We start from the raw sequence: 121059 nt of genomic DNA on the forward strand, positions 1-121059 counted from the left end.
TGAGTACCCACAAATGTAATCCTCCCACTAATGTAATCTATGAGTACCCACAAATGTAATCCTCCCACTAATGTAATCTATGAGTACCCACAAATGTAATCCTCCCACTAATGTAATCTATGAGTACCCACAAATGTAATCCTCCCCACTAATGTAATCTATGAGTACCCACAAATGTAATCCTCTCACTAATGCACTCTATGAGCACAACTAATGTACTCTTTTAGCACCCACAAATGTAATCCTCCCCACTAATGAGCACCTTCAAATATAAGCCTCCCCACTAATGTACTCTAATGATCACCCACAAATATAAGCCTCCCCACTAATGTACTCTATGAATACTCACAAATGTAATCCTCCCCACTAATGTACTCTAATGATCACCCACAAATATAAGCCTCCCCACTAATGTACTCTATGAGTACCCACAAATGTAATCCTCCCCACTAATGTACTTTATGAGTACCCACAAATGTAATCCTCTCAACAAATGTATTCTATGAGCACCCACAAATGTAATCCTCCCCACTAATGTAATCTATGAGCACCCACAAATGTAATCCTCCCCACTAATGTAATCTATGAGCACCCACAAATGTAAGTCTCTCAACAAATGTATTCTATGAGCACCCACAAATGTAATCCTCCCCACCAATGTAATCTATGAGCACCCACAAATGTAATTCTCTCAACTAATGTAATCTATGAGTACCCACAAATGTAAGCCTCCCCACTAATGCACTCTATGAGCACCCACAAATGTAATCCTCCCACTAATGTAATCTATGAGTACCCACAAATGTAATCCTCCCCACTAATGTAATCTATGAGCACCACAAATGTAATTCTCTCAACTAATGTATTCTATAAGTATCCACAAATGTAAGCCTCCCCACTAATGTACTCTATGAGTACCCACAAATGTAATCCTCCCACTAATGTAATCTATGAGCACCCACAAATGTAATCCTCCTCACTAATGTAATCTATGAGCACCCACAAATGTAATTCTCTCAACTAATGTACTCTATGAGTACCCACAAATGTGATCCTCCCCACTAATGTACTCTATTAGCACAACTAATGTACTCTATGAGCACCCACGAATATAATCCTCCCCACTAATGTAATCTATGAGTACCCACAAATGTAATCCTCCCCACTAATGTACTCTATTAGCACAACTAATGTACTCTATGAGCACCCACAAATGTAATCCTCCCACTAATGTACTCTATGATCACCCACAAATGTAATCCCCCCCATATAATGTACTCTATGATCATCCACAAATGTAATCCTCCCCACTAATGTAATCTATGATCACTCACAAATGTAATCCTCCCCACTAATGTAATCTATGAGCACCCACAAATGTAATCATCCCACTAATGTAATCTATGAGTACCCACAAATGTAATCCTCCCCACTAATGTAATCTATGAGTACCCACAAATGTAATCCTCCCCACTAATGTACTCTTTTAGCACCCACAAATGTAATCCTCCCACTAATGTAATCTATGAGTACCCACAAATGTAATCCTCCCCACTAATGTAATCTATGAGCACCCACAAATGTAATCCTCCCACTAATGTAATCTATGAGTACCCACAAATGTAATCCTCCCCACTAATGTACTCTATGAGTACCCACAAATGTAATCCTCCCCACTAATGTACTCTATGAGCACCCACAAATGTAATTCTCTCAACTAATGTACTCTATGAGTACCCACAAATGTAATCCTCCCCACTAATGTACTCTTTTAGCACCCACAAATGTAATCCTCCTCACTAATGTAATCTATGAGTACCCACAAATGTAATCCTCCCCACTAATGTAATCTATGAGCACCCACAAATGTAATCCTCCCCACTAATGTACTCTTTTAGCACCCACAAATGTAATCCTCCCACTAATGTAATCTATGAGTACCCACAAATGTAATCCTCCCCACTAATGTACTCTATGAGCACCCACAAATGTAATCCTCCCACTAATGTAATCTATGAGCACCCACAAATGTAATCCTCCCACTAATGTACTCTATGAGCACCCACAAATGTAATCCTCCCACTAATGTACTCTTTTAGCACCCACAAATGTAATCCTCCCACTAATGTAATCTATGAGTACCCACAAATGTAATCCTCCCCACTAATGTAATCTATGAGTACCCACAAATGTAATCCTCCCCACTAATGTACTCTTTTAGCACCCACAAATGTAATCCTCCCCACTAATGTACTCTTTTAGCACCCACAAATGTAATCCTCCCCACTAATGTAATCTATGAGCACCCACAAATGTAATCCTCCCCACTAATGTACTCTTTTAGCACCCACAAATGTAATCCTCCCCACTAATGTACTCTTTTAGCACCCACAAATGTAATCCTCCCACTAATGTACTCTATGAGTACCCACAAATGTAATCCTCCCCACTAATGTAATCTATGAGCACCCACAAATGTAATCCTCCCACTAATGTAATCTATGAGCACCCACAAATGTAATCCTCCCACTAATGTAATCTATGAGCACCCACAAATGTAATCCCCCCACTAATGTAATCTATGAGTACCCACAAATGTAATCCTCCCCACTAATGTAATCTATGAGCACCCACAAATGTAATCCTCCCACTAATGTAATCTATGAGTACCCACAAATGTAATCCTCCCCACTAATGTAATCTATGAGTACCCACAAATGTAATCCTCCCCACTAATGTACTCTTTTAGCACCCACAAATGTAATCCTCCCACTAATGTAATCTATGAGTACCCACAAATGTAATCCTCCCCACTAATGTACTGTATTAGCACAACTAATGTACTCTTTTAGCACCCACAAATGTAATCCTCTCAACTAATGTAATCTATGAGCACCCATTAATGTACTGTTATCCTCCCCACTAATGTAATCTATGAGCACCCACAAATGTAATCCTCTCAACTAATGTAATCTATGAGCACCCACAAATGTAATCCTCCCCACTAATGTACTCTTTTAGCACCCACAAATGTAATCCTCCCCACTAATGTAATCTATGAGCACCCACAAATGTAATCCTCCCCACTAATGTACTCTTTTAGCACCCACAAATGTAATCCTCCCCACTAATGTAATCTATGAGTACCCACAAATGTAATCCTCCCCACTAATGTACTCTTTTAGCACCCACAAATGTAATCCTCCCACTAATGTAATCTATGAGCACCCACAAATGTAATCCTCCCACTAATGTAATCTATGAGCACCCACAAATGTAATCCTCCCACTAATGTAATCTATGAGCACCCACAAATGTAATCCTCCCACTAATGTACTCTTTTAGCACCCACAAATGTAATCCTCCCCACTAATGTAATCTATGAGCACCCACAAATGTAATCCTCCCCACTAATGTACTCTTTTAGCACCCACAAATGTAATTCTCTCAACTAATGTAATCTATGAGCACCCACAAATGTAATCCTCCCCACTAATGTAATCTATGAGTACCCACAAATGTAATCCCCCCACTAATGTACTCTTTTAGCACCCACAAATGTAATCCTCCCACTAATGTACTCTATGAGCACCCACAAATGTAATCCTCCCCACTAATGTACTCTTTTAGCACCCACAAATGTAATCCTCCCACTAATGTAATCTATGAGTACCCACAAATGTAATCCTCCCACTAATGTAATCTATGAGCACCCACAAATGTAATCCTCCCACTAATGTAATCTATGAGCACCCACAAATGTAATCCTCCCACTAATGTAATCTATGAGCACCCACAAATGTAATCCTCCCCACTAATGTACTCTATGAGTACCCACAAATGTAATCCTCCCCACTAATGTACTCTTTTAGCACCCACAAATGTAATCCTCCCACTAATGTACTCTATGAGTACCCACAAATGTAATCCTCCCCACTAATGTAATCTATGAGCACCCACAAATGTAATCCTCCCACTAATGTAATCTATGAGCACCCACAAATGTAATCCTCCCACTAATGTAATCTATGAGCACCCACAAATGTAATCCTCCCCACTAATGTAATCTATGAGTACCCACAAATGTAATCCTCCCCACTAATGTACTCTTTTAGCACCCACAAATGTAATCCTCCCACTAATGTAATCTATGAGCACCCACAAATGTAATCCTCCCCACTAATGTAATCTATGAGTACCCACAAATGTAATCCTCCTCACTAATGTACTCTTTTAGCACCCACAAATGTAATCCTCCCACTAATGTAATCTATGAGTACCCACAAATGTAATCCTCCCCACTAATGTAATCTATGAGTACCCACAAATGTAATCCTCCCCACTAATGTACTCTTTTAGCACCCACAAATGTAATCCTGCCACTAATGTAATCTATGAGTACCCACAAATGTAATCCTCCCACTAATGTACTCTATGAGCACCCACAAATGTAATCCTCCTCACTAATGTACTCTATGAGTACCCACAAATGTAATCCTCCCCACTAATGTAATCTATGAGCACCCACAAATGTAATCCTCCCCACTAATGTACTCTTTTAGCACCCACAAATGTAATTCTCTCAACTAATGTAATCTATGAGCACCCACAAATGTAATCCTCCCCACTAATGTACTCTTTTAGCACCCACAAATGTAATTCTCTCAACTAATGTAATCTATGAGTACCCACAAATGTAATCCTCCCACTAATGTACTCTATGAGCACCCACAAATGTAATCCTCCCACTAATGTAATCTATGAGCACCCACAAATGTAATCCTCCCCACTAATGTAATCTATGGGCACCCACAAATGTAATCCTCCCCACTAATGTACTCTTTTAGCACCCACAAATGTAATTCTCTCAACTAATGTAATCTATGAGCACCCACAAATGTAATCCTCCCCACTAATGTAATCTATGAGCACCCACAAATGTAATCCTCCCCACTAATGTAATCTATGAGCACCCACAAATGTAATCCTCCCCACTAATGTAATCTATGAGTACCCACAAATGTAATCCTCCCACTAATGTAATCTATGAGCACCCACAAATGTAATCCTCCCCACTAATGTAATCTATGAGCACCCACAAATGTAATCCTCCCCACTAATGTAATCTATGAGCACCCACAAATGTAATCCTCCCACTAATGTAATCTATGAGCACCCACAAATGTAATCCTCCCCACTAATGTAATCTATGAGCACCCACAAATGTAATCCTCCCCACTAATGTACTCTATGAGCACCCACAAATGTAATCCTCCCCACTAATGTAATCTATGAGCACCCACAAATGTAATCCTCCCCACTAATGTAATCTATGAGCACCCACAAATATAATCCTCCCCACTAATGTACTCTTTTAGCACCCACAAATGTAATCCTCCCCACTAATGTAATCTATGAGCACCCACAAATGTAATCCTCCCCACTAATGTACTCTTTTAGCACCCACAAATGTAATCCTCCCACTAATGTACTCTATGAGCACCCACAAATGTAATCCTCCCCACTAATGTAATCTATGAGCACCCACAAATGTAATCCTCCCCACTAATGTAATCTATGAGCACCCACAAATGTAATCCTCCCACTAATGTAATCTATGAGCACCCACAAATGTAATCCTCCCCACTAATGTAATCTATGAGCACCCACAAATGTAATCCTCCCCACTAATGTACTCTATGAGCACCCACAAATGTAATCCTCCCCACTAATGTAATCTATGAGCACCCACAAATGTAATCCTCCCCACTAATGTAATCTATGAGCACCCACAAATATAATCCTCCCACTAATGTACTCTATGAGCACCCACAAATGTAATCCTCCCACTAATGTAATCTATGAGCACCCACAAATGTAATCCTCCCCACTAATGTAATCTATGAGCACCCACAAATGTAATTGTCCCCACTAATGTAATCTATGAGCACCCACAAATGTAATCCTCCCCACTAATGTAATCTATGAGTACCCACAAATGTAATCCTCCCACTAATGTACTCTATGAGCACCCACAAATGTAATCCCCCCACTAATGTAATCTATGAGCACCCACAAATGTAATCCTCCCCACTAATGTACTCTTTTAGCACCCACAAATGTAATCCTCTCAACTAATGTAATCTATGAGCACCCACAAATGTAATCCTCCCCACTAATGTAATCTATGAGTACCCACAAATGTAATCCCCCCACTAATGTAATCTATGAGCACCCACAAATGTAATCCTCCCACTAATTTAATCTATGAGTACCCACAAATGTAATCCCCCCACTAATGTAATCTATGATCACCCACAAATGTAATCCTCCCACTAATGTAATCTATGAGCACCCACAAATGTAATCCTCCCACTAATGTAATCTATGAGCACCCACAAATGTAATCCTCCTCACTAATGTAATCTATGAGCACCCACAAATGTAATCCTCCCCACTAATGTAATCTATGAGCACCCACAAATGTAATCCTCCCCACTAATGTACTCTATGAGCACCCACAAATGTAATCCTCCCCACTAATGTAATCTATGAGTACCCACAAATGTAATCCCCCCACTAATGTAATCTATGATCACCCACAAATGTAATCCTCCCCACTAATGTACTGTATTAGCACCCACAAATGTAATCCTCCCCACTAATGTAATCTATGAGCACCCACAAATGTAATCCTCCCCACTAATGTAATCTATGAGCACCCACAAATGTAATCCTCCCACTAATGTAATCTATGAGCACCCACAAATGTAATCCTCCCCACTAATGTAATCTATGAGCACCCACAAATGTAATCCTCCCCACTAATGTAATCTATGAGCACCCACAAATGTAATCCTCCCACTAATGTAATCTATGAGCACCCACAAATGTAATCCTCTCACTAATGCACTCTGTGAGCACAACTAATGTACTCTTTTAGCACCCACAAATGTAATCCTCCCCACTAATGAGCACCTTCAAATATAAGCCTCCCCACTAATGTACTCTAATGATCACCCACAAATATAAGCCTCCCCACTAATGTACTCTATGAATACTCACAAATGTAATCCTCCCCACTAATGTACTCTAATGATCACCCACAAATATAAGCCTCCCCACTAATGTACTCTATGAGTACCCACAAATGTAATCCTCCCCACTAATGTACTTTATGAGTACCCACAAATGTAATCCTCTCAACAAATGTATTCTATGAGCACCCACAAATGTAATCCTCCCCACTAATGTAATCTATGAGCACCCACAAATGTAATCCTCCCCACTAATGTAATCTATGAGCACCCACAAATGTAAGTCTCTCAACAAATGTATTCTATGAGCACCCACAAATGTAATCCTCCCCACCAATGTAATCTATGAGCACCCACAAATGTAATTCTCTCAACTAATGTAATCTATGAGTACCCACAAATGTAAGCCTCCCCACTAATGCACTCTATGAGCACCCACAAATGTAATCCTCCCACTAATGTAATCTATGAGTACCCACAAATGTAATCCTCCCCACTAATGTAATCTATGAGCACCACAAATGTAATTCTCTCAACTAATGTATTCTATAAGTATCCACAAATGTAAGCCTCCCCACTAATGTACTCTATGAGTACCCACAAATGTAATCCTCCCACTAATGTAATCTATGAGCACCCACAAATGTAATCCTCCTCACTAATGTAATCTATGAGCACCCACAAATGTAATTCTCTCAACTAATGTACTCTATGAGTACCCACAAATGTGATCCTCCCCACTAATGTACTCTATTAGCACAACTAATGTACTCTATGAGCACCCACGAATATAATCCTCCCCACTAATGTAATCTATGAGTACCCACAAATGTAATCCTCCCCACTAATGTACTCTATTAGCACAACTAATGTACTCTATGAGCACCCACAAATGTAATCCTCCCACTAATGTACTCTATGATCACCCACAAATGTAATCCCCCCCCATATAATGTACTCTATGATCATCCACAAATGTAATCCTCCCCACTAATGTAATCTATGATCACTCACAAATGTAATCCTCCCCACTAATGTAATCTATGAGCACCCACAAATGTAATCATCCCACTAATGTAATCTATGAGTACCCACAAATGTAATCCTCCCCACTAATGTAATCTATGAGTACCCACAAATGTAATCCTCCCCACTAATGTACTCTTTTAGCACCCACAAATGTAATCCTCCCACTAATGTAATCTATGAGTACCCACAAATGTAATCCTCCCCACTAATGTAATCTATGAGCACCCACAAATGTAATCCTCCCACTAATGTAATCTATGAGTACCCACAAATGTAATCCTCCCCACTAATGTACTCTATGAGTACCCACAAATGTAATCCTCCCCACTAATGTACTCTATGAGCACCCACAAATGTAATTCTCTCAACTAATGTACTCTATGAGTACCCACAAATGTAATCCTCCCCACTAATGTACTCTTTTAGCACCCACAAATGTAATCCTCCTCACTAATGTAATCTATGAGTACCCACAAATGTAATCCTCCCCACTAATGTAATCTATGAGCACCCACAAATGTAATCCTCCCCACTAATGTACTCTTTTAGCACCCACAAATGTAATCCTCCCACTAATGTAATCTATGAGTACCCACAAATGTAATCCTCCCCACTAATGTACTCTATGAGCACCCACAAATGTAATCCTCCCACTAATGTAATCTATGAGCACCCACAAATGTAATCCTCCCACTAATGTACTCTATGAGCACCCACAAATGTAATCCTCCCACTAATGTACTCTTTTAGCACCCACAAATGTAATCCTCCCACTAATGTAATCTATGAGTACCCACAAATGTAATCCTCCCCACTAATGTAATCTATGAGTACCCACAAATGTAATCCTCCCCACTAATGTACTCTTTTAGCACCCACAAATGTAATCCTCCCCACTAATGTACTCTTTTAGCACCCACAAATGTAATCCTCCCCACTAATGTAATCTATGAGCACCCACAAATGTAATCCTCCCCACTAATGTACTCTTTTAGCACCCACAAATGTAATCCTCCCCACTAATGTACTCTTTTAGCACCCACAAATGTAATCCTCCCACTAATGTACTCTATGAGTACCCACAAATGTAATCCTCCCCACTAATGTAATCTATGAGCACCCACAAATGTAATCCTCCCACTAATGTAATCTATGAGCACCCACAAATGTAATCCTCCCACTAATGTAATCTATGAGCACCCACAAATGTAATCCCCCCACTAATGTAATCTATGAGTACCCACAAATGTAATCCTCCCCACTAATGTAATCTATGAGCACCCACAAATGTAATCCTCCCACTAATGTAATCTATGAGTACCCACAAATGTAATCCTCCCCACTAATGTAATCTATGAGTACCCACAAATGTAATCCTCCCCACTAATGTACTCTTTTAGCACCCACAAATGTAATCCTCCCACTAATGTAATCTATGAGTACCCACAAATGTAATCCTCCCCACTAATGTACTGTATTAGCACAACTAATGTACTCTTTTAGCACCCACAAATGTAATCCTCTCAACTAATGTAATCTATGAGCACCCATTAATGTACTGTTATCCTCCCCACTAATGTAATCTATGAGCACCCACAAATGTAATCCTCTCAACTAATGTAATCTATGAGCACCCACAAATGTAATCCTCCCCACTAATGTACTCTTTTAGCACCCACAAATGTAATCCTCCCCACTAATGTAATCTATGAGCACCCACAAATGTAATCCTCCCCACTAATGTACTCTTTTAGCACCCACAAATGTAATCCTCCCCACTAATGTAATCTATGAGTACCCACAAATGTAATCCTCCCCACTAATGTACTCTTTTAGCACCCACAAATGTAATCCTCCCACTAATGTAATCTATGAGCACCCACAAATGTAATCCTCCCACTAATGTAATCTATGAGCACCCACAAATGTAATCCTCCCACTAATGTAATCTATGAGCACCCACAAATGTAATCCTCCCACTAATGTACTCTTTTAGCACCCACAAATGTAATCCTCCCCACTAATGTAATCTATGAGCACCCACAAATGTAATCCTCCCCACTAATGTACTCTTTTAGCACCCACAAATGTAATTCTCTCAACTAATGTAATCTATGAGCACCCACAAATGTAATCCTCCCCACTAATGTAATCTATGAGTACCCACAAATGTAATCCCCCCACTAATGTACTCTTTTAGCACCCACAAATGTAATCCTCCCACTAATGTACTCTATGAGCACCCACAAATGTAATCCTCCCCACTAATGTACTCTTTTAGCACCCACAAATGTAATCCTCCCACTAATGTAATCTATGAGTACCCACAAATGTAATCCTCCCACTAATGTAATCTATGAGCACCCACAAATGTAATCCTCCCACTAATGTAATCTATGAGCACCCACAAATGTAATCCTCCCACTAATGTAATCTATGAGCACCCACAAATGTAATCCTCCCCACTAATGTACTCTATGAGTACCCACAAATGTAATCCTCCCCACTAATGTACTCTTTTAGCACCCACAAATGTAATCCTCCCACTAATGTACTCTATGAGTACCCACAAATGTAATCCTCCCCACTAATGTAATCTATGAGCACCCACAAATGTAATCCTCCCACTAATGTAATCTATGAGCACCCACAAATGTAATCCTCCCACTAATGTAATCTATGAGCACCCACAAATGTAATCCTCCCCACTAATGTAATCTATGAGTACCCACAAATGTAATCCTCCCCACTAATGTACTCTTTTAGCACCCACAAATGTAATCCTCCCACTAATGTAATCTATGAGCACCCACAAATGTAATCCTCCCCACTAATGTAATCTATGAGTACCCACAAATGTAATCCTCCTCACTAATGTACTCTTTTAGCACCCACAAATGTAATCCTCCCACTAATGTAATCTATGAGTACCCACAAATGTAATCCTCCCCACTAATGTAATCTATGAGTACCCACAAATGTAATCCTCCCCACTAATGTACTCTTTTAGCACCCACAAATGTAATCCTGCCACTAATGTAATCTATGAGTACCCACAAATGTAATCCTCCCACTAATGTACTCTATGAGCACCCACAAATGTAATCCTCCTCACTAATGTACTCTATGAGTACCCACAAATGTAATCCTCCCCACTAATGTAATCTATGAGCACCCACAAATGTAATCCTCCCCACTAATGTACTCTTTTAGCACCCACAAATGTAATTCTCTCAACTAATGTAATCTATGAGCACCCACAAATGTAATCCTCCCCACTAATGTACTCTTTTAGCACCCACAAATGTAATTCTCTCAACTAATGTAATCTATGAGTACCCACAAATGTAATCCTCCCACTAATGTACTCTATGAGCACCCACAAATGTAATCCTCCCACTAATGTAATCTATGAGCACCCACAAATGTAATCCTCCCCACTAATGTAATCTATGGGCACCCACAAATGTAATCCTCCCCACTAATGTACTCTTTTAGCACCCACAAATGTAATTCTCTCAACTAATGTAATCTATGAGCACCCACAAATGTAATCCTCCCCACTAATGTAATCTATGAGCACCCACAAATGTAATCCTCCCCACTAATGTAATCTATGAGCACCCACAAATGTAATCCTCCCCACTAATGTAATCTATGAGTACCCACAAATGTAATCCTCCCACTAATGTAATCTATGAGCACCCACAAATGTAATCCTCCCCACTAATGTAATCTATGAGCACCCACAAATGTAATCCTCCCCACTAATGTAATCTATGAGCACCCACAAATGTAATCCTCCCACTAATGTAATCTATGAGCACCCACAAATGTAATCCTCCCCACTAATGTAATCTATGAGCACCCACAAATGTAATCCTCCCCACTAATGTACTCTATGAGCACCCACAAATGTAATCCTCCCCACTAATGTAATCTATGAGCACCCACAAATGTAATCCTCCCCACTAATGTAATCTATGAGCACCCACAAATATAATCCTCCCCACTAATGTACTCTTTTAGCACCCACAAATGTAATCCTCCCCACTAATGTAATCTATGAGCACCCACAAATGTAATCCTCCCCACTAATGTACTCTTTTAGCACCCACAAATGTAATCCTCCCACTAATGTACTCTATGAGCACCCACAAATGTAATCCTCCCCACTAATGTAATCTATGAGCACCCACAAATGTAATCCTCCCCACTAATGTAATCTATGAGCACCCACAAATGTAATCCTCCCACTAATGTAATCTATGAGCACCCACAAATGTAATCCTCCCCACTAATGTAATCTATGAGCACCCACAAATGTAATCCTCCCCACTAATGTACTCTATGAGCACCCACAAATGTAATCCTCCCCACTAATGTAATCTATGAGCACCCACAAATGTAATCCTCCCCACTAATGTAATCTATGAGCACCCACAAATATAATCCTCCCACTAATGTACTCTATGAGCACCCACAAATGTAATCCTCCCACTAATGTAATCTATGAGCACCCACAAATGTAATCCTCCCCACTAATGTAATCTATGAGCACCCACAAATGTAATTGTCCCCACTAATGTAATCTATGAGCACCCACAAATGTAATCCTCCCCACTAATGTAATCTATGAGTACCCACAAATGTAATCCTCCCACTAATGTACTCTATGAGCACCCACAAATGTAATCCCCCCACTAATGTAATCTATGAGCACCCACAAATGTAATCCTCCCCACTAATGTACTCTTTTAGCACCCACAAATGTAATCCTCTCAACTAATGTAATCTATGAGCACCCACAAATGTAATCCTCCCCACTAATGTAATCTATGAGTACCCACAAATGTAATCCCCCCACTAATGTAATCTATGAGCACCCACAAATGTAATCCTCCCACTAATTTAATCTATGAGTACCCACAAATGTAATCCCCCCACTAATGTAATCTATGATCACCCACAAATGTAATCCTCCCACTAATGTAATCTATGAGCACCCACAAATGTAATCCTCCCACTAATGTAATCTATGAGCACCCACAAATGTAATCCTCCTCACTAATGTAATCTATGAGCACCCACAAATGTAATCCTCCCCACTAATGTAATCTATGAGCACCCACAAATGTAATCCTCCCCACTAATGTACTCTATGAGCACCCACAAATGTAATCCTCCCCACTAATGTAATCTATGAGTACCCACAAATGTAATCCCCCCACTAATGTAATCTATGATCACCCACAAATGTAATCCTCCCCACTAATGTACTGTATTAGCACCCACAAATGTAATCCTCCCCACTAATGTAATCTATGAGCACCCACAAATGTAATCCTCCCCACTAATGTAATCTATGAGCACCCACAAATGTAATCCTCCCACTAATGTAATCTATGAGCACCCACAAATGTAATCCTCCCCACTAATGTAATCTATGAGCACCCACAAATGTAATCCTCCCCACTAATGTAATCTATGAGCACCCACAAATGTAATCCTCCCACTAATGTAATCTATGAGCACCCACAAATGTAATCCTCCCCACTAATGTACTGTATTAGCACCCACAAATGTAATCCTCCCCACTAATGTAATCTATGAGCACCCACAAATGTAATCCTTCCCACTAATGTAATCTATGAGCACCCACAAATGTAATCCTCCCCACTAATGTAATCTATGAGCACCCACAAATGTAATCCTCCCCACTAATGTAATCTATGAGCACCCACAAATGTAATCCTCCCCACTAATGTACTGTATTAGCACCCACAAATGTAATCCTCCCCACTAATGTAATCTATGAGCACCCACAAATGTAATCCTCCCCACTAATGTAATCTATGAGCACCCACAAATGTAATCCTCCCCACTAATGTAATCTATGAGCACCCACAAATGTAATCCTCCCCACTAATGTAATCTATGAGCACCCACAAATGTAATCCTCCCCACTAATGTAATCTATGAGCACCCACAAATGTAATCCTCCCCACTAATGTAATCTATGAGCACCCACAAATGTAATCCTCCCCACTAATGTAATCTATGAGCACCCACAAATGTAATCCTCCCCACTAATGTACTGTATTAGCACCCACAAATGTAATCCTCCCCACTAATGTAATCTATGAGCACCCACAAATGTAATCCTCCCCACTAATGTAATCTATGAGCACCCACAAATGTAATCCTCCCCACTAATGTAATCTATGAGCACCCACAAATGTAATCCTCCCCACTAATGTACTCTATGAGCACCCACAAATGTAATCCTCCCCACTAATGTAATCTATGAGCACCCACAAATGTAATCCTCCCACTAATGTACTCTATGAGCACCCACAAATGTAATCCTCCCCACTAATGTAATCTATGAGCACCCACGAATGTAATCCTCCCCACTAATGTAATCTATGAGCACCCACAAATGTAATCCTCCCCACTAATGTAATCTATGAGCACCCACAAATGTAATCCTCCCCACTAATGTAATCTATGAGCACCCACAAATGTAATCCTCCCACTAATGTACTCTATGAGCACCCACAAATGTAATCCTCCCACTAATGTAATCTATGAGTACCCACAAATGTAATCCTCCCCAATAATGTACTGTATTAGCACAACTAATGTACTCTTTTAGCACCCACAAATGTAATTCTCTCAACTAATGTAATCTATGAGCACCCATTAATGTACTGTTATCCTCCCCACTAATGTAATCTATGAGCACCCACAAATGTAATCCTCTCAACTAATGTAATCTATGAGTACCCACAAATGTAATCCTCCCCACTAATGTACTCTTTTAGCACCCACAAATGTAATCCTTCCCACTAATGTAATCTATGAGCACCCACAAATGTAATCCTCTCAACTAATGTAATCTATGAGCACCCACAAATGTAATCCTCTCAACTAATGTAATCTATGAGCACCCACAAATGTAATGCTCCCCACTAATGTAATCTATGAGCACCCACAAATGTAATCCTCCCCACTAATGTAATCTATGAGTACCCACAAATGTAATCCCCCCACTAATGTAATCTATGATCACCCACAAATGTAATCCTCCCCACTAATGTACTGTATTAGCACCCACAAATGTAATCCTCTCAACTAATGTAATCTATGAGCACCCACAAATGTAATCCTCCCCACTAATGTAATCTATGAGCACCCACAAATGTAATCCCCCCCACTAATGTACTCTATGAGCACCCACAAATGTAATCCTCCCACTAATGTAATCTATGAGTACCCACAAATGTAATCCTCCCCACTAATGTACTGTATTAGCACAACTAATGTACTCTTTTAGCACCCACAAATGTAATCCTCTCAACTAATGTAATCTATGAGCACCCATTAATGTACTGTTATCCTCCCCACTAATGTAATCTATGAGCACCAACAAATGTAATCCTCTCAACTAATGTAATCTATGAGTACCCACAAATGTAATCCTCCCCACTAATGTACTCTTTTAGCACCCACAAATGTAATCCTCCCCACTAATGTAATCTATGAGCACCCACAAATGTAATCCTCCCCACTAATGTAATCTATGAGCACCCACAAATGTAATCCTCTCAACTAATGTAATCTATGAGCACCCACAAATGTAATGCTCCCCACTAATGTAATCTATGAGCACCCACAAATGTAATCCTCCCCACTAATGTAATCTATGAGTACCCACAAATGTAATCCCCCCACTAATGTAATCTATGATCACCCACAAATGTAATCCTCCCCACTAATGTAATCTATGAGCACCCACAAATGTAATCCTCCCCACTAATGTAATCTATGAGCACCCACAAATGTAATCCTCCCCAATAATGTAATCTAAGAGCACCCAGAAATGTAATCCTCCCCACTAATGTAATCTATGAGCACCCACAAATGTAATCCTCCCCACTAATGTACTCTATGAGCACCCACAAATGTAATCCTCCCCACTAATGTAATCTATGAGTACCCACAAATGTAATCCCCCCACTAATGTAATCTATGATCACCCACAAATGTAATCCTCCCCACTAATGTAATCTATAAGCACCCACAAATGTAATCCTCTCAACTAATGTACTCTTTTAGCACCCACAAATGTAATCCTCCCCACTAATGTAATCTATAAGCACCCACAAATGTAATCCTCTTAACTAATGTACTCTTTTAGCACCCACAAATGTAATCCTCCCCACTAATGTAATCTATGAGCACCCACTAATGTACTGTTATCCTCCCCACTAATGTAATCTATGTGGGTGTGGTTATATACCGTAAATGACCAATAAACGCTCCCTTTCTAAAGAACGCCTCCCCTTAGCTTTCTAATAAATGCCCCCCTCTAATAAAGCCCCCCTCTATTAAATGCCCCCAACCCTCTCTCCCAGCATAAAAACAAAAGGCATTATAGTAATTTCGGTAATATAAATCAAATTTAAATTAATCTGAGTTTGGCTTCTACTGGCGGGTGAGACTTGAGACATGGGTAAGAAATGCTTACTAAGCTAGCTTTCATTTAACACACTTGGGTTTGTTATATTTTCATAGTTTGTTAAGAAAGCCCCTCTCTAATAAACGGCTCCTATTTATTGAACGCCCCCCCTCTGACTGCAGAAATTTTTATTAAATTATTTACGGTATAAGCACAACAACGTCCTGCCCTTCTGCACACATATTTTATAGTTTGGCATTTCTTCTATAGGCTGTGTGCAGTAAATTGTGCTATGTGTCTTTTTTAAGAAAAAAAAAAACAGGATGTACAGTATTGTAAATTGTAGTGAAAAATGGTTGAATAATGACAATACATTTTTAACATATTAAATGACAAAAAAGGCAAGGATTAAAATCTGGTATTTAATTAATGAACTGTTTCTTACACATCACCTCAGCAATGGTGAAAAATAGCAGAGTATTACATTTTTCTTTAGGGTTTCCCACAATAGTAGAAGTCTGATAATGTACAATGAAATACAAAGCATCTCTTCCTCGATCCTGTAGATTATTCCTTGTCAGCATCTTGTAACTGTGGATCTACAAAACACAAAGTCAATGGTTCACTGATTTGAGAAGGGAAGTCTCAAGGCTTTCACTTATTTGAATCGTGGGGTAATTAAAGGGTAATTGGTCAGCCAGAATGTTTGTTCCCACCAAAAACTCGCAAGATATTAAAACAGTCAACTAGAAAACATGTCTCAACAAACCTCAGTGCTAGTGAGGTCACTTTGCTGCTAGCCACTAAGCCTGACAAAACACTATAGGGGCGTGTACAAAACAAAAACCAAAGAATTTAAGATAAAAAACCTTAGACTAAAAAACAAGGACCCTAAAACAATGACCTCTAAGATAGAATGAAGTAGAAAATATGCAAAGAGCTTAAAGTAATCCTTATTCCGTTACCAAATAAACATACATCACATTTGACCATTTCCTACACAGTTACCTCCCGACCTCCTTATTCTTCCCCCCCCCCCCCCCCCCCGCTTTTATCACTATATTTTACACCTGCCCTTTTTTATAGTCAGGGAGCAGATACCGGAAAAATTAGGTCTCGCTCAACCCTCACCACAGAAAAGGTTTGACAGTGGAATCTTATAGAACAAGACCCCCTGAACAACGCTAGCTAGTTCGTAAAGCCGATTTGTGGTGTCAATCAAAAGATATGGACGTGTTTTATTACGTCACTCGTAGTCCTGTATGGAAACGAGGCTCATTTTAAAAGGGCGCGTTTATTCTATTTTTCCGTGCCTAGAAACGCTATAACTTCACAGTTTTTTCACATATCAACCTTCTAAGCAAATGGCTAAAGTATGCCCCAGATAAAGAAAAGTCACGTGATCTGTCACGTGTCAAAATGTAATAATGATGAAAAATGTTGTCTTTCCTATCGAAAATTCCGCCGTAGCCGGTAAAACGGAACCATTCAACTCAAGGCGACTGTTGTCCACTCATCTAATGGCTGCTTTGAGCTCTAAGCTGATATCCGTGTCGCTAGAGATACATGTGTAGTTATTCCTACCTCACCACAGGAAGCCCGCTCCTATTAATATGTAGGTAAAACATATTGCTGGAAAAATGGCCAGGTCATGAATAAAACAAGTAGGTAGTACTACAGTATTCAAAAACACGACTACAAAAAAGCCGCAGCATTTACAATCAAAGTTAAAGATGATTTATAAAGGTATATATTTAAATATGTCTCATCATGATGTCGAGGCTAGCTCAATCCAAGATGGCGGCGCCCATGGCAGAGTCTTTACATTGTCTGTAAGTACGACGACTTTTTGATATTTAAAATAGATTTTAGTTGATATAAATGGAAATTTTACTCTCTTAAGACTTGTACGTTGTAAGTTGATTATATTTGTTTTATTAAAAATGCTATTAAATTGACAAGAATTGTATCTTTTTTAGTAATGGCTAAAGAACTCGAGAATTTTGACATCCCGCTGAATAGGAGGAAAAGAGCTAGTATTCTTTTGGAAATGCATCATCTGCCAAGTCGATCGTAGAGATGAGAAGCTAAGAAACGTAAAGAAGGCATCCGTTGAAACATTTAAAAATGCTGTAAGAATAAGGAGAGACGAGGTTTACGAGCGACTTAGCAAAGATTTGGAGGAGATATCAGAGGGGGAGATACAGTGGCACTCGACGTGCTACTCATCGTACACCAGCGAGCATAATCTACGGCATTGTCATGCGAAGTTTGAGGCCCAAGCCCGAGATGTGAAAAACCGAATAACCAGCGAACCAACAAACTCTACGCGATCTTCTACCTCGCCCATCGACTTGTCAAAATGCTTTATATGTGGCAACAGAAGCTACAAGAAAGATAAGAGGTTGCTAAACATAGCTACGAATGAGGCAAGCCTATCCCTTAGACAAGCTGCGACAAGCAAAGGCGATGAGAAGATGCTACGACTCCTTGACAGTGTAAGAGATGATCTGTGTGCAGCAGATGGGAGGTACCACAAGAATTGCCATGGCTCCTATGTTAGCAAAGAAAGAGGCGTAGATGGGAGCTCTTACTCTAAGCAACGTCTGAAGCTTCGTCTTAAGCACCACTTCGAAGACCGTATTTCATTCCATCAGCAGCCCAGCAATAATAAACCGGAAATTATATTCTCCAGTCAAATTTCCCTCATAGACGCCCTATGTGCTGCCGCACAATCTAAGAGTGATAGTAAAACTTATCTCATCGATGTGGCACGATACTTAAGAAGTGAGATCAAGAAATGTGATGGAATATCATTCAAACCACTCAATGTCAATGACGTCTCACTTGACTCTGCTAGAATAATTATCCCAGATAGTCTTTATTGGGTGATCCGCCTTGTACTGACCGCAGACGAATTCGAGTTCAAACGCATGAGTCCAAGTCCTTGTAAGGAGAAGGAAGACGAGAGAAGAATTTTAAGCATCTAACGCTCGTACAAAGCTGCCAAAGCATATCAGTCTTACCATGACTGTCCATCATCTTACAGGGTCAAAGCAGATAGTATCACTACTCAATCGCATGGGCCATAGCTCGTCGTACGATGACCTGAAAGCAGTTGATACAAGCCTTGCAATGGAGGTGATGGCAAGAGCGGAGCAGCACGGAACTGTTGTACCATCAGTCATTTCGCCAGGAGCATGCAGACAACAATGACTTGAATGAGGAGACCCTAGATGGAAAGAATACCACACACGCCACGACAATGGTCGTTTACCAACGGAAGGTTTTTGGTCCAGATCCGCCACCAATCATCTTGGCTGACCATAGCAGTAGGAGACGATCCTTGCCAGAATCCACAAATCTTTACGAACTGCTTGAATGCCCCTGTTATGGAAGACGACCTGCACTCAATGAACACATCAGGAAGGTGAAGAACGAGTGGTTTAGTAGCGAGCTTGATGTTTTAGTTCGTGCGTTGCGAGAGGACGAGATCTGGCTTCTACTCCGCATGGATCTCACAGGGCGCACTCCTGCAGCGGTCATGAAACAAACTTTGTCCGGATGGAGTGGGTTTAACACGATACTTTACCCAGATCTACCTCTGTCAAGCAAGATAGGCTACTGCCCAATGATAGATGGCGCCTCTACTGAATTCAGTACCGTCTACACTGTCCTAAAACACGCACAAAAGGTCAGTGCTGTTGCTTGTCAAGAAGATACTGTAATAACATTTGACCTTGCTATCTATATCAAAGCAAAGCAAATCCAGTTGCGCTACCAAGAGGAGTTTGCCAACACTGTCATCAGACTTGGGGGCTTCCATATTGCCCTCAACTTTTTGTCGTTGCTTGGCAAGAAGTTTGCGAGTTCTGGTCTAGACGACCTTCTCATAGAGTCAGGCGTTTATGCTGCCGGTACAACCTCTGCCCTGTTAAAGGGTAAGTCGTACAACAGAGGAATAAGAGCGCACAAGCTATCGATGGAGGCCTTACATCGCATGATGTGGAGTGCTTATGCACAGTGGTGCAAAGATTGCGAGGACAGCGGTCTGGACGAGAAGATGATCAGTAGGATTGAGGAATCCCGGGAGGCCATCCTATCAAGAGACAACACCTCTCAGAACCTAGAGGTGCTTGAGTGTGACATAGAGAAGCTAGCAGCCAGTCTGGGAAAGTTCAAGGAAGAGGCCTCACTACAGTCCAAGACCTTTGACTTCTGGATGAGATACATGTCTATGGTCAAGCTGTTACTCCAGTTTATCAAAGCTGAGCGAACGGGCAACTGGGAATTACATCTTGCTTCAACAGCGGCGATGATTCCTCACTTCTTCTCAATGGATAGACCTAACTATTCCAGGTGGCTTCCAGTTTACATATCGGATATGAGGCAGCTGGAAGTCAAAAAACCCGCGTGTCTTTGAAGAGTTTATGGCTGGAAACCATGCAGTTAGCCGCTCTGGTCAACCCTTCTCTCAAGTGTGGACAGACATGGCTCTGGAACAGTCTGTAAATGCGGACTCAAAGTCAAAAGGTGGAATCGTTGGAATCTCCCAAAACCCAGCAGCTTTGCAGAGGTGGTTTCTCACAAGTCACGAGCGAGCCTCTGTTACCACGGCACTGAAGGATGCATACTCTGCACAAAGTGATCACACCCATAGCCACAAGGAGTTGTCATCAAAGAGGATTGCAAGAGACGAAGCTGATGTCAACAAGCTTGTTAACTGTTTCGCATCTGGATTAATGAACAATCCTTTCGAGCTTGAGTCTGACGCCCTCGTTAACTTCGCAACAGGGGTTGTTTTGCCGACCGAAGTTGCCAAGTATCTGATGGAGAGCGAGCGGAACGGCCAAGAGCAAATGGCGGTATTCGTAAAGGAGAGGATCAACTCCAGTGAGGTCCGTTTCTGGGATCCGATTCCGAAACTCAAGGTCAAGACCTTTGACACCGTGACTAAGAGGGTACAAGTAAAAGCAACGAATGAGAAGCTGGTAGATCGATGCAATGGCTCTGGTGCAAGCTGTAAAGTCTGGTGAGAGCAACACATTCGGAGAGTTAGCGGTGAAATACTTCTCCGTCATTACAGGCCCGATGAATGCTGCGTGCTGTAATGAAGTTCACCTAGTGTTTGATCAATACTGGGAGATGTCAATCAAAGCGGGAGAACGATCAAGAAGAGCTGCAACTTCAACTTCACTAGAGGTCCAGGTCAGTGGACCTGCTAGCCCTATTCCAAAACAATTTTCCCCTCATCAACCACATTCTCCTCACCATCTATTTAACCCCACATTAACATCTACACTTCGATACACTCCAACAACTATACTGTATCTCAGTATCTATTTAATCCCCACATTAACCTATTCACTCTACACACAACACAGCTTCCACTTATGTATCCCTTTCCTTCTTAACACACACACAACCTACACGGTACACCAGGAACCTTCCATATCATGCCACCTACCACAATCTCCCTATTCATCCTTCTTGAGTGTACACCACCACACCTTACACCCTAATCTCACACTATAACCACTTACCTTACACCCCTGCTCTATCTTTTTACTGCCCTGAACCACCCATACATTTCTCTCAACAATATTTCATTTCAACAATATCCCACTCTTTTCTCCATTACTTCACCCCCTACATCCACCAACTCACCATACACTCTACACTATTTACATACCTACTCCTCCCCATCACCCTCCACCATTACCATGCACCCACAACAACCCTCACCCTACCACCTTCTTAGGCTCCTACAACTTGCTAAGACCTTTTTCTTTGTATCGATAAACTACAACTAAACCTCACCCCACCACCTCACGGCCCTGCAACTTGCTACAAAACAAGAGCTGTTACATATAGTTTTTGAAACTACCAAAATTGTGATAAATTAATAATTGATTTCAAAATTGATTTCAAATTTATCTAAGCTATTGAAGTGTATTTGTATAATTCATACTATAGTAAAGAAATAACTGACAAAAATGGCAAAAATTTAAGAACTTTCAAAGCTATATTGTTTTGTTTATGCTCATCATTTGTAAACTTTTCAAAAGATAAAAAATATACTTTGACAATTGGTTTGGGGTTCTTTCATGGGTATAAATCTTGGCTGCAAAAATACTGGGTTTTTTTCATTTTTTGTCACCAAGCATATTTGCTAAATGTTTTTTTTCCAAAAATAAGTTATAAATATAATGTAAGCTACTTTGATTATTTTTCATGGGATGAATGCACCAAAACTAAAGATTATGGAATAGAGATTATTTTTGGAATGTAGGTCTATAAACAGCAAAGAGATTTTTCAACAAGGTAAAATTATTAAGGAATCTGGCAGTTTTTTGAAAACTGAAACCAACATGAAGTCTAATCTGTGAAGTCTATTGTTTACCCTCCAGAGATAAATTTATCTTGAAAAACAAGCTATCTAATAATAGTTGAGAATATTTGCTCCATCGGCTAGCATAATAACCCTCTTTGCAACACCTCCAGTAGGTATGTACGCCCCTCTTTCCACACACCCTATATATTACCCATGTACAACATTACGACATCCATGTTCTTTCCCCTTCCCGCTATGTACACTAGTCCCCTTATTTATTTATCGGTTAGTTTACCACATACAGCCACTAACCAGTACCATCACACACACCATTTCGTCTACCCTTCACCCACATATCTTATCCTCTTTTCATTTTTTCTCTTTACCTCTAGGTTTGCCTATTACATTCACCACACTTTACTAGGAGCTACGGGATCAATGGCCGTACCATTCAGTGCTGTGAGGAAGAGCGTTACCTAGGTGTCACCGTAGACAGTGATTTGACCTGGAACGCCCAGATCTACCACCAAGCCGCCCATGCTAACAAACTGTTAGGATCTACCACCAAGTGCCCATGCTAACAAACTGTTAGGTTATATAAGGTGGAGCTCCAGGTTCATACATAGTGCCTCTGTAAGGCATACTCTCTACATAGGTCTAGTGTGTGCACATTTTGCATACACTCCACACGTCTGGGTGCCTCAGGCAATTGAACTCATTTCCAAGCTTGAAAAGATTCAAAGACAAGCATCTACACTAGTTCTCCTATTTTTGTAACCAAGACAAGCAAAACTGCAACCTACCAGAAATCATTTTTTTTTATTAGATCAACTAGAATCTGGAACTTATTAGCTAGTAGAATGGACCTGTCTAACATTACTCTCCCTCCTTTCAAATCTAAACTATATAACTACTATTTTTGCGTGCTTAGAACCAATTACAATCCGGACAATCAATGCGCTTTTAAAACAATATGCCATAAATGTAACCAAACAAGACCGCTAGATGTCCCAATTTTGTGCTGCATGTAATTTATGTTTTCATAGTATCTTTTTTGTGTGTGAGTAACTGGGCCCAGAGTAATTGGCCTATAGCTGTTGCAGTGTCCCTGCCATCTGTCTTGTATATTCATATTTTTTATTGACGTTTAATGGCAAAGCTAATAATATAAAATAAAATTACTAAACGAACGTGTAGGGGCAAGTGATGAGGGCCTTATCATTCTAAACTTCCACCATTACTACCGTCCTTTCCTTAGCTTTCCCCCTAGTCTCCATGCTTTTATGTTATTGGTTCTTATATGACCAACCATAAGACCTCGCCCCCTGATGAGAAGTCTTGGTTGGTGTTACATGCCTGCAGTCCAATATTTCGCAGGGCTCTTTGAAATAGACAACATACATATGTCTTGTTTGTTATGCCAGTTGTTTTCTTCCTATCTCTAGCCTTTTCCTCTATTCTCTTACCAATAGATTCTTGGTCTTTATAGAGTTGACATCTCTTCTTATCTACATTTCCGTTTCATCTACTTAAGCGCCACATTCCCCCTATCGCCTCCCTAGCCTGCTTGCTGGCGGTACTGCATCCCATCTTGTATTTTAAGCCGAGTGGTCCCTGGGGGCGAGCGCAAAAACGGACGCAGGGGAGGGGGGACAGGAGAGAGAAGAGAGTTCTTTCACCATATAAAATAGCCACACTTACACACTTTAACCCAAGCACTAGTGTCTATTACCACACAATTTATCACCCCACACAGCCACAGTTAAGCCCCGACGCCTTGGTACAAAATACCAGATTGAAACCAAAACTTCCTCCCAATCCAATAACGATATTAGAATTTGACAGTTAAAGATAAGTGTTTTGTCAGGCATCATGCGGCAGCTTAGTATGCATGACAACTAAAAAAAGCTAAAAACATTCCACACATTTATAGTGTCTATTCAGTCTTACTGACGATAAAAATTGTTGATATAAAAACAGAAAAGGTGCTTATCAAGTCCCTTGGGCAGCTGCAACAATACCATTTCAATACATGGAACAATTTAAATTAAATCAACTTACATGGGTAGGAATTAGGAATGGCCTGCATAGCTTTAATAGAGTCTTTAGTCCAAGGACTGAGATAAACAATGGCTGGACCTAGAGCAAAAGATCATACATAGAATCGGAAAAAGTGTCTCCACCAAGGTGATAATAACTATTCCTCAACCAAATAACAGCTTAGGTTCTTTGATTAATTTCATACTTTATCTCGCTGCCATTACAGATTGCAAAGCATTCTGGGAGATCTGTATAGGACCTGAAACGATTCCCAAAAGTTCCCCAGTTGATCCCAGGACCTGAAATGATTCACAGGTGACCCCGAAATGAACCCCAAGAAATTGCAGTAATGGACAAACAAAAGGCGTGAAAGGATTGGCTTTCAGTTTTAAAAACATATCAAACATTTTAGCATTATTTGTGTTACTATCAGGAGATTTTCATATACTAAAACCATAGTATCAAAGATTTTAATATATGACTGCATGGGAAATACAGTGGTTGGGTAAGAAATTGGGGTCAGATAACAATTCCTGTGAGAGTAATTTGAGGAACTGAACGTGAAGAAATTGTAAATCAATCCACAGATAAGACATGCTGCCCTTAGAAAGCGAAATGTGTTAAAGTTATTTTGAAGATTATTTTGCATGTTTGTTTGTATTGGATCATGAGATCAGGAAATGCAAAACTCACATACCCTAATATGGCCTCCAACAAAGGCCACATCTCTAAATATATTGCAACAGTAGTGGGCAACGGCAGTCGGCTTTTGTCACATCTCTGCCAAACCAGCTGCATTAAATGTGTAGGTAAATATTTGCTCGTGTGAAGACTGTGCTAATTTTTATGTTGTATTCCTTTCACTAGCAAATTTAATGTTTTGGAATCTGTTTATAGGTTTACGCCAGGGCAATGTAATTAAATATATATTTTATTGTATTGTTTTTTTTTTGCCACCATATTCAAGAATTTTCATATTCAAGTCATTTTTTTCTGCTTTTCCTTTGTCCATTACCGCAATTTCTTGGGGTTGATTTCGGGATCAGTTGGGGTACTTTCAGGGATCATTTCAGGTCCTGCAATCATTTCAGTAGGTAAACAATTTTGGAATCAATTTGGTTCCAGAAAGACAGCAGAACAGAAAGTAAAAAAAGAGATAAAGTAACTTTCTAACAAAATAATGTAAGATTTATAATAATAAGACACAGGCAGCCCAAGCTCATTAACTTAATATATGTAAGTTGACGGTCAAAATTCAAAATCTTCAAAATTGTGTATTTATAAACAAAATAACACGCAATGACTCACTTGGTGTGTTGTTTATTATTTAACCAAGTTTGAAGCCACTCGGCAGGGGTTTCACAGGGTCACTGAGTTTTCTCCTCCACTATAAGTTAAATATAATCCCAAGGCCAAACACTTCAACGGCCAACGGACGACTCGACTTTGAGGTCAATAAACCCATTAAAAATAAAGCAGATGTCAAAATTTATAGCAACAACCAACAATGAGATTCCAGTGCTTCTTTTCATTATGGTCAATGGGTCATTCGTGCCAAAGTCTCTATGCTAGAACGGAATTTCTTCGAGTACAAGTCCACTTTAGTTTTTTGCCAACAGCTTGGACAGATCTCCATTGACACCTCGAAGCCTGAATTGCATAATGGTCATGTTTTGTCATCTCTACCCTACTCTGGCAGCGACAGATTTCGATAAACAAACGAACTCGGTCCGCACACCTTTTATGTTGCAGGTCCTTGTTTTTGCCTCCTCATTGATATTCCCGATGTACATTAGTCAATAGCAGCTGTGTCCCTGCTCGGCCACATAGGCTTTTCACAAGTTGCATTTGCGGTTTTTGAATTTTCTATAATACTCTTCTAAAATTTCAACTACATAGATGGTCTGGGGTGTTGCAGACCCCCCAGCCTTAGCCTGCCCATAGATGCTTTTTTCCAGCCAAAAACCTGTTCCTAGTTTTTTTTTCTCCCACTGTATACGTCACACATCCCTACTGTATATGTCACACATCCCTACTGTATACATCACACATCCCTACTGTATACGTCACACATCCCTACTGTATACGCCACACATCCCTACTGTATATGTCACGTATCCCTACTGTATACGTAACACATCCCTACTGTACACGTCACTTATTCCTTGTGTACACGTCACACATCCCTACTGTACATGTCACACATCCCGACTGTACATGTCACACATCCCTACTGTATACGTTACACATCCCTACTGTATATGTCACACATCCCTACTGTATATGTCACACATCCCTATTGTATACGTCACACATCCCTACTGTATATGTCACACATCCCTACTGTATATGTCACACATCCCTACTGTACACGTCACACATCCCTACTGTATACATCACACATCCCTACTGTACACGTCACACATCCCTACTGTACACGTCACACATCCCTACTGTATATGTCACACATCCCTACTGTATATGTCACACATCCCTACTGTATATGTCACACATCCCTACTGTATACGTCACACATCCCTACTGTATACGTCATACATCCCTACTGTATACGTCACACTTCCCTACTGTATATGTCACACATTCCTACTGTATACGTCACACATCCCTACCGCATACGTCACACATCCCTACTGTATATGTCACACATCCCTACTGTATATGTCACACATCCCTACTGTATATGTCACACATCCCTACTGTATATGTCACACATCCCTACTGTACAAGTTACTCATCCCTACTGTTCATGTTAAACATCCCTGCTGTTCATGTCACACATCCCTACTGTACATGTTGAACATCCCTACTGTTCATGTTAAACATCCCTACTGTATATGTCACACATCCCTACTGTATACGTCACACATCCCTACTGTATACGTCATACATTCTATTGTATACGTCACACATTCTACTGTATATGTCACACATCCCTACTGTATACGTCACACATTCCTACTGTATACATCAAACATCTCTACTGTATACTTCACACATCCCTACTGTATATGTCACACATCCCTACTGCATATGTCACACATCCCTACTGTATACGTCACACATCCCTACTGTATACGTCACACATCCCTACTGTACATATATGTAACACATCCCTACTGTATACGTCACACATCCCTACTGTATACGTCACACATCCCTACTGTATATGTCACCCATCCCTACTGTATATGTCACACACCCGTACTGTATATGTCACACACCCGTACTGTATATGTCACACATTCTACTGTATATGTCACACATCCCTACTGTATATGTCACACATCCCTACTGTATATGTCACACATCCCTACTGTATATGTCACACATCCCTACTGTATATGTCACACATTCTACTGTATATGTCACGCATCCCTACTGTATATGTCACGCATCCCTACTGTATATGTCACACATCCCTACTGTATACGTCACACATCCCTACTGTATATGTCACACATTTCTACTGTATATGTCACACATATCCCCACTGTATATGTCACACATCCCTACTGTATATGTCACACATCCCTACTGTACAAGTTACTCATCCCTACTGTTCATGTTAAACATCCCTGCTGTTCATGTCACACATCCCTACTGTACATGTTGAACATCCCTACTGTTCATGTTAAACATCCCTACTGTATATGTCACACATCCCTACTGTATACGTCACACATCCCTACTGTATACGTCATACATTCTATTGTATACGTCACACATTCTACTGTATATGTCACACATCCCTACTGTATACGTCACACATTCCTACTGTATACATCAAACATCTCTACTGTATACTTCACACATCCCTACTGTATATGTCACACATCCCTACTGCATATGTCACACATCCCTACTGTATACGTCACACATCCCTACTGTATACGTCACACATCCCTACTGTACATATATGTAACACATCCCTACTGTATATGTCACACATCCCTACTGTATACGTCACACATCCCTACTGTATATGTCACCCATCCCTACTGTATATGTCACACACCCGTACTGTATATGTCACACACCCGTACTGTATATGTCACACATTCTACTGTATATGTCACACATCCCTACTGTATATGTCACACATCCCTACTGTATATGTCACACATCCCTACTGTATATGTCACACATCCCTACTGTATATGTCACACATTCTACTGTATATGTCACGCATCCCTACTGTATATGTCACGCATCCCTACTGTATATGTCACACATCCCTACTGTATACGTCACACATCCCTACTGTATATGTCACACATTTCTACTGTATATGTCACACATATCCCCACTGTATATGTCACACATCCCTACTGTATATGTCACACATCCCTACTGTATACGTCACACATCCCTACTGTATACGTCACACATTCTTTTGTATACGTCACACATTCTACTGTATATGTCACACATCCCTACTGTATACGTCACACATTCCTACTGTATACTTCACACATTCTACTGTATACGTCACACATTCTATTGTATACGTCACACATTCTACTGTACACGTCACACATTCTACTGTACAGGTCACACATCACATGCATAAGCATGCTTTCAAGAAATGTTATTGTAAGAATGATAGAAAACTTAAAGGTTGCTAGATCATCCAAAGTTTACTCCAGCCTCTCATTTTCTGAAAGTTTGCTGAAATGTCTAGTGGCTCTAACAAATTCTTTGCAACAAATCTTGTAATTTTGTTGATTACAAATATCTTGATATTGTAGAATGTAAAACAAAAAGAGAAACTCAACTTAAATAAGTTCAGCTAAAACCTTTGCAACTCCCACAAAGAATTCCAAAACTCTTAAACCGCCTTTGAAGTGGGCTTCGAAGTGTCAATGGAGATCTGTCCAAGTTGTCGGCAAAAAATCAAAGTGGACTTGTACTCAAAGAAATTCCGTTCTAGCATAGAGACTTTGGCACGAATGACCCATTGACCGCTATGAAAAGAAGCACTGGAATCTCATTGTTGGTTGTTGCTATAAATTTTGACATCTGCTTTATTTTTAATGGGTTTATTGACCTCAAAGTCGAGTCGTCCTTCGGCCGTTGAAGTGTTTGGCCTTGGGATTATATTTAACTTATAGTAGAGGAGAAAACTCAGTAACCCTGTGAAATCCCTGCTGAATGGCTTCAAATTCGGTCTAGTAATAAACGAAACAGAAAGTGAGTTATTGCGAGTCATTTTATTCATAAATACACAATTTTGAAGATTTTGAATTTTGACCGTCAAATTAAATATATTAAGTTAATAAGCTTGGGCTGCCTGTGAATAAGAGAGTAGAGGGGCTCTGCTATGGTCATTTGGATTCATGAGCGAAATAGATTGTCGAAAATGACTAACTTACTTGCAAATCCCATTACTAAAGACACAAAGATGATTGGTTGCTCTACCCAAGCCATCTTGAACCAGTTTGTTGTTCTTGCAAGGAAGGACGGAGACATTTCTGCGTCTGCTTTCAGCCTACAGTATGTAATGTGATGTCTGTTTGTGCTTTTCAACAAGATATGAGCCGACGTAATCCTGGGCAGCGGACTTTAGTTTCCGGAGCATATCGCAAAAGTTTTCCGAAAATTACTTCATCAGCGACAAAAGAAAAAAAAATATTACGCCCCATTTATCAATTGATAATAATTTAAAATCAAAAGTAAAAAAGGAAAAGCGGATATAATAAATTGCTCATCTTAACTACATTCAATGTTTACGGTTATTTATCGACGACGAGCGAGCTATTATCGATTTCTGTCAATAGCCGTTCGGCATTTCTCACAAATCCCCACAGGTGAATCATCGACAAAATGAACGCTCGTTCGCAGATTTTTGAGCTATCAGTCGAAGGAAGACAAATAGAAGAAGCAGTGTTGAGTGTTTTTCATACTATTCTATTTCACAGAACTACAGGTAAATTCAGCTACAAGCGAGAAGGGTCTTATAGTATAGGGACTGTTGGCTCTGTCGATGTTGACTGTGATTTCATCGACTTTACCTATGTTCGTTGCGATTCGGACGACTTAGATTCAAGCTTAAAAAGACAAGTTCTAGGCTTCAAAGATGCTTTGCGTGGTAATAAGGGGTCTCGAAGCGGTCAAATATCACTGGAATTCTATCAAAAGAGAAAGGGACGTTGGCCATTCGGGGTGGAATGCGTCCCCTGGGAGATCTGGACATTGAAAGTAAACATCATTACGTTATCAAACGAGCATGAAAGACAAATCTGTCGTGAGAAAGTTGGGGAGTCTCTGACAGAAAAAGTATTGTGTGTAGCTGAGGCAATGAACCGTAGGGACTATGTACCGAAGATGCCGAACCAGTCCGATGTTGCTAATGTCTTTGATGTGAGTTTCCGAGGTGTGCAGCCGTATCTGCATAGACTGGGATACTTGACATCTGACCAACCGTCAGCCTCGGTTAGCAATTCAATGAAGAAGCTAATATTTGATACGTTTTCCTATTGAGGCAGGCCTGGACCTTCACCACGCACCTGGCCTAAGTCGTCAAAAGAGTGCATACTGTTTTTGCATTCACACCTTTGGTACTCATTAATGTTTTGTGAATAGAGAAACACCGAAATAGCCATTGATTTTATTATTGTAGAAAACAAATTCTAAGCAGTTCCCTGTTATATTGTCTTGTGTTAAAAAATATTTTTCTCAACTCGGGAATTATCAAAGATAATCTGCAAATCTGCTTCGTTGATATTTACAGAGCTCTGCACTTGACATGGTCTAGTGGAAACGATAACTTGGACTTGGTCTGCACACCTTTTATGTTGGACGTCCTTGTTTTTGCCTCCTCATTGATATTCCCGATGTACAGCAGTCAATAGCAGCTGTGTCTGTGCTCGGCCACATAGGCTTTTCACAAGTTGCATTTGCGGTTTTTGAATTTTTTATAATGCTCTTCTAAAATTTCAACTACATAGATGGTCTGGGGTGTTGCAGACCCCCCAGCCTTAGCCTGCCCATAGATGCTTTTTTCCAGCCAAAAACCTGTTCCTAGTTTTTTTTTCTCCCACTGTATACGTCACACATCCCTACTGTATACGTCACACATCCCTACTGTATACGTCACACATCCCTACTGTATACGTCACACATCCATACTGTATACGTCACACATCCCTACTGTATACGTCACACATCCCTACTGTATACGTCACACATCCATACTGTATACGTCACACATCCCTACTGTATACTTCACACATCCATACGGTATACGTCACACATCCCTACTGTATACGTCACACATCCCTACTGTATACGTCACACATCTCCACTGTATACGTCACACATCCCTACTGTATACGTCACACATCCATACGGTATACGTCACACATCCCTACTGTATATGTCATGTATCCCTACTGTATACGTCACACATCCCTACTGTATATGTCACACATCCCTAGGGTATACGTCACACATCCCTACTGCATACGTCACACATCCCTACTGTATACGTCACACATCCCTACTGTATATGTCACACATCCCTACCGTATACTTCACACATCCCTACTGTATATGTCACACATCCCTACTGTATATGTCACACATCCCTACTGTATACGTCACACATCCATACGGTATACGTCACACATCCCTACTGTATACGTCACACATCCCTACTGTATACGTCACATCCCTACTGTATATGTCAGACATCCCTACTGTATACGTCACACATCCCTACTGTATATGTCACACATCCCTACTGTATATGTCACGTATCCCTACTGTATACGTCACACATCCCTACTGTATATGTCACACATCCCTACGGTATACGTCCAACATCCCTACGGTATACGTCCAACATCCCTACTGTATACGTCACACATCCCTACTGTATATGTCACACATCCCTACTGTATACTTCACACATCCCTACTGTATATGTCACACATCCCTACTGTATATGTCACACATCCCTACTGTATACGTCACACATCCATACGGTATACGTCACACATCTTTACTGTATACGTCACACATCCCTACTGTATACGTCACACATTCCTACTGTATACGTCAGACATCCCTACTGTATATGTCAGACATCCCTACGGTATACGTCACACATCCCTACTGTATACGTCACACATCCCTACTGTATATGTCACGTATCCCTACTGTATACGTCACACATCCCTACTGTATACGTCACACATCCCTACTGTATACATCACACATCCCTACTGTATATGTCACACATCCCTACTGTATACTTCACACATCCCTACTGTATATGTCACACATCCCTACTGTATATGTCACACATCCCTACTGTATACGTCACAAATCCCTACTGTATATGTCACACATCCCAACTGTATACATCACACATCCCTACTGTATATGTCACACATCCCTACTGTATACTTCACACATCCCTACTGTATATGTCATGCATCCCTACTGTATATGTCACACATCCCTACTGTATACGTCACAAATCCCTACTGTATATGTCACACATCCCTACTGTTCATGTTTAACATCCCTACTGTATATGCCACACATCCCTACTGTATATGTCATGCATCCCTACTGTATATGTCACACATCCTTTCTTTGTCACATGTCCCTACTGTTCATGTCACATGTCCCTACTGTATATGATTTTTATCAGAGAACTCAGCTCCTTCCTCTCCCCTGGCAAAAAATTAGGTCCACTTTTTTTGATTTCGCAACCCCCCCAAAAAATCCTGGGTATGGGCCTGCGATATATGTCACATGTCCCTATATGTCACATGTCCCTATTTCACATGTCCCTATATGTCACATGTCCATACATGTCACATGTCCCTATATGTCACATGTCCCTATATGTCACATATCCCTATATGTCACATATCCCTATGTCACATGTCCCTATATGTCACATGTCCCTATATGTGTCGCTATATGTCACATGTCCCTATATGTCACATGTCCCTATATGTGACACGTCCCTATATTTCACATGTCCCTATATGTCACATGTCCCTTTATGTCACATGTCCCTATATATGTCACGTCCCCATATGTCACATGTCCCTACATGTCACACTTCCCTATATGTGACACATCCCTAAATGTCACACTTACCTATATGTGACACATCCAAGCATGTCACACTTCCCTATATGTGACACACCCAACATGTCACACTTCCCTATATGTGACACATCCCAACATGTCACACTTCCCTATATGTGACACATCCCAACATGTCATGCTTCCCTACATGTTATGTCTCATCCCTATATACATGTCACACGCCCCTTAAATATACATCAGGTAGCACTTCAGATATAGCTGCATTTATTTGATTCACAGGAAGCAGTGCAGGTTACAACATTCTTCGAGTGCAACCTTACTTGAAATAGGTGCATATAATTCTACAAAATAACCCATGTTCTATCTCACAGTCAATAGTGGTAAATTTGCTTTTGACCACATCTGAAGTGCATACTGTCAGCTTACCCGCATTAGGTGGGTAGATTTTGGACCTCATCACAAGCCTAATTTTTGAGAGAATGTTCATACATTCTCTGTATTCACCCACACTGGCCTTCTTGGACTTTTTCACATATTTACTTTATTTCCCCGATTTCACAAGATTTCTATCCAAGTTGGGTTGGCAGCTATGGAAGTGCTATCTCTTTGGGTTAAGATTGATTTAACTGATAGATGATCACACCATCTGTTTTCATGGGAATCCCCCTTGGTTCATAAGTGTCCTAAGATATTGCCGCAAAATGATGTGTGCTATCAAAGTCTAGAAGGTACCCTTACACGACGGTACCCTTACACGACGGTACCCTTACACGACGGTACCCTTACACGACGGTACCCTTACACGACGGTACCCTTACACGACGGTACCCTTACACGACGGTACCCTTACACGACGGTACCCTTACACGACGGTACCCTTACACGACGGTACCCTTACACGACGGTACCCTTACACGACGGTACCCTTACACGACGGTACCCTTACACGACGGTACCCTTGGCACATGCCCTCCCCAATATTTTCAAAACTTATAAGAAAATTACCAGTAGGCATGTGGCTGCCCCCCCCCCCCCCGATATTTTTTTTAATGTTTCTGTATTATTGTGCCCCCCTACCCCCAATCTTACATGGCCTGCTATGACTCTGAACTAAGACTAGGAATGTAACAGTTATCTAGGTCAGGGTTTTGCCATTCTCCGAACGACCCTGATTTGCCCATGTTGAACTATTTGTTGGAATGTCTTACCACCATCGAGGCTCGTTTTCCTGGCTGCGGGTTGATTTTGTTGGGCGATTTCAACAAAACACTAATGCAAAAAACCAAGCGCCTATGCAATAGTTTTAAACTAAAACAAATAGTGACTTTTCCAACACGCGGTAACAAGATCCTGGATCCGGTTTTGACGAAATTGAAAGAATTTTACGCTCCTCCACTTAAACGCCCTGCGTTTGGGTTGTCTGACCACGCCTCTGTAGAAGTCCGCCCACTGATTAGATCTAATACCGTGAACTCTAAGGTTACTGTGAAATCGCGTGACTTGCGCACATCTAAGAGACTCGCGATGCGCACCTACTTTGGAAAATGTGGATGTGGATACACTTGTCAGCAGCAAAGTCTCTTGCCAAGACAAAGTTAAGATGCTTGAGACTATCGTGGAAATAGGCATGGACGCCCTGTTCCCTACAAGAAACAACTGTCTACACTAACAACCCTCCTTGGTTAAATCAAAAGCTAAAACGCCTTATTCACAATCGTCAGAAAGCGTTAGCACAAGCAGACCAAGACCGTTATCGCTTGTTTAGAAATTGTGTTAACAGGGAGCGGAATGTCTGTCGCGCCAAATTTTACAACTCTAAAGTGGTATGCCTCAAGGACTGTAAACCTGCTACTTGGTGGCCGGAGGTTAAGAAGCTTAGTGGAATTTCTGCGCCTGGCGGTGGTAATGGCATTACAAACTTGCTTCATCATATTGCTGATGACTCCGTCGCTGAATCCCAACAAGCAAAGTTAGTGCGTGTCGCGAATACTATCAACGAGGCATTCCTTGGACCAATGGGAGTATTTTCACCCCTTCCACCCTGCGCACACGCACATTTCCCTCCGGATGACGCACTTCAGGTATCAGAACTGTCAGTACTTCAGAAGCTCTCTGCTTTAAATCCACGCAAAGCATCTGGCCCAGATGGCATCCCTGGTTGGGTTTTGAATGAGTGTGCGGACTTACTAGCCACGTCGATGACTGATATTCAATTAAAATTGCTGTTTTCGGGAGGCTTGACTCCCGCAGTCTTGGAAAGATGCTAATATCACCCCGGTACCAAAACAGAAGCTCATAAGTGACGTAAATAAACATCTTCGTCCGATACTCTTAACGCCCGTTCTCTCTAAAGTTGCGGAGGATTATGTTGTGGAGCACTTTGTTCAACCAGCAATTTTAGCAAAGGTTGACCGGCGCCAATTCGGAATTGTCCCTGGATCAAACACCACGCATGCTCTTATTAGCATGATCCACTCATGGCTATCTGCTACTGACGGGAATGGTGCGACAGTCAGAGCTACCTTACTTGACTTTCGTAAAGCGTTCGACCTGATTGACCATCGGATTCTTGCCGACAAGCTCCACGCCTATGATATCCCCCACTCGGTAATCTCGTGGATTGTTGATTTTCTCTCCTGTCGCCGACGCAAATTTCCCTTTCGTAAACGGTCGTTGCCAATTATAACGGTCGTTGTCATTCCTGAGAACGGCCGTTGCCATTTTTAACCGTCGATGCCAAATCAAAAAACCACCCGGTAAACGACGACTTCCTTCGTGACTAGTTCGAGAGTGATTTTCACTCAAGAGTGCTGTATGACGTCATTACCTGGCACTGTTTACAAGATGGCGGATCAGTCCACGTGCGCGAGTGCTGGACCAGAACCATCCCATTCTTCTGCAGACAAAAGATCTATCAAGAAGCCAACAGGGTGGAACTCTTTTTTTCAATCAGTTGCGGTGAGTTTTTGGTATATTTCCTGAAAAAAAAAATGGCGCATTTTGACACGAAAAAGAACCAGAATACTTCGTGCTATTGCAGTAATAAATGCAGGCATCGTTTTATATTTTTGTTTTCTGTATAACAGCCAGATGTCACGGAACAACTCGGAGATTCGGAGATTGGGCAGGTTTCCAAAGTCGTTGGGGCTATGTGGAAGCAATTGTCTGCTGATGTACGAAAGGTTGGATTATTTCCATCACGAGCTTTTATATTTCTTTACTTTAGAAAAACATTCGTAATATCAATAGAAACAAAGATCTTCCCCAAATTTGCGAATATTTGGCTAACTTTTGTGCCCCATCACCATTGGCTTTTTATCAATAGACTAGAGAAAAATACAAGCCTTAGAGTATCCAGATCTCCAAATATGTTTTGGTCCTTGTCCAGTAGATGTAGGATCTTGATCTAACCTTATCAGATATGTAATTTGTGACATGCCAAGAGGGTTACTGCTTGGAATTTAATAGCCCCTTACTTTTTTTGGGAATTTTGCATTTTTTTAAAATCCTTCTAATGATATTTTGTTTCTCCCCATTCCCCTTTGGATTTCCAGACCTATCACTGGTGTTGGTGGTGCACATTTTATAATAGAATAGCCCATATCAACTCAAGCCTAAGGCCATTTATCTAACCTCAAATGTAGAATTTAGGGTCAAAAAGATTGTCAAAATATATACATAAATAATATCTTGCTTTGATTATATATAGGACTGGAAAGATAAAGCACAATGCCAAAGAGAAGAACTTGATATGGGCATTGCAGAAGAGGAAAAGTGTCCATCCTGCAACACCACATTAAAGAGGAAGAAGGACATGAAGTACCATAAAAAAGGCTGCCATGAGTGTATTTGTGAAATATGTCATAAGCAATTTAATCATGAGCAAAAACTGAAGAGACATAAAAACAAAGAGCACAATGCAACATATAAATGTGGTACATGTCAAAAGAGTTTCGCAGAGAAACGAAATCTCAAGAGACATGAAAGTACCCATTGAAATAAATGAGTTATTCCAGAAAGGAATATTTTATATCATTTTAACATTGCTGACCCTAATAAATGTGGTACTGTATCACTATGTATTAAACAAACAGAAAAACAAAACAAAATTATAATATACCATTTATTAAAAACTCATTACAGTGATAAAAGGCCTACCAAATTACTGAGCTGTTTACAGGACTAATAATAAGATAATGATTATATACTGTAAGCTAAGAATATATTAATGTAATAAAATTGTGTGTATATATATATATATATATATATATATATATATATATATATATATATATATATATATATATATATATATATATATATATATATATATATATATATATATATATATATATATATATATATATATATATATATATATATATAAATGATGGTTGAAGGCTTTCATAGAAAGTGCTCAATACTCGAAAGTAGAGCGGTGTATAGTGTTGGTTTGAGAAAAATACAAACTACATAGGTTTCCCTACAGGTCTGTTTCGTGGTTGCCCACTCATCAGGGGATTTTATGAGAATATTCCTACCATCGTATATATACTATTAACATTGAAATTTACATAATAATAGACTGATAGTTTTAGCTAAGGCGGTAAGAGGAACAATAGCGAGTTACATTAAATATGCGGGGCGAAAACTAACAGTGCGGAACGTGTGAAAAATTGATAGCGCGAAAATTTAACGGTGATGGGATTAACAGTTCTAATTGTTTCGTAGCAGGGCTTTGTTTCTGTGGCGGCACGAGGACACGAGTTCATTGCGTTTATTTAGAGTTGATAGTTTGGGTTGGCAGATGATCGTCAGCTTTTCCTTGAGGCAGAGGTTGCAACGCTTAGTGGTACTGTTGTAGGCGGAGTGGGAAGAAAGAATGCGCCATGAAATAAAGTACTCAATCATGTTGTCCTTGAGAGTCCAGACGTGTTTGCTGAGTTCGGTGGAGTTTCTGTGTTTGGCGTGTCGGAATGATGCGGTGTGGTTTCTGTACCTGGTCTTGAAGCTGTTTTCAGTGAGCCCGACGTATGTTTCCGAGGTGTTGTTGTCTTTTCGAGTTACGGTAGCTTGGTAGATAACAGATGTCTGTAGGCAGTTTCCGTCTAGAGGGCAGGTGTCTTTCTGTCGGCAGTTGCATGTCTTGTTGTTGGTAGTGGTAGGGGCGAGGCTGGTGATCTCGGTAGCCGACGATGCGGTGATGATGCGCTTGTTGTGGTTGTCGATGATCTGTTTGGTGTTGTTCATGCAGCTGTAACTGATTTTGATGGTGTTTCTGTTGAAGATTTTACGGAGGTGGTTGTCTTTCGGGAAGTGCTTGTCTATCAGGGTGAGGAATCTGTGGCCGATGTTGGTGCTGGTGTTCTTGCTGAAGGGCGGGTTGTACCATAGGATGTTGTTGCGTTTACGGGTTTTATGGTTGGTTACGGTGTTGGGCTCGTAGCGTAGCGTGTAGTTGTATCCGCTATCGTCGAGTGCTTTCTGGTAAGGTGGCGCAGTCTGGTCAAAGGAGGCTTGGTCTGAAGATAGGGCAGATAGGCGTCTGTTGATACCAGCAGGGATGTTCTTGGTGATGGAGGGCGGGTGGTTGCTCTCACGGTGGACATATTGTAGCGAGGAGTTCGGCTTTGTATAAGGCTGGTGTGCATTACGTTTTAGGTCAAGGGTGACGTCTAGGAAATTGACAACTTGTTTGTTTGCCTCAATGGTGATTCGGAGTCCGTTGTTGTTGAAGATGCGGCATAGTTCCTTTTTTAGGTTTTCGGTGGCTCTGGGTGTGGCGTTGGTGATGGCTAGTCCGTCGTCGCGGTAGAGTCCTACGTTCATATTGAGGTCCTGAAGTTGGGAGAGAAGGAAGTTGCCTACAAGTTCACCGGTTTCTGCGCCTCCGAATCACCATGTAACAGAAAATCGAAATGCAGTAATGGCATTGTATATTGCATCATGCACTGCTCCTAAAATATAATCATTAATTTTGCTCTTTATTTTCTGTGGCGTGGCATAAAAAAAGTTATACAATGAATTCTTGTGGTATACTGCAAAATATCCCACTTCTCACTTGTATTTTCTTTTAAATGATGCATGGCATATTCTGCAGTATGCCACTCAAAAGTATTGTATAACGAGTAAATGTACAGAAAATATACTGACCTTTGACTGCCATCTGAAGAGCTTCCAACTTTGAAAGTATTATTACCAAAACTTTCAACAGAAGAAAGGTAGCCATCAAGTTCTTTTCTATCTGGGACATTAAACCCAAAGCTTCCTTTCCCTTTCCCTTTCCCTTTCCCCATGAATCGATGTCTATAAGTGCCATCAAAACTCCCATCAGCAATACTGAGGAGTTTATTCTTGTAGTGGTCTTCTAAATCAATTGTAAGCTTGTCCAGAAGCCCAACAACATTGTACTCTTTTGTTCGCCGCAGAATTATATCTTTAAGAACCAGAAACTGAGCCTCAGCAAAATTGTTTGTGTGGTTCCCTCTAACAGGCAGTTCTTTTCTAAAGCATAGAGCAAAAGATTCTTTGTCATTGTAAAGTTTTTGTAAATAGCTTACTAAAGTGGGGTTTTCCATGCAATGGTCATCATTTAAAAGTTCGCTAAAGCTGTTCTCAAATTCTTGTTCTGTCTCTGCATATAGTGATTTCTTGAAAAGGTTGAGAATGAATGGTCTATCAGCAAGGTTGACATTGTTTTTGCTTTCATGAAGCCACCTCCAAAGTTGTTGGAGCATGTGAAATGTGCATAGAAGTAAGGTGGATAGGGGCCAAATAGACTTCAGAGCATTTCGTTCCTCTTTACAGTTATCGGTAAGTATGACTTTTGGTCCATTTTCCTTTCCACGACCATTGAATGCATATTCAGGTAAGCACGAGCAGAGCATTTTAAAGCCCTGCTTTAATGTGGACTCTCGCTCATCACTAGCTATCAGAATATCGAGTGGAAGTGCCCCTGAAACATTATGTGTGCACATAACAAACACTTTAAGATTGTGCTCCTCAGTGTTAGAAGTAGCATCCACAAACACCATTTCTACAGACTGCTGAACTTCATTGTGTACACGCTTCATAAGGGGTGTAACAATAGCAACCAAAAGAGGTTTGTCCTCCCCCCCGTACACTTGGTGGTGAGTGGTAGCATCAGGGTTATCTTTGCTATATTGTTCAAGCCTTTCAGCCAGTCTCTGGTACATCATTACCCCTTGTCCTCCATACCTATCCTTGCCATATTGTGTGTAAAGGTAGCTAAAGTTCCTTCTTCTTGGCACAACTGCTCGATTAGCCTTCTTTCGATGAAATTCCAAATCGTCATTACATGATTCCTTGAGCTCTTTCAAGTATTGTTGTCTTGCAGTTGCTGGTGTATGCCCACTTTCATACATTTTCAATACTCTTTCTGTACACTCAGGAGTCAGGTCCAGAAAGTTTGATGCCTCCAAAGTTTCAAGGGAGTGGTTGTGCTCCCACTCAATATCCAATGAGCAGCACCCCTTGTGGTCCAATTTGACAATCATCTGGAAGGGACAGTTGGTGTTTTTCACTCTAGCAGAAGGATTGATATGTAATTTTTTCTGTGGGTCCTTACTTGGGCTCCAGTTGCGAGTATTATGCTGACACCTATAATAATTCTGAAGCACGTAGCCACTCGTGGGGTTTTTCTTTGTCTTGAGCTTGATGGAAACGTTATTAATGACTTCGTACTCAGATATCCATAGCTCCAGGTTTTCTTCTGTAATATCTTCAGTCAACACGTGGGCCTTGAAGTTCTGTCTATTTCCTGAAATTGACTTCAGGTAGTAAAAAGAATCATCTGGGAGCGAGGCCAAAAAATACTCATCTGTAATTTCGGATAATTCAAACGATCTCTTTTTCGAATGCACTTCTTTTATAGCTGAAGATATTAGATCTTTGAGAAAATCAGGTTTGTCCGCCATCTTGAGCCATCCAAGTAATGACGTCATACAACACTCTTGAGCGAAAATCACTCTCGAACTAGTCACGAAGGAAGTCGTCGGTTCGGTTGGTTTTCGATTTGGCATCGACGGTTTAAAATGGCAACGACGGTTCTCAGGAATGACAACGACCGTTATAATTGGCAACGACCGTTTACGAAAGGGAAATTTGCGTCGCCGACAAAGAGTTAAGCTTGGGCAAGACTGCTTCTCGGAATGGGGCGCAATTCCATTAGGCGTCCCACAGGCACGAAGCTCGGCCCCTGGTTATTTCTCATTATGATTAACGATCTTGATGCCCAAGGGGTCGACCTCTGGAAGTACGTAGATGACACAACTCTGGCTGAGGTTGTCTAAAGGAGAGGAAAGTACCGTCCAGCATTCCCTATTTTCAAGTTTTTAATATTATTATAATTGTAACATAAACGTAATTCAGCCTACTGGCTGCAATGTTTTATGAATAAACCATCTATCTATCTATCATCTATCTAATTATACTTTTAGTTGTCTCCTATGAGTTTATCATTTTCCTCCACCCCTTGTCTCACTCACATCTATATATAGATTGCGACATCACGGTGGGAAAATCCTTTTGAAACATATTTTGCCCACCAAAATATTCTTCACCGTTAAAATCTCTGCTAAGCTACGGTAAGAGTCATGGAAAGGTCGAGAAGGAATGCAGCAATCAGATTTATAGGGATTTGTAATGTTACCCTGGGTTCCAGAGGCTTTATATCCGCCCTAAAAACTCTCGCTTCGCTCTAAAAACTCTCGGAGCCTCGTAACTCTCGCTTCGCTCTAAAAACTCTCGAACCTCTGGTTTCCAGGGTAAGGTTATGTTTACACGGTACCGAACGAATTTAATCTAAAGATGCTTTGGGCGCATAGCGACAAGCTAATTTACATATTGAAATTCGCCGAGTAGGCGGCAAGATGACACAGGGACCCCGAGCATGTCCTAACAAAACAAGTTGAAGTATGGTTGAACTCGAAAATGGGGTGCTGATATGATCGAGTTTTCATGGCTGAATATATGAAAATACCCCCCAAAGTATACCAAATGGGCTAGAAAATAGATGGCACATAGACGTAACGTGGGTAGTGTCGTCGTTGAACAAGGCTGAAGGCAAAATGGTGGTTGCTTTTGAAGTGGTACGTAAGAGTCAAAATTCGATATGGTTCCCACGGAAGCTGTATGTTTTCGTTTTAAATTATTCAAAGCTAAGGTTTACGACTTCGCTTGTTGCGTTTTCTAGAGCTCTATTTACTAAAGTAAGATAAGTAAGTAGTTGCACACCATTTTTAGTTTATTTCCCGCTTCCATGGACCGTAAAGGTTTTAGGGATTTCTCAATGGTTAGTCAACCGGACAACGATATCTCTGGTTTCCCAAGTTTTAGTGCTGTTTTGGATCTCTGTCAAACATTTTTATTTAGGCTTACAATACACAAATAAGATACTTATATATGCTTTATGTATAAGCCATTATATAAATCCTAATGCTTATAAATTTTTCCTTCGAACACAAAAGCTATTTATCCCGGAAATGACATGAAATTCTTGTAGGCAAAATCAAAATGTCTTAACGCTGCGAATTAAATAAGTTCGCCTCACATCTCGTGTAGTCGATTATTTAATCCAAGTTAAATCCATCCGATGCAATATTATTGAGAACTCAAAATACTTCTCATTCCATCAATGTGATTTAATTTTAAATTGTAAGAAAATTGCCGTGAACTTTCGTAACCCTTGCATATCACCTCTCGGCCCTTTATAAAACAGGATGCGTAATATTCCATACTAACATTCAATTTTATTTTGAATAACATAGCCAACATTTTTTATAATACTCTATCCCCCTTCAGTACAAAAATTAAGTTATGCAAGGTCTTAGAAAAATTGAAATATGTCCAGTGATCTTCGAGACAAATATTATTATCGAATGTCGACTCTTCTAGAAACTTGTACGTGGGTTCTTTCCATACGATCGAGCATTCTTATCTGCACAATTTCAACCGATTTTAACTTTGTGCAGGGCACTAATGAAGTTTGCGGCGATTTAACGCTTCTTTTAATTAAACGCTAAAAGAGATCAGCGCTTAGATACCCCTGGTTTCTACGGAAATATGCAGATCTTGATATCTTCGTTGGGTTTTAACTTGTTATGAATTTCTGACATGCCTTTGTTCTCGTCAATTTTGCTGTACACAAGTTAACCAAACTATTCAGGGTTTGTTAGTGAGATTCACGGTAAGCGGTTGCTTGCAATACCTAGGGGTTCTGGTGACGCATGTAATATAAAACTTTATTTCCTTGTCATGTATATGGTTTGGCGTTTTCTTTCTTTTCTTCCATCAAATTTCTCTGACATTTGATGTGATTGATAACATTAATTTTTGATAAAAATGATTGTGTTCATACATTTATCTTTTTATTGTGCAAAGAAAGTGCTTATTTTTTTAACATATTGCACAGCATATTATGGCATAAAGATTTGTTTCTTATTTTCTTTGTTTAAATTTTCTGTAAAAATATATGGGAATAGCTATATACCTATTTCAAAAAAAGGTTGCAATCTAGAATCCTTATTATATAGAAAATCGTCATTTTGCCTATTTTCTATTAAAATATTGTGAACAATAATTCCCTTGCGTAGCGCAATTTATCTAACACCCTTGTAATACCTACGAGTGGATTCGTTCGTGAAAATTTTCTATACGGCAACTGCCTGCAAGGTTAAAACCACCCCTCCCCAAAAAATGAATATACCCACCCCTCCCACAAAAAAATTCTCAAGCCTTGAAATTTTCGGAAGTTGACAGGTATGCGTATAAACAGATGAATCCTTGTATCTGATCCATGTGCATGTTCATAAGAACATAAAATAAGGATTCTAGAGCTTTTGGAACCTGGGCTTATATTTTATTGATGCTTATTTGGTTATTTACTTATTTACTTGATACTAGCGAGTTACAATTACTACAAATTGTTACTTATTTGAAATAGGTGTATACCCAATTCTAATGGTATTTTTTCAAAAAACATTAAAATTTTATTTCTCTCAAAGATAATGCCTTTTGCATCATTTTATCAAGAAAATATTTCATTTGAATTGTCTTCAGTCATTTTCTCTTATAGAAGAGAAGGCATTAGAGGTTCTCCAAGTTATATACAGGCTAAGCCAAATTGGAATTCACTCAAGAGGCTATTTAAAAACTAACACTGGGGCTTTTAAAGTGCGAGTATGAGGATAGAAAATACCATTCCACATGCTTGGGTTAATATAGGCTTAGCAAATAAGTATGTGTTAAAATCCTTAACTTACAACACAACTAGTTTTGCAATGCTTCAGCTAAGGTATTTTGAAGTTGAATCTTTTAAATAAGTGTTTTTTTAAGAGTTGAAGAATATTTTGCAGAAGTTCTTACAGTGATCACAAGTGTGAAATGCCTTGGGATTTGAAATTTTTGAAAGTTTGGAATTGGGAATTAATTTTAGTGTTAATAAGTGTCTTTGGCCTTAGTCCTACTGTCAGCATAAATAGTTTTTAGAGATGCAAAGTTTATATTTTAGCACATAAATTGTTTATTGTCACATTGTGATGGGTCCACTTCTAGTTAAATATTAATATTTGTTTTTGTTACAGTATGCAAATCATATTCACAACATCATGTGTATTGATGTATTCTCATCAGTTTGGAGACATATTCTCTACCTCGCAAATTTAGAGACATTCTCTACCTCACACATTTGGAAACATATTCTCTACCTCACACATTTGGAGACATATTTCTACCGCACACATTTGAAGACATATTCTCTACCTTACACATTTGGAGACATAATATTCTCTACCTCACACATTTTAAGACATATTTTATACCTCACGCGTTTGGAGACATATTTCTACCTCACACATTTGGAAACATATTTCTACCTCACACATTTGGGGACATATTCTCTACCTCACACATTTTGAGACATATTTCTACCTCACACATTGGAAACATATTTCTACCTCACAAATTTGGAGGCATATTCTCTACCTCACACATTTGGAGACATATTTCTACCGCACACATTTAAAGACATTCTCTACCTTACACATTTGGAGACATGTTCTCTACCTAACACATTTGGAAACATATTTCCACCTCACACATTTGGAGACATATTCTCTGCTTCTCTTCAGGGTACACTAGTGTGGTTTGATGGTGAACAGGGCTACCTCCTGCCTGGTTTTGTTATTGGTTCATCTGGCAACTCAGTCAAGGTCCAGCATGAGAATTCAATGAGGGTAAGCCCCGGCTGTGCATACTACTGTATGAGAGTTGGCTGGGAGGGATACATACAGTACTATTGTATGAGAGTTGGGCTGCAACCAACACCGCTTCTACCATCCCTGCAACCAACACCCCTTTTGTCCTACCATCCCCCAAACCAATAACTCTTTCCTCCCTCTCTTAGTAGGATTCTCATAGATCCATTGTCAGTGGCAGATCCAGTGGCCAACCTGAGCCCCCCTGGAATGAGTTTTCATAATGAATGCAATGGACCTAAAATTAAAAAATTTAACTCCATACTGGTCATCTCAAGTGGGATGTTGATGACATTTGATGTTTTGATGTTTTGATGTTTTATTATTGGTACCATTTTTGTTACATAGGTTGTTTCAACCAATAAATGTCTATATTACGTATTTTCTTTCCTTGTACACATACACAGAAAAATGTGCTTTGCAACAGCCATTTTGCACCATTTTTAGGGGGTTTAAGAGTAAATGAAAAAGCTGTTCCTTGTTTTACCCCAGTCCAACCCCTCCCCACCCCACTTGCAATGATTACCCCCTTTCATGAAATTTGTACATTCTTCTTGTTGAACATCAATTCCTGTTTAAGTTCTTGTTTCTGTTTGATCTGCAACAGGTATACACAGTTCCATCCAGACTTTTGTATCAAAGGTTTGACTATGGACCCCATGGCGTGGAGGATCTAGTTAAGACAGAGTAAGCATCTTAAGAGTAATACCTGATCGGGTACTGATTATAAGATCCTTTTTAACTTGTGAATGCTTGCACAGCATTTAAGAGTTATTGGAGGGACTTCTGTGTCACTCGATCGTAGAGGATAGATTTTCACCAAATTTTTTTCACAATTCTTCCCAATCAACTCAACCAAATATCAAACAAAACTCGTACAAACACATGGCCCCCACTTTTTCATCATAAAAAGATTGTGCGCCTTTCTAGAATTTAAACATGCATAAAATATACAGTACAGTAGTGTGATCAATTATTGCGGGTATTTTATTTTGTTTCCGGAAAGAATATGCTGGATTTTGAAATGCTAGCAAAAACCTTTCGAACGGTATGATACCAATAGTATTAAAACATAATTTTAGTCACAAGTCGACTCAGCAATATACCTTAGTCCAGTGGTGCGGACACTTGTCTTCCCACTGATAGCGCTAATTTAAATATTAATTTTTTTAATAATAATAATGGATTATATCGTTTTTTTTTTGTGTGTCATGACATCGAAAAGGGAAAAAAGGTATAAGGACATTTCTATGTACCGTGTTTACTCAAATAAGCACCTCCCCCAAATAAGCCTCCCCCTCCCCTTCCCAGGTTTTATGTAACTGAGTAAAATGACTATCATAATTTTAGTTCTAAGAAAGCAGGAACTCAAAGACTCTGGACTAGAAAGGGGCAAATATTTAATGGGTGACAGTTTATTTAACAAAGCTGCTTCACGTTGTAATAATGATATAGAGAAAAGAAACTGATGTAGTATAAAACTGACATTACATAAAAAGAAATACTTTGGCCTTTTGTTTGAAATTTGCCCTTTTAAATAAGCGCCTCCCTTGAATAAGCGCCTCCCCCGAATAAGCACCCCATCTGAGCGCCGGGGTGCTTATTCAAATAAATACGGTACTCTCAGCATCTTGGATGTGTTCATGCTTTGTTTAGTATCCTGTATATCTTTTATGTACACAAGAAAATAACTAGAAAATAAATTTGCATTCACGAGTTGGCTCAAAGAGCCTTTGATTCTGTTTTTTTAAAATTGATACAATTTTTTTATAATAATAATAATAATAATATAAAGACATGTGTTGTCCCAATCGGCTGTTGGCGCTCTCGGAACAGTCAGTAAAAACTTGACAAAGCATTTAAGTTCGATTGGCTTAAAGACAAGGATCGAGTTACTCCAGAAAGGAGCTCTCCTCGGATCAGCGCGGCTACTAAGACAGGTGCTCGAGGTCTGAGGTCGTAGGATACGACTTGACCTCGATACATAACCCACCAGCTGTTAACAGCTGTGATCGAATATGTATAATAATAATAATAATAATAATAATAATAATAATAATAATAATAATAATAATAATAATAATAATAATAATAATAATAATAATAATAATAATAATAATAATAATAATTTATTAATTTAACTGGTCTTGGTGTGTCATAACATCAAAAAAAAGGGAAAGGACATTTTTATGTACTCTCAGTATCAGATCTCTGTATCTTTTATGCATACAAGAAAATAACTAAAAAAATAAATTTGCATTCACGAGTAGGCTCACAGAGCCTTTGATTTCTATTATCAGCTTTTGACCATCTCAGAGCCCTTGATTTCTATTATCAGCTTTTGACCATCTCAGAGCCTTTGATTTCTATTATCAGCTTTTGACCATCTCAGAGCCTTTGATTTCTATTATCAGCTTTTGACCATCTCAGAGCCTTTGATTTCTATTATCAGCTTTTGACCATCTCAGAGCCTTTGATTTCTATTATCAGCTTTTGACCATCTCAGAGCCTTTGATTTCTATTATCAGCTTTTGACCATCTCAGAGCCTTTGATTTCTATTATCAGCTTTTGACCATCTCAGAGCCTTTGATTTCTATTATCAGCTTTTGACCATCTCAGAGCCTTTGATTTCTATTATCAGCTTTTGACCATCTCAGAGCCTTTGATTTCTATTATCAGCTTTTGACCATCTCAGAGCCTTTGATTTCTATTGTCAGCTTTTGACCATCTCAGAGCCTTTGATTTCTATTGTCAGCTTTTGACCATCTCAGAGCCTTTGATTTCTATTATCAGCTTTTGACCATCTCAGAGCCTTTGATTTCTATTATCAGCTTTTGACCATCTCAGAGCCTTTGATTTCTATTATCAGCTTTTGACCATCTCAGAGCCTTTGATTTCTATTATCAGCTTTTGACCATCTCAGAGCCTTTGATTTCTATTATCAGCTTTTGACCATCTCAGAGCCTTTGATTTCTATTATCAGCTTTTGACCATCTCAAAGCCTTTGATTTCTATTATCAGCTTTTCTCAAGCAGATGCAAGCAGGCACTGATTATGCAATAGTTTCCAACCTCTGGGTTTCTAATCGGGTTACTAAATACTTTATGATATTTCTTTGTTTTTTAAAGCCCTAAAATACCTATTATTCCAGCAACTGTATTTCAAAAAGCAGTGTTTACTCCAGCCCCTTTCTGCATCATTTTACCCCCACCCCTCCCCCTACTTACTGTAAGCTCTACCACCTCCCATCCACTGTAAGCACTAAGCCATAGGAGCTGTATCCCCACCCCTAGTCAAATTTACTCTAGATACAAGATAGATAGATAAGATCTTTATTAAAACAATAGTCACAGACAAACGTGTAACTTAACAATACTGGTGAAAGTAAAAACTAAAACTGATTAATTGTAAATAAACATTAACATTACTGTATACTACATTAGAAATCTATGTACCGGATTAGGTCTTTACAAAATTGAAAAGACATCTGTTTACAAAACAACGCCAGTATGTACACGAGGCAGAATGCAGTTATGGCCTTTAGCTCTCAGACACCTATTCCTTTGAGGGGGCAATAAATCGTGGAGTGGGCGGTTACTGTCCCCAGTAATTTGGACCCAGAGACTTCTGTCTTTCTTAGAGATGAGATCAGCAATGGAAAAGTACTCACTAGTGTAATAACGAAAAGCTCTTTTGCAAAATTAATCAATACGTGAGAGATACTTAGTATGGTGGGCGGAGGCCCAAACATCCACTGCATAGGTAAAAAGTGACATTATAAGGCTATTAAAAAGTACCGTGAGCTCATGTGAAGACTACCATAGTATTACAGATCCTTAGAATATACAATCTGGAACTAGCTTTCAAAAACAATACCCTCAATTGACTATGGGATAAGCTTCCAAGTTTAAACTTTTACTACCATCTCAAAGGTCTTTTTCATGTTCAACTCCATTCGGTTCTCCTCCTCCCAGCGCTTGATGTTGGTAACTTCCTCCAGCGATGAATTAATTGTGTCTGAGCCAGATATCACAGATATCACATTTGTAACAACAGGTGCAGGATGGTGAGAAAAGTCGCGCCATAGCCAGTACAGCAATTGATAAGGCCCTGAGGCAGTTTGTTTCTGATGTGATAAAAATCTCATTACATCGCTCTCATTCACTGTTGGGATTCGGGTTTCTCCAGGTTTCTGCAGGCGCACGGGGACGACATATGCCTCATAAGTATTGGTGGCTTGAAAATGATGAGTTGATGGTGTCGGTTAGAATCACCTAGCTGATGGGTGTTCCCTGTGTCTTCCGGCCAGTTATTCTATTGGATGTTTCCCACCATTCCTTCGAACCGCATTTGTGTTCCTTATGAACAGCCTCCACCTGACTTCTCCCAATGAGAATGTTGAAACATCTCAGGATCTCAGCACAGGTTCCTTTATGCGCGATTCTGTACCTGATGTTACAAAGGTGCTTTACCAGGGGGGACATATAAGGTGGGTCTCTGGATGAGACTTTGACCCGAATGAGCGGAAAACATTCATTGAAAAGCAACCACAGGCTCGCATTTAGCAGCTCCACACTCCTCTGAGTTAGCAAGATTGTTGATATCCTATTGTTGATATCCTCCAGTCGAAAGCCTTTAGTCTAGCTTCTAGAACTAGTTTTCGATGGTCTCTAGTATAATGGAAAGTAATGTATTTATGCTGAGGTTTGTTGGGGATTGTGGGTGGAACAATGACGACTAAGTGGTCTGATCTCACCAGGCCTCTGTGTACTCTACCAGACTTCAAGAGAAGTGGATGATTAGTCAGATATTGAGACAAGCTCTGCAGCCACGGAAATTGAAAATACCAGCATCTTTTAATATAGTGAATAAAGTGGGGTTCTGGTCAATCTTGTAGGATCGAGAGCGGTGGGTCATGTCCTGGTATAGCGAGTGTGCAGAAACCGTGCTTGGTAAACTTGGCCACTGCTAATCTCGTCTTGCAAAATCCCGAAGAAATAAGCCGATGCATTGTAATTTTTTTGGTCAAAGATAAACCAAAATATCTCCGGTAGTGCCTTGAAATGGATAGAAAGAAGGAATTTTGCCCTGGGTGAACTATAAATAGGAAAATCAGGAGAGCAATAACTCCCGTGGCCGCCATCTTCGGCGCCTGTGAACACACCCCACCCCCCCTTAACGGTAGCCATGGGACTATTCCCATCCAATCATAATTTGTATCAATTTACTAAAATTTCTTCTCCATCTTTCAGCGACTTGAATGAAGGCTCTATTCTTCTTAATTTAATGAGAAGATACAAGGCTGATCTTATATACGTATGTACAATATTATTATTTATATTATGTTATGTAGGGGGGGATCTGATTGTTCCAGCATCTTGAGGATGTCAACTATCCCAAAATTCCTAGTTTTTATAAAAAAAGACCAAGTTACTAACATACAGTCCCTTCAGCTATTGCAAGGTGCAGGTGGTGTTTATCCCCTGTCAGATTAGCTTTAAAAATTCCTCTAGGGGTCTCTATGGACATATCAAGAAATTGTGGTCCTTCTGACATATGAACATCAATTTCTTGCAGACCTACATTGGCAAGATTCTCCTCAGTGTAAACCCATACAAACAACTTGATTCCTACACACCTGAATTGGTTGAGAAGTATGCTGACCAAGCTATTGGGAGGCTTCCTCCGTGAGTATTTTAAACTTTTTGAATCATGTATGTTAGATAGAAGGCGAGGGTGCATTGCCAGGCACCTGTAGGTGTCCTTTGTTGATAATGTTATGAAATGTCAGTCCCTTCTCAGTCACTACATTTCCCTACATAAAACATATCATCCTTGAATGTTGTGTTGCCCAAAATCATGTTTCATGTTTAATATAGTTAGTAAGGGGCTGGTTATACCTTTGTTAGTGCCTCTGTATTGCAAGTTCTTATCTGTGTCTGTGTTTGTAGGCACATATTTGCAATTGGCAGTGCTGCCTATGCTGAGATTCAGAAGGGAGGAGCCCATCAAGTTATAGTGATAAGTGGAGAAAGTGGAGCTGGAAAAACTGAGTCAACAAAGCAACTTGTGCAGTACCTGGCCACAGCAAACCCAACAAAGGGCTCCTTGACAACTGAACAAGTACAGATATAGGGTCATCCTAACTTATATTAATGAACAAGTCGCACCAGTTTAATTTTAAACAATTGCGAGCAACCTGGCTCCTTGAAGTCATCATTTTTAACAGAGAACGCAAAAATATTACAAAATTGTAAAAGCAGGGTGTCTATTGGAAGTTTCTTCTGTGACTAATAATATAGTTAGAGCGAATGGCCTCTCAAATAGGAGGGATTCTAATAGATTCTTTTACATTTGTCTGTTGATTTTTCCTTCGGCCTGCCAGATTGCTAGTAGTTGCGGAAGTAAACAAATGCAATAATCAGAAATCAATATAGAGTTAGGAGTACACTTATCTGGCCAAAACCAATCAAGAGTACATTGTGAGAAACAAGTATAGTTAAAAGGTTAGCGTAAGGTATTTATATTTAATTTCTCTTTCCAGATTGTGGAGGCAACACCCTTGCTGGAGTCATTTGGAAATGCTAAAACAGTAAAGAATGACAATTCCAGTCGATTTGGAAAATACCTGGAAATTTTCTTTGACAGGTTTGTCGTTTTTAGGCCCAGAAGAGGGGAAAAGGGTTTCTTCTCCCTCTTAAGTTTCAAAGTATAAAGAATTCATATTCTGACAATAGCCCTGCCTACTTTTTGGCAAACTGTCTTTGTCACCTCTTATTTTCTTAAAACTGAAACCCAGGATCCTCCTCTAGGCCAGCTTATCCAACTAAACAGCATTTCATGTTAATACTTATCCTTTTTTTATATCTTTTAGTGAGGGTTCCATATGTGGTGCAAGGATCTCAGAGTACCTTCTGGAAAGGTCTAGAATAGTGGGCCAAGTAAGAAGTCATTTTATGTTACTGCAAAACTATCAAATATGTATTCGTAGTTACACTTCTTCATTTCGGTTACACATATACTATATTTTTTATTCAGTCCTTAGAGGAGAGGAACTATCACATATTTTATGAGATGCTGGCAGGTCTGCCACAGGAAAAGAAGCAGCAACTTCAACTGAAGTCTGCCGAGGAGCACCACTACCTTAACAAGGTGAGTCTTCCCAGGATCACCACAATAAGGTTTGTCATTCCAGGAGCACCTCATCACTACCTTAACAAGGTCAGTCATTCCAGGAACACCACTACCTTAACAAGGTGAGTCATTCCAGGAACACCACTACCTTAACAAGGTCAATCATTCCAGGAACACCACTACCTTAACAAGGTAAGTCATTCCAGAAGCACCACTAACTTAACAAGGTCAGTCATTCCAGGAGCACCACTACCTTAACAAGGTCAGTCATTCCAGGAACACCACTACCTTAACAAGGTGAGTCATTCCAGGAACACCACTACCTTAACAAGGTGAGCCATTCCAGGAGCACCACTACCTTAACAAGGTCAGTCATTCCAGGAACACCACTACCTTAACAAGGTCAGTCATTCCAGGAACACCACTACCTTAACAAGGTCAGTCATTCCAGAAGCCCCACTAACTTAACAAGGTGAGTCATTCCAGGAACACCACTATAACTAGGTGAGTCATTCCAGGAACACCACTATAACAAGGTTCTAAGGACTACAAGGCCCCTAGTGAAAAAGTGCTTTTAATAATGTAATGAAAAGGAGTGGAAGCACGGGAATTAGGATACTTGTTCAGCGATTGCTTTATAAAATAAACAAAAATAAATCCCCAATTTTTGTTGAATATTTAACTAAGCGATTAAATATTTCTAACCTTTATCCGAAATGTCTCCTGCCTTCTGAGTTAGCGAAATCCTTTTTAGTTGCCTCTTGTTATATTTCTATGCCCGGGCGTGTGTGGGCGGCAAGATAAGTTCAAAGAGAGGGTGAGCTGTCAATCAATCATGTCTCATACCAACATCACAACATTGGCCGTAACTAGGCAGGTTTTGAACAATGGAATTGAGCGTTGTTTCACTCCCTTTTTATTTTATATAGAACCTAAATACGAAGTTGCGAGTTGCGTCCGGAGAGGGCTCGGGCTTGTCACGAACACTAAAGAGGCTATTGTTACACAGTACCGTTCAAATGTTTTGGGACTTGAAAACAACGATCGCTAGGGTTTTTAGACAATAGAAAAAGAAATATAACAAGAGGCAACCAAAAAGGATTTCGCTAACTCAGAAGGCAGAAGACATTTTGGGTTATAAGGTTAGAAATATTTTATTCGCTGAGTTCAATATTCAACATAAATTGGGGATTCATTTTTGTTTATTTTATAAAGAAATCGCTGACAAAGTATCCTAATTCCCGTGGTGGAAGTATTGTCTGTGAGAAAGTCTTTAAGTGCTTTTCAGTTATTTTAAAATAACTGATTTCCTTGGAAATATCTTTATTTGGAAATGTGCCATAGGTTTTGTATGAGGGATTGTTGCAAGGTGGTGGCCGCTATAGACCCTCCATGTATGTTTTATTTTGTTGGTGCAGGGCCATGGCTTGATCCAGAAAAGGTGTGATCTTGCAGCATTCAGCAAAGTCATCTCTGCCATGGAAATCTTAGAAATCTCGGTAATTACCCAGTCATATGAGCCATTTACTAGACTGATATTCTTATCTTATGTTGTCTTACACCAAAATTTTGTTTGTTCATGGATTCTCTTGTTTAAAAAAACATTCACAAAATTCTCAGACTGAATATCTCAATAAATCCTTTTATATTTTTAGGAATCTGAATATTTTAACGAAACTTTTTGTATTTCCAAGAATTTTGATTATTTCAATAAATCCTTCGGTGTTTCTAGGATTCTGAATACTTCAACGAATCTTTCTGTATTTCTAGGAAATTGAATATTTAAATAAATCCTTCAGTATTCTAGGAATCTGGATATTTCAATTAATCTTTCTGTATTTCTAGGAATTTGAATATTTCAATAAATTCTTCTGTATTTCTAGGAATCAGAATATTTCAATGAATCCTTCTTTATTTATTGAATTTCCGCCAGTTATACTGGTGCAGAAGGCGCAACAGAGCTTGGCTCTTAATCATGTGCCCTGTTGAGTGTATTGTTAGTAAGCATTGTTAGCAATGTCACTGGGGGTGGTCACTGCCAGAGGGTTTATTGCGTCCCCAGTGGTTCTTTTACATCTTCGATTCAGGTTAGTGTAGTGCAGCTTGAAGAGATGGGATCTCCGTTTGTGTCCTTATTTGAGAAGACTGGAAATCACGGGAAATAACTTCAACTCACTTGTGACACAAATTCGAATCAAGGCAGTAACCCGGGAAAAGATCCCCAGTTTGAGCCAGGATTCGAACCTGCTTCCATATTCTGTATTCCTAGGAATCTGACTATTTCAATAATGTTTCTGTATTTGTAAGAATCTTACTTTTTTAATAAATCCTTCTGTATTTTTAGGAATCCGAAAGAGATGGCATATTCACTACTTTAGCTGCTGTACTTCATCTGGGGGATGCCGGATTCTACAAGGGTCTGGTTAGTTCCCCCTACCCCCTCCCAACCTATGTAACCCCTAATCAACCCCTAGCCTACCCCCCTACCCTACCCATCTAACCTACCCCTTAACTTACTCCCCTTAACCAGCCCCCCTCAACCTACCCATTAACCTACCCCTCTAAACTACACCCCTAACCTACCCCCTTCTTATCCACACTCCAGCCTACAGCCGCTAAAACTAAAACTACAGGGTCTTCTTTCCATGCCACGCTCAGTCAAATGTATCGATACGCAATCTGTGACAAGACACATAGCTTATTTCTGATACAGCAACAAACATATGTTATCATGTCTCTTTTTGTTCTATCTTCTTGTTCTCTCTTCAGGCTTCGGCACACGATGTTGCTGTCCTGAGAGACGAACACGAGGCCGAAATCACTGCACATTTGCTCGGGCTTGATGCTCAGCACCTCATCAAAGCTCTAATGCACAAGCAAACGGTATGTAATCACAAATGCTGATGAGTATGATGACAGTGATCGTGGTGGTGGCGTTGTTATCGATGATGATGATGGTGATGGTGATGGTGATAGTGATTGTAGTGGTGGCGTTGTTGTCGATGATGATGATGATAATGATTATGATGATGGTGATAAAAGTGATTGTGGTGGTGGCGTTCTTGTTGTTGATGATAATGATGATGATGATGACAGTGATTGTGCTGGTGGTGTTGTCGATGATGATGATGCTGATGAGTATGATAATGATGGTAGTGATTGTGGTGGTGGCGTTGTTGATGATAGTGATTGTCGTAGTGGCGGTGGTGATGGTGATGGACCCTTGATAATCCTCTCCTTTATTAACTTAACCGCAGGAAGCCCGTGGTGAGCAGATCTTCAGTCCCAGAAACACTGAGCAAGCCATTGACGCCAGGTGAGATATTTTCACCTATACCAAACAATCTCCCTAGATTCTGAAAGTTCTCCTAAATACGTGCATGATTCTAACACATGTTTAACGGTAGGGACGCTATTGCCAAAGAGTTGTATTCCCGCGTCTTTACTTGGCTCGTCAATAGAGTGAATGGGATGGTCTTTCATGGCAAGCAAAGATCTTCCATTGCCATCCTTGATATCTTCGGCTTTGAGGTGAGTTTAAATGTGATAGATATGCCCTGGCTGGAAACTTCAATTGACTCTTCGGTTCTAAGTAAATCCGCAGAGGAACCCGTATTTACTTACTATAACATCAACTTCTGAGCACTGCAATACGCGACGCGGGGTCAGCAACAGGAATGTTACAAATAACATCAACGGCATAAGAAGTATGAAAAACGAGCTTCAAGCCTTTCTAGATTCCGAAACCCCGGATATGTTAGCACTGCAAGAGACTACAATTGACCTATCTATCACGGACGCTGCATTATTCCCTTCGAGCTTGGTTACTCGGTCTTCAGAAGAGATCACAAGTTAGAAGGAGGGGGTGAGCATATGGGTTAAAGTCAAACTGTGTTCAGACGCACTATTTTTGCAGCTTCTACCGCTTTCCCGACCACCCTGTCGAGGAACTTGCTAACTTACGCAGTCAACTTGATCACGTGACACGGAACCACCCTAAGGACAATCAGCCTGGTATTCACGTGTTAGGGTAGTTTAACTTTAGAAAAACCGACTAGTCGAGTTGCTTGAATAAGAACGGAGGCGATCTCACACCATCTGACGGTCTTGCTCTTATTGATAGCCTTCGTGATTTCTATATGGAACAGCTTGTTGACTTTCCCACACGTGGAGACAACACCCTTAATCTCATAATGACCAACAGACCCGGCCTCACGTTTGATGTAACCTCTGGCAAAGTTCAGCGACTATCACGCTTTGAGCTGTTCTATTACTGCGTCCATCATGTTGCAGCGCCAGTTCTTCTGTCTCGCCGTTCCGTTTATAAAAGCCCTTGTTACACGATTTGGTGTTGAGTTTGTCCTTTATATTAATTGGCGTGGTGGCAGCGTCATAAAGAACCCACTGGCTTACAAAAAGCTGCTACAGTCATGCTTAAGCGACGTGGAGTTCGTCGATAAGCCAATAATGAGTTATCATCGGGCGCCTAAGCAATGGTGTCTAACAAAGATAGAAACTGCGAACTCATTCGTAAATTGGCGGCAACTTCGCTCCTTTTCTCGCCGATGGCGCCTCTTGGGAGAAGAAAACCAAAACAACGTCGACGAGAGGTTTTAAAGACGATGGAGAATCAGTTTCAGCAGCCAAGCGCCTCACTGCCCAACAGAAAACCAACAGTCTGGAATTAATGCTTGTCCAAATGGCTAATTATTGCCCTGTGATTTCACGCAAAACCATTGAAAGTATTCCACATCTGTCGACTTAGTGTGGCACTGCATTCGCCAACACTATGGCTTTCAAGTGACTGGATCTGACTTCCTGGACTTCACCGACATCTATCTGGAGCCTAACGAAAGACCAGAAGACCTTTACCAAAGATAAATGGCCTTTGTAGAGGACATTCTCCTTCAGAATAATGGCATCTCCCACGATGGGGAATCTATGAAAGAAGATGAGGAGCTAACACCAACCTTAGAGAATTTCGTAGTCCTACCCTGGCTTAGGCTAGTACACCCAAGCCTACCCAAGCTTGTGAAACGGAGATACGGTACAGAACTCCGATCCCGCACCCTGGCCTTAATTAAACCAGAAATTTCACAAGCACTCTCCTTACTATTGGATGAGATCCATGGCACGGAAGAAGCAAAAATAATGCGCACGGCCACTCAAAGCTTCACAAAAGGTCCCAAACCGAGGTCTTCAACACACCCCGAGAAGCGCTGCCCCTTTCCGCCAGGCCGGTCGGCCAAGTAATCATTTTCTCAGCTTGTGTAACTATCTACCAGACCAAGACCGCCGCTAGGTGGCTAAAGCGAGACAAATCATAGGGATCATAGAGGAGGATCACGAACACCCAACGTGCGGCTCCCTCGACCACCTTTGACAGAAGAAGACGACGATGCCCAGCATGTTCAGGGAGCATCCGCCGCCTCCGTGTCCAAACCCGACAGTTGCCTTACATGGACACCTTCCATGGCAAATACCCAGTCCGCATCACGATCGATAGCGGAGCTACATGGAACATGATACGTCTCTCTCTTGCCACAAAAATTGGTGCCCATGTAGAGCCTACCTCCCAGTCTGCCCCCCCAGCTGATGGTTCATACCCCCCAAAAGTAGTTGGGGAGGCCTCTTATTCGAACGAGGTCCACACAACCTTACGTTTGAGGGGCAAGTTGAAGAGAATCTAGATGTGGACGTTATAGCAGGAAACCCTTTCATGGAAACCAACGATGTCGCTGTCCGACCTTCGAAAAGACAAGTCCTACTTGGGGACGGTACCTCTTTCGTCTATGGCTCCCCGCTGTACCCCACTAAGTCAACCACAGCACGTCGCGCTTTGGTCTTACAAGCTCCCTCCACCACCACAACGGTCTGGCTGGGCGAATTTATTAAGGTCGAGCTCCCCAGTGACGCATTGCCTGACTCAGATTACGCCTTGGAGCCGCGAATAGACTCGCCTAGCACCCGTGACCTTAATACCCCCCACATTTGGCCGTCTCCTGCGATAGTGACAAGTGTAGTAGGCAGGATTCGTATCCCCAACCATACGAACCAGCCCATATTGTTAAAGCGAAATAAACATTTCTTTCAAATAAACGAGGTGTTCACCCCCACTGTGGAGCAGTCCCAACAACAGTTACCGATACCCCCAGCCGAACATCTGACGTCAGGCCCCCTGCCAAAGTCCGCGTAGATCCAGATTACTTGTTACCACCTCAAGTTAAAGCCCAGTTTCATTCATTGCTAGAGGAGTACGACAAGGTCTTCGATCCCAACATCCAGGGTTACAACGGCCCGTGGAGCCACCTCAACGCAAAGCCGCCTTCCACAGTATGCTAGGGGCAAACTAGTCGAACTGCAATAAAAGTTCGACGAGCTTGAACAACTCGGTGTTTTGAAGCATCCAGAGGACATCGGTGTATCCGTAGAATATCTGAATCCATCCTACTTAGTCAAGAAACCCATCGGGGGCTCGCGACTCGTCAACGCGTTCGCAGACGTAGGTCAATACTACAGCAAACCACAGCCTTCGCTAATGCCGAACGTGGACACCGACTTTGCAAGTGCATTTTATCATATTCCCCTCACAGCTCTCACAGATCTCACAGCTCCATGAAGTATTGCGGCGTAGCCACGCCCTTCAAGGCGCGTGTACGTTAGGTCTGCCATGGGAATGCCGGGCTCATAGGCAGCCCTTTAGGAACTCATGTGCCGCGTATTAGGCGACCTTCTGGAGGATGGCTTTGTAGTGAAGATAGCGGACGACCTGTACTGCGGCGGCAATACCCCTACCGAGCTACTAAACAACTGGCAAAGAGTCCTTGATGTACTGTACAAGTGCAATCTTCGCTGCAGCCAAGACCGTGATCAACCCCCAATCCACCACAGTCTTACGATGGATCTGGAGCTCAGGCACTCTAAAGGCGAGTCCCCACCGCATTGCCGCGTTAGCACCCTGCCCCACCCCAGAGACCGTCACACAAATGAGATCATTCATTGGTGCGTTCAAGATCTTGGCACGTGTCATACCTCACTGCTCTACACTTCTAGCACCATTTGACGACGCTATTGCTGGCCGTCAGTCTCAAGAGCCCATTCCTTGTACTGATAAACTTCGCTCCTTCTTCAATGAAGCACAGAGCGCCCTATCCAAAAAACCGCTCCATCACCCTTCCTCGACCCGATGACCAACTCTGGATAGTAACAGATAGTGCTGTCAGTAAACCAGGAATTGGCACGACCTTGTACGTCACCAGGGCCGAGAAGCTACACTGAGCAGGCTTTTTCAGCGCTAAGCTCCGCGGTGGTTAAGCTACATGGCTGCCTTGCGAGGTCGAGGCCTTATAAATTGCCGTAGCAACGAACCATTTCAGCCTATTCCTGATACGCACCACAAGGCGTGCATACTCACAGACAGTAAGCCTTGCGTACAGGCCTATGAAAATCTATGCCACGGAGAATTCTCCACCAGTCCCCGCGTTGCGACCTTCCTGTCCACAGCGAGTCGCTACCAAACATCTGTAAGGCACGTTGCTGGTGCCGCTATCCTTCCATCTGATTTCGCAAGCCGCAATGGGCCTGTATGCGAAGATCGCTCATATCAAGTATGCACATTCGTCAAGCGACTAGAGGACTCCCTCATCCTCAGAGCACCCATCCAGGTTATCATGTCCGACCAGGAGAGACTGCCGTTTACGAGCAGACCAGCTTGGCTCGCAATCCAGTCCGAATGTTCTGACCTCAGGCGCACTCATGCTCACCTAACCCAGGGTACCAGACCATCCAAGAAACTTAAGCGATATTCCAAGAAACTGGCTACGATCTCATCGCCAAGCAGCACTAGCAAATGATGGCTAATCATGTTCACAGTGAAAAGTCTAAGGCTCCATCTGCAAGATTTTGTCCCGCTGGCCTCGTAAAGGAGTTGGCGACTTAGTGTACATATACTCTGACCGCAACAAGACACGCGCACGGGACAGGTACCTAGTTCTGTAACCTCCGCAAGTTCGTTGGTTCACAGTTAAGGAGCTTGTCGTACCGAGAAAAGAAATCCGATTGCTACCGCGTCTCTGAGGTCCCCAAGACTATCCCCGGTCAGCTCCCTTCTTCTCAAGATGAAGATGACACACTGTCCGAAAAAGGCGATAAACACTTCTTACTGCCCCGAATACGTGATGCCATTGCAACCCCTTAATCCACGCACCCTTAATCCATGCACCTCCAGGTTCAAGGAACTCCGCTGATCCATCACTGCCTCATGACACCGACACCAAGTACGACTCCGCTGTGACTGAGGCCTATGACGACGAGGCTACCGACAGTGAAGATGAGGTGTCTCCTGTCAGTACGCCTGTCACTCCCCAGCTACGCCGATCAATGCGTGATTGTTGTCCCCCGCCAAGACTATCGGACTATAAAACAGACTTTTAGGTCCATTACAGTCTACGGCCAATTTAATATTGTCACCCGATACATCATTTCACTTGTTCTTTTCGTTAATGAAGAGACATTGACTCTTAGTTCCCCTGTTAGTTTATATAGATAAGATTAAGAGAAGTCACACCAGGGCTGGGCCCTCGCTCTGGATCGCGCTCTCCAGACGGACGATTTCATACTTGATTTCGCTAAGGCATCCGATAGTGTGCCACACGAGCACCTAAAAGTCAAGTTACGTAGCTACGGAATATCTGGTGCAACTCTCCGATGGCATGACTCTTTCGTTTGCGCATCGTTATCAAAGGATAGTCGTCAATGGAGCCAAAAGCAACTGGCTATTGGTGAAGTCAGTGCTGGGTCCTGTTTTGTTCAGAAGATCTGAATCAAGATTAAAGCTGTTCAACAAAGGTCGGCAGGGCCTCGCCGCCCTACCGATTGGACACCTTACAACGCCCTCACGCAAGTCAAGACACATGCACTCAGACCATATTTATCAACCGTTTGCTCGTTCTAATGTATATAAATATAGTTTTGTTATCAAAACAGTAGTAGACTTGAATAATCTGGCCCCAAGAAATAGTTTTCACACATGCGAATATGCCCGCCTAAGGCTCTAATGCCCACCAAAGGCTCTAATAAGCTCTATATAAACAGCTAGGCTGCGATGTCCATCTATATTGTTCATTTAAGGTGGCATAGTAAAATAAAGTGAAGGCTTCCCTCCTCTCTAATTATCTAATGGAAATTAAGTCTAATTCAGAAACGGGGAAAAGCCTGCGCGGGATACGGGACTGGGACTTAACGTGTGCCGGTAACGGGACTGGGCCTTAGTGTGTGCGGGATACGGGACTGGGCCTTAATGTGTGCGGGATACGGGACTGACCCTTAATGTGTGCGGGATACGGGACTGACCCTTAATGTGTGCGGGATACGGGACTGGGACTTAACGTGTGCCGGTAACGGGACTGGGCCTTAGTGTGTGCGGGATACGGGACTGGGCCTTAATGTGTGCGGGATACGGGACTGACCCTTAATGTGTGCGGGATACGGGACTGACCCTTAATGTGTGCGGGATACGGGACTGGGCCTTAACCTGCGCGGGATACGGGACTGGGCCTTAACGTGTGCGGGGGTACGGAACTTAGCCTTAATGTGTGCCGGTTACGGGACTGGGCCTTAGTGTGTGCGGGATACGGGACTGGGCCTTAGTGTGTGCGGGATACGGGACTGAGCCTTAATGTGTGCCGGTTACGGGACTGGGCCTTAGTGTGTGCGGGATACGGGACTGAGCCTTAATGTGTGCCGGTTACAGGACTGGGCCTTAGTGTGTGCGGAATACGGGACTGGGCCTTAACCTGCGCGGGATACGGGACTGGGCCTTAACGTGTGCGGGGGTACGGAACTTAGCCTTAACGTGTGCCGGTAACGGGAACTTTAGGCTCAAGACCCAAGACATGTTTGGTTCTCATGAGAATATTGATGATGTTTTAAAGAACCTATCATTTCTGGCATTATATATATATATATTTCCCCTATACTAAGTTTTCTTTCTATTGAATTGTTTGCTGTTTTTACTATATTTCTTATATCAAGTGTATTTTGAGATGCTATGAGTTAGTTAGTTAGTCTAGGCTAGCTAGTTAGTTAGTCAGTCAGTCAGTCAGTCAGTCAGTCAGTCAGTCAGTCAGTCAGTCAGTCAGTCAGTCAGTTAGTTTTTATATTGTAAAGCGCCACTGGATTCATAGTAGAAGTGGCGCTATAAAAATCGATTATTATTATTATTATTATTATTATTATTATTATTATTATTATTATTATTATTATTATTATTATTATTATTATTATTATTATGTTGTATAAGTTCTGCCACACTGGTACATTGAGATTCCGTCAAAGAAATATAAAAACAACATTTGAGGTTGACTTTAAAAACCGTATTTATACAATATCCAAGTACGTTTATTTAAAATCTACGAATACATGTCATTTTTCTTTTTCTTGTAGGACTTTCGAATTAACAGCTTTGAGCAGCTTTGCATAAATTACGCGAATGAGAGTTTGCAGTTCTTTTTCAACCAGTTTATCTTCAAGATGGAGCAGGTGAATATGTTATTGTGCTCATATTTTTATTATATATTCTTTTGGTGTTATTTCTAATAATTGTTAGTCTGTCTTGATTAGAGGTAGTTGTATGAAATTGTTTCGTGACAGATGAAGTTGGCCTGCATACAATTGCAGTTCAAGATGTTCGGGGAGTTTTGGTGAAGCCCCTGATAATAAGATTGCTAGTCCTTGTCGTTTTGGTGAAGCCCCTGATAATAAGATTGCTAGTCCTTGTCGTTTTGGTGAAGCCCCTGATAATAAGATTGCTAGTCCTTGTCGTTTTGGTGAAGCCCCTGATAATAAGATTGCTAGTCCTTGTAGTTTTGGTGAAGCCCCTGATAATAAGATTGCTAGTCCTTGTCGTTTTGGTGAAGCCCCTGATAATAAGATTGCTAGTCCTTGTAGTTTTGGTGAAGCCCCTGATAATAAGATTGCTAGTCCTTGTCGTTTTGGTGAAGCCCCTGATAATAAGATTGCTAGTCCTTGTCGTTTTGGTGAAGCCCCTGATAATAAGATTGCTAGTCCTTGTCGTTTTGGTGAAGCCCCTGATAATAAGATTGCTAGTCCTTGTCGTTTTGGTGAAGCCCCTGATAATAAGATTGCTAGTCCTTGTCGTTTTGGTGAAGCCCCTGATAATAAGATTGCTAGTCCTTGTCGTTTTGGTGAAGCCCCTGATAATAAGATTGCTAGTCCTTGTCGTTTTGGTGAAGCCCCTGATAATAAGATTGCTAGTCCTTGTTGTTTTGGTGAAGCCCCTGATAATAAGATTGCTAGTCCTTGTCGTTTCTCTTGTGCTTGGAGATGAACCGTGAGGAGGAGAGCTCATCTACAAAACGGGAAGAGTGTTTCTTTGGGCGTCCCGCTTTGATTAACCTCGAAAAAGTCGGTCAGAACGCCTTGGACAACGATGACTAGGCTTAAACGTTCATTAAAGCCGCATTGTCACCAGTTTACTTCCGGTAGATTACGTTACAATCTCCGATAATTTTCAACGGAAAACGCAAAAAATATTTCAAAATATTGAAAGCAGTGTTTATATTGCAAGTTTCTTCGAGGATGTGATTGATAATTAGAGCGGATGGCATGTTAATTATCTCGGATTCTAATAGATTCTTGTGTCTTTTAACGGTTGAGGTTTCCGTCGGACCTCCGGAAGTGAACTGGTGACAATGCGGCTTTAAAATAAAGATGCGATGTAGGAGTAGAAAATAAATGGCCCACAAAATGAGTAAACGAGCTTGTTCGTTGCTGACATTGTTCATTCAAACATGTTGAAATAAATAAAGATCATGTAAAAGTTCCAGGCATAGTAATTTAGGTCATCAATTTAGGTTACTGCTATTTTTAGGATGAGTATACTATCGAGGGGATCCCGTGGCATGAGGTCAAGTACACCGATAACCAGGCGTGCCTCGACTTAATGGCCAAACCACCTCATGGTATCCTGCATCTTCTCTCAGATGAGAGTAACTTCCCCAAGGTAGGGAATAACGACACCAACACTTGTGAGTAACCTCTCCAAAGTAGTGAATAAGGACACTCACACTTGCGAGTAACTTCCCCAAGGTAGGAAATAAGGACATCAACACTTGCGAGTCACTTTCCCAAGGTAGGGAATAAGGACACCAACACTTGCGAGTAACTTCGCCAATGTAGGGAATAAGGACACTTACACTTGCGAGTAACTTCCCCCTAACTCATGTCTAATATAGAATTATCATCCCGTGATGTGCACCACTAAAGCACCGTAGTTGGCAAATCATCACATCAGTCTTACAGTAGGTGTGGTAGCTCATCGCCGGATGTCCTGTTTCCTCAGACTTTTTTTGCCGATGCTGGTTCATGGTACTATCCCAGTAAAAGTGCACTCCTTGGTGCAGTTTGTACTCATCAAGAACATAGTAATAACATAACTTTATTTACAGAGGGTGGCACTTAATAGTGTAATACACTAGTAAACTTGTGGCCCTCAAAACTCATACATACAAATAATACAATATAAAATATATATATATATATATATATATAAAATCTCTATTTACAATACAAATTATAAAAATACTATTCCCACCCAGACCAAAAGGAGAAAAAAAAAAGATTAAATAAATAAAATAAAATATGAGTTAATTCGAAATATTAAAATGATTTAAAAGTAATTGTTCATTAAGATATTTATGACGGAGAGCGTTCTTAAAAGAGCTTATATTAGGCAGTTTCTTTATGCTGGCTTCTAAATTGTTCCATTTACGGATGGCATTTACTGTAAACGTTTTCCCACCTTCGGTTTTTGTAGTATACTTTGGAGTTATAAAATTCAGTCCTGAGAAACGAGTATTTCTATTATGAAGTGTATTGTTCAGCTTAAGAGTTTCAATTAGATATTCGGGCACCATCAGTTGTAGCCTTTTAAAGAGAATAGAACACATTGAGATGTGATTGTCCAGATAGAAAGGCAGCCATTGAAGTCTATTAAACAACGGTACTGAGGGTGCTCTGGGTTCAGCGTTGAGTATTAGACGTGCAGCTCTTTTTTGTAGAGTTAAAAATCTTGACAAACAATCCTTAGTTGATGCTGTTTGCCAAACAGTCCCAGCATAGCTAAACAAAGGTTTGATCATGGCATTATAGAAATTTGTTCTTTGTTTGAGGGGTAGACAACCTTTGATCTTATTTAGTACGCCGATTCTTCCTGCAATTTTCTTGTATGTCCTTTCAGCGTGATCCGAAAAGGTCAATTTACTGTCGACATCCAGTCCAAGGAGTCTTACTATTCCACTGATTCAAGGGTGTTTCCATTAGATGTCGAAATGGATAATTTACTGTGTGGTGCTTTCTCTCCAAGGCGTTTACCAGTCACAAGTAGTGATTTTGACTTCGTCTCATTTATTGGAAGTTTGTTGCAATTGGTCCATACTTCCACATCCCTCATCACTGAATTAAGAGTGTTCTCTAAATTGGAAGTATTATTGACATCGGTTGAAAACGAGATAGTAGTATCATCCGCATAAAGATCTATCTTCACTTTAGGTGAACTAATATGAAAAGGAAGATCGTTGATGAATAAAACAAAAAGCAAAGGGCCAAGAATGCTTCCTTGAGGAACTCCATGTTGTATAACAGAAAGATCTGAGTCCACGCCGTCAATAGAAACAAATTGTCGCCTTCCCCGTAGATAGGATTCAAACCATGACGTAGTGTTCTTGTCTAAACCATAGGCTTTCAGCTTTGACATCAAGATAATATGGTCAACCATGTCAAAAGCCTTTCGATAATCAATAAGGAGCATACCACTTACACAGTTCTTATCCAATTGAAAGAGGAGATTATCTACTACTTTAATTAATGCTGTCTCAGTTCCATGATGCCTGCGGAACCCAGAACATCTACTTAATAATAATCATCATCATTAAAATCATCTTATGTCATCGTCATCAATCGATTATTATCGAACACTAATCTGACCCCTTGTTTAGGCTACAGATCTGTCGTTCCTGGAAAAGTGTCACCAGTACCACAAGGCCAGCAAGGCTTACGTGAAGCCCAAGATGCATGTGCCAGAGTTTGCCGTCTCGCACTTTGCTGGTACCGTCACCTACAAGGTACATAGCTGCCATCTGCCATACTGTTGCACAAACAAAGTCATCGAAAGTATCCATTGTCAACGTCCCTCAGCAGTCTATCCGACATCACATGTTTAATAGACATTAAATATGATGTTCATGTTAAATGATACTGATGATGATAATGATGCCTATTGTGTTAAACTGAAGGTGCACGGTTTTTTGGACAAGAATCGCGATGGCCTAAAGCAAGACCTTACAGATCTTCTGTGCAAGACAAACTCCGAGGTAATGGTGACGTTGCTGCTTAGTATGCATGTGCAAACATAAGTGTATAGATGAAGAGGTCTCTCAAAACGACTCTATACAAGAAAGCTTAACCCTACTTTCTTTGCCAGTTTATCAAAGACCTGATCCCCGATCTGTGCGAAGACCCAGAGATGGAGATAGGAAGTCTGAAGATGCCTAGAGAGAACCGCAAGAACTCACTGAAAGCCCCACCCAATTCCATCCAGAAGAGTACAGTTTGCGCCAAGTTCAACGATTCTCTCATCAGGCTGGTGGTGGCCATGAAAAGGTACGAAACCTAGTGAGGGTGGTCTGTGTTGAGGTGAGAAGCCTTGTGAGGTTTGTTTTGAGCTGAGAGACCTGGTGAGGGCCATTAGTGTTGTTATCTCACGTGGTTTATCATTCCTTGTTGTATTTCAGATGTAACCCGTTCTTCGTCAGATGTATCAGACCAAACCCTGACAAGGTAGTTCAACTGTTGTGATTTGAATAAAAATGCTCCCCGCCCGCTTTTTGAAGTGGTACGCTCTTGATAGCTCTATCCCTGTTGGTATTTGTATTCAATTGAAGTGATACGCTCTTGATAGTTCTAGTGTCGTTTTGTGTTCTTCAGACGAGCTCATTTGAAAGTTTATTTCGCTAATCTGTGTGTCATGTTGTGTTCTTATCTGTTTGTCGTCTTGTGTTCGCCAAAACATCGATTTGTTTTTGTCTTTTGAGATTTTCTGTTTCGCCAGTCAAATTATGCTAAGCCAATCAGATTATTGTCATCTCTCGCCTAGTGAAGTTGCCTGGCTTTCTGTGGCGACACTGTCTGGTTTTCATCCAGAGGATATCCAGGGAAGTGCACAAAGCGAGACTCTGATTGGCTCCGAATGATTTTACTGACGGAACAGAAAACCAAAACAAATCGTGTTTTGAAAACGCGGGTAGCGATACAACGGATTCGACAGTAATTTATAAGCGCATGTCTTTTATCTGTCGTCTTGTGTTCCCTAGACGTGTTCATTTATAAGCGCATGTCGTTTATCTGTGTCGTCTTGTGTTTACCAGACATGTCGTTTTTAACTCGCGAATGCTTGCAAAGCATTTAAGAGTTATTGGAGGGACTTTTGGTTGGATGGTCGGATGGATCTTCCGTAAACTTTTTATGGTCTTTCTGTGCTTTAGCAAGACAACAATCCTTAGATCATATATATACTCCCGGTGTTCAACTTTAGGTTAAAGCCTAGTGCTATAAAAGGGCTACGTCATCGACCTAGTATCTTCAGAAAAGTCTTCCATGTGGGTTGAGCGTGCGCATGCGCCTTCGTCACTGTCTTCAATCGGTCTTCTACGATCCAGTTCAATTCAAGCTGTTAGTTTGCAAAGAAAACCAGTAAGATGCTTGCAAAGCTTGTTTTAGTACATGCTTTGATTGTTTCCATTTGTGATGAAAGAGCGACTAGCCAAAACTGCGACTTTTAAGTACGAGAAACACAATGGAAAAGCCTCTGTTAGCAGGGTCTATGTTTGCAGGGTAATAAAAAATGACCTCTGTTAGAAGGACAAAATAGAAGAAGATAGATTTCCACAAATTAATTTTTCATAATTCCCAATCAGCTAAACTAAACATCAATCAAAACTCAAACACATGGCCCTTGCTTATTCATCAAATAACGATTTTGCGCCTTTCTAGAATGTTAACATGCATAAAACACATCGTATGACAGTAGCATGATCAATTATTGCGGTAGTATGACAGTAGCGTGATCAATTATTTTGTTTCCAGAAAGAATATGCTGAAATTTGACACGCTAGCAAAACTTTTCGAACGGTACGAGACTAATAGTATTAAAATTAATTTGAGTTACATGTCGACTCAGCAATGCCACGTTAGTCCAGCGGACACTTGTCTCCGACCGCAGCGACACGGGTTCGATTCCCCACTGATAGCGGATAGCGAATTTTCTTTTTTTTTTTTAATTTTTATAATAAAAATAATAATTAATTATACTGTTCATGGTGTGTCATGACATCGAAAAGAAAAAAGGTATAAGGACATTTCTATGTACTCTCAGCATCATGGATGTGTTCATGCTTCAAATTTGCATTCACGAGTTGGCTCACAGAGCATTTAATTCTGTGCCATCTTGTGTTCCCCAGGCGCCGGATGAGTTCGTTGAGAAGCTTGTCCTGGACCAGATTCGGTACTGTGGGATTCTCGAGACCGTCAAGATTCGTAAGACAGGGTTCCCAATCCGCATCGTCTACCCAAACTTCGTTAAGAGGTACTACTTTACCGTGCTTTACGACGCCGATAGACTCAGGCTCACTCCATTTAGTTATAGAAATAAAGTTTTTTGTCGTTTTGACGCTGCAGTGCATTATGATTGTTTGTATGTAACTCACAAAAAAAAGCACGTGGAATTTCGTTGGTTACACCGCGCTGCGCACCGTACCACTGAATTTATTTGACGGCCGGTAGATATACCCGACTGCGCATGTTCCGTTTTGTAGATACCGCTGTCTTACCTCAACCATCGACTTTGATGTGCATACCTTGAGGGAGAATGCGGCCAAGATACTTGAACTTGTGCAAGTGGACAAAGACAGCTACGCGTTTGGCTCCAATAAGGCGAGAGCTTCTTAACATTTCTAGCATTACTGTATACAGGATTTTTGTATTGGGATTCCTGTTGCACATGGGCATACTGAAGGAGCCTGGTTCGAGCGAGAAACTTTCCGTGCTCCGTTCACCTTGTTCCAGGGAAAACTTGGCGTTTCACCGGATTTTTCTAATTCGCACAACTTCTTATTTTCAGGTGTTTCTTCGTGAGAGCGTAGAGTGCGCTCTAGAGGAGGCCCGCGAGGTACGAATCGAGCGGATGGCCGTGCTCCTACAGGCCCGGGTGAGTAGACAGCGAGAGGTGCGTGGTGTACGAGACAGCGAGAGGTGCGTGGTGTACGAGGCAGCGAGAGTTGCGTGGTGTACGAGACAGCGAGAGGTGCGTGGTGTACGAGACGGCGAGAGGTGCGTGGTGTACGAGGCAGCGAGAGGTGCGTGGTGTACGATACAGCGAGAGGTGCGTGGTGTACGAGATAGCGGGAGGTGCGTGGTGTACGAGACTGCGAGAGGTGCGTGGTGTACGAGACAGCGAGAGGTGCGTGGTGTACGATACAGCGAGAGGTGCGTGGTGTACGAGATAGCGGGAGGTGCGTGGTGTACGATACAGCGAGAGGTGCGTGGTGTACGAGACTGCGAGAGGTGCGTGGTGTACGAGACAGCGAGAGGTGCGTGGTGTACGAGAAAGCGAGAGGTGCGTGGTGTACGAGACAGCGAGAGGTGCGTGGTGTACGAGACAGCGAGAGGTGCGTGGTGTACGAGACAGCGAGAGGTGCGTGGTGTACAATACAGCGAGAGGTGCGTGGTGTACGAGATAGCGGGAGGTGCGTGGTGTACGATACAGCGAGAGGTGCGTGGTGTACGAGACTGCGAGAGGTGCGTGGTGTACGAGACAGCGAGAGGTGCGTGGTGTACGAGAAAGCGAGAGGTGCGTGGTGTACGAGACAGCGAGAGGTGCGTGGTGTACGAGACAGCGAGAGGTGCGTGGTGTACGAGACAGCGAGAGGTGCGTGGTGTACGAGGCAGCGAGAGGTGCGTGGTGTACGATACAGCGAGAGGTGCGTGGTGTACGAGATAGCGGGAGGTGCGTGGTGTACGAGACTGCGAGAGGTGCGTGGTGTACGAGACAGCGAGAGGTTCGTGGTGTACGAGACGGCGAGAGGTTCGTGGTGTACGAGACGGCGAGAGGTTTGTGGTGTACGAGACAGCGAGAGGTGCGTGGTGTACGAGACAGCGAGAGGTGCGTGGTGTACGATACAGCGAGAGGTGCGTGGTGTACGAGATAGCGGGAGGTGCGTGGTGTACGAGACTGCGAGAGGTGCGTGGTGTACGAGACAGCGAGAGGTTCGTGGTGTACGAGACGGCGAGAGGTTCGTGGTGTACGAGACGGCGAGAGGTTTGTGGTGTACGAGACAGCGAGAGGTGCGTGGTGTACGAGACGGCGAGAGGTGCGTGGTGTACGAGACAGCGAGAGGTTCGTGGTGTACGAGACAGCGAGAGGTTCGTGGTGTACGAGACGGCGTGAGGTGCGTGGTGTACCAACAGAGCTCTTTTCGAGGCCATCGTTTGCGCCACTTACTCGACTTATTTTTCCCAGATAAAAGGGTTTGTGTTGAAACGTCGCTATCTACAGATGAAGAAGGCGGCGATCCTTCTCCAATGCCAGACCCGACGATACTTACAAAGGTATGTGCCGAGTATTACTCGGGTGGGTTTCGGTACCTTACTGTCGGTGGTGGGAAGGGGGGGGGAGTTGCTCTGGAGTAGTGGTACGCGGCTCGGTGTTATTCGGTCCTACTCGTTTCTATTCAGTTATATAATATTTGGGTTTGCCTCGGGGCTTCCTCGGTCATTGTTTTGCTTTTAGAGGCATATCTCGGCACTGCCGATTTATTTCTCGGTTCTACTCGTATGTTCCTCGGCACTTTACTTGGTTGGGACATTTTAGAAGTGTCACGATCCACAGTTAGGGTATATTGACGGCTGCGTCCTTGTTTTCTATCTCACATACCATTGATGTTTGCGTTACTAAGGCCAAGTTGACCGGTTGACGGACTGATGAAACCAAAACCCTGACTCTAATAAAGCCACAAAATACTTTCGAGACTAAGCGCACCACGTCCGGTGAGAATGTGGTGAAACTTGCGTCTAATAAAGCCACAAAATACTTTCGAGACTGAGCGCACCACGTCCGGTGAGAATGTGGTGAAACTTGCGTCTAGCAATCTGTCATTGCAAGCGTACAGACTTATGGCGATGGTCGCCTGGGCCACGGAAAAGTTGTGGAATAGCATTTTGTAAATAGCGGCGAACAAACGTCGACTCCTGCGGTTGTGAGGGCTGTTCTCGGCCTCTTGATGTCACATTTTTAAGTTAACAGTCCAGCTCTTCCGTGCCTCTTGATGTCACATGTTAACAGTCCAGCTATTCCGTGCCTCTTGATGTCACATGTTAACAGTCCAGCTATTCCGTGCCTCTTGATGTCACATTTTTAAGTTAACAGTCCAGCTATTCCGTGCCTCTTGATGTCGCATGTTAACAGTCCAGCTCTTCCGTGCCTCTTGATGTCGCATGTTAACAGTCCAGCTCTTCCGTGCCTCTTGATGTCGCATGTTAACAGTCCAGCTATTGCGTGCCTCTTGATGTCACATGTTAACAGTCCAGCTATTCCGTGCCTCTTGATGTCACATGTTAACAGTCCAGCTATTCCGTGCCTCTTGATGTCACATGTTAACAGTCCAGCTCTTCCGTGCCTCTTGATGTCACATTTATGGGTTACCAGTCTATATATATAGAACTAAATACACTATTTCCTGATAAGAATGCCTAATTTTCAGTCGAGGCTGTGCCGTTGTTATTAATGGCTGAAAATGTTCTTAAGGATTTAAATTTCTTAAGTTTCTTCCAATACTTAATAAAGTACTAGAAGAGTATGCATCTCGCTACCGATGTTTTACTGCTATCTGAGCCCTGATGGATCCAAGCATGTTCTTAAAATTTTGTTTTATAAAAGAAAGGATGTATGACACCTCTCCTTTCAGGGTAAATTATTGCCGTGTCAACGCCGAGAACAATGCCAATCAAGGTAAAGCTGAGTAACCACTCTTTTCTTGATCCGTTGTAGGAAAAAGTATCTCAAGGCAAGAAGAGGTTTCCACAAACTGCAGGTGATCTTTAGAATGCGACAGCAGAGGAAGAGGCTTATGGACCAGATCAAGGTAAGGCCGTGTTTACACGAGGTTCCATAGCGACCATTAAAATTCTCATTATAAGGCCTTGTTTATACGAGGTATATCGACCATCAATGTTCTCATTATAAAGCCTTGTTTATACACGAGGTTCCGTAGCGACCATCAGTGTTCTCATTAAAATGCCTTGTTTACACGAGGTATCATGGCGACTATCCATATTCTCAATATAAGGCCTTGTCTACACGAGGTATCATGGCGACTATCTATGTTACCATTATAAGACCTTGTTTACACGAGGTATCATGGCAACCATTAGCATCTGACAACGACACTTAAACTTACGTATCTAAAACTTGTCGATGATTATCGATCGCTTACCGAAGATGTATATTCTAGCTTGTAGCTCGAGACCGTTATCGTAAGAAAGAAGACGTGGTTTCAAACAATGTTAGTAGGGTATTATACTTGATACATACACTTCATATATATTACCCATAATGCACCAAGAGTACATAACTCACGATGTGACGTAGGTAATAGTCCCTCTCTAGAGCTAGACCCATAATGCACCAAGAGTACATAACTCACGATGTGACGTAGGAAATAGTCCCTCTCTAGAGCTAGACCCATAATGCACCAAGAGTACATAACTCACGATGTGACGTAGGAAATAGTCCCTCTCTAGAGCTAGACCCATAATGCACCAAGAGTACATAACTCACGATGTGACGTAGGAAATAGTCCCTCTCTAGAGCTAGACCCATAATGCACCAAGAGTACATAACTCACGATGTGACGTAGAAAATAGTCCCTCTCTAGAGCTAGACGCATAATGCACTTTATGGCTCTTATAGGGCGTCATTCACACAAGTCATTCATACAAGGCGATCGAAACTTATGTTGCACTATCAATTTTTCGTTCTATTTATAATCATTTAATGGATTATTTCGTTTTGCCTGAATGTCTTAATTTCTCGATATACTACCTTATTACACTTTATTGTCGCGTCACTTTTATTTCGCGAATTACGCGATTTTGAAAAATTCGCGAAAATTAAGTGACGCGAAAATAATGTGTCGCGAAAATTGGGATGCGCGAAAGTTAAGTGAGTACACAAAAAGCTTTCGGCGAAATATTAACCGCGTACTAAGCTTTATAGAAACACCTTTTTCACACGTCTACTTATTCTATAATGTACATATTGTACAGTAAGGGGTTGAGATGGACAATTCTGAACTGTATGTATAGATTTTTGTGGAACTAAATTTAGCCAAAGCATGTTAAATTTTAATTTCACTTGTTTTGCTATATATTTAGTATATATTTCGCTGCTATGATTCGCAAATTCAACTCACGGCAAAACTTCTACACACTGTTTGTTCCTCATGCATTTTTAGGGTTGCATCGAGGCTCACCTTTGAATCGAACCTGCTATTTTCATTCCCTCTATATGCTAATAAGTGGCTCAGAGTCTGAAAAACTTTGACTTCAGGAAAATTTTAAACCCAAATTCCTTTGTCGTCGTTGTGATTATCACGCAATGAGTGCAAGATTCCCTATAGGCAAGATACTGGCATCGACACGAACGCAAAAAAAGCGAAGATTGTTCTTATATTGTGTTAAATATACTCATAAAATGCAAAAGGGATTCTGTATTGTTTTCCGACGTCAGTGAACGATTAATACAAGTTTCACGAGCCTTTTTACATACTTCAATTTCCCGTGACCTTCGGCCGGCTCGAGGTGGTAAAACCGTTTTCATATGACATTGCATGAAGGCCAGCATATAGATAAATCTTAGAATTATTTGCCAGGTATTGTTGTAAAACGATAAAATAATAACTATTTAAAACTTTGAGCCGCATTTCGACGATTTTAACGCGATTTCAACAACGATAGAAGAGGTTTCTTAAAAGTTCGAAACAATTTGTAGACTTTCTATTTTAGCGCAGCGCTAAAATAGTGCCTCGATCTGATGAAGGCTTGGTTGCTTATGGTTGCTTGGTTGCTTTAATTCCCTTCCCGTTATTTAGCTATACTCGTCTCTTATTGGTTTATAATGATATCTTGACCGCATTACTGCTAATTGAGATCAACACACAGATGCGGGTTATGAGTCTTTTCGCGGCGCGTTACATTGTTTTTCGCGCTTAATCACCGCGAGACTCGAAAGAGACGGATGGAAAAACACCTTGAGAATACAGGAATAATTGGGTGAAGTTTTCACGTCTTCTTGCAAACGTTTGTAAGAGAGAAACTAAGTCCAGCGTGGGGACTATTGATGAACGAGATAATGGAAGCGGAGGAGCACATGTGTTGTACAAGAAAGGCCATCGCTAAGCATGTTAACTCTGTTGCTTGAGTGTTTTGAGGAGTAGAATCCTGGATTTACAAGACTCAGCTGCGGCGCATCCCTCTGCCGATCTAGTTCTGTTATTTAAAAGTAAAAAATGGTGATGTGAGCATTAGTTTAGCTAGCCTTCTCTCTCCAGCCACGTTCCGTTACAATACTCGAAATTACCATCCTAACAATTACCGCCTTTTTTCCGCCTTTTTATAACAGGAATTCGTATTTCTCTAAAACTGTTAAACTTTGGAATAGTCTTCCTTCACTTATGAAATCCTGCACTACGCTTTCGTCTTTCAGATATCAGCTGACAACTCACTATTTAGAGAAACTTGCTTTTTACCAACCTCCATATTTTCATAGAGCTTAAATTTATGTAATTCAATTTTTATTTTCGTTTTAGAATTTTTATTGTTTGTAATTTGTTGGAAAAGAATTTAAATTGGGGCTTACGCCCTGTTTTCTTCTCCCGTCACATTGTTTCTTATATTCTTTATTTTGTTTATTTCCTATTGTAAACCGTAGTATTTTTGGGTACCAAACCTAATAAACAACAACAATTAATTGGTGTTGTAGCTTGTCATTAAGTACTGCATTTATTTCAGTCATAAATAGCGTTAATTGGTTTTGTTTCCCTATGAAACGGTAAGGTAGCGTTAATTGGTTTTGTTTCCCTATGAAACGGTAAGGGAATTGTTAAGCCAATTTGTGGTTGACTGCGTGTGAAACTCTTAAGTTTGGTCTGTAATGTTGTTAAAAAAGCGTTACTGATGTTAAATCTTTAAAGATTTTCACACTCTAATTAAGGAAAGGAAGTTTGTCATTCCCATGTACTTTTATAAGTAATGTTTGTCATGTGGGCAGAGCTTTTAAGGTTCTGTGTTGCCTTGAAGGGAAAATTATAAATTTTAAGTTGATTACGGTATTATATGCGTAGGTAACTGTTTCTTACGGAATGCGGATTATTATTAATTTTTAAGGGTAAGATGGTCGTGTTGTAAAATGTTCTACCCCCGGTATTTATATCAAACTGTCGGGTTAGTTTTCAATAAAAATCTGTCGTATAACTAGAATTTTCGTAGTTATTAAAGAGTTTAATGGAAGTGCTATGATGCTCATAGGCTGCTTGCACAAACATGGAACCGCACGTTTTTTTTTACTTGATTAAACAAAACAGCAAATCATGTGCCCAAGAACAAACACAAGAGGGAAACATCACTCGCGCGGAATCATCCGGGACATCAAGTTCTGTTGGTTTCCGGTTTGTTTCTTCTAACTTGCCGTTTTTATTGTCTTCCCTTGCTAGCGGCATTCGTTATCCATTCTTGTAGCAATGTACGCGAGGCTTGCTTTAGCTACAGACCGTGGTTAGCCGAATGGGTAAATTCGGTTGCCTAGTTTCGTGCTGTGTGATTTTTTGCTTCGCCACAGGAATCACGAGCAGCGACTTTCTTGTCGCCTCGCCACAGGAGCCCCGAGCATCGGATTTCTACAAAGACCCGAGCGTCGCTTGCGGCGGAATATAACAAAAGGGTTGCTGGGTTTCGATGCATGGGATCAATTACTTTTGATGAGTCATTGTTCAAAAAATATATCCCTGACGTTAAAGAGTGGAACTATATTTTAGCGAAATGCTATGTCAATAAAGCAAGTGTGTTTTGAAGTTAGTGGGACTAAGTCCAAAGTATTGATTTCCTCTGAGCCCAAAGCTTCAGGTATGCGTAAAGTGCGACTTGCTCGTTCATGCTTGCCAAGGCGCTACGCTAAGCCAGTGGGCCGTGTAGTATGCACGGAAGTTTGACGTTCTTTGATAAAACTTGCGATCCCGAGTGGAGAGTGAACTTGACGCGCGACACGAAAAAAATGTCAGCTCAGAAATGACAACTCAGATGGCATTCCTGACGAACTATACCATTCAAGTGAGTTTTGCATAAATTTGCTTTTGAATAACTCAATCAATATACTATGCTTCTCGCTGCACAACTTGGTTATTTTTCGACAAAATGTCCTTGTGCTCCTGCAAAATTCGTGGCCTTGGTATGGCAATTTTTTTAAAGTATAATTATGCCTTTTTTCGAAGCCAATTTTAAAATATCATCACTGCTTAAATTAGAAATCGCCGCTGTATTTATGTTTGGAGGCTGAATTAAGATAAATGGTCATACGAAAACTCGACCCGGTAAGACATAGCCTATAAATTGCTTATTTCCATCAATCGAAATTGTTCCTGAGTTATGTATATTGTACATGATAGACGGTATATGTTAGGGTATTATTTTGTTTGTTCTCGGCTGAAATGAACAGATTTCATGTGCTTTAGCACATTTCCGACATAATTTTGAGTTATAATGCGCATATCAATGGTTCCCTTTCCTTGCTACTAATCTCTCTTTCTTTACTCTTTTCAAACCAGCTTTAGATCAGATTTACTTTATATATATGTATTAAGGGTATTTAGTATTATTGACGAATAACCCTCGCTTATTGCATATATTTGTCTTGTTTTGTTATTGCTATTATCAAATCGTCAATTTAGATTCAAATCCATGCTCTCAAACCCTACTGTTTGCCCGAGGTTTTGCATCGCCATGAATAACTCTTTTGATCTTGAGCGGTAAGCCGGGAACTATCTTTGAGTGTGTTTCAGCAATAATATGAAAGCATAATGTAGATTCTTATTCATCACTTCAAGTAAATTCATTGCCTTTGTTGTGTAGTCGATTCGATATCTTTACAAAATCAGACAATATTTTAACTATCAAATCCATAAAACCCTTGATAATTCTCTGTCTTTAGCTTGTCTCCTATATAACTTCGCCTTTATCTTGGGTAAATAGTGCCCTTATTTCCGCATTCGGGACTGGGAAAGTTTGTAACTTGCTGTTAATTGAATCGCTTTTGTTCTCAATCTAAACATGACAAGTATTCAGCCGTCGCTTCATGAAATTGTGTAACTACTTTATGTAAGACACTACTATCGACCTATACCTAGAGTTTTGCTGTTCAACAGGAGTTTTAACATTGATTTTTTTCGAAATGTTTGCCCTCCTATTTGACAATTGCTCTGAAATTAGAATAAATTTTAAAAAAATGGCTCCTAGAGTTTATTTCTTAATTCTTAAGTGTTCTTAAAAAAAACTATGAGACACACATTTTATGCTATCCTAAAGATATTTTTTCCTCAATAGACAAAAATCGCACATTTTCTAGCACCCGCAAATAATGTTTTAGAATAGGTGTATTCTAGCTTTCGTACAATCTTCACATTTGTAGCGTCTATATATATTTTTTTACAAAGCATCTAAATCGATAGATGATAAAACAGGCATTGCTGCTGGACGATCCTTTTATACACGAGCGTGGAAGGTGAATAATATATCGGCTATTATATTTGATACCCACGAAGCAATTCCTTTTAAGCAAAATCAAAGCGAAACGTATATTTTATATCCGCGAACCGAAAAGATACGTGAAAAAGAAATAAGGGTGATATATGAGTCGTTACCAGTTCACGTTAAGTTATTATAACTATACTTGCAAGCAGAGGGAAAAGTCGCGCAATTCAATGCGCTAAAATTCGTATTAATCTTGCTGTATGGCGCTACCCGTGATAGGCTACAAGCGAATCATTCGCAGTAGTGACACAGCTCTCGCCTTTATTATAAAGGGCCAGCTCCTTCAGCCCGTCATGCTTTGGCGGCCTATTATTACTACGCCGGTCAAAGTGTCAAACGCTTTTAAAGCTCTTAGACGGTTGTATTTTTTTTTATAGCCTAATAGCCTAAAATGTCTTTTATTATTATTTTAAGACAATTTACATTTTAAAATACCAAAAACGCAATGCATTCTTGGCGAAGTTTATTTTTACATACGAACTTAAGTTAAATTACGACTGCATAACATTTGGATCCAACTGATGATCCGTAACCTGGCTAAATCTCATTGGGCTCTTGGAAGGCCCTTGTCTCCATCTCCAAGGGGCAGCTATTTATTATGATTTGCGCAGTGTTATATCCGTTGGTGAAGTGACGTGTGTAATACAAGTGATCCTGTGGGGGCGGGATTCCTAAGATTTCTGAGCTATTAGCAGTCACAAGGAAATATTAATAATTTAGTAGTAAGAAAGTTTTTTTGTGTGGTTCAACAAAAAAAAAAAACAAGAAAGCTTGGAATAGGATGGTTTACAAAGGTACTTTATACTACTATACTCTCTCTGTATATCTATATAGGATATATATAGAACAGTGCTCAATACACAGGTGTAGAGCGGGATATATCTTGGTTTGTAGGGAAAACAAACACGCGAACTACCGTTTCATCTCTACAAGCCTGCTTCGTGGTTGCCCACTCATCAGGAGATTTATTATTACTATAATCAACTTATATACTATCAATATACAAAATTTATATAAAAATAGCGCGCGAAATTTGAATGGCTGTTATGATGAAATTGAATTTTTGTTATATTATTATAGTATATATACATCAAGGTACTCTATACCTCTAACTCGGTACTATATATATAGTACATAGTAGATATACATGGGACAGCAATTTGCTTATTATAACAGTACCTATTAGTATATTGCACCTTTAGTACCTTAGTATTTAGTCCACTCCACTCATCTTGTAAATGCTGTAAGCGGCCTTCTGTGTGCTTCCTTTTGCTGGCCGATTAAAAAATACACCATTTTTATCTCGTCGATTTGTCATTTTAATATCAATTCTTCAACTTCTTTTTTTATCTTGCCAGTGCCAGTGGTCTATGCTATTCTCTTTGAAAAATCTCAAAATCTTAGACTTTGTGCCTTCGCCCTCCCCCCTTAGTTGATATTTGTCTTCTTAAAAAGACACACGTGACCAGAATAAGAGAAAGTGAAACTACAACCACATTAGCTCCCACCCCTCTGCTAAACTTTTTTTTCTGAATTGTTATTGAGACATGGCTCAGCTCTCCTCATACCGGTAGATAGAACAGGTAAATGGTTGATACCCTGTGTTGCGATGTTGTGCTTCTAGGTACGTGATGAAGCGAGACAAGACGCACAGAAACAGACCACAGCCATGGATGACGAAACACCTGGTGCACCCGTGGAGCCTAAGGTACACATCCTCAAATAGAGTACAGTATGGCTCATATAAAGTACCGCTCATATAAAGTACGTTCCCCTCATACAGGGTATGGTACCGCTTATATAAGGTAGGCTACCGCTCATATAATGTAGGTAAGGTAAGTTCCGGTACCACGCCAGGTGCACTCGTCTGACCGTGAGTCCAATTGGTGTCAAAGTTTTTCATTCTTCGCATGTGTTTGTAAGTGGTTTGTACGAATTTATTGACAACAAAGAAAGATTAACTTTCTTCTCCATAGTTGTTTTATTTTGTTTTTCAACAAGTGAACGCTTGTTGACACGTTTTTGTTACCGTGTAGGACTGGGACCGACAGCCAATTGTTGACGTCACACATCTGGAGATCCCAGCAGAGTTAGCCGTCGTTTATGCTAATTTAGACAGTAAGTATATCCAGTCGTCTAGATTTACAGACAATTTACCACATGAATTTTAAATTTGATCTGAGCCGCAATCTGATGAATCCAGTTTTCCATGACATTTACAGTAATCATATTCTTGCGTATCATATTCTTGTTTACGCGAAAGTAGTAAGACATCTGGACTAAAAAATATGGAAAAAAAGCTTTTTCTTTATTTTTTATTTAGGTACAAGTTAATAAGTTAAGTAGGTGGACGGGTGGTAGCTCAGGGGAAACCCCTGTGTTTCGAATGGCCCCCGCAAGGAAGTGCTTGAAAACGAGTTGCGGACCAGTGCTTCGCCATTCCTGCACCCTATGAGAAAAAAAAGTTAAAATAAAAGCTGCTAGTGTGCATGTACATAGTATGACTAACACATTGACCCCTCAACCGGCCTGTACCCGCTTTGAGAAGTACCCACAACCCAAAAAAATCATAAATGCAAAATAAACACAACAAGATGAAGATACTCAGGCATCAGTCTAAGGGATAAATGGTCTTGAAGATATGCATCCAACCAAGGTGATAGCAACTACTCTTAAGCCAAATAATAGCACAGGTTCTTTGGCAAATTTCAAATCGAACATAGGAAAAAAAAAATCAGCCCTCTTAACAAAACGCTCAAAATACCACACAAGGGAGAGGGATTAGCAAACACAGCTCATGAAACAAATAGATAACTTCATTATGATCCTCCAGGTTAATTTCCATGGCCTCAAAACACAAGGTCCACTCCTTGAAGGCTTGTAAAGCCACTTGGATGCCATAACGGATTGCAAAGCGTTCTGGGAGATCCAGGGAAAAAGCCAGGGGGAGGGCCAGTCAACAAAGTCAGATGGTATTTTACTAAGTCTTTTCACCCCAAAGCCAAACAAATCAATTCCAGGTCGATTAATTCTGACTGACTTTTCTCCAATATAGTTTGCTGCGATCGTCAAATACATCGGTCATGACCAATTTTCAATATCTCCACGAAGTATCAGTTTGATATAATTACATGTTTTTGCAATTTTTAACAGCTCTGATGGCTTATCCAAAAATAGCGACTTAGGAATAAATTGCGCCTACTCGGCTTCAAAATGGCGCGCCACCAGATTGAGGCTCAGATCAAATTTAGAATTCATGAACGCCTGTTTGTAGACTGGTAAACTGGCGTGGCTAGAAAAACTACAGACAAACTGTAGAATAACTTGGTGGTATGACTAGAAAAAATAGAGACAAGCTGTAGAATAACTAGGTGGTATGACGAGAAAAGATACAGACAAGCTGTAGAATAACTACAATCTGTAACAAAACTAATGGGACACTTTCCCTCCCCCTTCCTCAATGTTGGAGGGCAAATGATCACCTTGCTACTGCTTGTGTTTTGAGCTAAAAAATCGCCTCTAACCAATATTAATCGGGGGGGAGAGGGTTCGCTGTTGTTCGTATGGGAAGTGTCCCACTTACTTTTGTTGAGGATTGTAGGTCGTATGACTAGAAAACATACAAGCTGTAGAATAACTAGGTAGTATGACTAGAAAAATTACAGACAAGCTGTAGAATAACTAGGTGGTATGACTAGAAAAAATACAGACAAGCTGTAGAATAACTAGGTCGTTAAATAATAATATTTTAAAAAATATATATATTTACATACCATGACCTTGTGATGTTTTTTTTTTTTTTTTTTTTTTCCAGCTTGGAATGCCCCCTTCAAGGGAAAGATCTCCCCGTATCGGGGCGAGCTCATCAGGTACAACTGCCCTTCCGCGGGGCTCCCCAGGGACATCGACGCGTTCTTGTTCTCTAAATTCGCCGATGAGAACTTCCAGGTATGCTAGAATAGAAAAAGCGAGCATTGCCATAATCTATCATGGCTCAGATGTTATTTACAAAGAAATATGTTATTTGTCAAATTATTCTATCAGTTATCTTGGAGTAGTGTTCGTCACAGTTTTAAGTTAGTACCACCACTCACGCAAAAAAAAAAAACGCTGATTGCAGAAGGAGCATCGATGGCGCATGACCAAATCTCCCATCAGCTCAAGCTTCCTGAAGCTGAACTACTCGGACGCCATGGAGTCGGTGACCATCTTCAAATTGGTGAGGACTTCTTGTCACGCAAGTCTGGGTAACGCAAGTCCGACGTGGGTCTTGAAAGTGCCGTCTAGACGAGGACATTTTCATTGGCAAATTTTCATGCACAATATACATTGATCGCGTACAAACGCCAATGAAAATGATGGCATATCTGTACGGTCAATGTCTATTACCAATTAGAAAATTATCACTGCCATTCGACCAATCAGCGCTATCCATTTCAACCCCCTAAATCTCATAGTAATTTAGGTGTCAAGCGGCGAGGGCATTGAACAATGTCTATTACCAATTAGTACCGATGAGAGACTCGCTGAGACTCGTTGTTTTTTGTTAATTCGTGCGCTAAATGCCATAGAACACTCGCGTCCATTATCTAAGCCTTACTAAACATTGCCAATGAATGCTTGCTCGTGTAAACGTCATTTGTGAGCCGACTTGTGTGTTAAGGTTTTATTTGAATAATTCTGGAAAATATAATCAAGGATTTATTTTCACGGTATTTTCATCTTTTCAGGTGATGCGTTTTATGGAGGATGAAACACTCGATAGAGCAACAGAGTTTATTATTGGAAACTATATCATTCAAAGGGTAATTATAAGTCATATAAAATAACACAAAGGAAAATCCAACAACCATCAACAGACTACGCTAAACACACTAGCAATCAGCAACTCTCAGCTAGAATATCAACAACAACAAAACTACAGTGAAACTCCGTTAGGAAATGTGTCGTTGGGGATCATAAACCTGTCCATAATGTCTAGGTGCCCTAATTAAACCCGGGTTAGAATTAACAGGAAATGGACAGAACTTTTTTTCATCGATAAAAGTTGTCTTTATAAAGCGGGGTTCATCGTTAGATTACGACTTTACAGCGTTACATTACGACATGACAGCGTTACATTACAGCGTTACATCACAACATGACAGCGTTACATTACCACATTACAGCGTTACATTACCACATTACAGCGTTACATTTCTACATGACAGCGTTACCTTACAACATGACAGCGTTACATTACAACGTTACATTACGACAAAACAGCGTTACATTTCGACATTCTGGCGTACATTACGACATTACAACGTTACATTACGACATTACAACGTTATATTACGTCATTGCAACGTTGCATTACGACATGGCAGCTATGATATCAGCAGTTGAAATCGTGTAACTCGAATTATCTTTGTCAAGGGCCTTCTGAACCCCGAGGTCCGGGACGAAATCTACTGCCAGCTATGTAACCAGGTCTGGGGTAACCCGAAGGAGTCTAGTAACGAGAAGGCCTGGCTGCTGATGGCTCTTTGCATGAGTAGCTTCATGCCTTCTTCCACTCTGTTCCCTCATCTTCTCAAGTAAGTCGACGGCAATAAAATAAGTAGTGCGTGAAACTGTCTGTGCCTGAATACGCAACAGTTTTAGAAGTACGATAAATTTTTTCAAAAATATTTCTGCAAATATTCTCTGTAGAAAACCATGATTGATCAAAGCCCTGAGATCTGTTAGCATGGCCCGATTTACCCGTGGGGGCTAATACACTTATAAACATTAACCCAATGACTCCTGGCTATTTTTAGCTGAATTTACAAAAAAAAAAAACTGACAGAAAACAGATACCTCCCCCCTATTTTGAGTTTTATACAGCCCGTCAAAGTCAAACACCGCTGCACCTAGCTTTCCAACAGTGTTTTGCGTTCCCCACTTTTAATCCCTCGTCGTTGTGCTGAAGCCAGCACAAGTTGATGGTTGCTTGTATTTTTTATCAAAAATACAGCTATAAGCATATTGGGAGAGTGTCGTAGGACATCATGAATTCTATTGAGGCATAATTGAGTGCCTTGCTTATGGATATTTGCAAGCAAAGGTGGATTCCTGGTGATTTTTTTCTTGTTTGGCTTTGCCTCGATGAGAAAATAATTTTCTAATGAATCACCACAGCTCTCCTAAATGCTGTCTTTTCTGAAACCAAAGTGATTCCAAAATTGTTTACACTGCTATTCTGGGCCTGTATGACCTGGAATTGATTTGTTTGGCTTTGGGGTGAAAAGACTTAAGGAAATACCATCTGACTTTGGGGAGAGGAGTGTTGACTGGCCCTCCCCTCGTGAATATTTTCCTGGATCTCCGTAAATACTTTGCAATACGTAATGGCATCCAAGTGGTTTCACAAACCTTCAAGGAATGAACCTTGTGTTTGCCATGGAAATGCACCTGGAGGATTAGAATAAAGGTATCTATTTGTGTCTTAGGCTGTGTTTGCTGATCTCTCTCCCTTGTGTGGTATTTTGAGCATTTTGTTAAGAGGGGTGATTCTGCTTTTTTTTCTTTGTTCGATTTGAAATTTGTCAAAGAACCTGAGCTATTATTTGGCTAAGAATAGTTGCTATTACCTCGATTGGATGCATATCTTCAAGACCATTTATCCCTTAGACGGATGCCTGAGTATCTTTATCTTGTTGTGTTTATTTTACATTTATGAATTTTTGGGTTGTGGGTACTTTACAAAGCTGGTACTGGCCGGCTGAGGGGTCAATGTGTTAAGGAAATAGGATATTATATGCGTGCCTTTTTAGTAGAACTGTTTTTGTCGGGTAGATATCGTAAGCAGATCAGTGGACCACGAGACTTCAGGTCGAGTGATATTTTTAGTCATAAAAAAGAGTTTTGAAAGTGCACTAATCAGAGGGTGCGTAAGATCTCAATGATTGTATGATGTATTTTTATATGATTTCTTGAACAGGTTCGCCTCGGATCAGGCCTACAATGGCTACAAGGCATACTGCCAACACAAACTACTATGCTGGAAGGGCCGAAAGTTCCCCTATGCCCGTGCCCACCCCCCTTCGTCGCTAGAATGGCAGGCTGCGCGAACCAAGTCCTGCATGTCCCTCGAGTGCGACTGCGTGGATGGTGAGAGATCTCGTGATAATTGTACTTGGGCCCATATAAGGAATCGAAAAAGTTCTCTTGGGAGATCTCTTCTTATTGTTAAATGAGCTTTGAGAAAATGATTAAATGATTAATAAATGGCTTAATTAATGATTTTTTATTGTTATAAGGTGGTTCTTGTTGTTGTATGGTGATGCTAGTTGCCGTTCTTGTTGTTGTAAGGTGGTGCTAGTTGCCGTCCTTGTTGTTGTATGGTGATGCTAGTTGCCGTTCTTGTTGTTGTAAGGTTGTGCTAGTTGCCGTCCTTGTTGTTGTAAGGTGGTGCTAGTTGCCGTTCTTGTTGTTGTAAGGTCGTGCTAGTTGCCGTTCTTGTTGTTGTAAGGTGGTGCTAGTTGCCGTTCTTGTTGTTGTAAGGTGGCGCTAGTTGCCGTTCTTGTTGTTGTAAGGTGTAGCTAGTTCTGTTCTTGTTGTTGTAAGGTGTAGCTAGTTGCCGTTCCTGTTGTTGTAAGGTGGTGCTAGTTCTTGTTGTAAGGTGGTGCTAGTTGCTGTTCTTGTTGTTGTAAGGTGGTGCTAGTTGCCGTTCTTGTTGTTGTAAGGTGGTGCTAGTTGCCGTCCTTGTTGTTGTAAGGTGGTGCTAGTTGCCGTCCTTGTTGTTGTAAGGTGGTGCTAGTTGCCGTCCTTGTTGTTGTAAGGTGGTGCTAGTTGCCGTTCTTGTTGTTGTAAAGTGGTACTAGTTGCCGTCCTTGTTGTTGTAAGGTGGTGCTAGTTGCCGTCCTTGTTGTTGTAAGGTGGTGCTAGTTGCTGTTCTTGTTGTTGTAAGGTGGTGCTAGTTGCCGTCCTTGTTGTTGTATGGTGATGCTAGTTGCCGTTCTTGTTGTTGTAAGGTTGTGCTAGTTGCCGTCCTTGTTGTTGTAAGGTGGTGCTAGTTGCCGTTCTTGTTGTTGTAAGGTGGTGCTAGTTGCCGTTCTTGTTGTTGTAAGGTGGTGCTAGTTGCCGTTCTTGTTGTTGTAAGGTGGCGCTAGTTGCCGTTCTTGTTGTTGTAAGGTGTAGCTAGTTCTGTTCTTGTTGTTGTAAGGTGTAGCTAGTTGCCGTTCCTGTTGTTGTAAGGTGGTGCTAGTTCTTGTTGTAAGGTGGTGCTAGTTGCTGTTCTTGTTGTTGTAAGGTGGTGCTAGTTGCCGTTCTTGTTGTTGTAAGGTGGTGCTAGTTGCCGTCCTTGTTGTTGTAAGGTGGTGCTAGTTGCCGTCCTTGTTGTTGTAAGGTGGTGCTAGTTGCCGTCCTTGTTGTTGTAAGGTGGTGCTAGTTGCCGTTCTTGTTGTTGTAAAGTGGTACTAGTTGCCGTCCTTGTTGTTGTAAGGTGGTGCTAGTTGCCGTCCTTGTTGTTGTAAGGTGGTGCTAGTTGCTGTTCTTGTTGTTGTAAGGTGGTGCTAGTTGCCGTTCTTGTTGTTGTAAGGTGGTGCTAGTTGCTGTTCTTGTTGTTGTAAGGTGGTGCTACTTTCGTTCTTGTTCATTGTTGCAGGTGAAACGAGAGCGGTACAGGTTGATAGCTGCTCTACTGGCGAGCAGTTAGCTGGTCAAATCCTAAAAGACAGGTAAGAATTGAAGCAATTCGAATGGGTCGGCGGCTTCAATTTTAATTGGGGAAACCAAGGCAGCCTTGTTAATGTAACATGGCGTAACTTGCCTAGGGCAGTCTTGGTAATGTAGCATGGCATAACTTGCCTAAAGCAGTCTTGGTAATGTAGCATGGCGCAACCTGCCTAACACAGTCTTTGTAATGTAGCATGGCGTAACTTGCCTAAGGCAGTCTTGGTAATGTAGCATGGCGTAACCTGCCTAAGGCAGTCTTGGTAATGTAGCATGGCATAACTTGCCTAAGGCAGTCTTGGTAATGTAGCATGGCATAACTTGCCTAAGGCAGTCTTGGTAATGTAGCATGGCATAACTTGCCTAAGGCAGTCTTGGTAATGTAACATGGCGTAACCTGCCTAAGACAGTCTTGGTAATGTAGCATGGCATAACTTGCCTAAGGCAGTCTTGGTAATGTAGCATGGCATAACTTGCCTAAAGCAGTCTTGGTAATGTAGCATGGCGTAACCTGCCTAAGGCAGTCTTGGTAATGTAACATGGCGTAACCTGCCTAAGACAGTCTTGGTAATGTAGCATGGCGTAACCTGCCTAAGGCAGTCTTGGTAATGTAGCATGGCATAACTTGCCTAAGGCAGTCTTGGTAATGTAGCATGGCATAACTTGCCTAAGGCAGTCTTGGTAATGTAGCATGGCATAACTTGCCTAAGGCAGTCTTGGTAATGTAACATGGCGTAACCTGCCTAAGACAGTCTTGGTAATGTAGCATGGCATAACTTGCCTAAGGCAGTCTTGGTAATGTAGCATGGCATAACTTGCCTAAAGCAGTCTTGGTAATGTAGCATGGCGTAACCTGCCTAAGGCAGTCTTGGTAATGTAACATGGCGTAACCTGCCTAAGACAGTCTTGGTAATGTAGCATGGCGTAACCTGCCTAAGGCAGTCTTGGTAATGTAGCATGGCATAACTTGCCTAAGGCAGTCTTGGTAATGTAGCATGGCATAACTTGCCTAAAGCAGTCTTGGTAATGTAGCATGGCGTAACCTGCCTAAGGCAGTCTTGGTAATGTAACATGGCGTAACCTGCCTAAGACAGTCTTGGTAATGTAACATGGAGTAACCTGCCGAAGACAGTCCTGGTAATGTAGCATGGCGTAACTTGCCTAAGGCAGTCTTGGTAATGTAGCATGGCATAACTTGCCTAAAGCAGTCTTGGTAATGTAGCATGGCGTAACCTGCCTAAGGCAGTCTTGGTAATGTAACATGGCGTAACCTGCCTAAGACAGTCTTGGTAATGTAGCATGGCGTAACCTGCCTAAGGCAGTCTTGGTAATGTAGCATGGCATAACTTGCCTAAGGCAGTCTTGGTAATGTAGCATGGCATAACTTGCCTAAAGCAGTCTTGGTAATGTAGCATGGCGTAACCTGCCTAAGGCAGTCTTGGTAATGTAACATGGCGTAACCTGCCTAAGACAGTCTTGGTAATGTCGCATGGCATAACTTGCCTAAGGCAGTCTTGGTAATGTAGCATGGCGTAACCTGCCTAAGACAGTCTTGGTAATGTATCATGGCGTAACCTGCCTAAGGCAGTCTTGGTAATGTAGCATGGCGTAACCTGCCTAAGAAAGTCTTGTTAATGTAGCATGGCGTAACCTGCCTAAGACAGTCTTGGTAATGTAGCATGGCGTAACCTGCCTAAGGCAGTCTTGGTAATGTAGCATGGCGTAACCTGCCTAAGGCAGTCTTGGTAATGTAGCATGGCGTAACCTGCCTAAGACAGTCTTGTTAATGTAGCATGGCGTAACCTGCCTAAGACAGTCTTGGTAATGTAGCATGGCGTAACCTGCCTGAGGCAGTCTTGGTAATGTAGCATGGCGTAACCTGCCTAAGACAGTCTTGGTAATGTAGCATGGCGTAACCTGCCTAATGCAGTCTTGGTAATGTATCATGGCGTAACCTGCCTAAGACAGTCTTGGTAATGTAGCATGGCGTAACCTGCCTAAGTAGTCTTGGTAATGTAACATGGCGTAACCTGCCTAACACAGTCTTTGTAATGTAGCATGGCATAACTTGCCTAAGGCAGTCTTGGTATTGTAGCATGGCGTAACTTGCCTAAGGCAGTCTTGGTATTGTAGCATGGCGTAACTTGCCTAAGACAGTCTTGGTAATGTAGCATGGCGAAACCTGCCTAAGACAGTCTTGGTAATGTAGCATGGCGTAACCTGCCTAAGACCGTCTTGGTAATGTAACATGGCGTAACCTGCCTAAGACAGTCTTGGTAATGTAGCATGGCGTAACCTGACTAAGGCAGTCTTGGTAATGTAGCATGGCGTAACCTGCCTAAGACAGTCTTGGTAATGTAGCATGGCGAAACCTGCCTAAGGCAGTCTTGGTAATGTAGCATGGCGTAACTTGCCTAAGGCAGTCTTGGTAATGTAGCATGCCATGACCTGGCTATGTTAGCTTTGTTGATGTAACATATGTAACATAGTGTAACTTGCCTATGGCAGCCTTGGTAATATAACATAGCGTTTACTTTCGAGATATTTGAATGAATGAATGAATGAATATATGGCACAACCCCTTTAAGATATTGACATTTTATTACTTGTTTGTAATATCCAGAGGGATCCCTGATCCGTATGGCTGGAGCGTTGACTTATATGACACGGACTGTCATTTCTCGCTGTGTGGACACGACTATGCCATGGATCTCCTGTCAGAGTATGAGTATCCACCAACCTTCCCGCCAAGTCTGTCGCCAACACTTTTAACCTTCAGACCGGGCAATAAACTTCCCGAAAAGCGCAAGAGAGCTATGATAGAGTGAGTACCTAAGACTATAAAAAAAAGAAAGGACTGTGACAATAATTATCGAAAACTAATCCAGAAAACGTCTAAAACGTCCAGGCAAGAAATTCCCTGCAAAACGCAAGCATGCTTTTACCGTGAAAATGTATGAAGATACATTGTCCGGGAGCCAGTGACTAGAAAAAAAAAAATGTCCGTTTACTTTGAGAGCTGACCAAGTTTTGACCTTCCTAAGTTAAAGTTATGTCAATGTAAAATCATGTACGGGTGGCAGTAGAGACTGTTGGTAGGCCAACCCTCCCAAATAGTCACGTTTCTTTTTTCCCCTTCTCGCTCTGTGAGGCCGTTATCTTGGACCATTGTTATTAATGAGCAGAGGCCGGATAAATTGCAGAGACGAGATAAATCTCGATAAAGAAGAGTATGCATTGCTAAAATGACGATCCGATCGGCAAATACGAAAGATATCTTTTTACATTCACGCGCAAAATCAGACTTTGAAACGATTAGATCAACGCCGCAGAAAGCCATAAATACCTCTTTCAGATAAATCTCATGAATAACAGAAGCATTCCCAATAAGATCGTGAACCAGTTGCCTTTAAATCCCTTAGATTACTGGCTGACTAACACCAGCCTGATTTAAACCCACCTATGTTATTCAAGAATTATAAATAAATTATTTTATATGGTTTAATTCTGGTCAGCTTTGCATTTAGCGATTTTATTTTGAAATCTCACTTTCGAAACTTTAAAGCTCATTAATTACAAAAGAATCGGAAACAGCTATTGCAAAGACAAAGAGAGCGTTAACTCATATCCCTTATTGTCAATGTTGGCCCACGTTTCCATTTATGCTGCCACCCAAACACTATTCCTCATCGACATTCAAACAATCCTGGGGGACAAAATTCAGCTTATTAAGTAAACCAACTCGTGTTTTAAACCCCTTTCTGAGCGCTGGCTCCTGGACTAACAAGTACTAACTTGTGACGTGTTCCTATCATGTTTTGTCAGCCTTCATCGTCCACCATCGAAGCGTGCACATGTCGCTGACATCGCCCACAAGTTTTCTTTTTCCGAACGACCCGCATCAACAATCCCGCAACCACAGGCACCACGGGAAGATGCCCTGAGTGCTGCAACTTCCGCTCGAATTGTAAGCCAAGCAGCCACAGATAAGCATCAGGATAGACTAGTATCAGAGACCGCAGCCCGATCACGCGTCGAGACGACTGATGGACCTGCTGCTGTCATCCCCCCACCACCACCACCCCCTCCCCCAGCGTCAAACGTACCCGCTCCCCCACCCCCTCCCCCAGTGATGCCTCCTCAGAAAGTCATCATGAGGAAACCAACGAAGAAGAAGGATAAGAAGGAGTCCAAGAAGGAGGGCCCGCAGTACTCGCTTGCTGAGGTTGTTGCCAAGGCCAAGCGCATGAGCGAAACTCGCAGCAGGGTCTTTTCCACTTCCTCTGGGGGTGGGGGCAAGGAAACGGAAGTTGATGCCTTCGAAGCGGTAATCAAACAGAGGCAAGGGAATCTCAAGCCACGGAAGGTAGATGGGGTCATATCTTTCCAAAGCCACGTCCAAAACATGGAATCACACGGCCCAGATCAAACCAATATAACTTGTTTTCATTTCTAATTGCACAAATTCTTTGGTATTTCAATTGTGAGTATGTTGAAGGCTTTTCTCGTGAGAACAAGAAAGGAGACTTTCATCTTTCGTAACTGTCGGAATGCCCCTCTCTCTCTTGTTCCTTATGTAGCCCGTTATACCTGAAGTCAACTGCAGCCGTCCTTCTATGTGCGTGCTAACTAAAACCAATAACGGAGGCGAAAACCAGGATTTATTAATCATTCATGTTACTGTTTCCATCAGGTCGAAACCACGGCTATACCAGAGGACAAACCCGAAAGCGAGCTGAAGCGAGTCATGCAAGCGAAGGCGAACCGAGTCAGTCGTCTTTGGGAGTCCACTGATGCAAGTCTCGCTGGCATCCAAAGCTACCAGAAGCCCTCGATCCATAAAGGAGAAGAGATTGAGATGAAGTCGCGTGCAGAGCAGCTCCATAAATCGTGGGCTGACCCTGAGAAGAAGGAGCGCTCCATCTCGTGTTCTTCCAGTGGCAGGGTGTCGAACCACAGCGGCGAAGTACCCGCCACGACCATTCAAGTGGATGACGCTCCCAGCTCTAGTCGCGCGCAGCAGAACGATACTAACAACCACGATGATGTGAGCGACTTCGTGGACAGTCTCTTTGACCCGGTGATTAGTAACTTTGATGAGCTCATGAAGGAAGACGCGGTGAGAGTTGCCATCAAGGGTGGAGGCGGTGTCCAACAAGGTATCACTAACCCCAATGCCTCCCAGCAGAATGCCTTCACGGCCAGGGTGTCCACTCCTTCTGCAGGGGTCCCCGCTAATACTGTTGGGGTTTCAAGCCATATCATTGGAATCTCGAGCCCAGCAGTTGGCTCTATAGGGTCCCCAGTGGCAATGAATGGACCAATGTTTGTGCCTATCCAGCGGGCACCCATGAGCAATGGATACGCACAAGTGGCTGTTAATGGGTATCCGGGGTATAGTACGGGGATGGTGGCACCCACTTACGTTCCTATGGCAACGTCATACTCCAGTCCTGTCCCAGATGTGAACTCCCTGGCGGCGCAGCAGCAGGTTTTGATTGACAGGCTGTTGCAACAGCAGGCGTTACTACATCAACAGCAGCAGGAGTTGTCCCAGAAGTCGCAGGATCAGTTGGTGCAGTTACAGCTGCAGCATGCTGAAGAGCTGCGACGGTTGCAGGAACAGATCAGTGGGAAACAGACGGGAATGCTTAGTGGCATTACAAACGGGCATGGGCCGACCGCCAACGGACATGAGCCGACCAGCAACGGACATGAGCCGACCACCAACGGACATGAACCTCCTGCAAATGTTTGCGACTCGCCGTTGTCTATTCTATCGCCATCCACTAGCACTTCCTCCGTGGGAACTCTTAATAAGGCTGAACATTGCTCGGCTTCCGCTGATCTTCCTTTACCTCCTCCGGAATTCTCTGACCTCGAATCCTCAGCGCCCATTCCCCCGCCCCCTCCCCAAATGAACAACACATCTGCACCTCCTCCTCCCAACAAAGAAAAACAAACTGCAAAGCCTCCAGCCCCGCTGCCACCACCGCGAATCGACTCTCAGCTTGTTAACAACGATATCTCCAAGTCCGCGGGTGTTGCAAGTGCCGTAGCGATGCTAGAAGCTAAGACGCCAAACTCTCCTACCTCCAAGACCCCAGAGGTCAGCGTGAGCATCTCCTCGAGTCGAGCGGAGGTCGCGGGTGATAACTCCACTCTTGCCAAGCCCCCGCTTCAGCGAAAGCAGTCCTCCACGCTGGCTCACCTGTACAATCAGGAGATAAAGACGACGAAGTTGCTCAATAAGCTTAACGACTTGTATGTCACCGTTGAAAGAGTCGGCTGGAAAATGAGTATCAGGAAAGAGGTAGGTTACACCAGAGAGCACGGGACAGCCCGGTTAAAATGTATTTAACCCATCCTTGTCTAAAGCCCCGTTTGGATGACCATGAATAACAATAGGGTATTAGCGAACTATCTATCAAGTATCATCCAGCTTACCAAGCAGTGCCGGTCTATTGCTGGTTTTCATGGGTTTTGAGTTTTTATATTTTAAAGCAATTTCATCGTCTCTTTATTTTATCCATAATTTTTGTACCCAACTAGTTTTTGTTGTGACATCCTCTACTACTGCTTTCACCTTTTGTCCCCGCCTTTTCATTTATTTAACATTTTTGGTGGTAACATTAGTTTATTGTATTACAGAATATATTCACTTTAATTTGATGCGTTCATGAATTGATGTGGATTAAAATTTGTAAAATTCGCTACCAGCCAACCATGCGTTCAATAGCCACTGTTTTAACGATTCTTTGATGTAATTGCCAACAAACGCCTAGATAAATCCGACTTTCTTCCACCTCGTTTGCCTCGAATTGCCCTTTGATAACGTTAATTATATACATGGCAAAGTTTTCGATTCTGGTTGGTATATGAGCAGTGCAGCTCTCAGGTAATTAAGTGCAGAAAAAAAAAGAATTCCGTACAGTATTACGCTGACGTTGGTCAGCTTACAAACAATTGAGCAATAGAAGACTCAAAGAGCAAGACTTGAAGCGCACTTTTAAATATTTAGCATTTTGCATAGATTAGAGTTCCCACAAAGTCAATGTTGTGTTTATCTGAATATATTGTTTGTCTTTGAGAAGTGTTCTTAAAATTTCCTTCTCAACAAATTACACATTCAAGACTTTTTTTCTTAACAGATTTTCAACGTCAATGAGAAGTTGGACAATAAGCTCGCCCAGAGACTTGTCTTCCTGCAGGTCAGCGGTAGCAGCTATAATCTACGCCACCATCGATATTCTTCTCACCCGTTGTGTTCACTCTACGTCATACCTTTTTCTACTCTCAGTGCCCCTTGAAGCCCCATCCTCAGGTTTCACCGTAAAGTTGTACTGCAAGGGCTGCCTAGACTACCGTCTGATACCAATTTATTACGGGGATTATAAATGTCCCAGGGCTACACGTTCGCAAGATTGATAATGGGCGTTTTATTCACAGGTCGTGCGTGACGTGTACTCAGATGCATGTTGTAGGATGACATCAGATGATAGGTCCCGGATGAAAGTTTTGCTACGTAAGTAAATTTTCCTAATCCAACAAAACGTTGTGCTTTGCTAGTTCAGTGCTCTGAGCCTCCTCTTGGCGTTTTTGTCATGTTGAAGTTCTATCGGGATTCTTTTATCGTGCCTATTCTCCTTGCACAAGCTACCCAGAGCGTCTTATTTAAAATTTATTTAAATATACGTAGGACCAGCTGGGAAGCTAACTTGTTCTATCTTTTCAGAGAAATATGGTATCACTCCAGACCACCCATTGTCTAGCGTGCCTGTGGAAGAGATCGTCATCGCCACGGCAAGGCAGCTACCTCTCTACTTCTCCCGCTTCTACCTCGCAACCGTAAGATATTAGTCCTTGTCGAAGGCGGAAGCAGCAACCTTTTCAAGAGGAGGCTAACATGGAGGTTGAAAATTCTCCACTCCTTTTTAAGAAAGACATTTCGTATGTTTTCCGGTTCAAGGTTGTTCAAGTGTTGACAAAAGCTCTCCGTATGTAGAGCTATACCGATGTACGTCCGTTAGAAGACAATTGTTTTGTGTTGTCATTCATTGTTTAGTTGTCACGTGTTGATCTTACGTGGTGCTGTCACGCGTTGTAAAATCCCGTATTGTGTCACGTCTCTATCACGTGTTCTCTAACTGATGACATGTGTTCCTGTCCAGTGCCAGAATGAGCAGCCTGACATGCACTATGTGGCTGTGGGCGAGCACGGCATCCGACTTGTCAAGCGCGAGAAACTCACGGATGACCTCATCATCGTCCAAGACCTCCCGTAAGTAGCGCCTTATCATGTGACTCGCGCCCAGACTTTTCTACCTTTGATGTGTTTATCTGACGTTGTCACATGCCATATGGTTCTTATCCCTTTCTTAAGTTTTCTGCTTTTTGGTTAAGCTATGACAGCGTGGAGAAAGTCAAAGCAGCAAAGGACAAGCTGACGATCAGTATCAAGGACAGCAAGACCGTTATCTCTACAGACAGGGTAAGAACTGACCTTCGTGTCATCAGTACAGACAGGGTAAGAACTGACCTTCGTGTCATCAGTACAGACAGGGTAAGAACTTACCTTCATGTCATGAGTACAGACAGGGTGAGAACTGACCTTCGTGTCATCAGTACAGACAGGGTAAGAACTGACCTTCATGCCATCAGTACAGACAGGGTAAGAACTGACCTTCATGCCATCAGTACAGACAGGGTAAGAACTGACCTTCATGCCATCAGTACAGACAGGGTAAGAACTGACCTTCGTGTCATCAGTACAGACAGGGTAAGAACTGACCTTCATGTCACTAGTACAGACAGGGTGAGAACTGACCTTCGTGTCACTAGTACAGACAGGGTAAGAACTGACCTTCGTGTCATCAGTACAGACAGGGTAAGAACTGACCTTCGTGTCATCAGTACAGACAGGGTAAGAACTGACCTTCGTGTCACTAGTACAGACAGGGTGAGAACTGACCTTCGTGTCACTAGTGCAGACAGGGTGAGAACTGACCTTCATGTCACTAGTACAGACAGGGTAAGAACTGACCTTCGTGTCACTAGTACAGACAGGGTAAGAACTGGCCTTCGTGTCATCAGTACAGACAGGGTGAGAACTGACCTTCATGTCACTAGTACAGACAGAGTAAGAACTGACCTTCATGTCACTAGTACAGACAGGGTAAGAACTGACCTTCATGTCACTAGTACAGACAGGGTGAGAACTGACCTTCGTGTCACTAGTACAGACAGAGTAAGAACTGACCTTCATGTCATCAGTACAGACAGGGTAAGAACTGACCTTCATGTCACTAGTACAGACAGGGTAAGAACTGACCTTCGTGTCAGCAGTACAGACAGGCTAAGAGCTGACCTTCGTGTCACTAGTACAGACAGGGTGAGAACTGACCTTCATGTCACTAGTACAGACAGGGTAAGAGCTGACCTTCGTGTCACTAGTACAGACAGGGTAAGAACTGACCTTCGTGTCTCTAGTACAGACAGGGTAAGAACTGACCTTCGTGTCACTAGTACAGACAGGGTGAGAACTGACCTTCATGTCATCAGTACAGACAGGGTAAGAACTGACCTTCGTGTCACTAGTACAGACAGGGTAAGAGCTGACCTTCGTGTCACTAGTACAGACAGGGTAAGAACTGACCTTCGTGTCACTAGTACAGACAGGGTAAGAACTGACCTTCGTGTCACTAGTACAGACAGGGTAAGAGCTGACCTTCGTGTCACTAGTACAGACAGGGTAAAAACTGACCTTTGTGTCATCGGTACAGACAGGGTAAGAACTTACCTTCGTGTCATCAGTACAGACAGGGTGAGAACTGACCTTCATGTCACTAGTACAGACAGGGTAAAAACTGATCTTCGTGTCATCAGTACAGACAGGGTAAAAACTTACCTTCATGTCATCAGTACAGACAGGGTAAGAACTGACCTTCGTGTCACTAGTACAGACAGGGTGAGAACTGACCTTCGTGTCACTAGTACAGACAGGGTAAGGGCCGACCTTCATGTCACTAGTACAGACAGGGTGAGAACTGACCTTCGTGTCATCAGTACGGACAGGGTGAGAACTGACCTTCGTGTCACTAGTACAGACAGGGTAAAAACTGACCTTCATGTCATCAGTACAGACAGGGTAAGAACTGACCTTCGTGTCACTAGTACAGACAGGGTGAGAACTGACCTTCGTGTAACTAGTACAGACAGGGTAAGGGCCGACCTTCATGTCACTAGTACAGACAGGGTGAGAACTAATCTTCGTGTCACTAGTACAGACAGGGTAAGAACTGACCTTCGTGTCACTAGTACAGACAGGGTAAGAACTGACCTTCGTGTCACTAGTACAGACAGGGTGAGAACTGACCTTCATGTCACTAGTACAGACAGGGTGAGAACTGACCTTCGTGTCACTAGTACAGACAGGGTAAGAGCTGACCTTCATGTCACTAGTACAGACAGGGTAAGAACTGACCTTCGTGTCACTAGTACAGACAGGGTAAGAACTGACCTTCATGTCATCAGTACAGACAGGGTGAGAACTTACCTTCGTGTCACTAGTGCAGACAGGGTGAAAACTGACCTTCGTGTCACTAGTACAGACAGGGTAAGAGCTGACCTTATTTGTCTCTGTGTATGTTACCTCAGGCTGAAGAGATCAAGCTGATGATCAGCCCTTACCTGCGACAGATTGAGAAGGTTTGTTCCCACAATTTTTCTGTTAATACCTTGCCTCGTATTGCTCGGTATTTACTTTAGATGCAAGCACATTTTTGTGATTTTAACCTCACGTTGTGTTACCACAGGAAGCCAAGTACGTCCGGGCAATGTATGATTATGTCACGCAAGAGCCAAACCTGCTGAGCTTCAAGAAAGGTGATGTCATTCAGATAATTGACAAGCCGGACATAGAGGAAGGCTGGCTGTTTGGAGTGTTTGCATCCAACAATGGCTACTTCCCGGCGGAGTACGTCACGCACATCAAAGAGGTTGGTCACGTCTGTCATGCAACTAACGGCATGCTGTCATCCTAGCAACACACTACATGTTGTCACCCTAGCAACACACTACATGTTGTCACCCTAGCAACACACTACATGTTGTCTCCCTAGCAACACACTACATGTTGTCACCCTAGCAACACACTGAACCGTCAACACCTAACACTAACCCTCTGCATCATCAAGAGTCAAGCAGGCACAATATCTTTACAATTTTTTCAACACTTTTTCGCGTTCATATTACTAAGGCTGTGTGTTTTAGGACCCTGGTACTGTACGTAAGGGTAACCTGATGAAAGCGGCTTCGCTAGGCAACCTTTTCACGGAGAGCGCGGATGAGTCCCCCAAGGGTACACACAGCCGACGGGACAGTGTCCGGTCCAGTAAATCGGACAAGTCCGAGTATGGGCATGAAAAGTTCTCTATGATGGAGTTTGCAATGCATTACTTCAGACATGGACAGTGAGTATATCCACGGCGACAACAACAACAGCGACTTTTACTGTAAAAACAACAACAGCAACAGTAAGAACAACAACAGTAACTTTAACAACAGTTAAAGTAACAACAACAGCTGTAGCACCAGTGACAAAGTCATATCCAGCAATAACAACAGAAGCAACAACTTTCAGATTGCGATCACTTCTCGTCATAATATCACATAAAATGCCAAATTATAAAATTGGTAAAGTTTAATATAGTTGCTAACTTCATTAAACTTTACGAATTAAAGTTTACGAATTTAATAAATTGTCATTTTAGTCGAACATCACATTTAGAATCTTGCGGTTGTATTGCCGTTATTTGTAATGTCCGTCATGCAGTTCACTTCATTGTTGCCAAGGGTCAGGGATTCTATTGTCCACTGCGTGCGCTTTCAAAAAGACGGCGATATAGCACGTAAATACTGTTACCTGTTAAAAAAATCACTGTGCCCGAAATAGTGCAGAGAAGCCCTTGTTGTCTTGCATTCCTTGCGTGTTGTTTATTGATTGATTGATGATTATGATTGATTATGATTATCGCTGGTGTTTCTAGGGAAGTGGTGCATCGACAGTCGGATGGCTCGGTGCGTGGAACACTTCGTATCAAAGGAACAAATCGATCGGGCAAAGGTACGTGGCCATGGCTCAAGAGTGCTCAGAGCGATTGTTCTGACATGTTGACCCACTGACGGCTGATTGATAACTGATTGTTCGGGGGTGGGAAGAGCTTTCCCTTTTATAGAGGAACTTTGGTGTTGTTAAAACCACCTCGTAACAACACCCAGTAATAGGTGTGTTACTGGGTGTTCTTAAGGGGGGGGGGGGTGTTGTTACTGAATATTGTTACTTGGTGGTGTTACTGGATGCAGTTATTGGGTGTTGTTATTGGGTGTTGTTCCTGGGTGTTGTTATTGGGTGTTGTTACTGGGTGTTGTTACTGGGTGTTGTTACTGGGTGTTGTTACTGGGTGTTGTCATTGGGTGTTGTTACTGGGTGTTGTTACTGGGTGTTGTTACTTAGTTGGTCTGATTTGTCAGGTTCAACAAAGAAGGTGGAGTGGACGTGGAAAGGTCTCGCTGAACTCGTCAAGTACAGCAAAACTCCAATCCAAGCTTCTTTGCTACGCCTCGACAGCCCTCAAAACAAGCACGCTATCGAGTGCTTCCATGGTAAGTATCCTGTCGCTATATGAAGGCATGTTTCCCAATCTAACCATCCCTGTCGCTATATGAAGGTTATGAAGGACATGTTTCCTAATCTAACCATACCTAAAGCATTTTCTGTAAGATTAAAATATGTTTAGATAATTAAGGAAAGCCTTTTTCTGTTTTAGGGTAAAAAGACCGGTTGCGTGCTGATTGTTCTGAAAGGCTTAACTAAGAAAGATTTGATCTGATAGAGTCGGGAAACTAGTGGCACGCTACATATATATCCGAGTTTATCAATTTCTATTGCTATGTCACAACGGATTATACATCATTGTGTGTCAAATCGTTGTAAAGTTGTAAACCTTTTTTTATATCCTCGTACAGCTATCATGCGGTTCATGGGAGATATTTCTATGGGACGTAATCACAAAGACACCGAGCTTGTCTACTTCCTACTCAAGGTATGTCGGTCTTATTAGCACCGCTTTGCTTTTCAAACTTATTTTGTAGAATTGTAAAGCGCTTTGGATCCGTAAGAGAAAAGCGCTATATAAATTAACTTTTTATAATTATTATTATTTATTATTAAAATTCTTTGGTTTTGCTGTGTACTTCAGACGTGTTTGGTTTTGTTGTTTTTCAGACGTGTCGTGTTTTGTTGTTTTTCAGACGTGTCGTGAGAATGAGCGGCTCTGCGACGAGGTGTACTGCCAACTCGTCAAGCAAGTCACCAGCAACAAGAGCGCATGCGAGTAAGTGATCCAAATCAAGGGTGTCCTAGCAACAGAAACCTTACCATCTTTATCACACTGACCACATGATAACACACGTGACACGCTGACCACATGATAACATGTGACACGCTGACCACGTGATAACACACGTGACACGCTGACCACATGATAACACACGTGACACATTTATCAAGTGATGCACATGTCCACTTTATCTATTGAGGCTGATCACGTGACCTCTGTCTTCAGGGACAGCTGTAGTCGCGGCTGGCGACTCCTGATTATCATGACGTCATACGTCACGTGTGACGAGTTCCTCAAGCCATATTTGGTCAAGTTCTTACAGAGTACCGCTAGTGATCCCAAGCGAGAGTTTCACGGTAGGATATGCTCTTTTCGCATCGATCCCTTCAGTCACGTATTGATCCCCTTAGATATGCTTACGCATAGATCCCCTTAGTTGCACATAGATCCCCTTAGTTGCGCATAGATCCCCTTAGTTGCGCATATATCCCCTTAATTGCGCATAGATCCCCTTAGTTGCGCATAGATCCCCTTAGTTGCGCATAGATCCCCTTAGTTGCACATAGATTCCCTTAGTTGCGCATAGATCCCCTTAGTTGCGCATAGATCCCCTTAGTTGCGCATAGATCCCCTTAGTTGCGCATAGATCCCCTTAGTTGTGCATAGATCCCCTTAGTTGCACATAGATCCCCTTAGTTGCGCATAGATCCCCTTAGTTGCGCATAGATCCCCTTAGTTGCGCATAGATCCCCTTAGTTGCGCATAGAGCCCCTTAGTTGCGCATAGATCCCCTTATTTGCACATAGATCCCCTTAGTTGCGCATAGATCCCCTTAGTTGCGCATAGATCCCCTTAGTTGCGCATAAATCCCCTTAGTTGCACATAGATCCCCTTAGTTGCGCATAGATCCCCTTAGTTGCGCATAGATCCCCTTAGTTATACATTGAAAATGGGCCAGTATGAGTGAGCCAGAGCATTAGGTTTACCTTAATGTTATTTTGGTCATAATGTTTTCTGTCTCAACATTATTTGATCAACAGGAGCCGCGGCGATCTGTGAGCAGAATCTGATGAAAACATTCAAGTACGGTGGACGGCGGACTCCCCCGAGTGCCATGGAGCTAAAACAGCTGGTGGTAAACAAATCAGTCCCAATAATAATGAAAATAACAATGACATTAATAATAAAAAATAATATTAAATAATTATAGCGGAGCCCCTGCAGAGCTCCATAGTCATAACGTAGCCCCTGCGGAGTTCCCGTGGTCACGATGGGATGCCTGTGTTTTCCGTATGTCCTTTCTCATCGCGTCTCTGATTGGTCGAAAATTAAATGGCGCGAAAGTGGGAACGTGCGCGCGTACTGGAAAATAATTCAATTCCTTCAGCCGTCGTTTGCCAAACAAACATGCTACAAAGCCAAAGCTTTTGTAATATTATAAAACACTGGGGAAATACACAAAAACGAACATGGAAAAAGGGTCTTCAGCCAACGCGCTCTATTTTCTAATGTCATTGATTAATTGATTTGTAAGTATGTTGGGGGGGAAGGGGTGTCACTCTTGGGTGGAAGGGGTGTCACTCTTGGGGGGGGAAGGGGTGTCACTCTTGGGGGGAAGGGGTGTCACTCTTGGGGGGAACAGTTGTCACTCTTGGGGGGGAAGGGGTGTCACTCTTGGGGGGAAGGGGTGTCACTCTTGGGGGGGAAGGGGTGTCACTCTTTGGGGGGGAAGGGGTGTCACTCTTGGGGGGAAGGGGTGTCACTCTTGGGGGGGAAGGGGTGTCACTCTTGGGGGGGAAGGGGTGTCACTCTTGGGGGGAAGGGGTGTCACTCTTTGGGGGAAGGGGTGTCACTCTTGGGGGGGAGGGGTGTCACTCTTGGGGGGAAGGGGTGTCACTCTTGGGGGGGAAGGGGTGTCACTCTTGGGGGGAAGGGGTGTCACTCTTTGGGGGAAGGGGTGTCACTCTTGGGGGGGAGGGGTGTCACTCTTGGGGGGAAGGGGTGTCACTGTTGGGGGGAAAGGGTGTCACTCTTGGGGGGGAAGGGGTGTCACTCTTGGGGGATTGGTGCTGTTACAGATATTGTGACGGTGTTAAACTATGCTTATGCTATACTATGTGAGTATGGTTACACAACAAAGTTTACTAATGTTTTTCCTGGTCACCAGCAAGGACGTCAATCCAAGAGACAAGTCTTCTTGCTCCCTGGAATGGTCTCCAAGATGATCAAGATCCAGACATGCTCTGTGAGTCATCCGTACTGCACGTGAACACCACACATCATGTTAACATCACACATCATGTGAACATCACACATCATGTGAACCCCACATGACTCGTGAACGTCATCTGTGAATTCGTTACATTTGCAGACCGGATTTGATGTCATTAAGGAGATGTGTAATGAGATGGAGTTATTTACTGAAGATGACTACCGGGAATATGGCGTCTTCACGCAGCTCGTCAAGCGTAAGTTTAAACGTTCCTCCTACCTTTGTAAGCTACAATACTATCCTTGAACAGTACAATCCTGTTAATAAGGACACCTTTGGGACCTACAATACTACCCTTGTACAGTACAACCCTGTTAATAAGGACACCTTTGTGACCTACAATACTATCTTTGAACAGTACAACCCTCTAAATAAGGACACCTTCATGACCTACAATACTATCCTTGAACAGTACAACCCTGTTAATAAGGACACCTTCGTTACCTAGCAAGCTATCCTTGAACAGTACAACCCTGTTAATAAGGACACCTTTGTGACCTACAATACTTTCCTTGTACAGTACAACCCTGTTAATTAGGACACCTTTGTGACCTACAATACTATCCTTTAACAGTACAACCCTGTTAATAAGGACACCTTTGGGACCTACAATACTACCCTTGTACAGTACAACCCTGTTAATAATTACAACTTTGGGACCTACAATACTATCCTTGTACAGTACAACCTCGTTAATAAGGACACCTTATTTCCTTACCAACTTGCGACTGTCATTATTTAGGCGTGTTTAAAATACAATTTCTGTATTTCAATTCAACTCCATTACCGAATTGAAATACAGAAAATGGAGGCCCTTTCCTTCAACAATTTCCAATGCAAAAGAGCTTTTTTAACTATCTCTCGAGCACGACTGTGATCTGTTCAAGATCTGACCGAGATTAGGCACTCTAAGGTGTGAATATTGTTCTCGCAGAGAATGTTATGGTACCGGTGCAGACTACGGACTACATCATGGATGTTATTGGTCAACTGGAGCGCCAGGAGATCGAGTTTAGTTTGTGGTTTAAGCGAGTGCTATGGTATCAGCCCTGCCACTTCGACAACGAGCTGTATGTCTCCATCATCTACAACCAGGTATGTGGAGTCTTAGGGCAACTGCATAAAAAAATATGTAAAACGTTTACATACAGTTTGCGTACTAGATGTGTCCTGCTAACGGAACACCATTCAATGTTTCTTTTGTGTGCTTTTGAATTTGTTTCATAAGGGTACAGGTATTTTTACCAACACCTTTTTTCGTAAGTACTGCACAGAAATCCGCCCATTGTGCGAGTATTCTACTAAGCTCGTTATCTGCCCAGGTGATGCCAGGCTACATGAGAGGTCAGCTTGTCGGACTCACCAACGGACGCACTATAGGAGATGCCCAGGTGAGCTGCTGCTCGATAGGCATCATCGGGGGATACTTGCCAGGCTTGTGTTACTCAACCTCATTTGTATGCTATTTGTCCTTTTCGGTGAAAGCCCTTAACACGTGCATATAGATTTTTTTTTTAATGGATGTAAAGCCTCTCCCCTTATTTTTATTTGTATATTTTATGCATTAAAGGATGGAGGGGACTTGTGTGCTCTGACACTAGCATATTCCACACCCACAGTAGCATATACCACACCCACACTAGCATATACCACACCCACACTAACATATACCACACTCACACTAGCATATTCCACACCCACACTAGCATATACCACATCCACACTAGCATATACCACACTCACACTAGCATATACCACACCCACACTAGCATATACCACACCCACACTAACATGTACCACACTCACACTAGCATGTACCACACTCACACTAGCATATTCCACACCCACACTAGCATATTCCACACCCACACTAGCATATACTACTACTACAGGCTATCATATACCATAAGCTGAAAAAACTATTTTTTTTAGTTCCAGAATGAAGTAGCAGAGATTGGTGCACTGCAGATTCTCGCCACTCGCACGAACCTCAATGCTCCTGCGCAGTAAGTAACAGTCTGTTGGACTCGTATCTCATGCTTAGCAGGGGTGGGGGGGAGGGGAGGGGGTACACGAGCCTCATTACGTCTGCGCAGTAGTAAGTAACACTCAAAATGACATACATCTCATTGGGGGGATAAGAATACTAAATGAATGTCGATTTTGTCGTCATTCAGGAGTGACGTGGATAGTGTGGTGCCTAAGTTCATGCGTGAGAGGCTCCGCCCCCAGCAGTGGCTGATTCTTGTACAAGACCACTTCCGTAGTTTTCAAGGCTCTTCACCTCACCAGGCCAGGAGAAAAATTCTCGGTAGGTTCTTAGGACGCTTTTAAGTCTTTTTAAGATTTATTCCAATTCTATGATAAGGTATTCGGGTAATGAGGACTGGTTTGTTTTGAGTGTCAAGTTAAGATACTTGGGACTTTTTTCGGGCTTATGGGTAAAGTACTCGTGACAGTCTCGGTACTTGTGCCCATCTCGGTACACGTGACGATCTCGGTACTTGGTTCGGTACTCGTGACGATTTTTCGAGTTTGAGAGATCGATATGTGGGGAGTCATTCAGAATCTAACACAGGTGACATCTAACAATTTTTTTTTATCTTGCAGAGAAAGTTACCAAATGGCCCTTCTTTGGCTCATCATTTTTCTTAGTCAAGGTGAGTGCATGGCTTGTACATTGGCTTAACACGGTGAGTGCATGGCTTGTACATTGGCTTAACACGGTGAGTGCATGGCTTGTACATTGCCTTAACACGGTGAGTGCATGGCTTGTACATTGGCTTAACATGGTGAGTGCATGGCTTGTACATTGGCTTAACATGGTGAGTGCATGGCTTGTACATTGGCTTAATACGGTGAGTGCATGGCTTGTACATTGGCTTAACATGGTGAGTGCATGGCTTGTACATTGGCTTAACACGGTGAGTGCATGGCTTGTACATTCGCTTAACACGGTGAGTGCATGGCTTGTACATTGGCTTAACACGGTGAGTGCATGGCTTGTACATTGGCTTAATACGGTGAGTGAATGGCTTGTACATTGGCTTAACACGGTTAGTGCATGGCTTGTACATTGGCTTAATATGGTGAGTGCATGGCTTGTACATTGGCTTAACATGGTTAGTGCATGGCTTGTACATTGGCTTAACATGGTGAGTGCATGGCTTGTACATTGGCTTAACACGGTTAGTGCATGGCTTGTACATTGGCTTAACATGGTGAGTGCATGGCTTGTACATTGGCTTAACATGGTGAGTGCATGGCTTGTACATTGGCTTAACACGGTGAGTGCATGGCTTGTACATTGGCGTAACACCGTGAGTGCATGGCTTGTACATTGGCTTAATACGGTGAGTGCATGGCTTGTACATTGGCTTAACATGGTGAGTGCATGGCTTGTACATTGGCTTAACACGGTGAGTGCATGGCTTGTACATTGGCTTAACACGGTCAGTGCATGGCTTGTACATTGGCTTAACATGGTGAGTGCATGGCTTGTACATTGGCTTAACACGGTTAGTGCATGGCTTGTACATTGGCTTAACACGGTGAGTGCATGGCTTGTACATTCGCTTAACACGGTGAGTGCATGGCTTGTACATTGGCTTAACACGGTGAGTGCATGGCTTGTACATTGGCTTAACACGGAGAGTTCATGGCTTGTACATTGGCTTAACATGGTGAGTGCATGGCTTGTACATTGGCTTAACATGGTGAGTGCATGGCTTGTACATTGGCTTAACACGGTGAGTGCATGGCTTGTACATTGGCTTAACACGGAGAGTTCATGGCTTGTACATTGGCTTAACATGGTGAGTGCATGGCTTGTACATTGGCTTAACACGGTGAGTGCATGGCTTGTACATTGGCTTAACACGGTGAGTGCATGGCTTGTACATTGGCTTAACACGGTGAGTGCATGGCTTGTACATTGGCTTAACACCGTGAGTGCATGGCTTGTACATTGCCTTTAAGTTCTTAAAACCTTTCTCTTATATCAATTTAGCCAAAACAAAGCATAGATAAACTTTTAAATTCTGAAATGGGAATTGAATTTGATTGAAATTAGAATTTTCTACAGATCTTTGAATGTTTTGGCGGGAAAATCTGAAACAACGTATTTTCCTTAAATCCGTTAAAATTCAGAGACGGCAATACCACAAAATATTTAAAGTCGAGAATTGTATTAGTGGAAAAAAAAGGTGCAGAATCGTTCACATTTGTGGAACAGTTTTGAAATTTGGCACAGTAATAGAGAATCTGGCACAGAGCAATTCTAGATATGGACCCACCCCCAAAAATGTATACTTACAGTTTTATAGAGGTGGATTCAATTTTTCTTACTTCCTCAATAATACTTTTCATGCTACGGTCACGAAACTTATTCCAGTGATGGATATTAACACATGCTACAGTTGAATGAACAAATAAACCACGCCCCCTTTGATACTTACAGTTTTAGGGGTGGTATAAATTATTCCCTTTAATCAGCATTAAAACCAATACTATTTATTGTACAACGTTCAAACCCAACATAATTGTAGTACTCTTTACAAAACTTCATTCGAGATATGGACCCACGCCCAGATGTGAGTACTTACAGTTATACTAGAGATGATACGAAAGAGGCATATTGCTTAGAGTACCCTTCAATACAAACTGAGAGCTAAGAATCCATATACTAACTTATAATGGTATATTGCAAGATATTCCCAACCGTATAGCCACGCCTCTATTGTACTTACAATTATACTAGAGATGGCACGAAGGAGGTAATCGCATATATAGTTTGCCTTTCAATACGAGCTATGAGCTACAAATCCACATGCTTACTTATATTGGTATATTACCGGATATAATCAATTGCATTACCACGCCCCTATGGTATTTACAGTTATACTAGAGATGACGGGAATCTTCCTATACGTATTTCAAGCTAAAAATCAATATACTCACCGATATTGGCATGCTTACTTATATTGGTATATTACCGGATATAATCAATTGCATTACCACGCCCCTATGGTATTTACAGTTATACTAGAGATGACGGGAATCTTCCTATACGCATTTCAAGCTAAAAATCAATATACTCACCGATATTGATATATTGCAGGGTGTAGTTAAATGTATAACCATGCCCTTATAGTACTTATAGCTCTTCTAGAGATGGCACGGATGGAGTTTATAGATATGCTCAACATCTGTTCCCGTGTCCACCCGAGAAGCACTGTTGATATGAAAAAAAAACGTTTCAGAAAGCCGTTTAGTTTTTTAGTTTCCAGAACCCAATTCAATTCTTACCTGTCTCTGTTTCATTGCCACTCACAGTCCCCATCACACCTGCACAGAGCAGTGCATTTAAGCCCCGTCTTGATGAATCACTTTTTGCAGCCCTTATCGGGCTGGCAGCTCGCAGTTTGAAAGGCATTCTATATAAGCGATATACCTCCTTCATTTAATCTCTAGTATAACTGTAAGTACAATAGGGGCGTGGCTATACGGTTGGGAATATCTTGCAATATACCATTATGAGTTAGTATATGGATTCTTAGCTCTCAGTTTGTATTGAAGGGCACTCTAAGCAATATGCCTCTTTCGTATCATCTCTATTATAACTGTAAATACACAAATCTAGGCGTGGGTTCATATCTCGAATGAAAGTTTGAGTATAACAAGAGTATAACAATTATGTGGAGTTTGAAAGTTGTACTATAAATGGTATTGGGTTTAATGCTGATTGCAGGAATAATTTATTCCACCCCTTAAACTGTAAGTATCAAGGGGGCGTGGTTTATTTTTTCGTTAAACTGTAGTTTATGTTAATATCCATCACTGGGTTCTGATCGTAACATGAAAAGTATTGGTTTTATTCAGGTTTTCAGGGAGATTGTTTCCACCTCTATAAAACTGTAAGTAAACATTTTTGGGGGTGGGTCCATATCCAGAATTGCTCAGTGTGAGTTTCTCTATCACTGTGCCAAATTTCATAAATGTTCCATAAATTAGAACGATCCGCCACTTTTTATGCACCAATTTCTTGCACTATATGCGAAAAAAGAAAATATCGTTTTGTTGTAGGTTTCAAAAACAGCGCGCGCTGGTTGGGAATGTCGCCATTGTTGATTGCGAATGCAGTGCGCGCGCACAATGCCAAAACAATTCAAAGACTAAAAAATATCTGCTAAATTTTGCAGATTTGTTTCCTGAAGTTAAATAATCATTTGATATAAAAATATAAAAATGACGGTAAACGTTGGAACAACACAAAGTTTTTCAGCAACTAATAAGACATGAAGACGGGAACCGGCGTATGTTTTCTCATGTAAATTGGTTGACATCTTGATCTACGTCACAAATTACTGGACCCGGGCGTTTCAGTTCACGGCCTTTTTTCCGAAGGTTGACAAAAATACCTCAATATTACAGATTTGAGTTATTCGCGCAAACGCGTGTTTTATAGGGTCCATAGAAACCACATACCATTTGGAAGATGAAAATATAAAGAATTGACAAAGTCTATCAACTCTGAAAGGTTATATGGACTTTAACACACACGCACACACACAGATGACTTATAGCGACTCATCTTTCTTCTTTGCACTTACTATAACTTTACTATAACTTGTATCTCAATAGCATTGTTCTCACCCAAACGTTGCCGGAGAATGTGTAATCGCCATCAACAAACAAGGAATCCACTTCATAAGCCCTGCATCCAAGGTACGTAAACACGGTGATGACGTCACAATGCTTCGAAAATGACGCGAACAAATGTCTTGCTTACGATGTTTCGTTACTATTGCTCGTGCTTCGTTAAACAGCGCAATTCTTGTCTGACGACAGGCGACACCGTTGAACCAAACACAACAATGATTTTTCCTATTGTGAACTTTATGAGGCTTGGCGTGAAAGTCTCGCTAAAACAGCCTCGCTCAGTTATCCGCTTATTGAATAACAAAGAAAATGTTCACAGCAATGGGTTGCGGCAATCCTACATATTTTTCCTATATTTCAGCAAGCTTGAGTTATCGTGCTTGAAGACCCAGCGGTCTTTACCGTGGCCTGAGCACATGCTTTATTTTGCTGAATATTCTGTATGCCCCTTGCTAAAACTGCTCTACTCCACCCCTAGCAATCCCTCCACAATGAACCGTTTCCCCGCATCATCTCCACCCGCATTCTCGTGTCGGACAAGAAGAGATTCTTCCTGGACCTGAAGATCGGCGACTCCATGGTGCAGAAAGTCACACGCATGGAGACACAAGAGGTGCAAAATAGTACTCATTAACAATAGCATTAGCAATAACAGTAACAATAGCAATAACAATAATACCAACAGTTACAATAACAATAATAACAACAGTAACTATAACAATAGCAATAACATTGACAGTAATAGTAACAACAATAACAACAGTAACTATAACAATAATAACAAAAGCAACAATAGCAATAATAATAACAATAGCAAAAACAATAAGAAAAACAATAACAAGCATAGCATAGCATAGCATAGCAAAACATAGCATAACATAACATGTATAATATAACATAACATAGCATGTATAATATAACATAACATATAATGTCTATGATATAACATAACTTAGCAAGTATAATATAATATAACATAGCATTTATAATATTGCATAACATAACATGTAATATATAGATTTAGGCATTGCCTAAAAGCGGAGCTCCAAACGACCAAATCTTTTATTATTCTTGTATAATAATTTAAGAAATATTTTAATATTTAAAAATATTATTATTATTATTACTATATTTCTGTTTTTGACGACGTCAACGATTTCACAGATCACGCGACTAACTTGTTATACCCCCTTCCCCCCACCCTTGACATCTACATGACAAGTTTAGTTGTCATCAAGAGAGCATAAGATAAGAGAGGGACACTTTGGTATTACCCGCACGCCATGTCGATTCTGAATCCGGCTATTTTTAGTAACCACCACCCCACCACTGCGCGTGAGCATTTTTACTCACCCTGTTTTGTGACTTGAAACCTAAAAAAACACCCTATTTGCGCAAATACCATCAAAAATTTTATTCTAGCATCAAGGATACGGGCAGTCTTGGTTTATTAAGGGAATGTAGTACTTCGAGGATTGAAAGATTTCGAAAACAAGAGCGGACAACCTCGTGATTCAAACATCGTTTTCGCTCTAATTTGCTGCTTTTTCGTGGTTTCTTTCAAGAGACATGAACGTTTTTTGCTTTTAATCATGTTTTTGCTTTAAGTGACGTCACACAACACGTGACCATATTGTTGCATACCCCTTGACACCTACATGACACCTACCGAGTTTGGTTGTCATACGATGTTTCCTTCGTGAAATATAAATCATTTTATTTTGATGACGTCAGCATATTTTTGCTTCTAGTGACGTCACCGATGACGTCACAATCACGTGACTATAATGGTGCATCCCCTTGACACATACATGACACACACCAAGTTTGGTTGTCATATGATGTTTCGTTTAGGAGATCTGAATATAGATATGACATCGGGATAGTTTTTCTTAAAGTGACGTCATCTATGACGTCACGCAACACGTGACCATATTGTTGCATCTCCCTTGACACCTTCATGACACCTACCAAGTTTGGTTTCCTTCGTGAAATATAAATATATTTTTTGTATTTTGATGACGTCAGCATATTTTTGCTTCTAGTGACGTCATTGATGACGTTGACACATACATGACACCTGCCGAGTTTGGTTGTCATACGATGCTTTTAAGGGACGGACGGACGGACATCGCGTCACGAAAACTCGAGTAGATGGGTTACCAATATTTGTTACCATATTTTGCTTTATATAACACTTTTTCTTATGTATGCGGCTCCGCTCACGCGGCGCTTCGTGGGAGCTCCGCTATGATATAACATAACATAGCAGTTCTGAAACACTTCTAATCGAGTGTTATTCAACTGATCGTATTTCCTGTCTTTCCAGGCCAAAGACATCGCCAACCTTATCTATAGTTATGTAAGCATGACGTCAGAAGAGATGAATCGACCCAACGAAGGACTGGCCGGCGTACTTCGCTCACAGCAAGACCTCAGGCTATAACCCACGACACTTACTTACCTTCGCAGACTATCTTGTATGATTTGAATAAGTTTGGCAGTCTTGTGCTCTGAAGAAGACTGGGTATGATATATTGAAGGGAAAGGGATAGCCACAGGAAGAAACATTGGAAAGCTTAATCGAGTAGAAAATTCGAAGAGACGCCTTCTTCGGACAGCAGTACGGTCACGGTACGGCCACGGTACGGGCACGGTACTGTCACGGCACGGTCACGGTGCTGTCACGGTACGGGCACGGTACGGTCATTACATTTGGTGTAAAATATGAAAGGTCATTACATAGATCTCAATTTTTTAACATTATTATTTCGAAATGCATTTTGGGTATGGGCTCAATGATAGGTCACGTGGGACATTCGGGGATTTTCACCTCGAGATTTTGAGATCTTGATCATTAGAAACAGAATTTTGTTAAAAATTTCAACGAAAATTAAACAAAAAAATTAGCAGCGTGAGACTTGCACGAATTTTTCGCTTACAAGTCCTCTGTATATTCAATATTTTGCTAGACGTAAAAAACCCTGTACTTTGTAAAAATCAATAAAAGCAAATCACAAATTGAATTAACACTAATGCCACAAATAAATTTAATTGGTACGTACAAAGACCAAATTCGCAAATAAATTATTCATTGTTTGAATTGTGTAGCGTTTTTTTCTTGTTTTCTTTAAGTTTGAGTTAAGAAATGAACGATGGCATTTTGCTCGTAAAGCTCTTAGTGCACATTTTTTTTTGCGTTTTCCCTTTTTTCTAGTATCATTTTCATTTTGCTTTCCCACTCCTGTATTTTTTAACTTAACTAAATGTTATTAATGAAAGCCTTCGAGCACATCAATTTCTTCTTGACAATTCCAACTATGACTAAACCCCAGCCTTAATATTTCATTGTTGAATTTTTCAGACCAGAATGCTGAATTCGAAAATCGAATCTGACCTATTTTTGCAAGTGTTGTATTTTCTTTATCTAGAGATTTTAGTCCAGTATGCCAGGTAACCTCGCAAGTCTGCCTCACAGGTTGTTTTCTGAGTAACCTGACAAAATTCTTAGTGTGCGCTGTCGACAAGGTCATTCTGTTAACGGGTCTCGTCATATTTCGCTACCATGACAAGGTCATTCTGTTAACGGGTCTCGTCATATTTCGCTACCATGAAGTAGAATCAGGCCAATGAGAGCGCCAAAAATCCGTGTCAAGTTTAGGCAATTCTACTTTTCACTTTTCGGGCGAAAAAGTGAAACGAACGATCACGTGCTTGAGAAATTTCTAATTTCCTTTTCCCTGTCGATTTTGAAAATACAAACAAACCTTGTCACGAGTTCAGAAAATGTTTATAGCTTTGCCATATTTCGCAAAAAAAGGGAAAGCTATTTTTCTCTGGCTTTTTCTCGATTTGTATCGCTTTAAAAAGCCACTATTTTGCTACAAGTACTCATCTGTAACAGAAATGTAGAAACCTGAAATTACTGGAAGTTTTTCCGTTTTGCGGTAACGAAGAAAACAAGAAAAAAAGTTCGGGTCCACTTCCGGAAATTCGTATGCTCCCAACCCTGTAGAGGCTTAGATTCTGGCGCGCATCGTATCACGTGGGGTCTGTTTATACCAAGGGCCTGTTTTTCGTCCTATACGCGCGTGAAATATAACGATGACTGAAATGAAATAAAAAATGATTAAGCAAAAAAAAGTATCGATAAGCAATAGAAAAAAATGTAGAGCCAATTGCCCCAGTATCGACCCCCGAAGATCAGATTATACGAGAGTTAAACTCATCAACACTAGATGATTTGGCGGGTGGGTGCCCAATGGAGATTGCTGCGCTCGGTAACCATGGCAACCATGTCACCGTCCCAACCCAACCACTACCAACCCAAAATACCAGATCGAATAAGTTAAGAGCTCACTAACGGTTTAATAGCCCTATACGGTTACAAAGCTGTGCAAACTAAAGTACTGCCGCTACACCGCAGACGCTAAACGGCGTGACGCCCCAACTAGAGCACTGGCCGGAGTGCGAATATACAATTGATACGCCCCACTTCTCCACCGTCCCAAAGTCTGGATCAAATGATCTGGAATCCCATTCTGGGCCGCTACTGAGGCCGCACCTATTCGGAAACTATGGCTGGAGAAGTTTTCTGGGATACCAGCTGCCGCGACTATCGAGCGCAGCCATGTCGTCAGCTTTGCACGTGTTAACGGTCGGCCATCCTGGAACTAAAAGAGAGGGCCCTGAATATCCCCACTACGAGAGAGCGTCGACAGCACACAGCGGGTAAGTACCCCGGCCGATGTGGATATAACAGCCCTTGCGGAAGTTATCCGTCTTAGAAGCTTTAATCCACACCCTCACACAAGAGGGGTTAGAGCGTTCGTCGAAAGCCAAGTCGGACAACTGAAGATGGAGCGCCGGACTAAAGCTTTTCGCATTGGGGACCGTGAACTCAGCTGATCTTAGAAAACCAAAGTAAGCCAGATTACACACCGCCCAGAACATGGCATGATCAAGGAGAGCCAGGTCTAAGGAACGAAAGATCACTAACATGATGTTGTAGGATACCGGCAAGCGCTGTGGTGAGCCAGAGGGACCCTGCGAGCGCTTAATCCCCCGCACTACAAGCTGAAGCCGCTCGCAATTAGAATGAGGGTCCGCATGTCCAGATACGATGTGTAGCGAGCGCACCGCAGATAGATACACTTTAAAGGATGGGTACCGAATCGACGCTGCCAAATGAGTTACGAATAGGCAGAGTGTCCACTCATCTACTGGGCACGGGGAACCTGTCGAGTGAAGTCTTCCGAGTTGCTGACAAAATGTCACAAACTTGCGTTGCGCGGACGCGTAAGTACGCCGCGTGGACGGTGCTAAGCCTTCCAACAGGTACGTTCTGCAGCGTAGTTCTAATGACGAGGGGCCAGCTAGCGCAGCAGTTGGGGTGGAATTGGAGTCGGATGGCACTCCGCGTACGGGGCCGCTCTCCTGAACTCCTGGTAACGAAAACGGGACAATGCGTCAGCAATCTGATTGTAGCGCCCCGGGATATGAATGGAGGAAAAGAAGAAATTGAACCTTGCCCCTGCAAATAGGAGACTGCGCAACAGATGCATCAACTCAGGTACTTTCGATGTGCGGGAGTTGAGTACCGCGACCACCGCCTCGTTATCGCATCGGGACAGTACATGACCTCGAAGCCATCCGTGACCCTACACGTGCGCGGCCACGACCACCGGGAACAGCTCCTTGTATGCAATAGAACGCGCTGTCTGATTCTGTTCCCACCGACCGTTGAACCATGCCCCGCGATCATGCGCCCCATAACCAATCGCCCCCGCGGCATCCGAGGTCACGACGATATTCGCCTTCACATGTATTCCAGGAAATAACCAGAAACTTACACCATTCCACACGTAAAGGAAATTATGCCACCACGCTAAGTAAAGCCGAAGAGGTCGATGATACGCCGATGAAAAGTACGGCCCGGCCATACTACCTTAGCCGCATGGTGAAGGTGGCCTATCAGCGGCTGGAGTTGGTTGCGGGTGGCCCACTTGCATTCCCGCCATGTCGATACGAGACCGCGGAGAGCCGACAACTTATCGGCCGGCAGGCGTGTAATTTGGGAAGATGAATCTAGCTCTATGCCTAGTACAGTGATCGTGGTGGCGGGCCCGACACACTCACCTGGGTGCAGTGGCACACCAAGCGACTGACACACTACCCGACAGCGCGATAGGGCCGCGGCGCAATACTGAGAGTTAACTGGGCTGGCTAGAATAAAATCGTCGAGGTAATGTACCAGGGGGCGCACATTATGATTGATGAGAATCCACTCGACCATGTTCGCGACGCAGTTGGAAATATAAGGCGCTGCTCCAAGACCGAACGCCAAAGTCAAATCCACATAAAAATCGGCTCGCAATTTCATACCTAGCAGATATCGATCGGAAGGGTGAACCGGAATGTTGCGATAAGCCGCCCCCACACCGAATTTCGCGATCTGAGCTCCGGGCCCGAACTGCGCGACCATTTCAATGATCTCGTCCATGCGCACATATTGCAAGGAAAACGCTACTGCATCGATACCATCGTTAACGCTACAACCCGCCGGGGCGGACAAGTCAACTATTAATCTCCACTTCCCCGGCTGACCCGCCTTAGGAATCACTCCGAATCCGCTGGTATGGAGGCGCGGTAACGGCGCGCACCGGAAAGGGCCTGCCACCCTACCTAATCTGGCCAAATAGTCGTCGATAACCTGAGGATTTTTGCGCGCGGAAAGCTTGTTGTCGCGCGCCGATTTGAGCGGGGTAGTACCCTCAAATCCCAGTTTAAAGCCCTCGCGGATCCCTGTTATGACGTACCCGACGCATTCCGGTCGTGGGTGATACGCCAGTTCTATTCTCTTTCACTGCGTTCAGCCGAATAGAAAATATTTATTGTCTAAATTATGAAATAAGAGAGACAACATGTAGGAGGATAGCAATCCAGCTGGTTTAGTTGAGTAATAACAGTATAGGCGGTCAATATACAATATAATTGGCGAAAATATATCATCGATCATCTGAGGACACAACTAGTACAGTGAGCTGAGAGGCTTTAAGTGAATAACGTGACGCCGAAAACTGCATAATAAGGACATACTAGAATCATGTGACCGAAAAAAGCACAAAAGAAACAACAACAAACTCATTAGTACCGAAAATAAATTCATTTCCCGAGGGAAGGCCTCTGGGCTTAAAGGGGATACCTGGGACACGGGAGGGAGACCATGCCACGCCGTGAATAGAAAGAACAACCTATGCTACCATCCCCCAAGTATAGGCACTATATGTATGTAATCTTTATAAAGAACGAAGAAAGTAGAGGGGTCAGGCGTCTGCCTAGGAAGGGGAGGGGGGAGACATAAAAAACAGCAACTATGACAAGTACTCTAGTTTATAAGCGTACAAGAACCCTCGTATACACAACTGCCATACAACAACCTACTAAGGTGCAAGAATACGCGCATAAGATATTAAGTAAAAGTACCATAACTAGTTAGACTACTGTCTCAAAAACAGTCAACAAACCCCACAGGGTTTGACGATCCTGCTGCCGCCCTGGGCCATCTCAGGCCCACCGCGTGCGCGACTCCTTTCCAGGTAGTGGCTCTGGAGACGACGCTTTCGCCCTGCGCTCGACGGGCACTCGCGCGCCGGATAGTTCCCGTTCTCGCAGTAAGCGCACTGGTGGGTGTAGCGGCACCCCGGGAAGAAACACTTGGCGAAATTCCACGAGCGACACGCTTCCGAACTTGTAGGGCGATCCCTACCGGCTTCCGGGCGGGCGAACTCTCCCGCTGCGCAAACGTTAAATATCTGCGGGTGAAGTTGGGACCAATCGGTCAGCTTGGCCGCGTCCGCGTGCTCGCGAAACGCTCTATCGTAATTCAGCCATACGCGACCGGCGAACTGGCGAAAAGTGCGCAAAATCCCTAAATTGTACAGCAGTAAATCCCGATTCCTCTGAGGGAACTGAGAGCAAAGGATCAGGGCATAGATTGAAAACACACCACGCCCCAATATCCTCGATGACCCACCGAGGTCTCTTATTTGCCGTCGTAAGTACAAGATTGCCGTTCATAAAGAGCTGCGGCTCCAAGTTTGCCTCTCGCAGGTTTGAAGTCAAGAGCTCCACGAACCGCCCACCCACAATTGATGATAACAGTTTGGCAGGGACTGGCGAGAAACCTGGATACAATAAATGGCTCGCCGACCGCCGGAGAATGCATCATCATGGGCGCCATGGCCGTCAAGTCAACGCTGCCCGAGGCTACCGATAACGGGAGAGCAGCACTCAAACCCGCCACACCGGACGGCGCCGACGCGATAGAGAAAGTGTTGACGGTATCTGGTAACATACCTGGCGTTACGGGAGTCGCCCTGGTACCTGACGCCGGAAAATCCCCGCCGACCCCGTTTTCGTCTCGTCCTGGACTCGATGTTATTGGTTTTTCAATGCTCGCCGCCGGAAATTGGGCAAAAGAGCGAATCTCCTCCCTCATCACCTCCCGGATAGCTTCCATGAACTCGCTCGAAGGCCTGTCCTCCATACCGCCGAATAAATGTGACGAAAAAAATAGATCGCTTCCTACGTCTTCCACGAAACGACGTTTGATCAGAGAGGATTTGCCGCTCGGTGCAAAGCTGCCCTTCGCAAGCATACCGCTGCACCACGCGCGCCGGAGACGCTGCCCTGTGTTGTGAGTCTAACCTTGCTTAAATGCGAGCATTTAGCCTCATAAAAAAATACATCCAGACATACGCTGATAACGCCGAATGGCAGATAAAGCTTTACGGCTAGGCTGAAGATTTCGACCCCAGCACCGCTATCTAGCGAACTGTACAACACAAAGGACCCTGAGGTGTGCAAATGTCGCTCAAATCACGGCGACATCCTCACAGATAGTTGGAGTCAAACCAGCCTAAACCTCAGCGCCACACGATTTTCCATTGCAGAGGAATCCGGCAGAATATTTGAGCGCGATTAAGCGGGAGGAAGTGCGATTTTGAGGACGGAACGTGAGGTATGTCAAAAAATACTTTCCTACCTTTCACTTCTTTCGTTTAAAATTTCAAATCGCGAATCTTGAATCTTAAAAAAGGCGCTTAAATACGGCCAAAGAACACGCAAAGAGTAAACATAAACACAACACTAGACTACACACGTCTTTTCAACAAGTTGTTTTTTACTTTTCACTAATTTTGTTTTTCGCCCTAAGGGACAAATAAAGAGCTTGGGCTACCTGTGGTTACACAAACGCTAATGCAACTTCTTGCGTATGCCTGACGTTACTTTGCTGTGAGAAGTTGTAATGTCAAAAAACGCTTGCTACGAAGGCTACTAATTTAGATTTGCCGACTACCGACAAAGACCGATAATTCTTACCGACTACCGACAAATTATAAAAGTTTTTAACTGACTACAGACATGCAGACCCCCCATCTAGCCTGCCTAGCGGCTCAAGGGAAGGGGAGGGAGACTGGGGGGAGGGAGAAGAAAGGAAAGCCTGCCCGCAGACTATTGTTCTAGCCCCATACAAATTGTATATGACAGAATGTCAAATATGCGTGAAATAACGTAGCACATCTGCGCTTAGTGATGTTGTCTTAGCATTTCACAACGGAATGTTTTTTTTATGTTCATATTAGAAAGGAAATAAATGGTGATCCTAGTATGACACCCTACTCCTATAACTAAGCGAAATATACTGGTTCCGGCGGTTCCACTTTTTAGTAATGCCGATCAAAGAGCTTTGGTGCAAGAAAATGCCTGCGAGTTGGTTGAGTAAGGAGTTTAAAATTGTTTATCGAGCGTTTTGTCGACGAGATCCAAAACGACCGAATTTTGCCTTTAAAAAACGAGCAGTTTTTAAGGAATGATTTGTTGGTAATTAATTTTTCAAATCCTTAGCTTCTTGCCGAAGCGAGAACGAAATCAAAAGCATTTGTGCTTGTAATCGTCCCACTAAACAGCATCATAGAGGATCAGGTCAGCGAACTGGAATCACTGGGGATATCAGCCTGTTCCCTTGACCTCGATAAATCCATCTTGAGCGGTCGGTTTTCGATCGTTTACAGCTCTGCTGAAAACGCCAAAGACAAGAATTTTACGAAGGCGCTAACACGGGACTCAAGGAAAACATCGCTGCCTGCGTAGTCAACTAAACTCATCTAGTTAGATCGTCATCGTATGAAAACTGTTTAGCTATATCCAATATGCGTAAACTTGAGCATAGGCGACAAGTTCAGGCTCTTCTATTATTTTTTTAATCATATAGGATGCAACAGGCTACTTATATTGCCAACTTCTTTGTAACCCGGTCTTCACAGTACAATTTGCGCTCTTCTGTTCATAATCTTACACAGCCATCCTATCAATCGTTATATATGCATAACTATTTTTACTACCTAATATCACATTTTTGGAACCAACTACCTAACTCTGCTAAAGCTGCTAATTCCGTCTCTGAGTTCCGCAAGAACCTACCCGACATCATTCCACATGGCTGCCAATGTAGCAACTGTATTTAAATTTTCCCTATTTCCCATAATTAGAATTATTATGTAATGTGTAATGTAATCGTTGTCAGTAGTGTTGTCGAGCGTTTGTACCATGAGCTCCCCGAGCTCGGGAGACTGGGTGACCACTCCTCACGTCATCGACGGAAAATAAATTATTGTATTGTATTATATTGTATT

At 41.9% G+C, this 121059-nt stretch overlaps 4 protein-coding genes and 1 long non-coding RNA gene across 8 annotated transcripts; 3 read left to right on the forward strand and 2 right to left on the reverse strand.

Annotated features, from left to right (window-relative positions):
• Nucleotides 1–16938: 16938 nt before the first annotated feature.
• LOC116610351 lies at nt 16939–30481 on the reverse strand. Its single transcript, XM_032371189.2, has 3 exons — nt 30298–30481; nt 24926–25003; nt 16939–17129 (listed from the first exon to the last, which is right to left on the reverse strand). Exons 1-3 carry the CDS (start codon nt 30392–30394, stop codon nt 17098–17100), a joined length of 207 nt encoding a protein of 68 aa, XP_032227080.1. The 5' UTR covers nt 30395–30481; the 3' UTR covers nt 16939–17097.
• Nucleotides 18081–18697, forward strand: LOC125557598. Its single transcript, XR_007305334.1, has 2 exons — nt 18081–18362; nt 18510–18697. It is a non-coding gene; the product is annotated as an uncharacterized LOC125557598 (long non-coding RNA).
• A 215-nt stretch (nt 30482–30696) lies between the features above and the next one.
• LOC5502897 (autophagy-related protein 101) lies at nt 30697–31633 on the forward strand. The gene has a single exon (XM_001623976.3). The coding sequence runs from the start codon at nt 30749–30751 to the stop codon at nt 31403–31405; it is 657 nt and encodes a 218-aa protein (XP_001624026.1). The 5' UTR covers nt 30697–30748; the 3' UTR covers nt 31406–31633.
• A 5208-nt stretch (nt 31634–36841) lies between these two features.
• On the reverse strand, nt 36842–42236 carry LOC116610357. Of its 2 annotated transcripts, none has more exons than XM_032371197.2 (2): nt 40148–42236; nt 36842–36972 (listed from the first exon to the last, which is right to left on the reverse strand). In XM_032371197.2, exons 1-2 carry the CDS (start codon nt 42034–42036, stop codon nt 36909–36911), a joined length of 1953 nt encoding a protein of 650 aa, XP_032227088.2. In that variant the 5' UTR covers nt 42037–42236; the 3' UTR covers nt 36842–36908. The 2 variants fall into 2 exon arrangements, with proteins under 2 accessions (XP_032227088.2, XP_032227089.2); XM_032371198.2 differs by lacking the exon at nt 36842–36972 and adding an exon at nt 39754–39951.
• Nucleotides 42237–42759: 523 nt separating this feature from the next.
• LOC5502887 (unconventional myosin-XV) lies at nt 42760–113465 on the forward strand. Of its 3 annotated transcripts, XM_032371194.2 has the most exons (60): nt 42760–43104; nt 46144–46248; nt 46877–46956; nt 51523–51586; nt 51848–51957; nt 52222–52393; nt 52815–52918; nt 53145–53211; nt 53309–53422; nt 54823–54903; nt 55749–55826; nt 56174–56287; nt 56662–56720; nt 56812–56935; nt 63848–63943; nt 65295–65426; nt 67420–67545; nt 67717–67794; nt 67905–68083; nt 68215–68260; nt 69940–70064; nt 70294–70411; nt 70599–70685; nt 71997–72085; nt 73524–73617; nt 80958–81041; nt 81370–81451; nt 83148–83281; nt 83454–83552; nt 84064–84138; nt 84752–84912; nt 86298–86467; nt 87963–88035; nt 90654–90854; nt 91856–92396; nt 92724–94343; nt 95182–95241; nt 95480–95555; nt 95766–95878; nt 96202–96311; nt 96434–96521; nt 98687–98737; nt 98845–99027; nt 99302–99501; nt 100078–100154; nt 100562–100693; nt 101057–101133; nt 101342–101424; nt 101656–101786; nt 102471–102565; nt 103598–103675; nt 103802–103898; nt 104637–104797; nt 105025–105093; nt 105635–105708; nt 105880–106013; nt 106313–106362; nt 110345–110428; nt 110841–110975; nt 112692–113465. In XM_032371194.2, the coding sequence occupies exons 1-60, from the start codon at nt 43084–43086 to the stop codon at nt 112806–112808; spliced, it is 8178 nt and encodes a 2725-aa protein (XP_032227085.2). In that variant the 5' UTR covers nt 42760–43083; the 3' UTR covers nt 112809–113465. The 3 variants fall into 3 exon arrangements, with proteins under 3 accessions (XP_032227085.2, XP_032227087.2, XP_032227086.2); XM_032371196.2 differs by lacking the exons at nt 42760–43104; nt 46144–46248; nt 46877–46956; ... (4 more) ...; nt 53145–53211; nt 53309–53422 and adding an exon at nt 53753–53771; XM_032371195.2 differs by lacking the exons at nt 42760–43104; nt 46144–46248; nt 46877–46956; ... (4 more) ...; nt 53145–53211; nt 53309–53422 and adding an exon at nt 53829–53841.
• The last annotated feature ends 7594 nt before the right edge of the window (nt 113466–121059 follow it).

This window comes from Nematostella vectensis, chromosome 12 (genome assembly GCF_932526225.1).
Source record: "Nematostella vectensis chromosome 12, jaNemVect1.1, whole genome shotgun sequence".
In the NCBI taxonomy this organism is placed as follows: Eukaryota; Metazoa; Cnidaria; class Anthozoa; order Actiniaria; family Edwardsiidae; genus Nematostella; species Nematostella vectensis.

Excerpts from the sequence above, each read along its gene's own strand:
- LOC5502897 (XM_001623976.3), top strand. The coding sequence starts at position 30,749 with ATGAACGCTCGTTCGCAGATTTTTGAGCTATCAGTCGAAGGAAGACAA.
- LOC116610357 (XM_032371197.2), bottom strand. The coding sequence starts at position 42,036 with ATGCCAAATCGAAAACCAACCGAACCGACGACTTCCTTCGTGACTAGT. Across the intron at positions 36,973-40,147 it reads TCTTCAGATGGCAGTCAAAG|GAAATATACCAAAAACTCAC; the intron begins GTCAGTATATTT and ends TTTTTTTTTCAG.
- LOC116610351 (XM_032371189.2), bottom strand. The coding sequence starts at position 30,394 with ATGTCTCCGTCCTTCCTTGCAAGAACAACAAACTGGTTCAAGATGGCT. Across the intron at positions 25,004-30,297 it reads TTTAGTAATGGGATTTGCAA|GTCCAGCCATTGTTTATCTC; the intron begins GTAAGTTAGTCA and ends CTTTTGCTCTAG. Across the intron at positions 17,130-24,925 it reads CATTCCTAATTCCTACCCAT|ATCCACAGTTACAAGATGCT; the intron begins GTAAGTTGATTT and ends TGTGTTTTGTAG.
- LOC5502887 (XM_032371194.2), top strand. The coding sequence starts at position 43,084 with ATGGTGGTTGCTTTTGAAGTG. Across the intron at positions 86,468-87,962 it reads CGAGTGCGACTGCGTGGATG|GTGAAACGAGAGCGGTACAG; the intron begins GTGAGAGATCTC and ends TCATTGTTGCAG. Across the intron at positions 106,014-106,312 it reads GGCCAGGAGAAAAATTCTCG|AGAAAGTTACCAAATGGCCC; the intron begins GTAGGTTCTTAG and ends TTTATCTTGCAG.